Raw genomic sequence first — 144,179 nt, 5'->3', positions numbered from 1 at the left:
TACATCTCAGCTACCCAGCTTCCCTTTGCACCCAGTGCAGACACAAGTATTGCCGTAGAACATTTTTTATTAACTTTTCTGTACGTGTAAGGTAGACTGTAAGGTAATAAGACTGATGGACTAAATCTTTGAACCTACATAAAAAACAATAAACTAAGCGGTAAACACACTGTGTTTTTTTCTGAAGTAGACTGCAGCTACACAGCTTCCCTTTGTGCCTATTGCGGACAATTATTTGACGTCAATATGTTTTTAATTAATTTTTCTGTTAGGTGATGGGGTAGGGTGTCCGACACCAATTTTGCACTTTCTTTGAAAAAAATAAACTAAGCCGAAGAACACCCTATGTTTATTCTCAAGTAAACCACAGTTACCCGACCTTCCTTTGCACCTAGTGCGGACAAAAGTATTGCCGTACAATATTTCTTATTAACTTTTCTGTAAGGTAGCGGGGTTGGGTGTCTGTTCCTAAATTTGAACCTACGTTCCAAAAAAACTGTGCTGAAGAACACCTTGGCTTTCTTCTCCGGTATACCTCAGCTACCCAGCTTCCCTTTGCACCTAGTGCAGACACAAGTATTGCCGTAGAACATTTTTTATTAACTTTTCTGTGAGAGTAAGGAAGACTGTAAGGTAATAAGACTGACAGACTAAATCTTTGAACCTACTTAAAAAACAATAAACTAAGCCGTAGAACACACTGTATTTTTTCTGAAGTAGACCACAGCTACACAGCTTCCCTTTGTGCCTATTGCAGACAATTATTTGACGTCAATATTTTTTTTAATTAATTTTTCTGTTAGGTGATGGGGTAGGGTGTCCGACACCAATTTTGCACTTTCTTTCAAAAAAATAACTAAGCCGAAGAATACCCTCTGTTTATTCTCAAGTAAACCACAGTTACCCGACCTTTCTTTGCACCTAGTGCGGACAAAAGTATTGCCGTACAATATTTTTATTAACTTTTCTGTAAGGTAGCGGGGTTGGGTGTCTATTCCTAAATTTGGACCTACGTTCCAAAAAAAACTGTGCCGAAGAACACCTTGGGTTTCTTCTCCAGTACACCTCAGCTATCAAGCTTCCCTTTGCACCTAGTGCAGACACAAGTATTGCCGTAGAACATTTTTTATTAACTTTTCTGTAAGTGTAAGGTAGACTGTAAGGTAATAAGACTGACGGACTAAATATTTGAACCTACATAAAAAACAATAAACTAAGCCGTAAAACACACTGTGTTTTTTCTGAAGTAGACCACAGCTACACCGCTTCCCTTTGTTCCTATTGCGGACAATTATTTGACGTCAATATTTTTTTATTAATTTTTCTGTTAGGTGAGGGGTAAGGGTGTCGGGCGCCAACTTTGCAATTTCTTTTCAAAAGAATAAACTAAGCCGAAGAACACCCTGTGTTTTTTCTCAAGTAAACCACAGCTACCCGACCTACCCTTGCACCTAGTGCGGACAAAAGTATTGCCGTACAATATTTTTTATTAACTTTTCTGTAAGGTAGCGGGGTTGGGTGTCTGTTCCTAAATTTGGACCTACGTTCCAAAAAAACTGTGCGGAAGAACACCTTGGGTTTCTTCTCCAGTATACCTCAGCTACCTAGCTTCCCTTTGCACCTAGTGCAGACACAAGTATTACCGTAGAACATTTTTTATTAACTGTTCTGTAAGTGTAAGGTAGACTGTAAGGTAATAAGACTGACGGACTAAATCTTTGAACCTACTTAAAAAACAATAAACTAAGCCGTAGAAAACACTGTATTTTTTTCTGAAGTAGACCAACGCTACACAGCTTCCCTTTGTGCCTATTGCGGATAATTATTTGACGTCATTATTTTTTTAAATAATTTTTCTGTAAGGTAATGGGGTAGGGTGTCCGACACCAATTTTGCACTTTCTTTCAAAAAAAAAACTTAGCCGAAGAACACCCTGTGTTTTTTCTCAAGTAAACCACAGCTACCCAACCTTCCTTTGCACCTAGTGCGGACAAAAGTATTGCCGTAAAATCTTTTTTATTAACTTTTCTGTAAGGTAGCGGGGTTGGGTGTCTGTTCCTAAATTTGGACCTACGTTCCAAAAAAAATGTGCGGAAGAACACCTTGGGTTTCTTCTCCAGTACACATCAACTACCCAGCTTCCCTTTGCACCTAGTGCAGACACAAGTATTGCCGTAGAATATTTTTTATTAACTTTTCTGTAAGTGTAAGGTAGACTATAAGGTAATAAGACTGTCCGACTTAATCTTTCAACCTACATAAATAACAATAAACTAAGCCGTAGAACACACTGTGTTTTTTTTTAAGTAGACCACATCTACACAGCTTCCCTTTGTGCTTATTGCAGACAATTATCTGACGTCAATATTTTTTTTATTAATTTTTCTGTTAGGTGATGGGGTAGGGTGTCCGACATCAATTTTGCACTTTCTTTCAAGAAAATAAACTAAGCCGAAGAACACCCTGTGTTTTTTCTCAAGTAAACCACAGCTACCCGACCTTCCTTTGCACCTAGTGCGGACAAAAGTATTGCCGTACAATATTTTTTATTAACTTTTCTGTAAGGTAGCGGGGTTGGGTGTCTGTTCCTAAATTTGGAACTACGTTCCAAAAAAACTGTGCGGAAGAACACCTTGGGTTTTTTCTCCAGTATACCTCAGCTACCCAGCTTCCCTTTGCACCTAGTGCAGACACAAGTATTGCCGTAGAACATTTTTATATTAACTTTTCTGTAAGTGTAAGGTAGACTGTAAGGTAATAAGTCTGACGGACTAAATCTTTGAACCTACTTAAAAGCCATAAAATAAGCCGAAGAACACCCTGTGTTTATTCGCAAGTAACCCATAGTTAACCGACCTTCCTTTGCACCTAGTGCGGACAAAAGTATTGCCGTACAATATTTTTATAAACTTTTCTGTAAGGAAGCGGGGTTGGGTGTCTGTTCCTAAATTTGGGCCTACGTTCTAAAAAAAAACTGGTCCGAAGAACACCTTGGGTTTCTTCTCCAATACACCTCAGCTACCCAGCTTCCCTTGGCAACTAGTGCAGACACAAGTATTGCCGTAGAACATTTTTATTAACTTTTCTGTAAGTTTAAGGTAGACTGTAAGGTAATAAGACTGACGGACTAGATCTTTGAACCTACATAAAAAACAATAAACTAAGCCGTAAAACACACTGTGTTTTTTCTGAAGTAGACCACAGCTACACAGCTTCCCTTTGTGCCTATTGCGGACAATTATTTGACGTCAATATTTTTTTTATTAATTTTTCTGTTAGGTGATGGGGTAGGGTATCCAACAACAATTTTGCACTTTCTTTCAAGAAAATAAACTAAGCCGAAGAACACCCTGTGTTTTTTCTCAAGTAAACCACAGCTACCCGACCTTCCTTTGCACCTAGTGCGGACAAAAGTATTGCCGTACAATATTTTTTATTAACTTTTCTGTAAGGTAGCGGGATTGGGTGTCTGTTCCTAAATTTGGACCTACTTCCAAAAAAAAACTGTGCGGAAGAACACCTTGGTTTCTTCTCCAGTATACCTCAGCTACCCAGCTTCCCTTTGCACATAGTGCAGACACAAGTATTGCCGTAGAATATTTTTTATTAACTTTTCTGTAAGTGTAAGGTAGACTGTAAGGTAATAAGACTGACGGACTAGATCTTTGAACCTACATAAAAAACAATAAACTAAGCCGTAAAACACACTGTGTTTTTTCTGAAGTAGACCACAGCTACACAGCTTCCCTTTGTGCCTATTGCGGACAATTATTTGACGTCAATATTTTTTTTATTAATTTTTCTGTTAGGTGATGGAGTAGGGTGTCCGACATCAATTTTGCACTTTCTTTCAAAAAAATAAACTAAGCCGAAGAACACCCTGTGTTTTTTCTCAAGTAAAACAGCCACCCGACCTTCCTTTGCACCTAGTGCGGACAAAAGTATTGCCGTACAATATTTTTTATTAACTTTTCTGTAAGGTAGCAGGATTGGGTGTCTGTTCCTAAATTTGGACCTACTTCCAAAAAAAAACTGTGCGGAAGAACACCTTGGTTTCTTCTCCAGTATACCTCAGCTACCCAGCTTCCCTTTGCACATAGTGCAGACACAAGTATTGCCGTAGAATATTTTTTATTAACTTTTCTGTAAGTGTAAGGTAGACTGTAAGGTAATAAGACTGACGGACTAGATCTTTGAACCTACATAAAAAACAATAAACTAAGCCGTAAAACACACTGTGTTTTTTCTGAAGTAGACCACAGCTACACAGCTTCCCTTTGTGCCTATTGCGGACAATTATTTGACGTCAATATTTTTTTTATTAATTTTTCTGTTAGGTGATGGAGTAGGGTGTCCGACATCAATTTTGCACTTTCTTTCAAAAAAATAAACTAAGCCGAAGAACACCCTGTGTTTTTTCTCAAGTAAAACAGCCACCCGACCTTCCTTTGCACCTAGTGCGGACAAAAGTATTGCCGTACAATATTTTTTATTAACTTTTCTGTAAGGTAGCAGGATTGGGTGTCTGTTCCTAAATTTGGACCTACTTCCAAAAAAAAAACTGTGCGGAAGAACACCTTGGTTTCTTCTCCAGTATACCTCAGCTACCCAGCTTCCCTTTGCACATAGTGCAGACACAAGTATTGCCGTAGAATATTTTTTATTAACTTTTCTGTAAGTGTAAGGTAGACTGTAAGGTAATAAGACTGACGGACTAGATCTTTGAACCTACATAAAAAACAATAAACTAAGCCGTAAAACACACTGTGTTTTTTCTGAAGTAGACCACAGCTACACAGCTTCCCTTTGTGCCTATTGCGGACAATTATTTGACGTCAATATTTTTTTTATTAATTTTTCTGTTAGGTGATGGAGTAGGGTGTCCGACATCAATTTTGCACTTTCTTTCAAAAAAATAAACTAAGCCGAAGAACACCCTGTGTTTTTTCTCAAGTAAAACAGCCACCCGACCTTCCTTTGCACCTAGTGCGGACAAAAGTATTGCCGTACAATATTTTTTATTATGTTTTCTGTAAGGTGGTCCGAGTACACAGTTATTTCGTAGTGCATTTCTTTTAGACAATAAATGTAAATAAAAAAAATCTCACCTGCGCTTTCTCAGTGCAGACAGAAGTATTGCCGTACAATATTTTTTATATTAACTTTTCTGTAAGGTAGCGGGGTTGGGTGTCTGACCCTAAATTTGGACCTACTTTAAAAAAAAACTGTGCCGAAGAACACTTTGGGTTTCTTCTCCAGTACACCTCAGCTACCCAGCTTCCCTTTGCACCTAGTGCAGACACAAGTTTTGCCGTAGAACATTTTTTATTAACTTTTCTGTAAGTGTAAGGTAGACTGTAAGGTAATAAGACTGTCCGACTTAATCTTTGAACCTACTTAAAAAACAATAAACTAAGCCGTAAAACACACTGTGTTTTTTTCTGAAGTAGACCACAGCTACACTGCTTCCCTTTGTGCCTATTGCAGACAATGAATTGACGTCAATATGTTTTTTATTAATTTTTCTGTAAGGTGATGGGGTAGGGTGTCGGACACCAATTTTGCACTTTCTTTCAAAAAAATAAAGAATAACTAAGCCGAAGAACACCCTGTGCATTTTCTCAAGTAAACCACAGCTACCCGACCTTCCTTTGCACCTAGTGCAGACAAAAGTATTGCCGTACAATATTTTTTATTATGTTTTCTGTAAGGTGGTCCGAGTACACAGTTATTTCGTAGTGCATTTCTTTTAGACAATAAATGTAAATAAAAAAAATCTCACCTGCGCTTTCTCAATAACATTTTTACAGTGTGTTGTACTACTTTTGGGACAAATTATATCAAAATTATAGAAAACTTCATCAGCTCTAACTCAAAATATGGACAATTTTGTGTTAAGGGGGTCTTGAAATCTTTTGACAGCTTCCGAAGTGCTAATTTTTGACCTTTTTCAGCTGGACCTAATCACTACTTTACCTAAATATTTATGACCCAAATTTTTTTACAGTGTCATTTCACCCCCCAACTTGCTATATGAGGCATAAAACATGGAGAATTAAATTTGGAAGGGGTATAACATAAATTGGCAAGTAACACACTGTCCACATTAAGGACTATATTTGTGGACAACGAAAATCAAAGGACGATAACTGTGTACTCGGACCAGGTAGCAGGCAGCGGGGTTAGGTGTCTGTTCTTAAATTTGGACATACGTTCCAAAAACACTGTGCGGAAGAACACCGTGGGTTTCTTCTCCAGTATACCCCAGCTAACCAGCTTCCCTTTTTGCCGTAAATTTTAAACACAGACCACTTTGAAAACAATTTATACATGGATATACAGTGCGTGTAACGTAAAAGTTAACAATACGAACGATACCCGAACCATGTACGGACGATGCCCGAACGATGAACGTACGCTTCCCGAACGGTGTACGAATGCAAACGAAACGCTGACCGAACGTTGTACGGACGCTGAACGAATGATGTACGAACGAAACCATGTACCATAAACCATACCATAAACGATAACATAAGCGCCCTTTTATCGTATATCGTATGGTTTTGCGTAAATCGTTTCATTTAGCGTATACCGTATCGTTTAGCGTACATCGTTTCGTTTAGCGTATATCGTATCGTTTAGCTTTCATCGTTTCTTGGCGTGCAAAGTTTCGTTTAGCGTATATGTTATAACAGATATAAAACATGAATTACGTTCTGTTAAATCTTTTATATAGGTGATAATATGCGTAAAATTTGGATCAATCAACATTTTTTTTCCAAATGAACAATTCAAGTTATTTTAGATGGAATTAACATGATTAATATAATGTTCTTACAAAAATATATTCGGGGTCTTAAGGTCGACTTTTTGTTCAAAAAGATTGTTAAATATTTTTTTATGTATTCTCTTTTATAGCATGTATTTTAAAATCGACTGAATAGCAGTTTTATCTATATGTCGTAATTAAACCATTTTTTTTATATATAGATTTTTTTATTCATTTTAAAATCAGACGGAAAAAAAACAAATATTCGAGAAATTTCAAATAAAAAGAATTACTCATTACATTTTGTATGTGACTCATTATATTTTACATAAAAATGCACTTGACTTTTAACAATCATCAACAATTGTCCGGCAAAAAACTAGACCATTTCCCTCTATTCTTGAATTTTCTTATATACCATTTTTCTCTGTTCTTTATTTTGCCCGTTATACTCTTTTCTAATTTTGTATTTTTTCCCTGTATTTTCCTGTATTTATACCTCCTTAATTCGGAGCAACCCACCCTAAATATACATATGATACACACGGTATATAGGTCATCGCTTGTGCCGAAATACGCATGTTTGCATAACACAGGATGTCCTTGTTCATAATGCTTCTTTTTTAACTTCATTGGGGTGTACAAGCGTTGACCGAAGTACATTTTGTAAGAAGCGCATGTGCTTCATTCTTAAAACGTGCTCACGGTCAACGCTTTTACAACCCTATGAAGTTACAAAAAGAAGCATTCAATACTTATAAATACATTGTTTAGCTAGGACTATGAAAACACGATTTTTATCAAGTTTTTATTTAATTTACCTGTGCACTCTATTGTGGGACCTCGTGTCATCATGAATAATACATTTTATTGTGTAATGAAATTGATTAAGGAACAACGCAAGATTGCAGTGTAGCCAATCAGAATGACGTATTATAATGAAACATACATCTAATGTTATTATAACATTGTAAATGTCCTCCTAATGATACATCTAATAGTTGCCACTGGACATTAAACAGCTAGCTAACTATAAATTCATCCGTCATATTCTTAGTTTTGTTATAATGGGAAATTCAAACAATTTGATGATACAATAACTATTGCAGATTTTCACTAGGGAAATAATGGGAAATAATTTTAAACAAAACCACTCAATCACATCCCTACGGCACAAATTAAAGTCTATGACAAGCACGAAAAATGGCGAAAATGAACTTCCAACAGCGGACATTGATTTATAATTATACAATATTCTTTCAATGAATGTTTTAAATGCAATGTAAAACTTATCAATTAAGACATTTCTTATCCCTTTTAAAATATGAAGTCACATGCACGAAGAAGTTTGTCTGACGTATGAAAATTGAAAAAAGGCATGACAGGAGTTAAGAGAAAAAAGACAGTATGGCCATCTTGCCAAAAAGAAAAGTCATGATGACTTTATGAAAAATAAGTCAGGATGCATTAATAACTGAAAGAAAGGCTGGACAGAATAGAGTGTAAAATAAAAAAAAGCAGGACTACATTTTCATTGAGATTACATTGAAAGATAAATGCAGGACAACATTTTTAATCCTAGCCACAACTCCCCCACCACTACCCTGTGAAAATTAATGGTATCTCCCTAGTGTTGATTTCGACAACGAGCTTTAATTGTAACCGCATAGAAATAGTCAAAAGTCGGTGTGACTCTATTCACCACCAACACATAACCACAAGCTGAGCTTTCCTGCTATAAGACGTCTAGAACTATTTTCGACCTTGTCGTCTTGTTTTTTTTAAATTACGTCATTGATGATCTGATCACTACAACTTTTTAACAAAATATTCGTTCCCGTGAAAACTAAGATTTGTTTAACTTTCAAATTTCATCGTGGTCTCTTCTCAGGATATAGCGGTTATCTGTATGTTGGCTTTACAGCTAATTTCCTAATGCATGTAAAGCGAGACTTTGGTTAGCTTGCTTGCTTAGTTTGTATATTTTACAATTGTAATTGGGATAATTTCCAATCAAATTTAAAAATAATATATACAGATTAAAATATGCCTCTATATTGTTTGAAGATGTCAATGTTATTTACAAAGCTTGAATTCATGTTTATACAAACAGAGCAAGCAAGCCTATCAAAGTTTTACTCTACAAGCATAGGAAAATTAGCTGTAAAGTCGACAAGATAACAGGTTAATGTATTCAATTGAATTCAAGATTTGTTGCAATTCTAAAGTACAATGGTTAAATCAATCTTATCTTTTATGTGCCACATGGGCATCCCTATAAAATAAGACAGTCCATGCGTGACCCATGGCATTAGATATTATGCATGTCAGTGGATATTTACTTTGTGAAGCTAGCACTAATAACCTATATTATTTACGTGTCTGAAATATTTTGAAAAGTGAATTTAAACTCTTGAACAGATCATTAATGAACGTCGTTTGTGTGAATTCGGGATTTACACGTATTAAAAAATCTTTACTTTTCGGGATTCGAGGAAAAAAATATTTAGCAAACACTGCTGAGGAACACAAATAAAAAAATAATTCCGTATCATAAATTTATTTTGTCACGTAATATTTGCAACTCTTAAAACCAGCTGATATTTTTTTATTTCTTCATGTTGAATGACCTCAGTCATACTGTCCTAACAAATGGAGATACATGTATACACGACTTCCCAAATGTAATCTAAAATTTAACTACGTTACCCAACACTTTTAATATTGAAACAATACAAGATATAATTTTTTATTTTTTTTTATCAAGTTCGAATACTGGGCGCTATCTGAAGTCTGTTCATATGATATCAGTTCTATAGGCGTGGCAATTCATCACTTTTATCCAATCAACTGTAAAGATTGACGTGCAATTGTGTCTATGTCAAGTTAGATAAATATATTCATATTTCTGGACGTACATATGTCAGGGTTAAGCCTCTTTCATTCGATAGTAGTAGATGAAAAAAAAAGGATTTTCTGATATTCTATCTATAACTGAAAAAATTGGCATGAAATCGTAGAGGCAGTCCCACTTTATGTGAAGAATATAACATATTGAGCTTTTTTGGATTTTCTTCTGTCCACTAGCAAATGTCTGCCTGTACCACTGAAAATATATAACCTCCGGACTAGCAAACACAGGCAACCCAGTTACTAATCTTCCTGCGTCCAACTAAACGACATGTTCCAGATTGTTGGAATCTCGTTGAGTACAGTCATCCCATAACTCACGTGCATATTACACAATTGGTCTTATAAGTGTTAAGTTTATGCGAATAAGATGATTCCTAGTCAATACATATTTCATTTTTTTTTAGAAATTTAATCTTGTGCTTTGAAACGTTTTCTATATTGTATAGAGTTTACCATTGGAATCAAAAGTAATACAAATGTTTATGACAGGAGACAATTCTACTACTTGATTTTGAAGTTCTATTTTAATATCATCTGGAGAAGAATTACAGGAGAATAGCATAGTAATTGTCTTGTTCCGATTGAAATCAATAACCCAATCATTAGACCATGCTAACATTTGTTCTAAATCGCTATTTAAGACATTCGCTATTGTGTTAGGACTAGTACTTGAATAAGAAATGGATGTTTCATCAGCACACAATTGAGTTCAGTGGACTTATCAAATTACCAGCTATGTCATATACATGAATAAGGAATAGTAGGGAACCTAAAACAGAGCCTTGTGGAACTCCTGCATTAGTATTCTCAGAAGGCAAATTTGAACTTGAAACAGAAACGCATTTTGTATATTTGAAATATAACTAATTAAGTGAGTAAATGCATTTTTAAATACAAGTATTTTTCAAATACTTTGCCCACTGCTGATAATAATAAGATTGGTCTAAAATTGGAAATCAGTGATTTGTACCCGGTTTTGAAAATAAATATATGCTCAAAGTCAACTCATTTTAAAGAAGTTTTGAAAATAAAATGGTTAAATGCATTTTTTTTTTTACATAAAGCGCAAATAAATTTACATCATGAGATCAAAATATCTTAAATATTCCAGTCCAGAGATACCGTGTATATTCGACTGAATATACCATATCGAGAATTTTACATTCATACTTGTTACGTCACAAGATATGTGCCCAGGTAAAAAGATCCAGCAGGTGGTGTATATTCTAAAGTGTTTATCGCCTTCCATTATACATGCTAACGATGACATTTAGCTCAAGGGCCATTTTGTTTTCGCAAAGAAAAACAAAATTAAACAATTTTATATATATAATATTCTGTTGAAAAATCATTTTTAAAATTAAAGGTAAACAGATAAGTATAACGTCTTCGCAATTTCTTGTTCAGATCCATGGACACAGATGTCAGAATGAATAAGAAAACACTAAATTCTTAAACAATATATATAATCTTTACTTTGACTTAAATCTATATATAATCAGAGATCGATTTATAAACTTTATGCTTAAAATAATTAACCCACACAGAGCGATAGCACAGACAGAAAAATGATCCGGAAAAAGGACTGTTTGCAAATCATTTTGAAAGAAAAACTAAATTATTTTGATTTTTGATATCCTAATGATAATGTTTCTTTTTGACATCCACTATATTTATTGATTATTCAATATATGTATATGGTATATGGCATTTATATACATGTAAATGCATAATAATAATCCCTTAGATATATGTTAGTTGATTGATTGTCAGTTGTTTAATGTCCAGTGTAAACTATTTCAAACATTTTTATGAAGAAAAGAGTTTCTGATTCCTAAGAAGATTTTATGATATATTTTGCACAATGTATTTTAAAGTATTATTTCCTTGTTTCAAATGAAAAAAATATATATATTTTTTTTTTTTCATATTTAAAAAAAACATGGATTTGTTTTGTGCTCAATAGAATTTACTACGACCAATTAAATTGTATTTACAATGAGGTTTATATTTAGGTGTGTGCCAAATAGGGAAACAATATACTAGTAAGTTGGTGACCATTTATATTTCGTTTAAATAACACACGTCTTCAAAATTAATAGTTTAAAATAACATTTTGGGGAGTTAAAAATTGAAAAGTGAAACGATAAATGTATATACAAACCTATTCTATCACTTTCCTCTGAGCAAAGTCTTAAGGGAAATATATATTGAAACTGTAGGAGATCATAGTGGGTTTAACGACAACAAGACAGCAATCAAACAACAAAAACACATAAGGACAGCTAGTGGGCAACATTTATAGTGTTCATCAATTATTATAGATAGGTGTATACACAACATGCCCATTTCTAAATCATCCCTTATTTCTTCATCATTGTGAATAATTTATCCTGGAAAATATAATACATGTACTACATGTCTTTGATTTAACAGAACAAATGATAAAAGATCTGACATAAAAACGTGATTCTCAATATAATTTAAAAATTGAGGAGAAAGCATGAATAAGAAAGTTATACAATTTAAAGAATACCAATCTTAAAGTTTTACTACTAAGAGGCATATTGTCCCCCTTCTTTTAACCTACAAGAAAACTTCCTGAGAGCCGATGATTAAATATCCACCTTATTTTTCTTATATAATATTAATATGGCGTCAAGTGTTTAAAAAGTTATCAAATCGGTATGCACGTTAAATAAATATTAAAAATGTCATATAAATAAATAAATGCTTAAAAAAAAATGCAATTATGTTATCAATCTAAAAATATTAATCATGAAAAAATAAACATATATTTATATATTAAATGACTGAAGCAATTAAAATTCTTAAGGATATTGTTTCAATATTGCCGAACACTGAGACTACTATAACAGTTACGTATACTGTTATACATGTAGTAGTCTCAGCCGAAAACAATACGTAATATTGATAATATAAGCAAGTGAGACAAACCAATCAAAAATTTATTGGTTGGGATTATTCATGGTTGACTAGTTCTATATTAACCAATGACACGTGTTCTAATTTTTAGCGAATAGGGACAGAAAAAGTATTAAACAAAAATAACTGATTTTTAAAAACTATATTTTCAAAATGCATTGCATAATTTAAACAGCTTTAAAGTGTTTCATTTTATTTTATGTTTGTGCGTATACGAAAAATTAATAGAAAGTAAACCTTCAATGTTCATGACTTACGAGCATTATATTTCTTGTGAAATTGATAAATGAGCAGTTTTTTACAAATACCGAACAAAAGAATATAGCGTAAACGTCAAGTAATGGACAAGCAACCCAACGAGAAAAATAAAATTTAAGAAACATCTATATGTACATGTATAACTAGTTTTGAGATAGAGAAATCATTCAATGCCATATGATTCTATTCAGATTTGTGCGTTTTTCGATTTACGAATAAGTCAGCAATATGATAAAAAAAGTAATTGAAGCCAAACAAAAACAAAAGATACATGAAATAACGTAATAACATAAGTTTACAAATACATACCTAGGTGCATTTTATAAAACAACATTTGAACTTATTATTACCATTTTTTTTCAATTGTGATTTTATGTTTATGTATATTTAATGTTACCCGATATGGAGTTCTTCTAAAAATAAAAATCACTTGAATGGGTTTACTGGTGTATATCACACGTGCTATCTGCATGTACAATTTACGGAAATGACACGGCTGGGTATTGTAAAGGGCTTATTCTCATTTCGCCTTAGCTGTCTAAATTTATATATAAAATTAATCCCAGTTTGCCTTAGTACAAATTTTCAGGTACACAAGAATTAACTAAGGCGAAATGGGAGCTTCTGTAAACAATAGAATTAAGTTATGTTTTGTTTGTATTGCAATTAGTTGATATTTGATATTTTGATGTCAAATTCTACCATGAAATACTTTTTAAAGGAATGATATTTTTTTTGTCATTTTTGGTGTCCCATTTTTTAAAGTTGCTCTTTTTTCCCCTGAAAGTGTTTTTTTTTTTTACTAATGTGTTATATTTTGTAAATAAAGTCTTATTAGAGATGACAAATTGGATATGAACATTTTAATATTTTAATCAATAAACAAAGACAAATATCATACAAGTACAAGAAACTGATATAGATATTTGAATGTTCAAGTTAATTTAGTTTCCAAGTTTGAGGATGTAAGATACTGCATCACCATACTGAATATAGTCAGTTGTACCATTGTGTAGGGTTTCCTTTAAAGTGGTGAATCTTTCTTCTATTTATCTATACTTCTTTGCGTTTCCTCTCATCTTGCCACCTGCTGCACACTGTCATGACTTTCTTTGCCTCGTAAGCTGCTAACTCTTCATGTTCTTGAACACATTGATAATTTAAAATATATTTGGACGTGTTGTTTTGGCTGTCTTTTTTATCTTGTCATGCCAGCCATCCAAATGCTTATTTGACCTGGGTCCTTCTGTGTGGTGGTGATTCCAGGTTGGTTGTAGGTTTCTGCCCTCTCTTCATATCAAAATTATACGTTGCATGGTGCGGGTATTAATTTAGTCTGTGGTGCGTTTTCCAAGGTGTGTATTCTTGGTTAAGTATTTTAGTAAACGTGATTGCAGTTTTGTCTGGTAGAGTGCTGATCTCCTGCTTTCGAATGAAGGCAGTTTTTGTGCAGTCTCATTGGTCTGTGCATCTCATGATAAACTAATCATTGGTAATTTGTTCAAATCTTCAAGTCATTGAATGCCATGGATTTTGCTTTATATATATAATTAGCACAGTTTTGGAGATTTTTTAATATTTTTTTTATCAAAGTTTCTGTTATGTAATTAAACAAGTCTGTAGGAAAATATGTTTTTTTTTCTTTCTATTAAACTTTTTGTGTTGCATAATGTAAAGGATAATTAAATTATTTTGATTTTTCTAACTGCATGAATTAAAAAAAAAATGCAACTTTTATTAAAACAAACAATATTTCAAGAGAAGCAACTTTCCAACTACATTTATTTTATTGTAGATTTTTCCTGATTTTACAACTTTTGAAATCATAAAAATGGTCACTTTTATTTAAAAAAAATAATTAAAGAGAAACAAATCCCTAATTACATGTTGTCCAAATTGCTATAAAAACACAAAGGTTTAATTTGTTTATTTAATATTTTTATCTAAATTCACATTTCGCCTTAGTATATTTTATACCTTTTTTACCTGGAATTCACAGCTAAGGCGAAATGGGAACACACCTTGTAAAGTTACTGAAGGAATATTAATGTCAGGCGTATATCCCCGGGCGAAGAATTTACTGGTTTGTCAAAACGGTTAGGTGTAATTTGTCATATTGTAAAGGTTTGAATCACGCTCATCTCATCTTTTTTTTTTATAATATGAATTGCGCCAATAAATGGAACTTGACACATTCCCCATTTCCATTCTCGATTTTATTAATTGTGTCATACTTACCTCGAAACGATTAGCCTATTTACACGTACATGTAACATTAGAATACTGACTGCAACTGTTAAATAACTTTATAATTATTAAAATTTATAAAATTTGAAATTATGTACTTTAAGAAAGTCTCCTTCCGTATGCCATGTTTTTAGTGTCAATTATATCATTCCTTCAGGTCCTAAGTTCACTATTTTGTTCTAAGTGCACTAAGGAGGCCCTTTGCGGTATTTCTACTTGTACCTGTAATACCGGAAAGGACCTTCTCGGTGCACTAAGAACAAACATTTGAAAACAAGTCTATAATATTTGCGCAATTAAATGATTGTTTTATTGGCGCAAATGAATGCTGCAGTTTTTACAATAAAGTGATGCAAAAAAAGAATTGGCGTAAATAAGTTGTGGCGCAAATTAATTATTTTTTTAGCGAAACTGGATATCGGCCATCAAAACATTGTGTGTACACAAATCAAACAGTATTCATCTTTTACGCAGTCTAGCCGGAGAATAAAAGTTTTTGCAATTTGTGTAGGATTTTAATTTTAGAATGTAACGAACAAGTAAGAAGATCGTTAGCAACCTTGAGTGAATCGGAAAATGAGCAACGATGAAAGGGAAAAGTTTGGTGCGTCGATAAAAAATTTCATAGATGCATGTGATAATTGTAAAGTCAAGTAATTTCAAGTCTTAAATAACATCCATTTGTAGAACTGAATATTTCGATCCTTCAAATATGTGTAAGATAATAAAAAAAAATAATATTATTTAGTCTCTTTCATATAAATACTATAGATTTGTATTTGATCATCGATTGCAAACATAACGTCCAGTGACAAATATTTCATGTATTCGTACAAAGAACAAATCAACTTCTTTTAGAATACAATTGATTGGTTATTTAAGGTAAATGATTTGCGACAGAATAAGTGAAACTTGGCCAGAAGCTTACCTCTAAAATAAAGAAATATAAAAAAAGGTAGAGTTATTTTTTAAATTTGTATTTTACTCATACATGGACTTAAACACTTTTTACAGTAAAAGAAAAACAGTTTTAACACCGACACCAGGAATCACAAGCGACGCTGGTTCCATAGATATCTTCAACGAATTTGTATATATCCCTGTCAGTTTTCGGTTTATATCAGACTCTGACATTGAGGAGAACAAATACCATGGATGTGTTGTCTTTTTTTTTTAAATACATTTAGATATAAAACGTGTACTACATATAAAGCCTCGTTTATAGAACATTATATATAATTTATTGTGTCAAGGAAATATTTGGATCAGAGAAATATTTGGCGGAGGAGAGAGAGAGACACAGAGAGACTTATATCGCGGTATTTGATCTAATGTTATTAATGTCAAAATGTGATGGGAGGAAACGTTTCCCCCTCGTTTTATATATATTTCATAATGATATTAGTTAGAGATTTAATCCAATTCAAACTAATAATTGTTGTTTTTTATCCCGCTTCTTTTTATATTAAATCATTTTAACTCAAAACTATAATAATTGAAATAACTTTCTGAAATAAAACCCTAACATACGTGTATATAAGACACTTAACAAAACGACATACCATACGATTGATGAAACGCTAAACGATATAACATATCATACGATTAACAAAACGCTAAACGCTAAACCATACCATAAACCATACGACAAATGAAACGATTAACGATACCATGAACCATACGTTATACAAAACCCTCAATGGTGACATTTATCATACGATGAACGAACGATGAACGAACGCTGACCGAACGTTGTACGGACGCTATACGAATGATGTACGAACGATGACCGAACTCTATACGAACGATTACCGAACGCTGTACGTACGATTCCCGAACGAAAAAAGTGTTAACTTTTACGTTACAGGGACTGTAATATGTTGCTTGATTTAAACAGAATAACAATAGTCAGTATGTTAAAACTAAAATCACAAAAATACCGAACTTCGAGAAACATTCAAATCAAAAAGCCCTTATCAAATGACAAAATCAAAAGCGCAAACACATCAATCGAATGAATAACAACTGTCATAATAAGGACTTAGTACTTGTCTTTTCACACGTAGAAAAATGGGGGATTAAACGTTTACATAACTGATGATGCATTTAAAGAAAGAGATATAGAATGACAGAAACAAAACGTATTTGCGAAGTAATATCTGTGACACAGGTAAATCAGGTTTTACCAAAATTAAAAATAGATTTTCGGATAGATTCAATATTTTGTTATACTGGATACTAACAATAGCGATATGGTAAGTCTTTTTTATCATCAATATAAACATTTAGTTTATCTGGCAAACATTTGATCATTTACAATCTAGAATTTCTTTGATAATCACTTTGACACAGTTGAATTAATTTTGTTAGTTTATCGTTTTGTATTTCAATGAATGGTGTTTGCTCATGTATTATTGTTGTATTTGGCGTCCGTCGTCTGTCGTCGTCTCGTCTGTTGTCGTCCGTCGTTTGTCGTCGTCTGTCGTCGTAAATTATTTAAAAAATCTTCTCCTCTGAAACTACTCCGCCAAATACATTCAACCTATAACCTTTTATCCTTAGGGTATCTAGTTTTTAAATTGTAACCGAAGTTGTGATCAATTGACAAACATGAACGCCATGAATAAACATAGAACATAGGAGTCAAATGCAGTTTTGGGCTTATATCTCAGAAACAAAAGCATTTATAGCAAATCTAACATGGGGTAAACATGTTCACAATATATTAGTCATGAAATTTTCAGACAGACCGAAAAACCCCATTGTTATGTTGTTGCCACTAATTTGGTTATTCTTATGACATTGTACAGTTTTTGGATATTACCTTTAATATTATTGAAGAAATAGATACACTGTAAACAGCATATGTGTTCAGCAAAGTAAGATCTGCAATAAAGTTTTATGACGTAAAGTGTCATTTGAGCCCTTAAGGAGTTATTGCCCTTTTAAACAAGTTTTTTTTTATGATTTTATACTTTAAAAATCTTCTCAAATAAATATAGTATAAATACTTGTAAAAAACTAAGGGGTGACATTTAAAATAGTATCTAAATCCATGAAGGTGTAATACAAAAAAGTTGTTTGTTGTTATAACTGTGTGTATTGTTTCTGTAAAATAACCACGAACATATGATCTGATCTGAATAATATTCAAAGTAGAAGGGAATGCAATCGTATATCTGACATCAGCACGTAGATAAATTAGTGACATAGATAGTGTCTGTTTATGTAGGGAAACATTTTTATTATTGATGTCTTGGGAAAGGAAACAGACCGTATACCTATTACATATTAACTGTGAAATCGTGTTAAAATAAAAACGTCCATTGAAGAATATCACCAATTTTTCGTAGACTTTTATTTATAGTATCGATCAGTCAAAAATACTGTATAGATTCTGAATTAGATTTTGTAGCTATAAACCCTAACTTATATTTAATCTGTTCTATCTAATGTAGACTTACTGGTGTTGTCTGATTTTAAGAAAAAAAAATTAAAAACGGGGTCATATTTAGATTACGTCTGTAAATATAAACAATGTAATTTTCCCATAGGAACTCAGTTTACTGATAAAACTGCCACTTTTACTATGAAGTTTTTTCAATAAAAGCGTTTCTGACGCAATAAATAGTTGACACTTTTATTACAAAATTCTATCCTAAACATAGCGTAAGTGTTTTCTATAATTTCTTTTGCAGGTAGACAGTGGTATTTGACACCATATTTGTTTATTTATAAATTAGTGATTAAAGAAAACCGTGATGCACATTAGTCCTTCAATCATTTAATGAATAGATCAAATATTGAATTAAGTCCTTTTGGTCAGTTTGCAGATTGAAACTAGACTGTTTAAGTATATTCCTTGTATTCTGTTGAATGTGTTATTTTGTGATCTTTGTGGAATTGAGATATAAAAGAAGAAAACAACTGAAAATCCCAATATATCTGTAAAAAGTGTCATTTCTACAAGCGTTTGTGATAATAAAATAAAATGATTAACAGTAAAAGATTTAGACAAAAATCATTACTAAAATTGGAAAGTCAATTTACTTGCTTATTTTTCGAGTAAACTCAACCAAAAACTAAAAACATTGACACATTCCCCATTTCAATTCTCAAATTTAGTTAAATTAATTCGTATGGAGACATATCTGTGTATACTATAAGAAAAATAATAATTATATACAGAATACGAAGTATTTAGGAAAATTATTTGACATCTAATTTCAAATAAAAATCCTAATATGTGCCTGTAAAAATCTTGTCTATTGTTATTATCAATTTAACTGTTAACATATTACCTAGTTTTGTTTTAAATACTGTAGATTCAATTTCCTATTTAAGAAGCGTGTTCTATTAGATGTGAACTAGTAAATAAATATCATATTAAATTTTAAGGTAAATAGCAACTTTTTAATTGATCAAATTTGTTTAAAATAGAGATGTTTGTATCAATAAACATCATTCATGTTTTTTTCATGTGCTAAAGAATTTTTATGAATAGGTTTATAATCAGTGGGCTAATACAATGCGGTACATAATAACTTCAAAACATAATAATAATAAAGAAAACACCATGTTAATAGGTAACACCCTATCACGAGGAGTACTGTACCAAAAATTGCATCCATGCTTGAATTCATATCCTTGAAAATCTATTACTTATATTTTCTCTTATTTTTTTCCCAATATTTAGAACAATTTGACATAAGGTCATGCTTACTATTAATTTTTGAGAAACATTGATGAATTTAACCTATTTAATGTGCTCATTTTTAAAAGATGAACATTTGTGGACGTCGCATGGATACGTTCGGTATGTTTTTTTCCAGTGATTACAGCTGATATTTGTGTATCAGGTGCAATTTGGGTACTATAACGTTACATACTAGCGAATGATATATATGATAGCATTGTTTGAACACGCTTTATTTCATTTTGTATTCAGCATCCCTATTCAGGAAATTGATACGAAAATTACGTATTTGCGCTATTTAGTAAAAAAATAAATCTCAGTTTTGTGTAATAAAAACTCCATTTCGTATAAAAATCGAAGTTATCAATTTAACAATATGAATAAAGATCTTGAATCAGTTAATGAAGAACTCGTACAAATGATTCAATTTTTTGATTCGTTAAAATTAGCAGTTTTATCTAATTTAGATCATAATACATAAAAATCATGGTCAAACAGTCGGCTTTGTTACCATGGTTTGTTTCAATAGTTTAGTATCGACTAATATTCTTAATGATTCAAAAGATATGTCAGTTCAAACTTGTAGTCAAGTATACATGTATATTAAGACTGATCCTCAAATTCAATAAACCTAAATCAAGTCATCTTCACTCTGAAAGAACTTTCTAGCGATTATTTTACAGTTTAAGGTATTCAGAATAGTCGTATGGACTGTTATTTCCAATTCCCGATTATTGATTGATTGATTAATTATTTGTGTGTTATTGGTAGTTAAAAATTATCTTCAGAAGTGTTATAAAAAGTCATTTACAAACCTTTTATGAAAATAATCAGAGTGCAGATAAGTGATTATGTTGTTTTTATAGATGATGGTATGATTTTTAAAACTTGTTATAACAAAGTCTAAAGTCTAATGTGTTTTTACGCGTCCTTCATACCTCGTACCTATTATGTAGCGCTAGCGTTTTTTGGAGGAAGCTTGAGTGCCCAAAACTACCACCGTCCTTTTGGTAAATTTTGAACTAAACATCGTCTAATGTATATTAAATAAAATAGAAACAAAAATGTAACTCGTTTTTTATTTTACAATTTATAATGAACATATAAAAAAGAAGATATTGATTATGATTGCCAATGAGACAACACACGGTTTTTGTAACCTTAATAATAAAAAAAAAACATTTTGGAGATACCACCGTCGTCAACTATATTTTAACCGCTAATTCTTCGAGCCTAAAATCTAATTTTTTTAATTATAAATTGCATAAAAATACATTTTGAACTGATCGACCTCAAATCACTATTACTGATATCAATGTTATTTTTGATAGCAATGTCTATATTAGACTTTGTTATAACAAGTTTTAAAAATCATACCATCATTTATAAAAACAAAACAATCACTTTTCTGCACTCTGATTATTTTCATAAAAGGTTTGTAAATGACTTTTTATAACACTTTTGAAGATAATTTATAACTACCAATAACACACAAATAATGATAGGATTATCATGTCCAAAGGTGAACTATCATTTAACAAATCATATAAAGTGTCCGCAACTTGTTATTTAAGATATTTCTACAGTACAATTGCGTTCCGTAACATTTTTATCACTTGAAAAGGATTCCCGCCTTCGTGATCTAATAGCCAAATTCGTCAAGGTGATAAATGTACCAAATAACTTTAAATAAATGTTTGTATCTGACTTTACCGGGATGAAAGGGTTGTTTTCGAGTCAAATACACAGTAGTAAAACCAATTTGAACTATTATTCCATTGAACACAAAACGTTTTTCCATCTTAAATTTCCACTTAATTACCAGATAGTAATTTGAAAGAAAAGATATTTTATGTTTAGCCACTATTATTGATAGGTCTTGTTGCTATGCACAATTACGTATAACTAACATATTATAATTCGGAGTTTAGTATGACGTCCATTATCACTGAAATAGTATAGATATTTGTTTAGGGGCAAGTTGAAAGTCGCCTCTGGGTGCGGGAGTTTCTCGAAGCATTGAAGACCTGTTGGTGACCTTCTGCTGTTGTCTGTTCTATGATCGGGTTGTTGTCTCTTTGACACATTCCCTATTCTCAATTTTATTCCGATCTGAGTTTTTATTCCTTCTTAGCCTGGTGCCAAAAAGTTTTCTTTTTTTGTTTCTTGAGAAGTATATCTTTTACCTGTTTATTCACTATAAAGTGTTACAATTCATATTTGAATGCAACACAATTAAAAGTGACCAAAAAGGTACTACAATCGCATGCGAGAAGCTAGAAAAAATGAAATGTACACGTGTTCGACATATAACTTGGACCATCATATACAATTCTTATAAGGAGATGTGGTTGTATTGTCAACGTACATGTATAGACAGATAATCTTAAAAAAAAAAGAACAAATAAGCAAACAGATAAGAATGTATACCAACTCCGAAAGAATTTAACTAGACAGAAATATCTTTTTGTCATATGAATTCTGTATACGAATGTGTGACTTTTGTAATTAATTTGTTATCAAAGTCAAAGACGGAGTGAGATCGCAATCCTTCCCGTTATCTCTAGCCTATGTATAATAAAGAAACACATATCAATACGCACAGTGTATGGGTTTTAACCCTCAACCACAGGATTGCTAACCACTCAGATACACTCAGGAACGAAACGTCCATCAGTAACGACATCGATCCAGTGGATAAAAACAGACCACAATGATAGCAAACTTACAATTTGGTACATAACACCGAAATTAAAGAATTATATTTTAAAAGAAGATGTATAGTACGTTTTTACTATGTGTGTTAAGTTGATTTTTAGGCTAACGCCGACAAATTAAATATCTATTGAATATCTTTTAAATATATATATTTAGTATATGTTATAAGTAGTGTAAAACAATATCCACCATATGTTTATAGGTTTATATAAATGTCCCAGACCATATGACTATTTGGACCGTACGCGTACGTTCCTGATCGTATGCGTACGTTCCTGATCGTATGCGTACGTTCCTGATCGTATGCATATAAACGTGCATTCTATGACGAACTTGAACCATTTATGTATTTGGACCGTATGGGTAAATTCTAGACAAACATTTCTTGGAATTTACAAATTAATATTATTACAATTAGATAAATGAAGAGAAATATATCATCAGCCCTACACAATAATCTGGAAATATCATATCAACAACTGGTATTATAAGGGTAACAAAGCATTTTTATTCAATCTTTGCATTAGCTTTCGACACGTTTTTATTATATTTTCTCATTGTATTTTCGACGGTTTTTAAAAAAAAACTTATTGTTTAGATTATTTGACGGTACATAGTGTGGTAGTGACCTAATACGATATATATAGGGTCGGTAAATTACATAGGGGGGGGGGGGGTAAGCGAAGCTCTAATCCCAATATGGAATTTACTGACCCCATATATATCGTATTAGGTCACTAGCACACTATGTAACGAATTTATCTTACCGACTATCTTAATATGTGATATTTAGATTAGTGTTCTATAAAAGTGATCAAGTCTTCAATACTGTTAGTATTATGAACCAATTTTCATAGGTCTATTCAAAAACAAATGCCAACAATAACATCTTGTTAGCTTTTAATGTGTTGTATGGAATAAATTCCAATCGTTCATTATCGATTTAACCGTCTATTGAAACCTTAAAGATTTTTTTCTCACCGCCGTTTTGTTTGTATAAAGGGACAGAAGCGTAACATATCAAATTTACGTGACTTTTTTAAACATTTAAAATATTAAGTTTTTATTTCATTTACAATTAAAATTAGTTAGACCTTAGTTAGACCTTATGCGTACAGTCCGACCGTATACATATTTTGAAAAAAAGTACGCATACATTTGTAGGTCCAAATACTCATATGGTCTGGAACATAAATTCTATTAAAATATCTTTATACGTACTATTTTGACCCGTCAGTGGCATTTTTTAATTTGTGTACTTTCTGGGATTGTAGTGTTGATGGTTTACTTTTATCTTTCTATAATTCCATTTGCAACTCAGAAATTGAATGAAGATTATGGGCCGTTTTGTTTCCTAATCATAATTAATATAATTGCATTTTGTGTTAAGTGTATATATGCTACAGTTCCTAGCTATTTACTAAGTAAACGATTTAAAGTAACTTCTGTTTTGCTTAGTAAGTTCTTACAAACATTTGCATACAGCCAATAATGAATATATATATTTTGTAAATTTGCCAATCAATCGTCATGGTTGCCACAAAGACAGCACGAACCTTGTAGATGTCTGAAATTTCATCTGATTGTATAATTTTAACATCTGTTACATTCAATAGAAAAAAATATTTCCCAACTGTCAAGGAAAAAACATTTCTCTGATTGAAATCAATCTCTCGCAAGAGAGACACCATTAAAATGGGAATTAAAACAGAGATTTAAATCTATTAATATTTTCATGCATGTTTAATGCAATTATTACCTTGGGTCTTATGTTTCGTTGAGACCAGATACCAGAGATGAGATTGTTCAATTCATTCACACACATGGATCATGCATATGACGAATAAACCACTCAAGTGTTTTGACAACTAAGATCGATTACTTTAAAATTGAAATTTTTACCACAATTGTTAATGTTAAATTACAGATTTAATCTCTTCTACGTCAAATAAATTAACTATCAATTCAAATTCTTAAATCGGCAGTCCAACCCATATTAATTCTTATTAATTTCATGTTCCTGCATTAATATACAAAATATGATGTAATTTGCGTAATTTTGTTGTATGATGTTCTGGTCACTTAAAGGAAAATAAGGTTTCAACTCAGAAGTCCAGAAAAGCGCTTCCGACGCATGACATTACTACATGTAACGTGCTTTTTATTTATAAAAAAAACTCCTCAAAATTGAAAAACAGTATGACTATTCTATTTGATATTTTTAAACACTAAAGTATGTTTAAATAACAGTAGAGTAAGAGTCTTTTTAGGGGTCCTTTTTTTGACATGCTTCAATGATAGTCCTAGAACTTCGATAGCATTTCAACCCAATGTTAGTCAATTTAGGACCAGTACCCCACATGCAACGACACTTATTAAATAGATTTTTCGTGAGATAAAGGATTTATGTAAGTACGATAGGTAAAATTATAGTACCACCAGGTAGAAGGAGATAACAAAATATTCTAAATATATGGCATGGTAGTCAGAAGAAAAAATACCCTAAAAACTAAAATAAAGTACTCCTACACCCCCCCCCCCCCCCCCCCGACATTTCAAAAAAATCAAAATGTTGAATTGTTTAACATAAGAAAATACCAAAGCGAAAAAATACTGATGCTCGTTTATTAACTTGTGAATCATCGCCTTTTCCTAGGTAATATTCTTTATCACCTTGTGATGTGTCCATACACCGGAGTTAGGCTCACAAGGGAACGGTTATTTTAGCGTATAATTGCGTTTTGGCCCTAAACATTTCTGAAGTATTAGCCAGTGGGTGTTGAGTGACCAATATGGGTGTATCTTTCAAGCCTGTTTACTGTTTAATGGTCATGATTATATCTGCAATATATTGGATGCAAAACTGCAGATTAATTTTCTTGATATATGTTAATTTAATAAAATGTGTATGTACATGAACTACACGATCTACTTGTATATAATTAGCTGATCTAAAGAGCAGATTAAGGAGTGTGGCGCACTAGAGTACCTCTACCCAACAGACACGTTCCTGGCCTCCAACTCTAGATCTTAGCCTTAATCTAGTATATACAATTAATCAGATAAGGAGAGAGAGACCATTTAATTTCCCCAAAAAAAAGTTTTTCGTTTTTGCTTTCAGTGAACAAATATTCTGATTCCCAATTTGACAAAAAAGTATTGGGGTCAAGCAGATTAATGCTGTTTTACCGGATCAATCAACGACTCTTTATTGTTATTGTGTAAATGTAATCCGTGCTTCTTTTACGGTCGTTCATACCTTTTGGCAAAATGTAAAAAAGCTCTATGAAAAGAGTATATTGATATTTGATCTCAAGATTGAATGAAATTGAGTGTTTAGTTCAAAAATACAGTGATGTATTTCGATTTTGTGTTTATTGCAAAAAAATACGTTTATAAGATTAACACAAATGATAAAAATCCAACAGGCGGTTACTTACTAACTACATGGCTCCAGTTAACTGTATCCCTGTCAATCGTGTATTGTCGGGACAGATAAACATTTAAAACCTTTAAAATAGTGGGTTCGCATATACACAATATCATAATAAAGGAACGAAAGATACCAGAGGGATATAATTTACCATTTAGAATTCAGTATAATTTCAAAAATAGACGATGAAATATTATCAAATAATTGTACAAAATTTAATGTTGACATTTAAGATTTGTGGCTGTTTCTTCTCCCTACATTTATCAAAATGTGTAACTCTTTTCCTCTCAAATTAATGACGTTTTTCCCTTGAGCTTTTTTCCGTGGACCTATTTCAACTAGACAAGGTATGTCATAACTGTGAAATAGTTTCGATATTTGAACGAAAGAAATTTTGTCAAAGTGTATTATAGAAAAGAGAAATACATTATCTTGTTCTTTAACTTACGTTTTTAATGAACTCGAGCTTTTTCTAACCAAATATAAATACAATCATTATATATATATATATATATATATATATATATATATATATATATATATATATATAAAAGTCTATAAAAACGACCAACCAGCAAATTTACTATGTACCGGATCGTCTAGAATAGGCTGATATATATATATATATATATATATATAAGTACGTCTGAGTCAGTGACAACCCTACATGGGTTCGAATCCCGGCGAGGGAAGAACCAAAAATTTGCGAAAGCAAATTTACAGATCTAACATTGTTGGGTTGCTGTTTAGACGAGTTGTATATACATTATGTACACAGCCATGTATCACCATCATTGATGGCGATCTGATGGATACATCTGTTGTAGGGTTGTCACTGACTCAGACGTACTTATGAATATAATTATTTTCTGTGACTGTATCTTACATTAATTTGTAGGATCCTTTACTATAGATAATTTAGCTGATCTGTAACAATAACATCTTCATGCCTTATATATCATGTACTGTAGTACGCCGCTAGATTAAAACTGACGTGGAAAGGTAACATATGGCCACCGAAAGCTCTTTTTATGAGAGCCCAGGTGGTCGTGTGGTCTAGCGGGACGGCTGCAGTGCAGGCGATTTGGTGTCACGATATCACAGTAGCATGGGTTCGAATCCCGGCGAGGGAAGAACCAAAAATTTGCGAAAGCAAATTTACAGATCTAACATTGTTGGGTTGATGTTTAGACGAGTTGTATATATATATATATATATATATATAATCTGTTGTATTATATAATTATTCTTTCACATTTTGAACGTATGCTGTATTTGCATAGTACTGAGTACATACGAATACGCAATATAACACGATTAAATATTTACAACTTTACTTTTGTCAAAAAATAACCTGGGCTATATATATATAGTGTCTAAAAATAGCAACAATCGACATTCAATCTATCTAGGTGTGGATCAGTTTGTAAATAAACTGATGCAGTTACTAATTTAAATCAAATTTCTGTGTCTTGCCTTGATGTTTTTCCATAATTCTTTTTCAAATTATATATATATAAATGTATATAATTTTGAAAGAATGTTTTATAGAAAAACATCAAGGCAAGACACAGGATAACGCGGATTATAGCATTTGGCCTGCATTGCATCAGTTGCACACTGTATTCCGTGCTTCTGATTCTAACTACAACCCTTCTTTCCGTTTTACCTCTGTTAAACACATGCTTTTGAAGGGTTGATTAGTCCAATGAAACATCTTGTCGGAAAGCTGTTTGATTGTGAAAAACATTTACTATACATATTTTATATTCATTTATCTATTTTCTAACCCCTTTACCAATGTCCTGCTGTGAAGTCGAAAACAATTTTCCCGTTATTTTGATTTTGATGCTGGTCGTCAAATTTTTCTTATATTTTGTTTTTTAAAATGCTTTCTATTTAACGTAACACTGGTCTGACAAAACAATAATTTTATTCCTGATACATGTACCCGAAGATTTAGTTTGAGTCATATTGATTGATTTAATTGTCAATGAAAATTATTCTTTCACATTTTAAACGTATGCTGTATTTGCATAGTACTGAGTACATACGAATACGCAATATAACACGATTAAATATTTACAATTTTACTTTCTGTCAAAAAATAACCTGGGCTATTGAACATATGACTTTTTTTGTTTATCAGTTCGTTTTGATCTATTATATTACTTGCCGCGATATAGCCTTTTTGTGCTAATGCGGCGCAAAGCAACCAACAGTCAATCAATCTATTATATTACTTTAATGATTGGGTGAATGACTTCTGCTTAACGTACAGAAGTAATAATATATGCATATTCATGATGAGAACATGTAAATGAATGATGAATAAAATCTTCTATGTGGTAGTCCGACATGTTGGGCCGGATACCAATTCCAAAGTCTTTTGTTTGATCTGGCAAAGGTTAGAACCCACGACCGTTCGCACTAGAGACAAGAACGCTAACTACGAGACTATCTTATTATATTCTCCCCTGAACAAATTATTATTATAAATATTTTTCTGAATCCTTGTTATTATAGAGCTACTATTCCATGTCAATATTTCAATAATAAGACAAAACAAAGTTCCATTTGTCGTTGCGTTTTTATTGATACGCACTACATATACTAAATGATAACAAACACCTGACAGAGACTATCAATAACAAAAATAGTGAAATCATTTATTATGGTTATCTAAAGCCATATAATTCGCAAAGTTTCTAGTTTTATAATCTGACAAGTGAACAACCTTTGTATTTCTTATCTTAATCTTGATCTTTTAATTTATAACTGAAGTCGGTCGTAGCTGAACTTTAGCTCTTGCATATACAGATTTTTATATTTTGTAACAGATAATAATTGATAATAAATAGTTAACATATTTTTTGTTAATGTTTTACACCAATTACAATTCGTTTTCTCAGGGTAAGTAGGTACTACTGTACTCATTAGCCAGTCAACATTGAGGTTGTGAGTTCGAACCCCGCTCCTGTGGGTGTACTCGACTCCAATCTTGATTGACTAGGATTGTGAGTTTTCCTATCTCAGGTCAGTGATTTTCTCCAGACACTCCGCCTTCCTCCACCCATGAAAAACTGACCGCCACGAAAAAGCCTAAATGAGGTGCTTAAAAGTCGCGCTAAAAAACCAAATAACAAAAACCAAACCGTTTTGTTCTACTTTACGTTTTAATACTACAGTTAATCATAATGTGTGTGTATTGGAGGTACGCCCGGGAATTTTTTCCATGTTGATTAGCATACAGTAAAACATTCGAATGCAACTTTCATTTTTCACATCACGTATGTTGAATTTTGACTTGTATGTATTATTTGTAAAGTATACACATTCCGTAAAAAATGGACGTATTATGATATTTAAACGTATGTCCGTCTGTTGTAAATATCAGATGCATGCACAGTTAAAATACGGGTATATTTATATTTTATTGTGATTCTAATTTGTTTTTCAAACGGAACTCATCAGTTTTATCCGTTACCTTTTCCGTGTTATTCGTTACTCGTCTGTTGGTTGTCCTTTCGTAAATTCAGTCAACTAATATCAACGGACATGTAACAGAGGAGGAACGGACGAGTACCATACAAAATAGAAATCTACTAGACAGTCAATTGACAATATATTTGTTAAACGAACGTTCACAGTTTTGAACATGCACAAAATTCTAAACCTGGCGTTAAAGTGATTCGTACACCGGAAAAGGAACGGAGTCTAACGGATATGTACGGACACATACACACACTGTAAATTTCAGCTCTGGTCATACCTTAATGGATAGCACGAACGGACATCAAGCGGATAACCCTTTTTTAGCTCACCTGGCCCACAGGGTCAAGTGAGCTTTTCCCATCACTTTGCGTCCGTCGTCCGTTGTCCGTCGTCGTCCACCGTCTGTCGTCTCGTCGTCCGTCGTCCGTCGTCGTTAACTTTTACAAAAATCTTCTCCTCTGAAACTACAGACCCAACTTAAACCAAACTTAGCCACAATCATCATTGTGGTATTTAGTTTAAAAAATGTGTCCGGCGACCCGTCCAACCAACCAAGATGGCTGCCATGGATAAAAATAGAACATAGGGGTAAAATGCAGTTTTTGTCTTATAACTCAAAAACCAAAGCATTTAGAGCTAATTTGACATGGGGGTAAAATTGTTCATCAGATGAAGATCTATCTGCCTTAAAATTTTCAGATGAATCGGACAACCCGTTGTTGGGTTGCTGCCCCTGAATTGGTAATTTTAAGGAAATTCTGCTGTTTTTTGGTTATTATCTTGAATATTATTATAGATAGAGATAAACTGTAAACAGCAATAATGTTCAGCAAAGTAAGATTTACAAATAAGTTAACATGACCGAAATGGTCAGTTGATCCCTTTAGGAGTTATTGTCCTTTATAGTCAATTTTGAACCATTTTTCGTAAATCTTGGTTATCTTTTACAAAAATCTTCTCTCCTGAAACTACTGGGCTAAATTAATCCAAACTTGGCCACAATCAGATTTTGAGTATCTTGTTTGAGACAATTGTCCGGTGACCTGGCCATCCAACCAAGATGGACGCCATGGCTAAAAATAGAACATAGGGGTAAAATTTCGTTTTTTGCTCATTACTTAAAAACCAAAGCATTAAGAACAAATCTGGTTTAGGTAGAATTGTTTATCAGATCAAGATCTATTTGCCCTGAAATTTTCAAATGAATCAGACAACCTGTTGTTGGGTTGCTGCACCTGAATTGGTAATTTAAGAAAATTGAGCTGTTTTTGGTTATTATCTTGAATATTATTATAGATAGAGATAAACTGTAAACAGCAATAATGTTCAGCAAAGTAAGATTTACAAATAGGTCCTCCGTAAACCCTCTTATGAGCATTGCGAATCAGGACATAGCTATAGTTTCACAGTCAATTTTTTTATATTTATTTCACTATTCACCGCTTCAATTTGAATAATGAAACATAAACTATTTCATTATTTATTATTCATTTTTTAATATTGAATAGTGAATAGTGAACTATTTCATTATTCATTATTGAATAATGAATAATGAACTATGAATAATGGACGTACTTCAGCGCGGTTATTTGAAAAGCAAATGCATATGAATAAAAAAATCTGACAAATTTGGAATGTTAGTAAATACCGTGTTTAACATAGAACACAGGTCCGAGACCACAATTGTTGTCCCTTGATTTTCGTTGTTCACGAATATAGTCCCTAGTGTTGACAGTGGGTTACTTGCCATTAATTTTTATACCCCTTCCGAATTGATTTACTTATGTTTAATGCCTCAAATTGCAAGTAGGGCGGTGAAATTACACTGTGAACAAATTTGGGTCCAGAATTTTGAAGTAAAGTAGTGATTAGGTCCAGCTGAAAAAGGTTCAAAATTAGCACTTCGGAAGCTGTCAAAAGATTTCAAGACGCCCTAAACATGAAATTGTCTATATTTTGAGTTAGAGCCGATGAAGTTTTCTATAATTTTGATATAATTTGTCCCAAAAGTAGTACAACACTCTGTTAACATTTTTATGATAAAGCTTAGGTGGGATCTTTTTTATTTTCATTTATGTTCTATAAGAAATGCACTACGAAATAATTGTGGTCTCGGACGTAAGAGGTGAAATCTGTAAATATAGAATCTGTACATTGGCAACTTCCCTAAATGATTTGATGGTGCCAATTTGTCAAATAGCATGAAACTAAAGGATTTAAACTTTTATTTTATAGAATTTCTGCAAAAATGACCAATTTTGGCATTTTATGGTCAAAATAGGCATTTTATAGATTTTTCAATATTGATGCATAAATGGCATCCCGATTTTCAATCTGACAGGTTTTCATGTGTCAATATTTGTGTTTCTATGCTTTTATCTAGTTCTTTTACTTATTTATGCACTCTGAATCTACAGAAAAGAAGATTATCTCAGACAATATGTGCTAAATGTGTTGTATAAATGACCCTTGTCTAACGCCCTGTTTGGATGAAGTCAAAAGTGTGGAGCTTGGTACATAAAATTTGAAGTCCATAATAAAGACCTCACTAAATTTGTATCAAAAGCACTTTACAATGTCTATTGTACCTGTTCCATTTCACATAATATCTTTCTGTTCTTCTGTAGGATAGCAAGTGGTTTAAATATAAGCCTGTTGAGAATGAATTGCATGCAAGTTTTCCCCTAAACAGGCAAAAATCTTTGTATCAGATCATACTGTCTGTAAGAAAAGTTAGTTGCAAGAGTCTTTTTGTGCTCAGATTTGTTGTATCATGTCACATGAGTATAGAAATGATAAAAAAGACACACATTTGTATTTCTTATAGCCCTCAATATGCATTTTTTAATGTAAATAAGTGGCACGACCTAAATAGACCCTACATTATTTCCAGTCTTACTTGGCCTAAGACCCTTTGAAGTTAATATGATATGTTATTTGTAACTTTTCTTTCCATTTAAAGTACATTTAATACATATGTAAGGATTATTTATAACCAAAAAGCTTCACAAATTTAAAATTGCTGGAAAATGTCACATCTTCATGTAAGACCCCCTTCATTGAAAAATATCAATTTTTAGGCTCATATAAATTTTACTTTTGAATAATTACACTAAGTCTGATAAATCAAATGAGTACTCTATTGCTGTTAGTACATGATAATTGATATTAAGGCATTTAAAAAGTTTTGTTTTCAATATTTTAATTTTTAAAGCCCAAAATGTTGATAGTTGAAATTTTTCAATTTTAACGTCAAAATTTAACATGCAAAGATGAGTATAGAATTTAACATACTGTCTATAATATATATCCTATTGTTATGAAGCTTTGTAAGCAGTGTTATAATTTATTAAACTTTGGTCATACCAAGTTTTATTAAGATTATTCCACTCTTTCTATCCTATTAGGTCCGAGACCACAATTGTCGTCCCATGATTTTTGTTGTTCACGAATATAGTCCCTAGTGTTGACAGTGGGTTACTTGCCATTAATTTGTATACCCCTTCCAAATTGATTTCTTTCTGTGTAATGCCTCAAATTGCAAGTAGGGGGTTAAATTACACTGTAAAAAAAATTGGGTCCAGAATTTTAAAGGAAAGTAGTGATTAAGTCCAGCTGAAAAAGGTTCAAAATTAGCACTTCGGAAGCTGTCAAAAGATTTCAAGACGTCCTAAACATAAAATTGTCCATATTTTTAGTTAGAGTCTATGAAGTTTTCTATAATTGTGATATAATTTGTCCTAAAAGTAGTACATCACACTGTAAACATTTCTTTGAGAAATCGCAGGTGGGATTTTTATTATTTTCATTTATGTTCTAAAAGAAATGCACTACGAAATAATTGTGGTCTCGGACCAGAGTCAAAGAGATTTTGCGGAAAATAATGAAAAAATCGCTCCTCAATTATGAATATGGGAATTAAGTACTTAAATATCTGCAAAGGAACTAACAAAGTTTAGCAGACAAAGTTTAAAGTTTAAACTTTTAAGATCTTTTTTTTGAATTTTCGGATGAAAAAATGATTTTATTTCGCGTATTTGTCTTAGTTATTTGTTATTTAAATATCAGACCAATTAGACACTTGATTACCTTGGTACAGTATAACCAATTTCATTATGTATGGAAACATTTTTAACTTGTATTGTTTCTATTGTTGACTAGTATGTTTTTATAAACATCATACGTTATGTATACTATGTGTCGGTATCGCGGACGTTCGGATGGTAGTTATCGTGTATATGTATTTGTATTTATACTAATTTTAATACATTATAAAGATATTTTGATACAACTTCAGAGCCTCTTGTTATTGTATAGTCTTGTTAGTGTACCACTGGTAGAGCTTTATTTGACAGTTTGTGTCTATTTACGTCTGTTATCTCACCCTCAAAATGTTTAAATAATTTCTGTATTTTGAACACGTCTGGCAGAAAATGTATCTGTCTCTCCTTTTTTATGTTTTTAAATTGCACTCCTTGAAATAATGTTAATCGATAAAATTAAAAGTTTAAATACAATGTTATATGAGAACCCGTGCATAATAATTTTTATTTAATGATTTTAACTTGATAATAACAAGCAAAACTATATTAAATGGATATTTTTCAGGTATATTTTTCTTCTTCAAACTTCCTTTAAATTCAGTGTACGTATTTGAAAGGAAGTTCATTTACATAATCTGCAGTATACATTTTTGGTTATATAAACTACCTTCAGATGATAATGAGTTGATGAATGTGTCGCTTAATTATCATACTGTTTAAAAAAAGAAATGTCTAAAGTCAAGTTCAAAGATTTCACTCAAATTCTCATATTTAATTCATGATATTCTAATACATATTTCTTAATAACAAAAGTATAAGAAAATATGTTTAAATAATTGATATACCGGTTTTATAATTTGGTACACTAAACCCGGGGTGTGTCCTCATAAGACTCATCAGTGACACTCAAAGCAAACAAGATTAGAAGTTAATTCCAAACAAAGACCACTTTGACAAACAATTTATGCATGGATATAATATGTTTCTTGATTTAAACAGAACAACAATAGTCAGTATGTTAAAACTAAAATCACAAAAATACCGAACTTCGAGAAAAATTCAAGTCAAAAAGCCCTTATCAAATTACAAAATCAAAAGCGCAAACACATCAATCGAATGAATAACAACTGTCATAATAAGGACTTAGTACTTGTCTTTTCTCACGTAGAAAAATGGGGGATTAAACGTTTATATAACTGATGATGCATTTAAAGAAAGAGATATAGAATGACAGAAACAAAACGTATTTGCGAAGTAATATCTGTGACACTGGTAAATCAGGTTTTACCAAAATTAAAAATACATTTTCGGATAAATTCAATATTTTGTTATACTGGATACAAACATTAGCGATAAGGTAAGTCTTTTTTATCATCAATATAAACATTTAGTTTATCTGGCAAACATTTGATCATTTACAATCTAGAATTTCTTTGATAATCACTTCGACACAGTTGAATTATTTTTGTTAGTTTATCGTTTTGTATTTCAATGAATGTTGTTTGCTCATGTATTATTGTTGTATTTGGCGTCCATCGTCTGTCGTCGTCCGTCGTCTGTCGTCGTCCGTCGTTTGTCGTCGTCTGTCGTCGTAAACTATTTAAAAAATCTTCTCCTCTGAAACTACTCCGCCAAATACATTCAACCTTAAACTACATGTTCCTTAGGGTATCTAGTTTTTAAATTGTAACCGAAGTTGTGATCAATTGACAAATATGAACTCCATGAATAAACATAGAAAATAGGAGTCAAATGCAGTTTTGGGCTTATATCTCAGAAACAAAAACATTTAGAGCAAATCTAACATGGGGTAAACATGTTCACAATCTATTAGTCATGAAATTTTCAGACAGACCGAAAAACCCATTGTTATGTTGTTTCCACTAATTTGGTTATTCTTATGACATTGTACAGTTTTTGGATATTACCTTTAATATTATTGAAGAAATAGATACACTGTAAACATCATATGTGTTCAGCAAAGTAAGATCTGCAATAAAGTTTCATGACGTAAAGTGTCATTTGAGCCCTTAAGGAGTTATTGCCCTTTTAAACAAGTTTTTTTATGATTTTAAACTTTAAAAATCTTCTCAAATAAATATAGTATAAATACTTGTAAAAAACTAAGGGGGGAACATTTAAAATAGTATCTAAATCCATGAAGGTGTAATACTAAAAAGCGGTTTGTTGTTATAACTGTGTGTATTGTTTCTGTAAAATAACCACGAACATATGATCTGATCTGAATAATATTCAAAGTAGAAGGAAATGCAATCGTATATCTGACATTAGCACGTAAATAAATTAGTGACATAGATAGTGTCTGTTTATGTAGGGAAACATTTTTATTGTTGATGTCTTGGGAAAGGAAACAAACCGTATACCTATTAAATATTAACTGTGAATTCGTGTTAAAATAAAAACGTCCATTGAAGAATATCACCAATTTTTCGTAGACTTTTATTTATAGTATCGATCAGTCAAAAATACTGTATAGGTTCTGAATCAGATTTCGTAGCTATCAACCCTAACTTATATGTAATCTGTTCTATCTAATGTAGACTTACTGGTGTTGTCTGATTTTAAGAAAAATAATTAAAAACGGGGTCATATTCAGATTACGTCTGTAAATATAAACAATGTAATTTTCCCATAGGAACTCAGTTTATTGATGAAACTGCCACTTTTACTATGAAGTTTTTTCAATAAAAGCGTTACTGACGCAACAAATAGTTGAGACTTTTATTACAAAATTCTATCCTTAACATAGTGTAAGTGTTTTCTGTAATTTCTTTTGCAGGTAGACAGTGATATTTGACACCATATTTGTTTATTTATAAATTAGTGATTAAAGAAAACCGTGATGCACATTAGTCCTTCAATCATTTAATGAATAGATCAAATGTTGAATTAAGTCCTTTTGGTCAGTTTGCAGATTGAAACTAGACTGTTTAAGTATATTCTTTGTATTCTGCGGAATGTGTTATTTTGTGATCTTGGTGGAATTGAGATATAAAAGAAGAAAACAACTGAAAATCACAAGATATCTGTAAAAAGTGTCATTTCTACAAGCGTTTGTGATAATAAAATAAAATGATTAACAGTAAAAGATTTAGACAAAAATCATTACTAAAATTGGAAAGTCAATTTACTTGCTTATTTTTCGAGTAAACTCAACCAAAAACTAAAAACATTGACACATTCCCCATTTCAATTCTCAAATTTAGTTAAATTAATTCGTATGGAGACATATCTGTGTATACTATAAGAAAAATAGTAATTATATACAGAATACGAAGTATTTAGGAAAATTATTTGACATCTAATTTCAAATAAAAATCCTAATATGTGCCTGTAAAAATTTTGTCTATTGTTATTATCAATTTAACTGTTAACATATTACCTAGTTTTGTTTTAAATACTGTAGATTTAATTTCCTATTTTAGAAGCGTGTTCTATTAGATGTGAACTAGTAAATAAATATCATATTAAATTTTAAGGTAAATAGCAACTTTTTAATTGATCAAATTTGTTTAAAATAGAGATGTTTGTATCAATAAACATCATTCATGTTTTTTTCATGTGCTAAAGAATTTTTATGAATAGGTTTATAATCAGTGGGTTAATACAATGCGGTACATAATAACTTCAAAACATAATAATAATAAAAAAAAACACCATGTTAATAGGTAACACCCTATCACGAGGAGTACTGTACCAAAAATTGCATCCATGCTTGAATTCATATCCTTGAAAATCGATTACTTATATTTTCTCTTATTTTTTTTCCAATATTTAGAACAATTTGACATAAGATCATGCTTACTATTAATTTTTGAGAAACATTGATGAATGTAACCTATTTAATGTGCTCATTTTTAAAAGATGAACATTTGTGGACGTCGCATGGATACGTTCGGTATGTTTTTTTTCAGTGATTACAGCTGATATTTGTGTATCAGGTGCAATTTGGGTACTATAACGTTACATACTAGCGAGTGATATATATGATAGCATTGTTTGAACACGCTTTATTTCATTTTGTATTCAGCATCCCTATTCAGGAAATTGATACCAAAATTACGTATTTGCGCTATTTAGTAAAAAAATAAATCTCAGTTTTGTGTAATAAAAACTCCATTTCGTATAAAAATCGAAGTTATCAATTTAACAATATGAATAAAGATCTCGAATCAGTTAATGAAGAACTCGTACAAATGATTCAATTTTTTGATTCGTTAAAATTAGCAGTTTTATCTAATTTAGATCATAATACATAAAAATCATGGTCAAACAGTCGGCTTTGTTACCATGGTTTGTTTCAATAGTTTAGTATTGACTAATATTCTTAATGATTCAAAAGATATGTCAGTTCAAACTTGTAGTCAAGTATACATGTATATTAGGACTGATCCTCAAATTCAATCAACCTAAATGAAGTCATCTTCACTCTGAAAGAACTTTCTAGCGATTATTTTACAGTTTAAGGTATTCAGAATAGTCGTATGGACTGTTATTTCCAATTCCCGATTATTGATTGATTGATTAATTATTTGTGTGTTATTGGTAGTTAAAAATTATCTTCAGAAGCGTTATAAAAAGTCATTTACAAACCTTTTATGAAAATAATCAGAGTGCAGATAAGTGATTATGTTGTTTTTATAGATGATGGTATGATTTTTAAAACTTGTTATAACAAAGTTTAAAGTCTAATGTGTTTTTATGCGTCCTTCATACCTCGTACCTATTATGTAGCGCTAGCGTTTTTTTGAGGAAGCTTGAGTGCCCAAAACTACCACCGTCCTTTGGTAAATTTTGAACTAAACATCGTCTAATGTGTATTATATAAAATAGAAACAAAAATGTAACTCGTTTTTTAATTTACAATTTATAATGAACATATAAAAAAGAAGATATTAATTATGATTGCCAATGAGACAACACACGGTTTTTGTAACCTTAATAATAGAAAAAAACATTTTGGAGATACCACCGTTGTCAACTATATTTTAACCGCTAATTCTTCGAGCCTAAAATCTAATTTTTTAAATTATAAATTGCATAAAAATACATTTTGAACTGATCGACTTCAAATCACTTTTACTGATATCAATGTTATTTTTGATAGCAATGTCTATATTAGACTTTGTTATAACAAGTTTTAAAAATCATACCATCATTTATAAAAACAACACAATCACTTTTCTGCACTCTGATTATTTTCATAAAAGGTTTGTAAATGACTTTTTATAACACTTTTGAAGATAATTTATAACTACCAATAACACACAAATAATGATAGGATTATCATGTCCAAAGGTGAACTATTATTTAACAAATCATATAAAGTGTCCGCAACTTGTTATTTAAGATATTTCTACAGTACAATTGCGTTCCGTAACATTTTTATCACTTGAAAAGGATTCCCGCCTTCGTGATCTAATAGCCAAATTCGTCAAGGTGATAAATGTACCAAATAACTTTAAATAAATGTTTGTATCTGACTTTACCGGGATGAAAGGGTTGTTTTCGAGTCAAATACACAGTAGTAAAAACCAATTTGAACTATTATTCTATTGAACACAAAACGTTTTTCCATCTTAAATTTCCACTTAATTACCAGATAGTAATTTGAAAGAAAAGATATTTTATTTTTAGCCACTATTATTGATAGGTCTTGTTGCTATGCACAATTACGTATAACTAACATATTATAATTCGGAGTTTAGTATGACGTCCATTGTCACTGAAATAGTATAGATATTTGTTTAGGGGCAAGTTGAAAGTCGCCTCTTGGTGCGGGAGTTTCTCGAAGCATTGAAGACCTGTTGGTGACCTTCTGCTGATGTCTGTTCTATGATCGGGTTGTTGTCTCTTTGACACATTCCCCATTCTCAATTTTATTCCGATCTGAGTTTTTATTCCTTCTTAGCCTGGTGCCAAGAAGTTTTCTTTTTTTGTTTCTTGAGAAGTATATCTTTTACCTGTTTATTCACTATAAAGTGTTACAATTCATATTTGAATGCAACACAATTAAAAGTGACCAAAAAGGTACTACAATCGCATGCGAGAAGCTAGAAAAAATGAAATGTACACGTGTTCGACATATAACTTGGACCATCATATACAATTCTTATAAGGAGATGTGGTTTTATTGTCAAGGTACATGTATAGACAGATAATCTTAGAAAAAAAAGAACAAATAAGCAAACAGATAAGAATGTATACCAACTCCGAAAGAATTTAACTAGACAGAAATATCTTTTTGTCATATGAATTCTGTATACGAATGTGTGACTTTTGTAATTAATTTGTTATCAAAGTCACAGACGGAGTGAGATCGCAATCCTTCCCGTTATCTCTAGCCTATGTATAATAAAGAAACACATATCAATACGCACAGTGTATGGGTTTTAAACCTAAACCACAGGATTGCCAACCACTCAGATACACTCAGGAACGAAACGTCCATCAGTAACGACATCGATCCAGTGGTTAAAAACAGACCACAATGATAGCAAACTTACAATTTGGTACATAACACCGAAATTAAAGAATTATATTTTAAAAGAAGATGTATAGTACGTTTTTACTATGTGTGTTAAGTTGATTTTTAGGCTAACGCCGACAAATTAAATATCTATTGAATATCTTTTAAATATATATATTTAGTATATGTTATAAGTAGTGTAAAACAATATCCACCATATGTTTATAGGTTTATATAAATGTCCCAGACCATATGACTATTTGGACCGTACGCGTACGTTCCTGGTCGTATGCGTACGTTCCTGATCGTATGCGTACGTTCCTGATCGTATGCGTACGTTCCTGATCGTATGCATATACACGTGCATTCTATGACGAACTTAAACCATATATGTATTTGGACCGTATGGGTAAATTCTAGACAAACATTTCTTGGAATTTACAAATTAATATTATTACAATTAGATAAATGAAGAGAAATATATCATCAGCCCTACACAATAATCTGGAAATATCATATCAACAACTGGTATTATAAGGGTAACAAAGCTGTTTTATTCAATCTTTGCATTAGCTTTCGACACGTTTTTATTATATTTTCTCATTGTATTTTCGACGGTTTTTAAAAAAAAACTTATTGTTTAGATTATTTGACGGTACATAGTGTGGTAGTGACCTAATACGATATATATATAGGGTCAGTAAATTACAAAGGGGGGGGGGGGTTAAGCGAAGCTCTAATCCCAATATGGAATTTACTGACTCCATACATATCGTATTAGGTCACTAGCACACTATGTAACGAATTTATCTTACCGACTATCTTAATATGTGATATTTAGATTAGTGTTCTATAAAAGTGATCAAGTCTTCAATACTGTTAGTATTCTGAACCAATTTCCATAGGTCTATTCAAAAACAAATGCCAACAATAACATCTTGTTAGCTTTTAATGTGTTGTATGGAATAAATTCCAATCGTTCATTATCGATTTAACCGTCTATTGAAACCTTAAAGATTTTTTTCTCACCGCCTTTTTGTTTGTATAAAGGGACAGAAGCGTAACATATCAAATTTACGTGACTTTTTTAAACATTTAAAATATTAAGTTTTTATTTCATTTACAATTAAAATTAGTTAGACCTTAGTTAGACCTTATGCGTACAGTCCGACCGTATACATATTTTGAAAAAAGTACGCATAGGTCCAAATACTCATATGGTCTGGAACATAAATTCTATTAAAATATCTTTATACGTACTATTTTGACCCGTCAGTGGCATTTTTTAATTTGTGTACTTTCTGGGATTGTAGTGTTGATGGTTTACTTTTATCTTTCTATAATTCCATTTGCAACTCAGAAATTGAATGAAGATTATGGGCCGTTTTGTTTCCTAATCATAATTAATATAATTGCATTTTGTTTTAAGTGTATATATGCTACAGTTCCTAGCTATTTACTAAGTACACGATTTAAAGTAACTTCTGTTTTGCTTAGTAAGTTCTTACAAACATTTGCATACAGCCAGTAATGAGTATATATATTTTGTAAATTTGCCAATCAATTGTCATGGTTGCCACAAAGACAGCACGAATCTTGTAGATGTTTGAAATTTCATCTGATTGTATAATTTTAACATCTGTTACATTCAATAGAAAAAAATATTTCCCAACTGTCAAGGAAAACACATTTCTCTGATTGAAATCAATCTCTCGCAAGAGAGACACCATTAAAATTGGAATTAAAACAGATTTAAATCTATTAATATTTTAATGCATGTTTAATGCAATTATTACCTTGGGTCTTATGTTTCGTTGAGACCAGATACCAGGGATCAGATTGCTCAATTCATTCACACACATGGATCATGCATATGACGAATAAACCACTCAAGTGTTTTGACAACTAAGATCGATTACTTTAAAATTGAAATTTTTACCACAATTGTTAATGTTAAATTACAGGTTTAATCTCTTCTACGTCAAATAAATTAACCATCAATTCAAATTCTTAAATCGGCAGTCCAACCCATATTAATTCTTATTAATTTCATGTTCCTGCATTAATATACAAAATATGATGTAATTTGCGTAATTTTGTTGTATGATGTTCTGGTCACTTAAAGGAAAATAAGGTTTCAACTCGGAAGTCCAGAAAAGCGCTTCCGACGCATGACATTAATACATGTAACGTGCTTTTTATTTATAAAAAACTCCTTAAAATTGAAAAACAGTATGACTATTCTATTTGATATTTTTAAACACTAAAGTATGTTTAAATGACAGTAGAGTAAGAGTCGTTTTAGGGGTCCTTTTTTGACATGCTTCAATGATAGTCCTAGAACTTCGATAGCATTTCAACCCAATGTTAGCCAATTTAGGACCAGTACCCCACATGCAACGACACTTATTAAATAGATTTTTCGTGAGATAAAGGATTTCTGTAAGTACGATAGGTAAAATTATAGTACCACCAGGTGGAAGGAGATAACAAAATATTCTAAATATATGGCATGGTAGTCAGAAGAAAAAATACCCTAAAAACTAAAATAAGGTACTCCTACACCCTCCCCCACCCCTCCGACATTTAAAAAAAATCAAAATGTTGAATTGTTTAACATAAGAAAATACCAAAGCGACAAAATACTGGTGCTCGTTTATTAACTTGTGAATCATCGCCTTTTCCTAGGTAATAGTCTTTATCACCTTGTGATGTGTCCATACACCGGAGTTAGGCTCACAATGGAACGGTTATTTTAGCGTATAATTGCGTTTTGGCCCTAAACATTTCTGAAGTATTAGCCAGTGGGTGTTGAGTGACCAATATTGGTGTATCTTTCAAGCCTGTTTACTGTTAAATGGTCATGATTATATCTGCAATATATTGGATGCAAAACTGCAGATTTATTTTCTTGATATATGTTAATTTAATAAAATGTGTATGTACATGAACTACACGATCTACTTGTATATAATTAGCTGATCTAAAGAGCAGATTAAGGAGTGTGGCGCACTAGAGTACCTCTACCCAACAGACACGTTCCTGGCCTCCAATTCTAGATCTTAGCCTTAATCTAGTATATACAATTAATCAGATAGAGAGAGAGAGACCATTTAATTTCCCCCAAAAAAAGTTTTTCGTTTTTGCTTTCAGTGAACAAATATTCTGATTCCCAATTTGACAAAACAGTATTGGGGTCAAGCAGATTAATGCTGTTTTACCGGATCAATCAACGACTCTTTATTGTTATTGTGTAAATGTAATCCGTGCTTCCTTTACGGTCGTTCATACCTTTTGGCAAAATGTAAAAAAGCTCTATGAAAAGAGTATATTGATATTTGATCTCAAGATTGAATGAAATTGAGTGTTTAGTTCTAAAATACAGGGATGTATTTCGATTTTGTGTTGATTGCAAAAAAATACGTTTATAAGATTAACACAAATGATAACAATCCAATAGGCGGGTACTTACTAACTACATGGCTCCAGTTAACTGTATCCCTGTCAATCGTGTATTGTCGGGACAGATAAACATTTAAAACCTTTAAAATAGTGGGTTCGCATATACACAATATCATAAAAGAGGAACGAAAGATACCAGAGGGATATAATTTACCATTTAGAATTCAGTATAATTTCAAAAATGGACGATGAAATATTATCAAATAATTGTACAGATTTAATGTTGACATTTAAGATTTGTGGCTGTTTCTTCTCCCTACATTTATCAAAATGTGTTACTCTTTTCCTCTCAAATTAATGACGTTTTTCCCTTGAGCTTTTTTCCGTGGACCTATTTCAACTAGACAAGGTATGTCATAACTGTGAAATAGTTTCGATATTTGAACGAACGAAATTTTGTTAAAGTGTATTATAGAAAAGAGAAATACATAATCTTGTTCTTTAACTTACGTTTTTAATGAACTCGAGCTTTTTCTAACCAAATATAAATACAATCATTATACAATCTGTTGTATTATATAATTATTCTTTCGCATTTTGAACGTATGCTGTATTTGCATAGTACTGAGTACATACGAATACGCAATATAACACGATTAAATATTTAGAACTTTACTTTTGTCAAAAAATAGCCTGGGCTATATATATATATATATAGTGTCTAAAAATAGCAACAATCGACATTCAATCTATCTAGGTGTGGATCAGTTTGTAAATAAACTGATGCAGTTACTGATTTAAATCAAATTTCTGTGTCTTGCCTTGATGTTTTTCCATAATTCTTTTTCAAATTATATCTATATAAATGTATATAATTTTGAAAGAATGTTTTATAGAAAAACATCAAGGCAAGACACAGGATAACGCGGATTATAGCATTTGGCCTGCATTGCATCAGTTGCACACTGTATTCCGTACTATACATATTTTATATTCATTTATTTATTTTCTAACCCCTTTACAAATGTCCTGCTGTGAAGTCGAAAACAATTTTCCCGTTATTTTGATTTTGATGCTGGTCGTCAAAATTTTCTTATATTTTGTTTTTTAAAATGCTTTCTATTTAACGTAACACTGGTCTGACAAAACAATAATTTTATTCCTGATACATGTACCCGAAGATCTAGATTGAGTCATATTGATTGATTTAATTGTCAATGAAAATTATTCTTTCACATTTTGAACGTATGCTGTATTTGCATAGTACTGAGTACATACGAATACGCAATATAACACGATAAAATATTTACAACTTTACTTTCTGTCAAAAAATAACCTGGGCTATTGAACATATGACTTTTTTTGTTTATCAGTTCGTTTTGATCTATTATATTACTTGCCGCGATATAGCCTTTTTGTGCTAATGCGGCGCAAAGCAACCAACAGTCAATCAATCTATTATATTACTTTAATGATTGGGTGAATGACTTCTGCTTAACGTACAGAAGTAATAATATATGCATATTCATGATGAGAACAAGTTTCTAGTTCTATAATCATGATAATCTGACAAGTGAACAACCTGTGTATTTCTTATCTTGATCTTGATCTTTTAATTTATAACTGAAGTCGGTCGTAGCTGAACTTTAGCTCTTGCATATACAGATTTTTATATTTTGTAACAGATAATAATTGATAATAAATAGTTAACATATTTTTTGTTAATGTTTTACACCAATTCCAATTCGTTCTCTCAGGGTAAGTAGGTACTACTGTAATCATTAGCCAGTCAACATTGAGGTTGTGAGTTCGAACCCCGCTCGTGGGGGTGTACTCGACTCCAATCTTGATTGACTAGGATTGTGAGTTTTCCTATCTCAGGTCAGTGATTTTCTCCAGACACTCCGGCTTCCTCCACTATGAAAAACTGACGGCCACGAAAAAGCCTAAATGAGGTGCTTAAAAGTCGCGCTAAAAAACCAAATAACAAAAACCAAACCATTTTTTTCTACTTTACGTTTTAATACTACAGTTAATCATAATGTGTGTGTATTGGAGGTACGCCCGGGAATTTTTTCCATGTTGATTAGCATACAGTAAAACATTCGAATGCAACTTTCATTTTTCACATCACGTATCTTGAATTTTGACTTGTATGTATTATTTGTAAAGTATACACATTCCGTAAAAAATGGACGTATTATGATATTTAAACGTATGTCCGTCTGTTGTAAATATAAGATGCATGCACAGTTAAAATACGGGTATATTTATATTTTATTGTGATTCTAATTTGTTTTTCAAACGGTACTCATCAGTTTTATCCGTTACCTTTTCCGTGTTATTCGTTACTCGTCTGTTGGTTGTCCTTTCGTAAATTCAGTCAACTAATATCAACGGACATGTAACAGAGGAGGAACGGACGAGTACCATACAAAATAGAAATCTACTAGACAGTCAATTGACAATATATTTGTTAAACGAACGTTCACAGTTTTGAACATGCACAAAATTCTAAACCTGGCGTTAAAGTGATTCGTACACCGGAAAAAGAACGGAGTCTAACGGATATGTACGGACACACACACACTGTAAATTTCAGCTCTGGTCATACCTTAATGGATAGGACGAACGGACATCAAGCGGATAACCCTTTTTTAGCTCACCTGGCCCACAGGGTCTAGTGAGCTTTTCCAATCACTTTTGCGTCCGTCGTCCGTTGTCCGTCGTCGTCCATCGTCTGTCGTCTCGTCGTCCGTCGTCCGTCGTCGTTAACTTTTACAAAAATCTTCTCCTCTGAAACTACAGACCCAAATTAAACCAAACTTAGCCACAATCATCATTGGGGTATTTAGTTTAAAAAATGTGTCCAGCGACCCGTCCAACCAACCAAGATGGCTGCCATGGATAAAAATAGAACATAGAGGTAAAATGCAGTTTTTGTCTTATAACTCAAAAACCAAAGCATTTAGAGCAAATTTGACATGGGGGTAAAAATTGTTCATCAGGTGAAGATCTATCTGCCTTAAAATTTTCAGATGAATCGGACAACCCGTTGTTGGGTTGCTGCCCCTGAATTGGTAATTTTAAGGAAATTCTGCTGTTTTTGGTTATTATCTTGAATATTATTATAGATAGAGATAAACTGTAAAAAGCAATAATGTTCAGCAAAGTAAGATTTACAAATAAGTCAATTGACCGAAATGGTCAATTGACCCCCTAAGGAGTTATTGTCCTTTATAGTCAATTTTTAACAATTTTCATACAATTTGTTAATTTTTACTAACATTTTCCACTAAAACTACTGGGTCAAGTTCATTATAAATAGAGATAATTGTAAGCAGAAAGAGTGTTCAGTAAAGAAAGATGTACAAACACATCACCATCACCAAAACATAATTTTGTCATGAACCCATCTGCTTCCTTTGTTTAATATTCACATAGACCAAGGTGAGCGACACAGGCTCTTAAGAGCCTCTAGTTTATCATTCCGTTCATGTTCGTTAGAAGCCCGTCCATATCCGTTAGACGTACGTCCATATCCGTTTTGCTTCCGTTTTATCTGTCGATGTCCGTTCTGTCCGTTGTATAATTTTTAGCATGTTCAAACTTTCAACGGACGTCCAACATGAGTGTTTGTTTAACCTCAGTAATCGTCCGTTTTTAACGGTACTCGTCTGTTTCGTTTCCGTTACTGGTCCGTTATACATCTGTTGGAGGTCCGGTAGACCAATTCACCAACGGACTTCTACCGGACGTATGACAAAAGAATTACGGATAAAACGGATGTGAAACGGATATGAACGGAAGGATAACGAATAAAACGGATACGCACCGAATGTAAAACGAACAAATGCAAATTGAAATGTCGCATTAAAATGCCAAGCATTGGTATGCCTTATTTCTTGAATGTCATGAATAAGAGCACGTCTTTATTGTCAGGCAGCTATCATTAAAGCCAGACTGAACTTAAGGTGGTACCCAACACTTTCACTAAAACTAATTTGGCTCGTTTAATTTTCATAAAATTTTGTCAAAGTATTTACTTTGAGACTTATAAAAAAATATACCAACCGTTTTGTCAGAAAAATTACACTGGTTATATAGCAATTTGACAAACATCAGTTTTGAATATTGAGAAACTTAATATTCCTTTTACAACATAAGGTAATTAAAACTTTTAACTGACTTTACAGAGTTATCTCCCTGGGGCCAATTGTTCAACTTGTCGTTAGCACTAACGCTCCATTAAATTTTGCTAACGTATCGTTAAAATTTAACGTCTCGTTAATCCTGTTGTTCATCTCATAGTTAGTTTTAACGCTCCGTTATAATGTTCTTAACTTGGGTGAAATTTAACGATGGTAGTAGCAGCGTTAAACCATTTAACCATGGTATAATCAGAAAATGGCTGCTTTGTTAATGCCACCACTGAGACCCAGAAAGGACAGAGTTTTTAGAGGAACTATTTCACATTTAACAAATTTAAATGATGATGAACTTAGAAGGAGGTATAGATTTGGCAAGGACTCAATTGCTTACCTTTGTAATCTTCTACAAGACAGACTCAAAAGGCCAACTAATAAAGCAACAGCACTGACCGTTGAACAGCAAGTATGTATTGCACTGCGTCTCTATGCATCCGGCTCATTCTTGCAAGTTATCGGAGATACATTGGGGTATGACAAAGGAACAGTTTCTCGTGTTGTAAATGATGTGACAGATGCCTTGATTGACATTAAGGACGATTTTGTGAGTTGGCCTACAGATGTGGATTCTATCAACAAGATCAAATGTGGGTTTTACAGGCAAAGCAACTTTCCGAATGTTTTGGGGTGCATTGACTGCACACATGTGAGAATACAGGCACCATCAGATGATGAACCATCCTTTGTAAACAGAAAGGGGTACCACAGCATAAATGTGCAAGCTGTCTGTGATTTTGAAGGTATTTTAATCTGTATTTTGCCATTCCCGATTTCGTCGTTGTTGATTTTTGAAAATTGTTCTCTCCCTTTAAAAATACCTTGACACTATCAATAGAGACAACTGGGTCCTTCTATTTCGACCCAAATTTCAGAGGCTCGATTACATTAGGTCTGGTCTTTATAACACTTAAACAAGATTTAAGGTATCAATTTTATTCATCTTGTCAACACAGAAAGATAAAACATGAACTACTCTTCAATTTGTGGGACCTTTTAGCTGTGCAACATTGTATTTTTTATTTACAGTATATGACAAAGAACTTCAAATCACGGTACAAAGCGGCATAACTCTAGTTAAATTAATATGACTTGTCTATGATACCGTGTGATTTGCACTGATTTCTTTTACTCTTTGTGATTTCAAATTCTCTTTTTTTAATCATATAGTAATAGCTTTATGTTTGTTTATATCCGAATTTTCCTGTTTTAAAAAAATGTCAGTAATGAAGTTTGTTGAGGAATAACTGTGGTACTTTGTGTGACTTCTTTTTTAGCAGGTGCGTTATTAGGGACTTAATTATCATTATTTACCTGGGAGGGGGCTGGTAATTTTGAATTTGAACATAAAATTTTCATGATCCCCCCATAATATTTCACTATTTTTGTTTGACCCCCCCCCCGAAAAAAAACATTTAAAAAAATGTGACCCCCCCCCCCCTTCTATTAAACATGTCAAAATATTAACATGCCAAATATTTGTTTTTTTAGACTAAAAAATACAGATTTTGAGGGAATGAGAGTTATAAATTAGCTGAAAGGGATCTTAAAATAAATAAAACCGGTTTCATGATAAATGATGTTCAAACTACTTATTTCTTTGTGCAAAACATATTGGGGACTTATCATTATTTACCTCTCTTTGAATTTACAATAAAATTTGAAACCCCCTATTCCACATATAGGAGAAAAATTACCCCCCCCCTGTATTTTGACAAGCCCCCTCTCAGATAAATAATGATAAGTTCCTAATGGACTTGCATAATTACACAATCTGCTATATTTTTTAAATTGTCTTTTTTCCTTTTTTTAAACACTGAATTTACAGGCAGGTTTACCAATATATTTGCAAACTGGCCAGGCTCCACTCACGACTCCCACATATTCAACACATCAACTTTGTCTAATCACCTCCAGACAAATCACAGGGGACTGATAGATGGTGTTATTCTTGGGTACAGTGGATATGCTTGTCGCCCTTACCTGCTTACTCCATATGCCAATCCAACAGAGAGACACCAGCAAAGGTTCAACGGATGCCATGCCAGTACTAGATCCGTTATAGAGAGGACTTTTGGTATTTTGAAAAGACGGTTTCATGTCCTTCATTCTGAGGTATATTTATATTAAATACAGATTTGACATTGTAATTCATACATAAATAAAGAACAAAATCCATGAAATGGTTACACAAAAATGGCTGAGAGATGTTTGTTAAACGTCCGTGAGACAGCAACCCGAATATATAAATTTGGAAAAAAGGCCCGCCTTGATCAACAAAAGGCTGTCCTTAAGGATCTTTGTCGAGTGTTGTAAATTTGTCTTCAATTTAGAATTTTGAACATGCATTTGGTATCACCGCCATCAACTTTCTAGAACAGTTATCTAAGTGCAAAGAATGAACTATAATGTCAAAACATTGAATAAAGGTATTTTAAATGACTTTTGCATATTATCTATATGTCAAGACATATAAAAAAGGATAAATATTTCTGCATGCATGACACCTTTTCATTTACTACTAGTTGCTCTAATAACTTGAAACTGAAATGAGCATATACTTTTTCATATTTAAGGTCCGAATGAAACCAGAAAAAAGTATGCAGAATTTTTGGTGCATGTGCAGTGTTGCATAACATCGCCTTGTCCAGAAATGAACCGTTGGTGAATGACGACGGTGCTGGTGTTCGACTTGATCAGCCCGTGCAAGTTCCAGCCTTTCTAGGAGTGCAAGATGGAAGAAACACAAGAGAACACGTTGCCAGATCATGTTTTAACCACTGAAATACGTATTATTAACCCTTTAATATGCTTTCTTACTTTTTCATAGACAAATGATCCTAACTTATTGAAGACCAGTTTTATTACACTATGGTCTTAATATAATGGAAACAATGTTTTATTTTGATGATGTTCGAAATAAAGAGACATGGGGTGCCTGCCAGTGAAACAACTATTCACCAAAGTGCAAAATAGTTTGATTTAAGCAACTTCTTGTTACCATATATATGACCATCAACAACGACGGTTTATTATCTCAATGATTCGATATTAAATCATTTAATAACATTGAAACTTTATTCGATAAGTGTTTAAGTTTTAAAGTAAAAGATTCAATTATTGCTCATGAAGTCAAACTCTTAACAAAATTGACACAGGCAGACTTTAGATGCTTTTCATGTCTCAGATCAATTACAGTTTCTATTTTTTTGTCAGAACTATTTGGTTCCCATTTTACACATCACTTCATTTACAAACGTATTCGATATCAACATGGTGGACATTGACACAATCCACATCCACAACCATTACAAATTCAAGAAAAGAAATTGGCGACCGTTTTCCCTACAAGATATAAAAATAGGTGCTTGATTCTGTTCTGTGTTGTTCAATAATTTCGGGAAGTTTTATTGATAACTGGTACATGTAGATCGTTGAGGTTAATAGTTAAGACCTCCTTTATATAAAAAAGAAGATGTGGTATGATTGCCAATGAAACAACTATCCGCATAAGACCAAAATGACACAAATATTAACAACTATAGGTCACCGTACGGCCTTCAACAATGAGCAAAGCCAATACCGCATAGTCAGCTATAAAAGGCCACGATAAAACAATGTAAAACACTTCAAAAGAGAAAACTAACGGCCTCATTTATGTAAAAAATGAACGAAAAACAAATATGTAACACATAAACAAATGACAACCACTGAATTACAGGCTGCTGACTTGGGACAGGCACATACATAAATAATATGGCGGGGTTAAACATGCTAGCGGGATTTTAATTCATTCAAATATATAATAATGGGAAATATATAATCATTTTTTTTTCTTTTGAAAATGACATTTAATCAATATAACATGAGAAGATAACAAATAATATTAGTTGGTAGAAACAAGAGCCTCAAGTCACTGTGACCATGACATTGGCTGGTACTCCTTTGCCTTGATTCTTTCCAGCAGTTCTATCTGCAAGTTCAGCTTTTTCATCTCCTTCTTCTGCTTTACAATTTCACCCCTAAAATACACAACCTGTTGAACAAAACAGAAATGTTAAAGATATGAATCAATCAACAATCGTACATGACTAATTTGTAAAAAGATTACAAGCTACTGTACAGCTGAATGAATACAATGCATTCCAAGAAAACAGATCAGCATAGAAAAATGATATAAATAGATGTGGGATATAGTAACCCAATGACAAAAAATTTCTAAACTTTATGAAGAGGAAAGGGCCAAATACTTCAAAAATATGTAAAGAAAGTTTGTATTTTGCATTAAAGGTAACCATTGGTAATCTACTTTTGAATGTTTGCTTGGACGCCATTTAAGAGAACATTACTTTGTCTGTGTAAGTTAAAAATAGTTACTTAAAAGGATACTCAGCATTCATGTGTCAGCATCCAGCAACATCTGACTAATATGAAAGTGCTCACATGTCATAACTCATCAGCTGACCAAATCAGAATTTGTTCAGTTTATTGGGAGGAGCGGACAAACAGGGTGAATGTAAGTCTTCGATCCCAGTGTGACACTCTGTGGGAGTGCATTGAAATTGTATATGTGTAGACAGTATATAAATTGGAAAATTGTCCTGAATATGCATGAAACATTTGTCCCTTGATGCTAAGGAAAGTATAATTTAACAATCAATTTTTAATATTACTACCAGTACATATATATTAAAAAAAACCTATACATGTATTGCCAACAAAGTATGGGGGACAAATTATACTACCGGACATAGTTAATTGTTATATATGCACCTGAAGCTCATAAACATCTTTGGCTTTTCTCTTCTTTGTGGCTGTAGCAGCTGTAGGGACGGCATGGGATTCATTGTTCTTAGCCTGTCTAGTTGGGTTTACCACAATTGGTACTGCCCGGTTACCAATAAACCCTGAAAGGACTGATGGTGACTGAGGTGAAGGAGGTGTTGAAGGTTGTAGTGAGGACTCAGATTGACATTCCATAGCTGACTGAAATAAATCCTGGGACCCAGTACATGCCATTCTAGAATCATCTTCAGACAATCTAGCCTCAGCTGCACCAGCTAAAACAAAGACAAAATAGCTCTTAAATTTAATGTTGTAAGCCAATTAATACGCAAAAGTTTTAGTTTAAAAAATTCGATAGGGGTATAAACATTTTAAAAATTAGATAGTAGATAATCATATACGTTATTGAGTAGACCCCCCCTTTTTTTTATTTGTGTCGCAAATGTTCTTACATATTTTCATTTTTTTAAACTACTTTTTCTATTTATCATATAAATTTGATGTTTGAACAATAGTTATATGAGGGAACAACACATATGGAGTGGAATGTAGTTCAGATATTGTCACGCCATGTCACAGGGCGACAGGTTGTATATTAGTACTTTTTTGTAAACCCTCATAATACATAGAGGTAAACATTCAGGTTGATTCCCTTTAAAACTTCTTGTAAGAAAGTGTTAATTAGGACAAAGTTTGTATTGTAGTTGGTTTTTTTAAAGTTGTAAAATTCTAGTAAAGACATGATATATTGACGAACATTTCTATGGTACGATATTCATTCGGGCCGAGATTACATATTTTAATTGAGCGCCATTAACAAATTCAGGAGAGCACCTGTTCAGAATTCTCGCATATCAGCATGGGACAGTGATGTAGATTCACAAGAAATGATAGGGTTAAAACCTTTTCTTTATTCGCATATTGACCGGGAAAACCCAAATAAGATTGAATAACATTTCAAGAAGGTATAATTATATTTCCTAACATGAGGAATTTGTAATGTTTACATTGTCACTGATTGTGAGGGCAAGGTCATTATTTAGTACATTTAAGTGCATAAACATGCAGACGATTTGATCATTTAAGAAATAAATATTGGTTAAATACCTTTCAAAAATATGAATAACTATGAAAATATCCTTGTATAGAAAGTATTTGGGTGACAATTTAGCACATGAACAAGGAAAAACTTTATTTCAACAGTTTTCAACGATAATTTGGGTCCATAGTGATATCGGCGGACATCAATTTCTGCCTCTACATCGATGTTATTCCTTCAACTAGGGCATATTAAAAGCACAACTGTTTAGAAATTTCCAGAGAAAGATCTATAGAAACTTTAAATTGATAAGACAAAATATTACATACCAATGATGCAGCTTTCTACACCTCCTATGCCCTTGAAGGAAGCAGAGTCCTTGCACAGATCTATTGTTCTGTTCACTGCCACACTCACTGGCTTAGCCTGTGGTCCAACACCTGTTTTCCCCTGGTCTCTCTTTTTGACAGAAAAGATCTTCTTTGCCTCTTTCTTGGTGTTGCCCCATTTATCTTTACAATCCTTGGCTGACCTATGGGCAACACCAAGAGAAGACACCATCATTGAAATTCTTCCACAGACTGCTGTTTTTCTTTTATTTGTCAAAGCACTTCCAAATTTGTCATTAATGACTGCATAATTCTTTTCTACTTCATCTTGGAGAAGATTAATTTCTGCTTCCGAAAAATTCGGCTTTCTTTCCCTTGTTTTCTTAACATTAGACTGATTACATGCACTAGCAGAAGGCAAGTCGGCCATATTTGTTTATGGGGGAAGTTCAGAAAATCTGAATTATGGGTAACTAAAATAGCCTCTAAACCATAGTTAAAATTTAACGACAGGTTAAGATTTGCTAACGGTCACGTTAGCTAACGCTACCGTTAAATCAACTTGAACAACAGCTTTTTAACCTTCCGTTAAGTAACGCCACATTAAACTTTTTAACGACACGTTAAGGCTAACGCTACCGTTAAGTTAACGACAAGTTGAACAACCGGCCCCTGTAGTGTTAGGTACCACCTTAAATAATGCAAATATAAACCTTTTAGACTATAAACTAAAACCAGTTACATGGAAACTTTATAATTTTTTATAAGGTCACGTTTATGTGATTTCAATGCATTAATACTGTAGTCTTTAATTTTCCGCTTATCTTGTTCAGGTAACACTCCACAGTTAAAAAACACCATTTCAATTGAACCAGAAACTGATGTATCATCCTCTATATTCCTGGCTTTCTAATACATTAACCCGACAGTTTGTGCTATACATGTGCAAAAGTATGTAAACAGTATATTCCATAGATTTTAAAAGTTAACATGATGAAATATAATTTTTGTTTTTGTTTATTCATGGCAACAATCTGCATTTAGTCACCTTCAAATATTGCAAAAAGGGGAATAAACATGTCACATATTCCCCCAAAAGTTGGTTCAAACAAGAATGTCAATGCCTTTGAGTGATACCTTTTCAGTAACTGTTGTAGTTTACCAAATGATCATTTGAAAAATGGTGTCTTTCGCTTAATTTTTTTCGTAAAATTAAATCGCAAAGTTCTTGCGAAAAAAAGTTGGAAAAAAGCATAATTGCCGGACCAATATTTGGTATGGATATGAAAATACGGACGGTCATACAGAAAACAGTCCATATTACATGCACTACATACTCTTGATGTTTCTAAAAACCCTCTATGAAGGCTATTTTAATCTTCAGCTATCAAAAAATGAACTTTATTCTACACTAGCTATCCTATTTGAAAAATCCACACGGGCTAAAATGCGAAACGGCACATCTAACTATAGAGTGCTACCTCATCCGTTTTATCCGGTACGCTTCCGTTCGGTGTCTGTTATGTGAGTGTTCAAATATTCCATTTTCTTAAGATAGTGTGTTGTATCTTGAATATAGGATGGTAAATTCTCTACATGTGGTCTCAGATAAAAGTCAATACGTTCTAATATTGTCTCTATATGGTGGTCATTTGCGGTAACAATTGGTTTACCTGGACTATTGACTTTGTGTATTTTGCTAAAAGATAGAAACGCCACGGCTTTGATTTTTGAGGTTTAAAATATTACAATGTGTCTTCATCAATATGTTCACACATGATTTTCAGGTTTGTGGTGATCTGTTTGTTGAATTGAGGCCTGGGGTCAGAGTTTAATTTCTTTTAAAATTTCTCATAAGTGAGTGGATATTCTGCCTCTTGAATGTAATCACATTTGTCCATGACGACTATAGCGTTACCTTTATCAGCTAGTTGTATTATAATGTCGTCTCTGCTTTAAGTAATCACACAGCTTCGTTTTCTAAAGCCTCGGTTACACCTTACCGGAAAAGACGAACGGACGACTAACGAATGCAAATACAAGTTGTGTGTTGACAAAATTGTTATCCATTGGGAGTCCGTTGATGTACTGACCAAATAAAACGAACGCTTAACGAATGCATAACGGACATTCAACGGATATGTAACGTACAAGAAACGGAAACGTACCGGACAGTACGGATGTCGAACGTCGAATGATTGTGAATGATTTGTTTTGTGTGACAACACTTCACCAGTGACCTGAGTGTAAGGTTGACAAGGACAGATCCAAAACTTTTGATTAGAGGTTTGGGGGCGGGGGGTATGTGTTTACTCCTGTCATGCTTCAGGGATTCCCTATGTAATCAACAAAATGTTTCACACAAAGGGGGGGGGGGGGGGTAGTCGTGAAGCTGTTCTCGATGTTCTAGAGCCTTACCATAACTGCGTGCTCTTGACTGTTAAAAAATTACAAAGCTGGACTGCCGAGAGCTATTTGCATTACATAACAAATTATCAAAAAGAAAATATTATTTTTAACTGATCTTGGACCTTTTTTAAAACGTTTTCCACGTTACGGCTGGAAGACAGTAACAATCAAAACCTAGGAATAAACGAAGACTCATAAAACCAAAAGACGTTTACATCAACAGTTACAACTAATAATTAAGAAAAAACACTAAAAATGATGGAAGGTTATTATGAATGAGGAAGAATATCAGATATGATTTCTGACACACTTTTGTCATCTTTTGGAAATTATTAAAATATGGTAAATTTGTATATCCGTGTTAGGCAACAATGACAAACTCTTACTTTACAAAGTCAAATGCTCCAAGCAGGCAGCTTGTGTGAATGTAAGTGATGAAGACAAAGTAAATGAATGAAATATTTATTACCTCAGTAATAAATTAACAAAATAGCAATTCAATACAATCAAATATATGCATAGTTTTGGTAGTCATTTCTTTCGTCATAAATAACGGCAATTGAATGGTTAAACAATTTAAGTGAAAAAGCATATTAGCATCAATGAAAGACAGGAATACAAAAATAATAATAAAACAACAATACAATGGCGGGATTAATAAGTACACAGCTACGTCACATGGATACCACCAAAAGAACAGACTTGATAGTTAAAGTTATATTCATAAAGACAAATAAAAGAATTCTATAACAAGTTATTAAGATGATAAACAACGTCAGTACCCAAATTATATACTCCAAGGCTATTGTGTATTAATTGTGAAGTTGATACGGAATGTTTATCAACAAGGCATTGATATGTTCCGATGAACTTTTTTGAGAAAAAAGGACGTGACGTTCTTTAACATACTCCTAGTTCATCAACTTTCTACACTGGTGGCGTTTTACAAAGTCTGAGTAGTTGCTGCATGCTCTGGAATATCAAGTATGTGTTATCTATTTATACTTAATACCAACGCACTTGCTTATGACATCACAATTATTAATTACGACAATCCATCTTATATTCAGCAGCAAAATAAACACAATGTCTAACGTTAAAAGATGTGTTTGTGACTCAGTGAAAATATAGTGAAAGCAATACATATATCATTTTCATAACAAGAAACAATTAATACAGAATAATTCTTATATAATTTGCATATTAGGGAATACGTTGATATGATTGGTCGAAAGGACTTCCGGCAGTTGATCTTGACGTTGATTATTTTTCGATAGACGACGTTGACCGAACTTCTTATCGTAACCAATTTAATCAAGATGGCGGCAATAATAACAACGACGTAAACAACATTTATTTTCACTGCACGTTAATCGGGTAATCGAATAATAAACACAAACACATTCGTTTGAATGATAATAAGAGTTTTTGCAGTCTATTTTTGATCAGATAGCAAAATTCATATTTTTAGGTAATCAAACAAATATCTCCATGCGCCAGGTCTATTCAATGATAGATATATAGAATTAACGTGTGATAGAGGTAACGAGTGTGGACAAATATATTCCCTTTTTCCAATTTAAAGGATTTATAAGGATTAAACGCCTTTTTAAAGGAATTTATTGGTGAATAAACTGGACCAAGTCACTCACAAACATATCATCAATGTTCTTTGGACTTTTATTTGTTTGTGAGTGAATTGGTCGAGTTTATACACCAATAAATTTATTAATAAAGGCGTTTAATCCTATGTAACAATACCACATTGGAATATCAATTATACATGCAAATTGGATAATTTAATAAAATAAAATATTACAAACCGGTTAGTAACTCCATTTGTAGTTGTATTACTATTATTCTTGTCCAGAACGAAACTTATTTCCACGAAAGTACAGTCGGTATTTGTAAATCCGTTACATTTGATCCTACAAGAAAGAACTGGTCGTCGCTGATAGGATTTAATTTATGGTCAAAATATATAAAACAATACATTATTATTAAAGTCAACTTCTTTTTTTTTAGAAGAGCTACTACTTCAAATAAAAGAAATATCGCACACCTTATTTTCTCATTTACTGGTAACTCAACACTCCCGTCAGTACTATATATTATATAAAAAAATGTTTCAAACAAACGTATTGTCTTTTTCAATGTGCACGCACTTTTATGATAGGGACAGTGATGTTGATGAATCTGTTTCAATATATCACATTTACCTGACATTAAATGAGAGGATGTGAATCATTATAGGATTATTGTAGAGTGGTTGTATCGGACACACATTAAGGCTTAGTAATAAGAACGTCTGCTTGCAATGATACTTGTATTGAAACTCTGAATAGCTATCGTCACAACAAGGGTAACGTCGTGTACACGGAGCGCGGTAGCGGGAACAGCTTAAGTGCAATTCTTAACAAGGATATACAAAGTACACTAACATTTCCATTCTCTTACATATTGACTGAGCGAAGGACAATGTGATGTTATTTTGGTTTAATGCTTGTCTTTATTTGTTATATTGATGACGATAGAAGAGACACCATGTGCCGAGTCGAATAGTTTTCTGTGTAAATATTTTAAATTTTTTTGCTGAAAATAAGAGTTTATTGACAGAACATATGAATGCTGTTTCATTTTAAGATTTTAATATTGTTTTTTTTAACTCAATCATAACAAAAAACGTAAAAAAGTTAACCTGAAAAGACGTATTTAAAGATAGTATTTATAATACAGAAAGAAAACGATATGGTAAATAATCCGTGTGATGTTAGTTTGTTAATATCGAGTTTTGTTTAAATGTTGAGACATCTGCAAATCAATGTATAAAGGTTTTGTATAATATTTTAAACGATAATTTTAAATTTCTATAGGAAAGGATATTATCAATCTTGATAATAATATTTGGTGAATACGTGCACGATATCTAGCACAAAAAACCTGCCAGTACTATAACATATGATCATTCATAACCTTCCGTTTAGGAAATAAAGATTGCATATTATCTTGACGAAAATAAATTCACAAATAGTTATCAGATATTCAAATTGCAATTTATACTTTTGTTGTTGGGGACCCAAGGTCTTTTCGAGATTGAATCATTGCTGTCAAAATTATTTGTACTCTCAATCACTTGAACCTAAAGTACATTTTATTTGTGGTATATTTATATTAACGTTTGGCTATTCGCATTAAAAATAACGATAGTTGTTCAGAAAAGTAATGTTTCATTTAGAGTGAAAAACAAAATATAGGGATGAATTCATATGTAATCTGTAAAGATAACACGTCATATCTTTTCATGGAATATAGCATTTGTTTAAAAAAATTCCTGCACCAGTAAAAAATAATCATATTCCGACCATACCATTCAAACGATTCATGTACATTGACTTAACAGCAATCATCTATACAGTTTTTGAAGCTGAATTATGTGTGTACCTCTAGCTTGGTTAAACAAGTGTTAAGGTGCTGGAATTCAATGTACCCTATCAAAATGGAAGGTGACAATAAAAAAAGGACATTGATCAAGGATCGAATATTGAAAATGCATCTGTCTTTTAATGAAAATCGTAATGTATGCTCTTTTCAGTTACACGTTATCATATTGTTAGATCTCCGAGAATTGTTATTTGTATTTAAAGTATTTACATACAAGGAACAAGATGCACTAGCTAGAGGGTCCGGTTAACCTACCATATATATGTATTTTAAGATACCTTAGGGAAAGACACATATACTCTCTTGTTGCATGTACAGCAAAGTGTTTATTTCAAAAGTTCTTACCATAAAATTATATTTCAATTTATTTCGAACGTTAAGTTTTGTTGGATAAAACATGAACATGAGAGCAATACATCGTTACTGATGGTCACAAACCTGACATGTACAGCAAGATAACTTGATAACCAGTCACTTTGATTGCAACACGTTTTATGACTGTTCCTACCATCATATCGGTCCTAGTAAAACATCAAGTTAATTTTGAAAGCATCATTAGCCTTACTGCGTTTAAATTAACTTTGGGAGGGACAGCTACATAATTAAATTTACAATCATTCATGCACGATGATAACTTTGACCTCGAAAATTCCGATTAAACCTAACCGAATAAAAAGATAACTTTTAGAAGGTCTAAGTACCACTACTGTATTTTAATGTGTTACCCATTATTAATTGTAAAATATAAATGACAGCAATTATGATACAGAGTGACTTCTAAATTGTCTCCCCCTCAATTGAGAGTGCCAGCATTTCCTCTTTTAGTTCCAATTACTTAGCCGTCACTAAAACCAGTAGTTTTTATATCTCAGGATTGTTTGTAAAACAAAAATGTTTGACTACAACTTCAAACACACCATATATGTTATATTATAGCAGCGATAAGATCAGTAAATCTATTACCATGAGTACTCAAAATGGGCTGTGTGATAGAAATAACAGAAACATTGGTACACAATGACTACACATATTTGTCTGCATTAGCAAACAGTGCCAACTAGTCCTCCTTTTGATAAAAAACAATCACAAACCAGTAATTTCATATCTCAGAATGGTTTGTCGAACAATACTTTTTGGCTGCAACATCAAAAACTGACAAAGAGTAGTGTTTACTGTAAAACTAAAATGGCGGTATACATTAACTCAATTTATATTGTTACTCATGAAGCAATGAACAGTACAAATGGCAGTAATTATTGAAACACAAATACAATCAATCAAGTGTGCACACAATTCCACTTGCTTTTTAGGATATGTTGTAAAATACGAGCGACAGTAATATTAGTACATAATGACTTCACAAATTTCTATAAAATAAAATGTATGACGAGGATGTTTCTGCAGTAAGCGTCTGAGGTGGTTCTCAATAAATGTTAATAAAAAGAAGGTTGACATTCGGAACTCATAACACAATTTCTTTATTATACCACTATAAAATTACTTATCCCGTGCAAAAGTACACTATAGTTTGAATAACATTAACAAACGAGCCCTTACGGGTATTTAAATATCGTTTTACGTTATTTGCCAACTGAAATTGATATCAGTATTCATGATCGTCCTCTGACGAAGATAAATTTGACATTGACACAATGATAACAGGTTTAAAAACACGAATTTAAATTTGTCATTTAGAAATGGTTTGAACACAGTTTCTTGCAAAACTGTTGATACTATGTGATTCAAAACTATCTTAATACATGTATGCATTTAACGATTTGAGCGTAAGAGAATAAAATATTCTTTAGTTTCTTTTTTAGCAAAAAAATAAAATCGCACTTTTTATTAATTTTTTGTTAAACTGAAATAATGTCTTTTCTATTGAAAAACTCGCTTTTATTTAAATCCTGAAAAAAAATCACTTCAAATAACTTATTAGAGGCCAGTTACTAGTAAATAGTTTGAAAGGTCTTCTGCCACATTTATATACCAATTATTAAAACATTAATGTGTTTGATATACAGAGTAATAGTGTTAGTGTGTAGTATTTACATTACGACATAAAAAGTAATACTATTACTTGGGTTTCGTGCAAACACCGAATTCTTGTCTTACATTTTGTTGAATATCCTACTACTAATTTCACTCTTCAGCTCTTCGAGGATATAATATTAGCATCCTATTTACCGGAGTTAGATGATGCAAAATAATTAACTCCCTTCCAAGAGGTCAAATTCATGACTGATGACGTACATGCATGCTCATATTCATACGGCATAGCTGCCTGTGAAGCATATATTTATTTTCCAAGCGGCGAGGTGTATATGCTTTCAAATTTCATGAAGTGCCTATACCCAGGTCATATTTGATTAGCTTGGGTGACAATGACATAGATTATGATCAAATCTGCAATTATAATTTTAATAAATTTGATATATATTATTATCAACATACTACATTTAGTACTATAGAGCTTTGTCATTGTAAATTCTTTTTGGATAGTGCTAAGCAGGGGTTGAGAATCCAATGACTTATATAATTGCCCGATAATTACGAAAAAACAACAGACGTTGTCTTGTTTAACGTAGAGCCATTCCCTTGTTCTCGAAAATGAATTTGAGTTTCTTGTATGGAGCGGGAATTGCCAAGCAACAGGGTTTAATGGGGTCCGTGTTGATCAAGTATCGTTGGGTTTATATGTTACACTGTCATTGCTATATTTTATTTTGTTGTGAACGGGTCAGAAATAGTTCCGCTGTTCCTTTTTTCCTTGACAAATGTTTCCCGGTTTTAAAAACTTTTAATTTTTTTTCGTACTAATGATTCTTTTTAAATTTCTTCTATGGCCATGCATAAGGGAGTTTTGTTTTATCTAATTAGATAAGTAAAACCCCGTCGCATGTTTTGTGCGCCTGAACCAAGTCCTGAATGTTAATACTATGGACGGTCTTCACACGGTGGAAATTATCCTTTGCCTTCATATTTGATTCCTCTTTCGTAACTTTTCTGTAAGATAGCGGGGTAAGGTGTCTGACCCTAAATTTGGACCTACGTTAATAACAAACTGTGCCGAAGAACACCTTGGGTTTCTTCTCCAGTACACCTCAGTTACCCAGCTTCCCTTTGCACCTAGTGGAGACACAAGTTTTGCCGTAGAACATTTTTTATTAACTTTTCTGTAAGGTAGACTGTAAGGTAATAAGACTGTCCGACTCAATCTTTGAACCTACTTAAAAAACAATAAACTAAGCCGTAGAACACACTGTGTGTTTTCTCAAGTAGACCACAGCTACACAGCTTCCCTTTCTGCCTGTTGCAGAGAGATTCACATTACGTGTATATCGATTTTTTTTTTCATTTCATATGTACCGGAATAGACATTGATACAAAATTCGACTGACAAATTTGATATTTAAGGATGCCTAGTGTATGGAAAGTATGTATGTAACTTTTGGTCGTACATTGCAAATTTTTTATTCAGTTTTTGGAAATATGACACGATTCCACACATCTTACTTAAACCAATATTATCAAGAATGGTAGTTTATTACTACATGTAAATTGTTTGTTTAGCTCACAATCATTAGGAATCAAAAAACAAGAAAAAGAATAGAAAAAAACAATTTTAAAATGTACCATGTTTTAATCAACAAAGAGTGTACTCAAAAAATTAAGTGGTTGCTAGCATCATTCGTATATAAAACGACTTTTGAGGATCACGACAAGCCGTAAAAATGTCGAATTCTGCTGTCAAAGGACGTGCTATACATGTATATTAAAAAAAGATTTTGAGATTTTTGGAACATTTGAGTTTGATATATTTGTATTGATATTTTTGTTGGCATATCATCAAAATTGCCTGCTAGAAAAAAAGTGGCTGCTTACTTGATTGGCTGCTAAAAGAGGCTGCCAGCTTAAGTCCAGTTAAGGAATCTATCATTATGTTTTTACGACATATCGTTATTCTCGTAATATACATGTAAACTCAATAAAACATTACAACTTAAATACGTCCGTTGTTAGTTATGGCTTTATCTTTGTTTGTTTTTTATCATTACGTCCTTAGGACTCCAACATTTAAATTAAACGAAAACAATCAATATGTCACGTTGAAAGGACCCGCAGTCTAGCTATCGTTCATTAGAATTACTTAAATAGGAACGTATAACGTCAACAATTTGAAATGTTTACACTGGTTTGAAATCCAAGTGAAGTGATGGATGAGAAAACTAAATGATATTCGAGTTTCATTTAAATTTTCAATCGTTTAAGTCATGCTTACTTTGAAGCAAGATCTTACATAATGCAATGCAAACAAATCATATGACCTTCAGTTTAATTTCAAAATTGTAACGAAATTTCCGTGATCCAATACCACCCAATAATATGTGTCTAGCAATTATATGGTGTTGAAATACACGTATATATAACATCTCATTATTTGATTTGTTAAAAAGAAAGTGCACTTTTGCACATTACAGACAATAGTTAGCTTGGCCCTCGTTTGCTTTTAACATTTATAATTAACAGTGTCATATAACCCATTAAAACGGTAGATGATGTTTTTCTGAACCTGAACAAATAATGAAAGCATGAGGTAAGCAACAGTTAAAATGCTAGAAATAATGCATACAAACTAGTTATCATAACTTTGAATATATGGTTTTAAAATCTGCCACATACACTGTAAAAACAGTGTTTGGATTCTAAACACTTATCTAAACACTTTTTTTCTGTGTACGATTTGAAACGCGTTTAGCATCTAAACATGTTTAGATTGTAACAAGTGTTTAGATTTCAACAAGTGTTTATATGTTATATGTTTAGAAATATATGGTGTGTAGACGTTCCAACGGTAAGCCTACTAGTACTATAATTTCACAGGAACTACTTGTGGTACAGCACTACAGGTTGAATAGTCCACAATGTATTGTAGAATATACAATAAATGTGTACATTTCTGCTTTAATGTTCTTGCAATGATTTTTACCATAATAAAATTATTGGACTTGTCTATATATATTAAAGCTGGAAAACTTCGGTAATGATAATAATATTATTATCACTAACATTTTGTTCTTCATGGAGACCAAAGAAAAGTTTGTAAACAATACGACCAAATTACCGTCAGAAAGATCTGTAAACAATAAGACCAAGGTTTGAAAAGACTGTAAACAATTAGACAAAGTTTAACCCTACATTATTTTGAAAGGAAAAGCCTGTACCAAGTCAGGAATATGACTTTTTTTATTCCTTTCGATGGACCTTCCATCTTTTTATAAAACTTGGAGTCTGGTTCTTTTGTTTTTCTTTTTTCTGATCTAGTCTTAAACATAACATACAATCTATTCAAATTATTTCAATAATTTATTTTTAAGTCTCACTAAATGCAAACAAAAAATACAATTATAAAATCTGATGATTTTTATCCTCAACAAAACAGAAATTGTCAGTTCATCTCCTATCATACATGAATTTTTCATCAAAACAATCTTCTTTTGAATGATAAAATCTCTTGATGTGCAGTTCCTTTTGGTTTTAAGGTGAACTTTTCTATCCTGAAATGAAAAATGAAACATTCATGTACATTTGTATGCAACAGTCACTTATTCTTATATCATGTTTATTAAAATACATTAAACAAGCTTCTTGAAAAAGATTCTTACAAAAGAAAAATACAATTTGTACTTAAAAAGACAATACTTTATACCTTGTACAAATCAGGGTTTGAAATTAGCAGGGGCCCACTCGCTAATGGCCCCTAAAATTTGGTATGTGCTACTCAAATTTCAGCTTTTCTTGTACTGGACTATATATGTGGGCTACAAAACTTAAGCTGTGGGCTACAATTATCAAAATCTTAAGTTCAATCCCTGCTTGAAATGTACTCATCAAAAGACAAACAAATCAAAGGGAACACTTACATGTATATAGAGCAAACAAGCATGCAAGTTTTTATTTATATTATAAAACACAATCCTTGATTTCTGAGACCTACAGCCTGTTTTTCCTATTTTATCCTAATATTATGAATATATTTTTTTAAATTGCCCATTTTTTACCTATTCAACAGAATAAATATTAGAGAATGATTTAACCTCCATTTTTCAATCATATTATAGTTCTATTGGCAACTTAATAATATACTTATATATTTTTACTTACATCTGCTCTTGAAATCAAGTCATCCTTTTCTTTCTTCGTTGCTTTGTTTCTGACCTGTTCTTCACTTTGATCTATGATATGGATTTATTCTTGGTCTTTTCATTCCAACGATAGTGTCACAGTCCTATAAATGCATACATACAAATAATTAATAAAAAAAAAAAAACTTCACATTTTATTTTAGACATTGGAGTTAGAATGTCAGTTTATTTTCAACTTGTTAGCCATGGCGTGGTCAGTTATTTCAACTTTTTAGCCATGACGTGGTCAGTTTATTTTCAAGTAATGTGTTTGAATGTCCTTTTGGTATTCTTTGTTTCTCTTTGACAAATGAAGTGAAACTATAATTTCAGTGTTTGTGTAAAGGATCTTGCACTATGGGCCATTGGGATCTTATTCCTTGCAAAGTTAAAATACTTGAAACTATGATTTGATGACATTATGTACAGTGACAGTTTAGACTTTTAAATCTCATTTTAAATTTCCGAACTAGCTCATTCTTATGTTATGATTGGTCCCTCCGACTGATTATGTATGTATATTATATGATTCGTACCACAATAGTGAACTTGAAATATCACAGGTTAACAGGTTAACGCACATATTCCTTTAATTAGACTATTAGTGTTAAATTATGGTTTCTGCCTCTCCCCCTTTTTACGAAATCTGGATCTGCTTACCTTCCGCTGCTGTAATAACTGTTAAGATGGCTTTTGATTCCGTCAATATTCTAATATGAAGTTCTGTATCTGTTGCATCGTCAATAGATATATATGCTTGATAGATGGTTAAAATGTTGTTTGTCTTTGGCGGGTCCGAAGGCGTCCGTATCAAATTACCACGATAGATAACTCTGTTCGTTAATTAATATAAGATCATATTCGGACAACGACTCCGGAAATTAGAGACTGAAATATTCACTCACATCTTCCTTATAAATACTATAAAAGAGTATTTCATATGTCCCTGGTATAAACAATTAATTGCTAAACTTATAAACAAAATAATTGAACGTAATTGTATAATCTTACAACACAAAAAAGGGAAACTCAGTTGGGTAAGGTCGGGGAAGATGCTATGATTTGTAAAGAAGTAAAGAAGCTTCGCATACTTGGCACTGAAGTTTGAAAATAATTTTAATTGCAAGACCACCAAGATATCATAGTTTCACAGAATATGTTGTTATATGTAGGAACATCGGATAAAAAGGTAAAACCAGTACTGAAATATTATAAAATAATTCTTATATGATTTGCATATATATATAAATACTTGAATTGGATTGGTCAATTAGAAATTTTCTCTAAGTTTACACTTCGATAAACCATGTTTCCGAAACTACTTTTGTAATCTATTCATGCGCGATACACAAGCTTGCAGTGATCCCGGGATTTTCAGCAAATTGAGATTAAAAAACAATTGCATAACAGTTGTGACTATTCTAGTGCATTTATAACAAAACAAGAAATAAATTTATTGCACTAAAGCTTCGAAAATGTACAAAAATTAAATTTAATAAAATTCCGCGAAATTTCATGAAGGATTTGGCGAATTTACGTCATGGCAAAACATGACGTCATACGAATGGGAATTTTCAAGGGAAAGATTATTTCGTTACGTGTACGCTTCAAATTCGGATAAAATCTAATTAAATTGAGGTAGGTGCTATTTCATTTAAGATTCCGTTGTATTTATCGGACATTTATGGTTTTTAGAAAGTCAAGATGGCGGCGTACTCCTTAGTTACGACTTGCCATTGTGTTTTTGATGGTAAATATATATAGTAGCCATCAACAAAAAAAATGTTTGGATGAAGAATTATAAGGATTAAACACATTTTTTCTAGAGGTTATTGATGTGTAAACCGGGGCTCTTATTCAGTTTGGGAGTTAATCGCCCCGGTTTACACATTAATAACCTCTAGAAAAAATATGTTTTATCCTATAGTGTTTAGGTGTTTAGGTGTTTAGATGCAATTTAATGTTTAGCTTAATGATAACATGCACTGATAATAACCCTGCAACACGTTTAAATTCTAAACATGTTTAGGTTTTTATGTGTTTAGATAAATATCCGTTTAGATCCTAAACGCTTTCCTAAACACGTTTAGATCTAAACATGTTGTAGATCCGTTTCAAATCTAAACGCTGTTTTTACAGTGTAGCGAATATTTTTTTTCGAATTTAAAGTTTTTCCTTGTGGACTCCTTTTAATATTTATTTCGGACCAGGAAATCAAACAGCGTGTATATTATGATGCCTCCCGCAATTTATACTTTACCAATATCTTCCGATTTTTTAGGTTAACTGAACTGCCATTAATGAAACACGAACTTCCGTATGCAATTTTACAGAGCATCTCTAGTCGTTGTCTGATATTATTTAGTTACATAGTGTGGTAGTGACCTAATACGATATATATGGAGTCAGTAAATTTCATATGGGGTGAAAACGAAGCTCGGTAAATTGCATATTGGGTGACTGTGAAGCTCGAATCCCTATTTGGAATTTACTGAACCCATATATATTAGGTCAATAGAACACTCTGTAACGAATCGATCTTACCGACTATCTTAACATGTGATATTAAGACAAGTGGCCCATCAAACTGATCAAGTCTTCAATACCGTTAGTAATAAGAACATACTTCCAATGGTCTATACAACCACAAATGCAAACAATAACAACTTGATAGTTTTGAATGATTTTTGTGAATTTACTTCAATCGTTCATCATCAAGATGTAACGGTCATAGAACAACATCATCCATACTTTGTGAAGACGCGTCGCCAATGTTTTTGTTTCGAAAATAAATTTCCTTTATAAAGTATTTAGATATATGCATGCAGATGGTTGTATTGACTTTTAAATGGTTTATGCTATTTACATTGTTTGTCATGTTTTTATGTATTATACACTTGGAATATGCATTATATATATACTTCCGCAAATTTACAGACCCAACATTGTTGGGCTGTTGTTTAGACGAATTATATAATACACATAATCTATTTTCAGCCTTGCAACAAAATCACTGCTGGTGATCCGATGGAAAACAAAATTGTTGTCGAGTCGTCATTGGTTCAGACGCACTTATAATATAATTATTTCTGTGACTGCATCTTACATTAATTTGTAGGATCCTTTACAAAAGATAATTCAGCTGATCTGTAACAATTCTATCTTCATGCCTAATACATCATGTACTGTGTTACGACGCTAGATAAAAGCTGTCAAGGAAAGGTAACACACGGCCACCGAAAACTTTATAGAGCCTAGGTGATTGAGCGGTCTAGCGCGTCGGGCATAGTGCAAGGCGATTTGGTGCCACGATATCTCAATAGCATGAGTTTGAATCCCGGGCATAGTGCAAGGCTTCCGCAAATTTACAGATCTAACATTGTTGGGCTGTTGTTTAGACGAATTATATAATATATATCATATATAAATGTGCTTTATTTAAATAAAAAAAATATGGATCTTTAATATCTTGCTTAAACATGTTAAATGCTTAAAACAAACTGGAAAAAAAAGAATTGAATACCCAAAATGGGAGATTAGAATTTGTCATCGTTAAAACAAAAGATTAGTTTGAAGTATAAAAGAAATTTGTCAGATAATGTATAATAAAAAAAAAAAACAAGAAGATTGTTAATTGCTTATTATTATTTGTTGTTGACTGTCGTGACACGTATATCACGCGGTCCTATGATTTTGCGCCAATTGGCATTTCATTTGCGCCAGAAACTATATTTCGTTTGCGCCAAAATAAAACATTTCATTTTCCCCAAACATGCTATAATACAGGTAAATATAGTTTTTGATTATATAATAAAACGCATTCCTCCGATATCAGTCATCGTAACAACAATACAATCACTATGCATTTATACGGTTTTAATAAGAGACTGTATATGTATACTAATGTTAGAACACAGTTCTGCTACACATTAACGCGATCATTAAACATAACAGACAGCACTTTACACTGGGGTTAAACTAAAATTTTGTTCTGACACAAGACTTGAAAGCAGTGGCTCAAATGTACTCCTATATATTGGATAACCGACATGTGTGGTCATAAAACAAATATTTTCTCTATATAAAATACGGAGATATGGTTTGATTGCCAAAGAGACAACTTTCCACCAACGTTCAAATGCAGTAAATTGAAGCAGTTATAGGCAACCGTACGGCCTTCAAAAGTGAAAAAAAAAAACATACCGTATTGTCGGCTAGAAACAGTCCCGATATATATGGCTTCATCGTAAATCAGTAATATAATATTATTCCTATGTCAGGACGGATTGTATAATAAAGATGACAGCAATATAGAGTGCCATCATTTCCTCTCTGTATCCAAAATAATGAACAGTCACTAAAGTCAGTAATTGGGGATGGTTTGTATTCTTCTTCTTCTTTATTATTTCATCTACTATCTGGAGTACCACTACTTTTGTAATATAGCACGGATAAACAACTTTTACTATCAGCAACTGTTTGCATGTGCAGGAATAAATTACAGTGAATATAGTCGACGCACAAACCAGTATAATTACGCCTATAAATCAATTTTTCAAGATACTAATATAAAGGATATTATCACTGCCTGCCGTACCCACCACCAGTTTAAAACAAAGCTCTTTAATGACATCACCAAACACTGGTATGACTGATTCATGTATTTTATTATGAAAAGTCGAGTGAAAAGAAAGAGAAGTTCTCTTCTTGGATTAGTGTACTGTAAATATATTATGTCTGTTGACTGATTTTGTTTGTAGTGTAACGTCTAGGGGCACATGTTTCATTCATGTTCAGAACGAGTATATTTTCGGACGTCCCAGTTATCATTTATTATCGTTATGGATAGGTGTGCTTACATTGACGAGATGGTACACATGTACATACTTGTACAACACCTTAATAATATCCCTATACACACACTGTACAATTTTCGTTTGAACATTTTTCAAAACAGAATCTTAAATCATGTAAATCAAAGGCAAACAAAGTAAATGACAATTACAATCCTTGCATTGAATGTACAGAGTTTTATTTAGGAAGAGATTGCTAAAAATGGGAAAAGAAGCAACGTAAACCATGATGTTTATATCCCATCATATAAAAATAGTTCTCCGATGTGTTGGATAACCTGTCTATCCGCCTCGATATTTGTACAAAAAAAAAAGAAAATATAGAAAATCTGCTATTCAGTAAAGTTATTCATGTTATTGCGACTGATTTTTTGTAATTAATAAAAGTAAATATTTCGAATTAAAAGTGTTTTTGAATTGTTCTGGTTTGAAACACATATACGTATAATATTAAGATAAAAGTCGTTTTAACAAAATAAAATGTACAAATGAACACAAAGTTTATTTCTTAATGTACACAATCAGTTAACGCGAAAAGTAAACATGTAAACGCGCGTTTACTATCAAGTGCATGAATACATACACTTGTGAAATCTGTAGTTAACGCCCCTTTACTTTTAAGTGCACGTAAATATAAAATTGTGAAATCTGAAGTAAACGCCCGTTTACTACTAACTAAACGGACACAGAGTAAACGCGCATTTACTCGGGTAGACATTAGAAATTTCCCTTTTGACCGTGTTAACGTAATTGAAGAAGGTTATATAGGTATTAACTTTGTTTAAGTGTATCATATAACAGAGAAAGTCGTTAACTCGTTTTTAAATTTACGTTGTTAATGAAAACGAGCTTTTTCTAACCAGAAATACACAAAAATCACTACATATATCCCATTGACTTACCAATACAACAATTCTACATTATTGAAAACCTTCGAATAATTCAAAGTACATTTCTTTAGGAGACATTACAGTTGCCAACATTATAATACATATCAACCATATGAGCCTTTTATTTTCTTTTTTCAGATTGGCCTAAATATACAATTTAAACATGTTAAACTAATCCACATCGCCTCACCTATTATTGATATCAATGTTGGTTTTGATACCAATGTCCATTTAAGATTTCGTTATTTATACAAGTTTGTAAAATTAATACCATAATTTATCAAAGGTGTTCACACAAAAAAAGACTGATTTTGGAAGTGGGATTCATCTGTATAAATTTGACATTTAGTGATCTTTTGCACGGTGATATATTTTATAAAGCTAACAGGAATGATAATTGTGTTCATTCATTTTGTTTGACTTAATAGACGTACTAATAAAGATACTATTTATTTTGAAGCGAAATGTAAATAACTTGGTATTACACTTCTAAAGAATAATGATAAGATTAACCTGTCGAAAAAAGAACTAGCATTTAACAACTCATTTACCATGTCCGCAACTTGTAATTTAAGATATCTCTACAGTACATTTACACCCTTTGTATCAATCGAAATGGATACCTGCCTTCGTGATCTAACAGCCTGATTCGCCAAGGTGATAAATGTACTAAACAACTTTAATTAAATGTTTGCATCTCACTTGTACCGGGTTGAAAGGATTATTTTCGAGACTATTACACAGTTGTTAGACTTATTTGAACTATCATTCTTTTGAGCATAACATATATTTTCTTTCTTTTATTTCCACATAAAGTTTAGCCACATTGTCGTCAACATAAGATAATAATTTGAAATTGAAATATGTTATTGGTAGTCAAATATGTCAAATAGCGAGAGATTCGTATGAAAGCTAAAACGAACTCACTTCATGTAATGTCGTACTAAACAGGTAAACATAAACTAAACCCCAGCAGGATTACTTTTATAATATATTGAACTAATAATAAATATCTATACATTTTTTGGACTAACTAATTCGTCTTCTTCGATCTATGGATTATTAAATGGAGGAAAATTTATATCAACTTCGAAAAATTAAACTATTCTGAAATATCTATTTGCCATATGAAATCCCCCGTGGAAAACAAATAGGAAAGGATGTCATAAATTTATGTTGCTTGGTCTGAAGTTTATTTTCGACTCATGAGTTTGAATGTCCCTTTGGTATCGTTTGCCTCTTTTATACGATATAAAGGTGATACCTATGTAAAAAGGGCAATTCTTTGACGGCTTCGTATTCAGTTGTTCGTCATATACTTGTTACCAGTTTGCAACAATTTGACAGTTGTTTTTCATTCGTTTGATGAATTTGAGCTTCTGATTTAACCATTTGGTAAAAGACTTTCGTTTTGAACTTTCCTTGGAGTGCAGTATTTTTGCTTCTTTACTTTATGCAAACATATGTATGACGTTTTTTGTTAAATGAAGAATTTTAGAGAAAAAGTAAACAGAGCAAGGTCATTGAACAGAGAATAACAAATATAATATAACACTGACATTTTAAGAATGAAATTAGCAATTCATTTTGTATTCAAGGCCGTGCGATCAATAGAAAGTAAATACTCATGCCTCTTCCACATTTCAACTTAAGGCCTAATCTGAATATGTAAAAGTCCATGCAATATATTGCTTATCTAACAAAGGACCTATCAAATTTTATTTCACTTTGGCTGTTTTACAACTCGTATTTTCGCGTTTTTATCTGGTTCTCTGACTTTTAATCAAGAACTAGATTTGTATTTTGGTAAAACAGGTTTACCGTTCGTTACCTTGATGATAGTTTTTTTTTAGATAGCCAAGATTTTTTTTTTTATTTTCTACTGATATTTACACAAGATATATTCTTCGATGCTTGTTACTACCCAACATCAAATTGGCAGTATTTGGCCACAATATATAGATATAGGAAGATGTGGTGTGAGTGCCAATGAGACAACTCTCCATCCATTTTTTATTAACTTTTCGGTAAGTATGCGGTAGGGTTTCCGACCCCAACTTTGAACCTATTGTAAATAAAACTAAGCCGAACAACACCCTGAAATTTTGATCAAGTAAACCTCAGCTACCCAGCTTTTATTTGCTCCTAGTGCGGACAAAATCATTGCTGTCGAACATTTTTATTAACTTTTCGGTTAGTGTGCGGTAGGGTTTCCGAACCCAACTTTTGACCTACTTTAAAAGAAAACACCAAGCGGAACAACACCCTAGATTTTTTGCTCATGAAGACCTCAGCTACCCAGCTCCATTGGCACGTAGTGTGGACAAAAATATTGCCGACGAACATTTTTTTATTATCTTTTCTGAAAAGGTGGGGTAGGGTGTCCGACCTGAACTTTGGATATACTTTAAAAAAAAACTAAGCCAAACAAAACCCTGGATTTTTTCTCAAGTAGACTTCAGCTACCCAGCTCCAAGTACGGCAAAAGCATTACGGTAAAACATTTTTTATTAACTTTTCTGTAAGGGTGGGGTAGGGTGTCCGACCCCAACTTTTGACCTATAAAAAAGTAAACCGAAAAACACCATGGATTTATTCTCAAGTAGACCTCATCTACACAGCTTCCCGTTGCACCTAGTGCAGACAAAAGTTTTGCCGTAGAACATTTTTTAGTAAGTTTTCTGTATGGTTGGAGTCAGGTTTCCGACCCCAACTGTGGACATACTTAGAAACAAAAGTAATTTAAGTTGAAATTCACCATGGTTTTTTTCTCAAGTAGACTTCAGCTAACCAGCTTCCATTTTTCCTAGTGCGGACAACAGTATTGTCGTAGAACATTTTTTATTAATTTTTCTATAAGGGTGGAATTAGGTGTCCGACTCCAACTTTGAACCTACTTTGAAGAAAACTAAGCCGAACAACACAATGGATTTTTTTATCAAGTAGACCTCAGCTACCAAGCTTTTCTTTGCACCTAGTGCGGACAAAAGTATTGCCGTAGAACATTTGTTATTAACTGTTCACTAAGGTTGGGTAGGATGTCCGACCCCAACTTTGGACCTACTTTAAAAAAACAAAGCCGAAGAACACCCTGGATTTATTCTCAAGTAGACCTCAGCTACCCATCTTCCCTTTGCACCTAGTGCGGACGAAAGTATTGTTGTACAACATTTTTTATTAACTTTTCTGTAAGGGTGGTAAAAGGGTGTCCGACCCCAAGTTTGGACCTACTTTAAAAAAAAGAAATAAGCCGAACAACACCCTGGATATTTTCTCAAGTAGGCCTCAGCTACCCAGCTTCCCTTTGCACCTAGTGCGGACATAAGTATTCCGGTAGAACATTTTTTATTAACTTCTCTGTAAGTCTGCGGTAGGGTTTCCGACCCCAACTTCGGACCTACTATAAAAGAAAAAAAAACTAAATAAAAAACCCTGGATTTTTTCTCAAGTAGACCTCAGCTACCCAGCTTCCCTTTTTAACCTAGTGCAGACAAAAGTATTGCAGTATAACATTTTTTATTAACTTTTCTGTAAGGGCGGGGTAAGGTGTCCGACCCCAACTTTGGACCTACTTTAAAAGAAAAAAACTAAGCCGAACATCACCCTAGATTGTTTCTCATGTTGACCTCAGCTATCCAGCTGCATTTCCATCTAGTGCGGACAAAAGTTTTGCCGTACACCATATTTTTATTTACTTTTCTTAAAGGGTGGGATAGGGTGTCCGACTGCAACTTTGGACCCACTTTAAAAAAAATTAAGCCGACAAACACTGGTTTTTTTTCTCATGTAGACCTCAGCTACCCAGCTTCTTTTTGCATCTAGTGCAGACAAATGTATTGCCGTAGAAAATTTTGTGTTATTAACTTTTCTGTAAGGTTGGGGTGGGGTGTCCGACCGCAACTGTGGACCTACTTAAAAACAAAACTAAGCCGAAAAAAAACCTGGAATTTTTATCAAGTAGACCTCAGCTACTTCCCTTTGCATCTAGTGCAGACAAAAGTTTTTCCGTACACTTTATTAATAAACTGTTTAGTAAGGGATGGGTAAGGTGTCCAATCCCAACTTTGGATCTAGTTAAAAAAAACAAAATTAAGCAGAACAACACCCTGGATTTTTTATCAAGTAGACATCAGCAACTCAGCTTCCCTTTGTACCTAGTGCGGACAAAAGTATTGCTGTAGAACATTTTTTTATTAACTTTTCTGTAAGGTTGAGGTGGGGTGTCAGACCCCAACTGTGGACCTACTTAAAAACAAAACTAAGCCGAAAAACGCCCTGGATTTTTTATCAAGTAGACCTCAGCTACCCATCTTTCCTTTGCACCTAAAGCAGACACAAGTTTTTTCCGTACAACATTATTAATAAACTTTTCAGTAAGGGTTGGACAGGGTGAGCGCCCCAAACTATGAACCTAGTTAAAAAAAAAAATAAGCCGAACAACACCATGGATTTTTTCTCAAGGAGACATCAGCTACTAAGCTTCCTTTTGCATCTAATGCGGACAAATGTATTGCTGTAGAACATCTTTTAATTATCTTTTCTGTAAGGGTGGGGTAGGGTGTCCGACCACGACTTTGGACCTACTTTGAATAAAACAACACCATGTATTTTTTATCAAGTAGACATCAGCTACCAAGCTTCCCTTTGCACCTAGTGCAGACAAAAGTATTGCGGTATAACATCTTTATTAACTTTTCTGTAAGGGTTAGATTTTTTCTCATGTTGACCTCAGCTAGCCAGGTGCATTTCCACCTAGGGGGGAAAAAAGTTTTGCCGCAAAACATATTTTTATTAATTTTTCTTAAAGGGTGGGGTAAGGTGTACGACCCCAACTTTGGACCTAGTTTAAATAAAAAACTAAACCGAAAAATACCCTGGATTTTTTCTCATGTAGACATCAGCTACCCAGCTTCCCTTTGCACCTAGTGCGGACAAAAGTATTGCGGTATAACATCTTTATTAACTTTTCTGTAAGGGCTAGGATTTTTCTCATGTTGACCTCAGCTAGCCAGTTGCATTTCCACCTAGGGGGGGACAGAAGTTTTGCCGTACAACATATTTTTATTATTTTTTCTTAAAGGGTGGGGTAAGGTGTCCGACCCCAACTTTGGACCTAGTTTAAATAAAAAACTAAGCCGAAAAATACCCTGGATTTTTTCTCATGTAGATCTCAGCTACCCAGCTTCCCTTTGCACCTAGTGCAGACAAATGTATCGACGTAGAACATTTTGTTTTATTAGCTTTTCTGTAAGGTTGGGGTTGTGTGTCCGACCGCGACTTTGAACCTACTTAAAAAACTAAGCCGAAAAATACCCGGAATTTTTGTATCAAGGAGACCTCAGCTACCCAGCTTCCGTTTGCATCTATTGCAGACTCAAGTTTTTCCGTACAACATTATAAATCAACTTTTTAGTAGGGTTGGGTAGGGTGTCCGACCCCAACTTTGGATCTAGTTAAAAAATAAAATTAAGCAGAACAACACCCGGGATTTTTTATCAAGTAGCCATCAGTTACTAAGCTTCCCTTTGCATCTAATGCAGACAAAAATATTGCTGTTGACCATTTTTTATTATCTTTTCTGTAAGGGTCGGGTAGGGTATCTAACCCCAACTGTGGACCTACTTAAAAACAAAACTAAGCCGAACAACACCCTGGATTTTTTCTCAAGTAGGCCTCAGTTACCCGGCTTTCATTTGCACGTAGTGCGGATAAAAGGATTGCCGTAGAACATTTTGTTTTTAACTTTTCTGTAAGCATGGAAAAGGTGGAGTAGAGTGTCCGACCCAAATTTGGACCTACTTTAAAAAAAAAATAAGCTGATGAACACACTGGATTTTTTTCTGATATAGACCTTAGCTACCCAGCTTCCCTTTGCACCTAGTGCAGACACAAGTTTAGCCGCAGAACATTTTTCATTAACTTTTCTGAAAGGGTGGGGTAGGGTGTCCGACCCCAACTTTGGACCTACTATGAATAAAACTAAGCCAAACAACACCCTGGATTTTTTATGAAGTAGACCTCAGCTACCCAGCTTCCCTTTGGACCTAGAGCGGACAACCGTATTGCCGTAGAAATATTTTTATTAACTGTTCACTAAGGGTGGGGTAGGATGTCCGACCCCAACTTTGGACCTACTGTATAAGAAAACTAAGTTGAAAAAACACCCTGGATTTTTTCTCAAGTAGACATAAGCTACCCATCTTCCCTTTGCAACTAGTGTGTACAAAGGTATTGCCGTAACACATTTTTGTATTGACTTTTCTGTAAGGTTGGTAAAAGGTTGTCCGACCCCAACTTTGGACCTATCTGAAAAAAAATTAAGCCGAACAACACCCTGGATTTTTTATCAAGTAGACACCAGCAACCCAGCTTCCCTTCACACCTAGTACGGACAAAAGAACACTTTGTTTTTAATTTTTCTGTAAGGGAGGGATAGGATGTCCGACCCTTACTTTGGACCTAGTTAAAAAACAAAATTAAGCCGAACAACACCCTGGATTTTTTATCAGGTAGATATCAGCTACCCAGCTTCCCTTTGCACCTAGTGCGGACAAAAGTTTTGCCGTAGTACATTATCAATAAACCTTTTAGTAATGGTTGGGTAGGGTGTCCGACCCCAACTTTGGCTCTAGTTAAATAACAAAATTAAGCCGAACAACACCCTGGATTTTTTATCAGGTAGACATCAGCTACTCAGCTTCCCTTTGCACCTTGTGCGGATAAAAGTATTGCAGTATAACATTTTTTATTAACTTTTCTGTAAGGGTGGGATAAGGTGTCCGACACCAACTGTGGACATACTTAAAAGCAAAACCAAGCCGAAAAACACCCTGGATTTTTTATGAAGTAGACCTCAGCTACCCAGCTTCCCTTTGCACCTAGTGCGGACAACCGTATTGCAGTAGAAATAATTTTATTAACTATTCACTAAGGGTTGGGTAGGATGTCAGACCCCAACTTTGGACCTTCTTTATAAAAAATCTGAGTCGAAAAACACCCTCGATTTTTTCTCAAGTAGACACAAGCTACCCATCTTCCCTTTGCAACTAGCGCGGACAAAGGTATTGCCGTAGAACATTTTGTATTGACTTTTCTGTAAGGGTGGTAAAAGGGTGTCCGACCCCAAATTTGGACCTAGTTAAAAAAAGAATAAAGTTAAACAACACCCTGGATTTTTTATCAAGTAGACATCAGCAACCCAGCTTCCCTTTGAACCTAATGCAGACAAAAGCATTGCCGGAGAACATTTTTTTTAAAGTTTTCTGTAAGAGTGGGATAGGATGTCCGACCCTTACTTTGGACCTAGTTAAAAAAACAAAATTAAGCCGAACAACACCCTGGATTTTTTATCAAGTAGACATCAGCTACCAAGATTCCATTTGCACCTAGTGCGGAAAAAACTTTTGCCGTAGAACATTATTAATTAACTTTTTAGTAATGGTTGGATAGGGTGTCCGACCCAAACTTTGGACCTAGTTAAAAAACAAAATTAAACCGAAAAACACCCTGCATTTTTATCAAGTAGACCTCAGCTACCCAGCTTCCCTTTGCACCTATTGCGGACAAAGGTATTGCCGTTCAACATGTTTTATTAACTTTTCTGTAAGGGTGGGATAAGGTGTCCGACCCCAACTGTGGACCTACTTAAAAACAAAACCAAGCCGAAAAACACTCTTGATTTTTATCAAGTAGACCTAAGCTACCCAGCTTCCCTTTGTACCTAGTGCAGACAAAGTTTTGCAGTTCAACTTTATAAATAAACTTTTTAGTAAGGTTTGGGTAGGGTGTCCGACCCCAACTTTGGACCTAGTTTAAAAAACAAAATTAAGCCGAACAACACCCTGGATTTTTTACCTCAGCTAACCAGCTCCATTTCCACCTAGTGCGGACAAAAGTATTGCCGTACAACATATTTTTATTAACTTTTCTTAAAGGTTGGGTTGGGGTGTCCGACCCCAACTGTGGACCTACTTAAAAACAGAACTAAGCCGAAAACACCCTTGATTTTTTATCAAGTAGACCTCAGCTACCCAGCTTCCCTTTGCACCTAGTGCAGACACAATTTTTGCCGTACAACATTATAAATAAACTTTTTATTGAGGGTTGGGTTGGGTGTCCGACCCAAACTTTAGACCAAGTTAAAAAAAAATTAAGCCGAACAACACCCTGGATTTATTTAGCAAGTACACATCAGCAACCCATCTTCCCTTTGAACCTAGTGCAGACAAAAGTCTTGCCGTAGAACATTTTTTTTATTAACTTTTCTATAAGGGTGGAATAGGATGTCCGACCTCAACTTTGGACCTACATAAAAAAAAATAAACCCAACAACACCCTGTATTTGTTCTCAAGTAAAATTCAGCTACCCAGCTTCCCTTTGCACCAAGTGCAGACACAAGTTTTGCCGTAGAACATTTTTAATAAACTTTTCAGCAAAGATTTGGTAGGGTGTGCGACCCCAACTTTGGGCTTAGTTAAAAAAAAAAAAATGCCGAACCACACCCTCGATTTTTTGTCAAGTAGACATCAGCTACTAAGCTTCCCGTTTCACCTAATTCGGACGAAAGGATTGCCGTAGAACATTTGTAATTAACTTTTCTGTAGGGGTGGGGTAGTCTGTCCGACCTTAACTGTGGACCTACTTTAAAACAAAACTAAGCCAAAAAACACCCTGGATTTTTTATCAAGTAGACATCAGCAACCCAGCTTCCCTTTGCACCTAGTGCGGACAAAAGTATTGACTTAGAACAACTTTTATTAACTTGTCTGTAATGGTGGGTAGGGTGTCCGACCCGAACTTTGGACCTACTGTAAAAGAAAAAAAACTAAGCCGAACAACACCCTAGATTTTATATCATGTTGACCTCAGCTACCCAGCTCCATTTTCACCTAGTGCGGACAAAAGTTTTGCCGTAGAACATTTTTTTTTATTAACTCTTCTTAAAGGGTGGGGTATGGTGTCCGACCCAAGCTGTGGACCTACTTAAAAACAAAGCTCAGCCGAAAAACACCCTTGATTTTTTCTCAAGCAGACCCCAGCTATCCAGCTTCCCTTTGCACATAGTGCAGACACAAGTTTTGCCGTACAACATTATTAATAAACTAACTTTTTAGTGAGGGTTGGGTAGGGTGTCCGACCCCAATTTTGGACCTACATCAACAATATTAAGCCGAACAACACCCTGGATTTTTTATCAAGTAGACATCAGCAACCTAGCGTCCCTTTGCGCCTAGTGCGGACAAAAGTAATGCCGTAGAACATTTTTTATTAACTTTTCTGTAAGGGTGGGATAGGATGTCTGACCACAAATTTGGACCTACTTAAAAAATAAACTTAGCCGAACAAAACTGGATTTTTAATCAGATAGACATCAGCTACCCAGCTTCCCTTTGCACATATTGCAGACAAAAGTTTTGCCGTAGAACATTTTTTTTATTAACTTTTCTGTAAGGGTGGGATAGGATGTCCGACCCCAACTGTGGACCTACTCAAGAAAAAAACTAAGCCGAAGAACACATTAGGTTTTTTCTCATGTTGACTTCAGCTTCGCAGCTCCATTTTCACCTAGTGCGGACAAAAGTTTGGCCGTACAACATATTTTTATTAACTTTTCTTAAAGGGTGGGGTAGGGTGTCTGACCTCAACTTTGGAACTACATAAAAAAAACTAACCCGAAGAACACTCTGGATTTGTTCTCGAATAGGCCTCAGCTACCCAGCTTCCCTTTGCACCAATTGCAGACACAAGTTTTGCCGTAGAACATCTTTAATAAACTTTTCAGTAAAGGTTTGGTAGGGTGTCCGACCCCAACTTTGGGCTTAGTTAAAAAAAAATGAAGCCGAACAACACCCTAGATTTTTTATCAAGTAGACATCAGTTACTAAGCTTCCCTTTTCACCTAATGAGGACGAAAGGATTGCCGTAGAACATTTTTTATTAACTTTTATGTAGGGGTGGGATAGTCTGTCCGACCTCAACTGTGGACCGACTTAAAAACAAAACTAAGCCGAAAAACACCCTGGATTTTTTATCAAGTAGACATCAACAACCCAGCTTCCCTTGCACCTAGTGCGGACAAAAGTATTGACTTATAACATTCTTTTATTAACCTGTCTGTAAGGGTGGGTAGGGTGTCCGACCCGAACTTTGGACCTACTGTAAAAGAAAAAAACTAAGCCGAACAACACCCCAGATTTTTTATCATGTTCACTGCAGCTACCCAGCTCCATTTCCACCTAGTGCGGACAAAAGTTTTGCCATAGAACATTTTTTTTATTAACTTTTCGTAAAGGGTGGGGTATGGTGTCCGACTCAAGCTGTGGGCCTACTTAAATACAAAGCTAAGCCGAAAAACACCCTTGATTTTTTCTCAAGCAGACCCCAGCTACACAGCTTCCTTTTGCACCTAGTGCAGACACAAGGTTGCCGTACAACATTATTAATAAACTAACTTTTTAGTGAGGGTTGGGTAGAGTGTCCGATCCCAACTTTGGAACTACATCAACAAAATTAAGCCGAACAACACCCTGGATTTTTGTTATCAAGTAGACATCAGCAACCTAGCGTCCCTTTGCACCTAGTGCGGACAAAAGTAAAGCCGTAAAACATTTTTTTATTAATTTTTCTGTAAGGGTGGGATAGGATGTCCGACCTCAACTTTGGACCTACATAAACAAAACTAACCCGAACAACACCCTGGATTTGTCCTCAAGTAGACCTCAGCTAACCAGCTTCCCTTTGCGCCTAGTGCAGACAAAAGTATTGGCTTGAACATTTTTTTATTAACCTATCTGTAAGGATGTGATAGGATGTCTGACCACAAATTTGGACCTACTTAAAAAATAAACTAAGCCGAACAAAACTGGATTTTTTTATCAGATAGACATCAGCTACCCAGCTTCCCTTTGCACATATTGCAGACAAAAGTTTTGCCGTACAACATTATTAATATACTAACTGTTTAGTGAGGGTTGGGTAGGGTGTCCGACCCCAACTTTGGACCTACATCAACAAAATTAAGCCGAACAACACCCTGGATTTTTTTATCAAGTAGACATCAGCAACCTAGCGTCCCTTTGCGCCTAGTGCGGACAAAAGTAAAGCCGTAGAACATTTTTGTATTAACTTTTCTGTAAGGTTGGGATAGGATGTCCGACCTCAACTTTGGACCTACATAAACAAAACTAACCCGAACAACACCCTGGATTTGTCCTCAAGTAGACCTCAGCTACCCAGCTTCCCTTTGCGTCTAGTGCAGACAAAAGTATTGGGTAGAACATTTTTTTATTAACCTATCTGTAAGGGTGTGATATGATGTCTGACCACAAATTTGGACCTACTTAAAAAATAAACTAAGCCGAACAAAACTGGATTTTTTATCAGATAGACATCAGCTACCCAGCTTCCCTTTGCACATATTGCAGACAAAAGTTTTGCCGTAGAACATTTTTTTTATTAACTTTTCTGTAAGGGTGGGATAGGATGTCCGACCCCAACTGTGGACCTACTAAAGAATAAAACTAAGCCGAAGAACACATTAGGTTTTTTCTCATGTTGACTTCAGCCACGCAGCTCCATTTCCACCTAGTGCGGACAAAAGTTTTGCCGTAGAACATATTTTTATTAACTTTTCTTAAAGTGTGGGGTAGGGTGTCCGACCCAAGCTGTGGGCCTACTTAAATACAAAGCTAAGCCGAAAAACACCCTTAATTTTTTCTCAAGCAGACCCCAGCTACCCAGCTTCCCTTTGCACCTAGTGCAGACACTAGTTTTGCCGTACAACCATATTAATAAACTAACTTTTTAGTGAGGGTTGGGTAGGGTGTCCGATCCCAACTTTGGACCTACATCAACAAAATTAAGCCGAACACCCTGGATTTTTTTATCAGGTAGACATCAGCAACCTAGCGTCCCTTTGCGCCTAGTGCGGAAAAAAGTAAAGCCGTAGAACATTTTTTTATTAACTTTTCTGTAAGGGTGGGATAGGATGTCCGACCTCAACTTTGGACCTACATAAACAAAACTAACCCGAACAACACCCTGGATTTGTCCTCAAGTAGACCTCAGCAACCCAGCTTCCCTTTGCGCCTTGTGCAGACAAAAGTATTGGGTAGAACATTTTTTTATTATTTTATTAACCTATCTGTAAGGGTGTGATAGGATGTCTGACCACAAATTTGGACCTACTTAAGAAATAAACTAAGCCGAACAAAACTGGATTTTTTATCAGATAGACATCAGCTACCCAGCTTCCCTTTGCACATATTGCAGACAAAAGTTTTGCCGTAGAACATTTTTGTTATTAACTTTTCTGTAAGGGTGGGATAGGATGTCCGACCCCAACTGTGGACCTACTCAAGAAAAACACTAAGCCGAAGAACACATTAGGTTTTTTTCTCATGTTGACTTCAGCTACGCAGCTCCATTTCCACCTAGTGCGGCCAAAAGTTTTGCCGTACAACATATTTTTATTAACTTTTCTTAAAGGGTGGGGTATAGTGTTAAACCTCAACTTTGGAACTACATAAAAAAAAAACTAACCCGAAGAACACTCTGGATTTGTTCTCAAATAGGCCTCTGTTACCCAGCTTCCCTTTGCACCAATTGCACACACAAGTTTTGCCGTAGAACATCTTTAATAAACTTTTCATTAAAGTTTTGGGAGGGTGTCCGACCCCAACTGTGGGCCTAGTTAAAAAAAATGAAGCCGAACAACACCCTAGATTTTTTATCAAGTAGACATCTGCTACTAAGCTTCCCTTTTCACCAGATGCGGACGAAAGTATTGCCGTAGAACATTTTTTATTAACTTTTCTGTAAGGGTGGGGTAGGGTGTCCGACCCCAACTTGTGGACCTACTTAAAAACAAAACTAAGCCGACAAACACCCTTGATGTTTTATCAAGTAGACATCAGCTACTAAGCTTCCCTTTGCACCTAGTGCAGACACAAGTTTTGCGGTACAACATTAAAAATAGTTTTTAGTAAGGGGTGGGTAGGGTGTCCGACCCCAACTTTGGATCTAGTTTAAAAAAAAATTAAGCCGAACAACACCCTGTATTTCTTATCAAGTAAACATCAGCAACCCAGCTTCCCGTTGCACCTATTGTGGACAAAAGTATTGACGTAGAACATTTTTTATTAACTTTTCTGTAAGGGTGGGTATGGTGTCCGACCCGAACTTTGGACCTACTTTAAATGAAAAAACTAAGCCTAACAACACCCTAGATTTTTTATCAAGTAGACATCAGCTACCCAGCTTCCCTCTGCACCTAGTCCAGACAAAAGTATTAGGGAGAACATTTTTTTATTAACCTATCTGTAACGGTGGGATAGGATGTCCGACCCCAATTTTGGACCTACTTAAAAAATAAACTAAGCCGAAGAACACCCTAGATTTTTTGTCATGTTGACTTCAGCTACGCAGCTCCATTTCCAGTTAGTGCGGACAAAGGTTTTGCCGTACAACATATTTTTATTAACTTTTCTCTAAGGGTGGGTTTGTGCAGACTAAAGTATTGCCGTAGAACATTTCTTTTTATTAACTTTTGTGTAAGGTTGGGGTAGGGTGTCAGACCCCAAATGTGGACATACTTAAAAACAAAACATAGCCGAAAAATAGCCTGGATTTTTCTATCAAGTAGACATCAGCTACCCAGCTTTCCTTTGCACCTAGATCAGACAAAAGTATTGCCGTAGAACAATGTGTATTAACTGTTCTGTAAGGGTGGGATAAGGTGTCCGACCCCAACTTGGGACCTAGTTAATAAAAAAAAAAAACTAAGCCGAACAAAACCCTGGATCGACATGTCGTAACACATAAATTTTAGTCGAAAGGAAACGTAGACATTTGTTGCGAGTTTTCCCCCTTTTTGTATCTTATATCATACGTATGGTAATATAACTCATTAACAATATAAAGTAGAGGACTAGAGTCTTTTGATTTGAGGTTCTTGGTTGATGACCTTGAAATTGAGCTCAAGGTCATATGCTAATTAAACATTCTAGATTTTGACCTTTGCTTTTACCTCATATGTACACATGATAAAGCCATGGGACTTTTTGCATTTAGTTTTTAGCAATGTGACCTTAAAAAACACAACCGGAAGTAACCTTTTGTGAACCGGAAGTAGCTATTTGTTGTACTAAATCAATGTAAAAGTATATAAAACCATACATTTTTGAAATCAGTGTCAAGTAAACTATCAAACAATACCGAAAGTAAACTTTTTAAACCGGAAGTAAAAGATTATCTTCCTTTTCTATATATTTTTTTTAAAGAAACCATATATTTTTGGAATAAGCGTTCAATAAGCTTTCATTTGACTCTAAAATTGACATTTTAAACCAAATTTTAATATTTTCAAATAAAAAAAGGTCTTAGCTGGTGGAAAGACCATCAATGGTTCTCTGAACAATTGGTTTTTAATTATTATTATTATTTTTTTTTTTTCCGCCAAAATTTTTTCATTCGCTGTTTTTTTGTTTCGCAAGATGTTGCTTAGATAAATGTAATATGATATCGAACAGATTATGCGCTTTTGAAACTGACACCGCGAAACCGAATACTTTCCCATATAAGAGTTATCTCCCCGAACACTTGTTATAGCTTAATTTTCACAACCGTATAAGAAACCGACGAATTTATTTTTCCAAATTGTTCCTTGTAGCCTCAGGATGTGCTGTTTTATTTAGACCGAAGCCGTATAGAGATTCCATATGATAGTTATTTCCCCTTTTGTATTTGAAATTTTGAAATGTATTTTAAACTGGAAAACAATAAGTGATAGAGACCTAGGGTCTTTTGATTTGAGATCCTTGGTCCAAAAAAATGAAAATAAGGTCAAGGTCAAAGGTCAAGGTCGTATTTTAGATTTTTTTATTTGTCTTTGATTTCCCTATAACTTTGGAATGGTTATGCATACAGAAAATTTAAGTAGTGAAAAATGCTTGGTACTTCAAGGGGCAACATTTTTATGTTATATGTATTGGTTTTACCATTATGTAAGGGACATAACCCCCATTCATAGTTTATAAAAAGCCATTATTAGGCAAAACTCTTAAACAAAAGGTCCGTGACCCATAGGGTCTTTTGGAATGACATTGTGGAGCAATGATCTTGACGAATGTCGAAATGTGAAAGGTCAAGGTCATGTACTAAGAGTCAAATTATGTGATTTTGGCATTATTTAAAAAGTTTTATGTGTGTTTGAATGCCAATCAACCAACCAACCAACCAATCAATCAATCAATCAATCAATCAATAAAACCAATCAATCAATCAATCAATCAGTGCATGTATGTTTCCGTCTCAAGTGTTTAATATGGGGTCCAAAATCTCATTTATTTCTTTTCCGCTTTTAAAGACGTGTTTAACCAACCAACGTGTTTAATCAACCAATCAACGTGTTTATCCAACCAACTAATCAATCATTCAACCAATCAATCAATCAGTGCATGTTTCCGTCTCATGTGTTTAATATGGAGTCCAAGATCTCATTCATTTCTTTTCCACTTGTTTCAAGAAACCTATCCAACGTGGTTAGCGAACCAACATGTTCAATCAACCAATCAACGTGTTTAACCAACCAATCAATCAATCAGTGCATGTTTCCGTCTCATGTGTTTAATATGGGGTCCAATATATCATTTGTTTCTTTTTCGCTTGTCTTAAGAAACCCTATCCAACGTGTTTAACCAACCAACCAACGTGTTAAATCAAACAATCAACATGTTTAACCAACTAACCAACCAACCAACGAATCATACATGTGTTTAATATGGAGTCCAAAATCTCATTTGTTTCTTTCTCGCTTGTTTCAAGATACCTATCCAACGTGTTTAACCAATCAACCAACGTGTTTGATCAAACAATCAACGTGTTTAACCAACCAATAAATCAATCAATCAATCAATCAGTGCATGTTTGCGTCTCATGTGTTTAATATTGATGTTTTGGTCACAAGACCCTTATATTTAATTTAGTAACCTCTGATCAACTTGCAAGGATATTGACTATGTGTACCTCTGGTCAACTTACAACGATGCTCTGGTCACGTTACACAATAAATCAATTTGGCAACCTCTGGTATCCTTACCCATGTAGTGACATTGGATACCTCTTGTCATCTTACACAGATAATTACTTTGGTTACCTCTTGTCATGTGGTTAATAGGAACCAATTCCCTCTCCTATCACTATGATGATCTTCTGATCATGAAACTTCTATGTTTTGATCAAGCAATAAGTTGCTGTCAAAGTGTTCAGACCAGAGAGATTCAGAATAAATGACATAACATTAAAATAACTAATGATTATCAAATGCAATGCTTAAACTATGCTTACATGCATATTTTACACATGCATTATATATACATGTATAATATTGTTAACAAATATCATGATGAAATGTAATGTGTAATTTAATTAATTACTTTAGTAAAGTAATTGTAATTTAATTAATTACATTTCCAAAACTGTGTAATGTCTAATTAGTGTAATGGATCATTTTTGCAATGTAATGTGTAATTTAATTAATTACATTCCAATGTAATTGACCCCAAGTCTGTAATAAACCATCATCATTACATATACCCCATTGACTTGCAACTACTGAAAAACGAAATATTACATCACTTTCGAATGATACAAGCATTTTTTTTGGAGATACCACCGTTGTCAACTATAAAATCCATTTATTTTAAAATTGCATAAAAATACATTTTAAACTGATCGACCTCTAATCACTATTACTGATATCAATGTTAATTTTGATAGCAATGTCTATGTAAGACTTTGTTATAACAAGTTTGTAAAATTCATACCATCATTTATAAAAACAACAAATCACTTTTCTGCACTCTAATCATTTTTATAAAAGGTTTATAAATGACTTTTTATGATACTTCTGAAGATAATTTAGAACTACAAATAACACACAAATAATGATAGGAATATCCTTTTCAAAGGTGAACTATCATTTAAAAAATCATATAAAGTGTCCACAACTTAATTTAATAAATTTCTACAGTACATTTGCGTTCCGTTACATTTTTAATCAATGGAAAAGGATTCCCGCCTTCGTGATATAATAGCCTGATTCGCAAAGGTGATAAATGTACCAAATAACTTTGAATAAATGTTTACATCTGAATTTTACCGTGGTGAAAGGGTTGTTTTCGAGACAATTACACAGTAGTTAAACTGATTTGAACTATGATTCCATTGAACACAAAACGTATTTCCGTCTTTAATTTCCACTTAATTACCAGATAGTAATTTGAAATAAACGATATTTTATTTTTAGCCACAAATATCCATTAGCGAGAGAGTCGTCATGAAGCTCAATCGAAATCACTTCATGTAACGTATTAAACAAATTAACATATCTATCGGTGATTTGTGCATTTGCCTTTGATGTGTACTCTCTGATAATGTCAATAGCAGTGGACTGGTCGTAATATAAAAATTATTTGGTCAGTTCGCAATTGACATGAACATTTGCACGGATCTACATAACTTTGATATACAAAATTGCTTTGGATATTTTTCGCACGTTTTTTGTTGGTGAATGAAACACTTTTACTTGTTTGGACGTGAAGAAAAAGCCTTTTTGACCGATTGGTGTGAATGTAAAAATTGAACAAAAAATGTTTGAAAACCCGGATAAACTTATAAAAAGTTTAGGTTATCTGCACAATTATTGATAGGTATCGTTGCTATGCACAATTACGTATAACCAACATATTGTCCATGCTATGCTATGATTCGGAGTTTAGTATGGCGTCCATTATCACTAAACTAGTATAGATATTTGTTTAGGGGCCAGCTGAAGGACGCCTCCGGGTGCGGGAGTTTTTCGCTGCATTGCAGACCTATTGGTGACTTTCTGCTTTTGTCTGTTCTATTGTCGGGTTGTTGTCACTTTGACACATTCCCCATTCTCAATTTTATTTTGATCTGAGATTTAATTCCTTCACAGACTGGTGCCAATAAGTTTTTTTGTTTCTTGAGAAGTATACCTTTTACCTGTTTAGTAAATATAAAGTGTTACGATTCATATGTATATGCAACACAATGAAAAGAGACCAAAAAGGTACCACAATCGCATGCGATAATCTAGAAAAAAATGAAATGTACACGTTTTCGACATATTACTTGGACCATCATATACAATTCTTATCAGAAGATGTGGTTTCATTGTCAACATACATGAGTAGACAGATATTCGTAGAACAAAGAACACATAAGTAACCAGATTAGAATATTTACTAACTCCGAAAGAATTAAACACTTAAATAACTTTTTGCCACATGAATTCTGGATCCGAATATGTGACTATTGTAATTAATTTGTTCTCAAAGTCACAGACGGAGTGAGATCTCAATCGTTCCCGTTGCCTCTAGCCTATGTGGAATAAAGAAACACACGTCAATACGCACAGTGTATGGGTTTGAACTCTCAACCACAGGATTGCCAACCACTCAGATACACTCAGGAACGAAACGTCCATCAGTAACGACTTCGCACCAGTGGATGAAAACAAACCACAATGATACCAAACTTACAATTTGGTAGATAACAGTGAAATTAAAGAATTATATTTTAAAAACAGTTGTATAGTACGTTTTCCCTATGTGTGTTAAGTTATTTTTAGGCTGACGCCGACAAATTAAATATCTATTGGATATCTTTTAAAAATATATATTTAGTACATGTTATAGGTTGCACTTTGTAAATACAGCTGTTTCTCAAAACACGCCTCTGTGTGGGAGATCTTGAATATTCATAGAAAATTAATTTTGTTTACATTCTGGTTCCCAGTTATGCTCCCTGTGTTCCATCTCACAGAGACATAACTTGGGAATGTAACCTGTAAATAAACATGTGCATATTGTTTACATTGAAATCTGTGGTAACCTTTCATTCGAGGTAGGGGTAGTTAAGAAAATTAGTGTTAGTTTAAACTCTGAGAAGTTCAGGGCATATAAACGTTGAAAATATGCCGCACAGCTCTATATTTTGACCTTTGAAAAAAATTGTGATGCATATGTACTTTCAATTCTAGGACAAGAGTTTTTTCAAAACTTCATAGTAAAAGTGGTACAGTTTAAGACGTAAAAGGAGTTCCTAAGGGAAATTGCATTGTCAATATATACAGAAATGCAACCTATAAGTAGTGTATAACAATGTCCACCATATGTTTATAGGTTTATATAAATGTCCCAGACCATATGACGATTTGGACCGTACGCAGAATGAAAACAGACCACAATGATACGTTCCTGGTCGTATGCGTATTAACGTGCATTATAGGACGAACTGGAACCATATATGTATTTGGACCGTATGGGTAAATTTTAGACAAACATTTATTGGAATTTACAAATTTATATTATTACAATTAGTTAAATGAAGTGAAATATATCATCAGCCCTACATAATAATCTGGAAATATTATATCAACAACTGGTATTATAAGGGTAACAAAGCTACTTTATTCATACTTTTCGACACGTTTTTATTATATTTTCTCATTGTATTTTCGACGGATTGAAAAAAAAATATTGTTTAGATTCTTTTACGGTTTTTGTAGTAAACTTCCTCAATATTGTACAATCTTTTCTTTCCAATTATGTTTACTTCTTATAACTTCAATATTCAAAGTAAAACTGTACCAAAAGGTTTAAACATCAAAATGAGTCGCCAGGCACCGGGACATAAATCCAAAAGATTCATGAGCCGTTGGAATGAAATTCAGTTTAACTGTTCAATCCAGCTTCTTCAACTGTTGCTTTCCTTTACAACCACAAATTACAAACAAATTTTAAATGAAATATCAGATATCTGATACTCTTCAACTTCGTACTTTATTTGGATTTTTAAAACTTATTTTGGATTTGAGCGTCACTGATGAGTCTTTTGTAGACGAAACGCGCGTCTGGCGTATAAATAAAATTTAGTCCTGATAACAATGATGAGTTTATATCATCAACAATAGTAACATTTCTCGTGACGATTTAGCAATAATTAAACGTCGACTTGCAGATATTGAACAAATTGAACTATCGAAACATAAAGAAAAACAAAGGAATACATTTCAAAGAGATAAAATTCACACTGTCAATTTAAATCAGCATATGAATGATATTAATACAACAGACCATAAGATCCCTAGAAAAAGAAAATTTAAAAGACGGAAACAAAAAACAGAAAGCATTGTTGTGAATTTGTCATCTAAAGAACTTACACGTGCTGCGGAATCTCTTTTAAGTAAAGGTTTAAACTTCTGTCCTATCCCATCAACTGTAAACAACTTTTTAGCTAGACGGAGACCTAGACCAATTCGCTAGACGTTTACGCTTGAAAGATTTTTTCTACAATAGGGGAAAGAAAAACCTTGAAGAAGCCGGGTTAACAGATTCAGATACTGACACCAATGAAGAAGTCACGCCCATCCCAAAATTTAGGACAACAAGTTCATGAAAACCACCAAAGAGTAAAAATGATAACTTGGAGTCATTCATTAACTACGTGAGGTCTGATATAAAGTCCTGTATAACAAATACAAGAACTTATAATTTATCCAAGTCAGAAAGTATAGCTTTGAAAGCGTTAAAAGATCAAGAGGATATTGTAATAAAACCTGCCGACAAAGGGGGCGCTGTGGTTATCATGAATAAAACAGATTATAAAGCAGAGGGGAATCGCCAACTTTCTAACTCCATTTTTATAAACAATTAACCACAGATCCAACGCTTAATACTATTCGAAGGATCAACACCGTCCTTCAAGAGATGTTCGACAATAAGCATATAGACAATGACAGCTTTGATTATCTCCGACCTCTTGAGAACGAAGCAAAGGCCGGACGAATCTATATGTTGCCTAAAATACATAAAACGGGCAATCGAGGTCGACCAATTGTGTCAGCGAATAGTCATCCAACTGAAAAGATATCAGAATTTGTAGACCATCATCTAAGACCTCACGTGAAAGAACTACCCTCATTCATTCAAGATACAACTGATTATCTCAAGAAAATGGAAAACCTCAATCCTTTACCAAGCAATACTATACTTGCATCCATAGACGTGTCTTCTTTATATACCAACATTCCACAAGACGAAGGAATAGCAGCGTGTGAAGATGCATGGACCACTCGTAGTGAAAAAAAGCCTCCTACTGAGTGCCTTGTTACACTTCTGAAACTAGTACTGGAGAATAACAACTTCCCTTTCAATGAAAAACACTATCTCAAGATAGACGGTACTAGTATGGGTACAAAAATTGCCCCGTCATATGCCAACATATTTATGGGCCAACTTGAAAAACGCCTCTTGGCTAGTGCTCCATATCAGCCTTTATCATGGTTCCGATTCATGGACGATATTGATTTCAATTGGATAGATTCACAGCAACATCTCAATGAATTTCTAGAACAATGTAACTCTTTCCACCATTCAATAAAATTTACATATGAATCATCTATGGAGAAAATTAACTTCCTCGATACTACGAGTTACATCAAGAACGAAACCATTATAACGGACCTTCATAACAAACGAACGGACAAACATCAATTCCTTTCTCCTAAAAGTTGCCACCCTAAACACTGCTCTCGTGGTATCCCATTGATCCAGGCATTGCGAATCAAGAGAATATGCTCTACTGAAAATACGAAAAATTCTAGACTTGGACAACTTCGTAAACATCTAGTTGTTCGAGGATACAATAACAACATCATTGATAGCGCTTTCGAAAGAGCAAACAGAACTAGTCGCCAAGAACTTTTTGAGTACAAAGATAAGAATAAAGCAGCTAACAGAACACCCCTTGTACTCACTTACCATCCTGATTTTAAAAATGTGTCATCCATTGTTCAGAAGCATTGGGAAATTATAGAAAATAAATTTAAATCTAAAAAAGTTTTTCATCACCACCAGTCATGGCCTTCAGAAGACCTAAAAACATCAGTGACAAATTAGTGACATCTGTATTAGCAAAGCAGCCTAATCATAATCCATCGCCCGGTTGCTACAAACAATGTGGTCGAAAAATTGTTTGTGTTGTAAATCTGCCAATACAAGCAGTTCTTTCATCAGCTCCGTTACTAAACAAAATTATACCATCTACTCTTATTCCAACTGTAAAACGGAAAACTCAATTTATATATTAACATGTGACACTTGTGGCATTCAGTATGTGGGAGAAACAATTGACAAATTTAATATTCGGCTCAATAACCATCGTTCATCGTACAAAACCAACAAAAACTGTCCTCTCACAAGACATCTTTGTTCAACGAAACATCCTTTTGCTAATGTTTCTTTCCAAATTATAGAAATCAACACCGCGGAACACCACGGCGAGGAGAAGATAACTCTTTTGGATCCACCAACTCCACACTTTAGAACATAATGATCTTTACGAAAAAGACAAAAAAAGATACAGGAAAGATACAGAATAATTTAATACAAAGCATCGTCCTTTTTATCCTGTAATATTGGGCAATTATATATATATAATTGCCTAAAAATGTAATGTTAACACACTATTTAGTATGTAAATATATGAATGTTTAAAATATTTACAAAATGATGAAAATAAACGCAATATTTCGCTAGACCAACTAGCTTTATCAAGCCAGCATCTATCCAGGTGAAATCGGATGTAGATGATAAGAAACTTTTGCAGCTCAATGTATGTGTTGCACTTAACTGCCTTGAAAATAAGAAAATATATATTAGGTTCGGTAAATTACATATCGGGTGAAAGCGAAGCTCGAATCCGAATATGGAATTTACTGACTCCATTTATATCGTATTAGTTCACTAGCACAGTATGTGACGAATGTATCTTACCGACTATCTTAACATGTGATATTAAGACTTGTGGTCTATAAAAGTTATCAAGTCTTCAATACTGTTAGTATTATGAACCAACTGCTATAGGTCTATTTAAAAACAAGCGCCAACAATAAAAACTTGTTAGCTTTAAATGTGTTGTATGGGATTAGTTCCAATCGTTCATTATCGATTTAAGATTTTTTTCTCACCGCCGTGTTGTTTGTATAAAGGGACACAACTCCATTACTAACATGATATGGATTATACACTGTCTCCACGTGGTTGCTCTTAACCAATCCTATTCTTAGAAATGTATAGGAGGTAAGATAAAATTAAATCTCATGTATTACTGACATGCTGGATACACAATCGTAACATATCAAATTTACGTGACCTTTTTAAACAGTTAAAATATTAGGTTTTATTTCATTTACATTTAAAATCAGGTAGACCCTATGCGTACAGTCTGACCGTATACGCATTTTGAAAAAAGTACGCATAGATCCAAACAAATACTCATATGGTCTGGAACATAAATACTATTAAAATATCTTAATACATACTGTTATGACCCGTCAGTGGCATTATTTAATTTGTGTACTTTCTGGGATTGTAGTGTTGATGGTTTACTTTTATCTTTTTTTAATTCCATTTTGCAACTCGGAAATTGAATGAAGATTATCGGCCGTTGTGTTTCCTAATCATAATTAATATAATTGTATTTTGTTTTAAGTGTATATATACGACAGTTCCTTGTTATTTACTAAGTTAACGATTTAAAGTAGCTTCTGTTTTGCTTAGTAAATTCTTACATACGTTTGCATACAGCCAGTAATGAGTATATATATATTTTGTAAATTTGCCAATCAATTTTCATGGTTGCCACAAAGAAACCATGAACCTTGTAGATGTCTGTAACATCATAGGATTGTATAATTTTAACATCTGTAAAATTCAATACAAAAGAATTTTTTCTCAACTGTCAAGGAGAACACATTTCTCTAATTGAAATCAATTTCTCTCAAGAGAGACATCATTAAAATGAGAATTAAAACAGAGATTTAAATCTATTAATATTTTAATGCCTTTGTAATGCAATTATTACCTTAAGTCTTATGTTTTGTTGAGACCAGATACCAGAGATTAGATTGTTCAATTCATTCACACACATGGAACATGCATATGATGAATAAACCACTCAAGTGTTTTGACAACTATGATCGATTGCTTTAAAATTGAAATGCTTACCGTAATTCTTATTGTTAAATTATAGATTTAATCTCTTCTACGTCAAATAAATAAACCATCAATTCAAATTCTTAAATCGGCAATCCAACCCATATTTTTCTTATTATTCTGCATTAATGTGGTACCCAACACTTTCATTGAAAATTTATTTGGCTCGTTTAATTTTCATAAAATTTTGTCAAAGTATTTACTTTGACCCTTTAACGAAAATGTAAAAATTTCAAAAATTTTGAACCAACCGTTTTGTCAGAAAAATTACACTGGTTATATAGCAGTTTGACAAACACAAATTTTGATCATTGAGAAGCTTAATATTCCTTTTACAACACAACGTAATTAAAACGTTTAGCTGACTTTACAGAGTTATCTCCCTGTAGTGTTAGGTACCACCTTAATATACAAAAGTATGATGTAATTTGCGTAATTTTGTTGTATGATGATCTGGTCACCTTAGGCCATAATGACAAATAAGGTTTCAAATCAGAAGTCCGTAAAAGCGCTTCCGACGCATGCCATTAATAAACGTATAATAAAACCTTCAAATTGAAAAACAGTTTGTCTGATCTATTTTTCATTTTTGGACACTAAAGTATGTTTAAATAACAGTAGTGTAAAAGTCGATTTAGGGATCCTTTATTTTGACATGTTTCCATTATAGTCCGATAACTTCGATAGCATTTCAACTCTATGTGAGCCTATTTAGGACTAGTTCCCTACATGCAACGACACTTATTAAATTAGATTTTTCATGAGATATAGGATGTCGGGACGTACGATAGGTAAAATTATAGTACCACCAGGTGGAAGGAGATAACTCTGCAAAATATTCTAAATATATGGCATGGTAGTCAGAAGAAAAAATACCCCTAAATTTTGTTAAAGTACTCCTACACCCCGCCCCCACCGGTACACTTTTAAAATTACAATGTTGAATTAATTAACATAAGAAAATACCAAAGCAAATAAATGCTGATGCTCGTTATTAACTTGTGAATCATCGCCTTTTCCTATGTAATATTCATTATCAACTTGTGATGTGCCCATACACCGGAGTTAGGCTCATAATTGAACGGTTATTTTAGCGCATATTTGCGTTTTGACCCTGGGTATCGAGTGACCAATATGGGTCTATCTTTCAAGTTTGTTTACTGTTTAATGGTCATCATTATTTCTACAATATATTGGATGCAAAACTGCAGATTTATTTTCTTGATATATATTAATGTGATAAAATGTGTATATAGATGAACTAACCGATCTACTTGTATATATTTAGTTGATTTTAAGAGCAGATTATGGAGTGTGGCGTACAAGAGTACCTCTACCTAACAGACACGTTCATAGCCTCCAATTCTAGATCTTAGCCTTAATCTAGTATACACAATTAATCAGATAGAGAGAGAGAGGCCGTTTAATTTCCCACAAAAAGTTTTTCATTTTTGCTATCAGTGTAAAAGCACGAGCATTTAACTTCAGGGGTTATAACTTTTCCTAAACAAATATTCTGATTTCCAATTTGACAAAAAAGTATTTTGGTCTAGCAGATTAATGCTGTTTTACCGGATCAACCAAAGACTCTTTATTGTTATTGTTTAAATGTAATGCGTGCTTCCTTTACGTTCGTTCGTACCTTTTGGCAAAATGTAAAAAAGCTCTATGAAAAGAGTATATTGATATTTGGTCTCAAAATTGAATTGCATTGAGTGTTTAATTCTAAAATACCGGGATGTTTCGATTTTGTGTTTATTGCAATTAATACGTTTATAAGATTAAAACAAATGATTACAATCCAACAGGCGGTTACTTACTAACTACATGGCTCCAGATAACTGTTTCCCTGTCAATTGTGTAATATCTGGACAGATACAAAATTGAAACCTTAAATATAGTGGTTTCTCATATACACAATATCATAAAAGAGGGACGAAAGATACCAGAGGGACATAAGTTGCCATTTAAATTTCAGTATAATTTCAAAAATGGACGATGAAATATCAAATAATTGTACAAAATTTAATGTTGACATTTTAGATTTGTGGCTTTTTTTCCCTACATTTATCAAAATGTGTGACTCTTTACCTTCCAAAATTAATGACGTCTTTCCCTTGACTCTTTTTCCGTGAACCTATTTCAACTAGATAAGGTATGCCATAACTGTGAAATAGTTTCGATATTTGAACGAACGAAACATCGTTTAAGGTAGATTGATGGTATACCGCCATCTTGGATTGTACAATCACAGTACAAAATCGGTCTAGTTATTTACCCCAATCAGCAAATTTGGAAACAGATTTGCAATTTAATGGTTAGAATGCTTATTGAAATTAAGAAAACTTGCTAATTTATTGAATACTCAAAATATTTTAACAAATATCAACCTTTTTGGTTTTAAAAATCCTTTTTTTCAAATGTGCCATTTAAGGGGAGATAACTCTTTTAGCACAAAATGTATACTGGGCTAATAGGGAATTTTTTTCTTTTTACTTGTGGTAAGAAAACAAGTTCGGTGACACCATGTTTTCTATTTATTTTCTTAAAACATATTATAAAACCTAGCTTCTCACAATTTATTTCACAATTCTATCTCATAGAATTTTTTTTATGCACTGTTATGTGTTTTTTCATGAACAAACTAACCAAATTTAGGCAATTTTCAACGAATCATAGCTCGAAAAATAGCACGGTGACCCATACTTTTTTATTATATTTTTGAAAAAAGCATAGGAAAATCTTCATTTTGTCAAATTGAAAATTCTGTCTCAAAAAACATTTACTTATGATCTACCTTAAGTGCATCATAGAAAAGAGAAATACATTATATTGTTCTTTAATTTACGTTTTTAATGAACACAAGCTTTTTCTAACCAAATATAACTAAAATCATTTTATATATTCCATCAATACAGCAGTTCTAGATATTAGACCACCTTCGATTAATGCAAAAGACATTTCGTTTTCAGATATTACAGACGTCAACATTATTTTAACTATCAACCCAAATACATTTCATTCTTTTATTTTCTATATTTTAGTATAGCCTACATATTGAATTTAAACTGATACATTTCGTCTCACTTTTATTGATATCAATGTTGATTTTCATTATACCAATGTCCATTCATGACTTTGTTATTACAAGTTTAGAAATTTTATACCATAATTTATATAAGATTTTATACAAAAAGAGACAGATGTTCGAAGAGGGATTAATCTGTATAAATTTGACAGTTTGTGATCGGTGATAACATTTATAAAGCTAACGTGAATGATAATTTTGCTTTAATCATTATGTTTGGCTTACTTAACGTTTAAGTAAAGAAAATCTTTATTGTGTAGCGAAATTTAAATTACCTTTCTTTACACTTTTGACGATAATTTGTAGTTAACGAATAATGGTAAGTTTGTTTCATTTATTCTGTTTGACTAAATAGACGTTCTAATAAAGAAAATCTTTAATTTGTAAATTTTCTTCTTACACACCTGAAGATAATTCATAGTTTACGATAATAATAGTAATCTGTCGAAAAGTCAACTATCATTTAACAAATAATACAGATGTCCGCAACTAGTAATTTAAGACATTTCTAAAGTACATTTGCGTTCCGTTACACTCTTTTTATTAATCAAAATGGACACATGCCTTCGTGAGCTTATAGCATGACTAGCATAACTCGCCAAGACGATCAATTTTCCAAACAATTTTGATTAAATGTTTTCATTTCACTTGCAATGGGGTGAAAGGGTTGTTTTCGAGACATTTTCACAGTTGTTTGACTTATTTGAAATATTATTCATTTGAACCTGAACTATATAATTTCTGTCTTTTATTTCCAATTAAAGTTCAGCCATATTGTCGTCAACATTGAAGATAGTAATTTGAAATATTTTGTTTTAAGTCGAATATGTCAAATAGCGAGAGTCTCGTAACAAAGCAAAATCGTACTCACTTCATGTAATTTCGTACTAAACAAGTAAACCTACATGGCGTTGTCAGTTTATTTTCGACTTATGAGTTTGAATGTCCCTAGGGTATCATTTGCTTCCTTTTCACGACGTAAAGGTGATTCTTTGACATCTTCATAGTTTGTTGCTTATCATATACTAGTTACCAATTTGCAGCAATTTGCATTATGACTTTTTGATTTTACCATTTGGTGAAGGACTGTCGTTTTTGATTTTTTATTGGAGTGCAGTATTTTTAAAATAATAACGTGTTATAGTGTTCTTTCGTTTGTCTTTTTTAATATAACTTTTACTGTAAGGTCTGTTATTCATTTGACGTGACTCTGTACTATTGCATCCAATCATACATTGCACGAAACAATTATGTTATTTGTACATGTGTGACGTTGTTGTTATTGCTTTTGGTTGGCGGCTTACTTATGTAGTAATTGCGTCTTAAATTCATACAGCATAAATATTATGTATATATATATTTAGTCCTTAATTTATTTTATGTATTACATTTTGGCGGCGATTAATTAGATGAATATGTGACGAACATGGTTGACTTTGTTACCATAGAGTGTTTATCTATGGAGGAAAAAAACACATAACAGGAGAAACATATAATAGGAAAATGAAAAAAAGCAAATGATAGTTACTAATGAAATGTAAATTATGAACTGATAGGTATTATATAATTGTTTAGAAATTTTATCTGTTTGCTCACCTTTTTGTCGTCTGTGATATACTTATCAAAGTATATTTAGAAACATAGAACAAGACATATGCTATATTGAAAAATGCTACCAATGTAAGCATGTCAAACAATTTTCGTTGATGAAGGGTCTAAATACAGCACAAACAACATTTTCCAAAAGACCAAAAAAGTGAAAAAGTATCTTCTAACAAAACGCATTTGACTATATATACAAAAATCTGTGTGTGTTTATGTAACTGACATCCTCTAGTACGAATTAAGATTTTATCATTCTATTCTCATATAAAGGATTTAGCACTTCTATTCCCAAAAAAATATATGAGCGTATTGATTGTGTTTGTTGGTTTTTCTTATTTTCTAATAATATGATTATAATTGTCAGTTTGGGATGATCTGAAAAGACATATATTGCATTTTTCTTTGTTCTCACTTTTTCTTTAGCTTTTAACATATAACGTTAAATAAGCAAGACAAATGTTAGTCGCACTTGTCATGAAAAACGGCTGTAGCAAATGTTTCTATTGTTACGTATACAAACAAAGCGTGTTGTGTTGTGTTGTTTTTATTTTTTAATTTCTAAAAAAATTGACGGTAATTATCCATTGTAGAAAATATTAAAGTGATGTTGTATGTTACCCTTATTATATACTGTTAAATTATATAGTGTTCTAATCTTCAATAGATCACAGTGTTCAAATTGAATGTTGATACTTGTTAAAATTAAATGCGTGCATTTCATGGTCAATTAGTACTCGTGTTTGAAAGGTGATTGATTTACTGATGTATAACAGTGGTAGAAAAGGTCTATTTTATTTCGCTGAATGGACTGACACAAAGGTGAAGTGTGCATTGCACTTCTGACTTGCTTATTATTATTCTATGTGTATTAAAAAAGGAAATTATTTCAGATTTGGGTGAGTTTGTATTTTTCTTTAAAATTGTTTATTGTATAACTTGATAAAATAGTTTAACTTGAGGGACCATCTGAGATTTACTTCATATACACTGGTTCAAAATACATTATTGTTTATTTTATAATATCTAAACTAAGACTAAATGAAACTAATATTGGAGAGTTTTCCTTATTTTCTTATAAGTATATTAGTGTCCCGTAGGTGACTAAAAGTGTGTGTGTATCCGGATAGAAGGTGTTTCAATGAGAGATCTATTATGTCATTATTTTTAAGCGTATCAAACATCTATTTTCGATGCGCATCATATTTCGAGCAGATTAATAGAAAGTGTACAACACCGTTTGTGATTTTGCAGTTTGCATGCAGCTCCTGGGGTTAAAACGTGCATTCGTCATTCAGTAGGTCAGTGAGCGGAGAATTGTCTATTATTATTAGCTCGTGTATTTCCTCTATAGGCCCGGAATATATAATCCAGCTGTCATCCCTATATCTGCAAGTGATTATCATAGGGTATCTGCGTTGAAAGCGTTGTAAAAAATTTTGAAGAATCACATACATTGTAGGGTCCGCCCAAGGTTTCACGGTAATGGTTATTGTTAAATATAAATTCATTTTCATTTTTTTCTCTAAAATAAGCCTTAATAGGCGTTGTATACTGTCCTTTGTTGGCACTCTGATTTCATTCTTGCTTGGATCAATATTGGTCAGTTCCCCGTTTGTGGCTTCCAGTATGTCATTAAATGTAACACAATGTACATATAATTGGCATCGAATGCTACTTATAGGTAACAGTCACGTTTGGGTTTTATATTTTCAATCGAATTAATAAAACTTGACTTATCTTTTATATATATGAATATTATTTTAAGTTCAGCGACGTCCGAAGGGCACCGTGTGAGCTTTGACTAATACTTGGCGTCCGTCGTCGTCCGTCGTCTGCCGCCGCCAGTTTTGGCTATATCTCAGAAACTAAAGCAAATCTGACAAAGGGTAAACTGGTTTAAAAGGTCTAAATGTATCAGCCCTGAAATTTTCAGATAAACCGAAGAACCCAGTGTTGGGTTGTTGCTACTTAATTGGTTTTAAGGAAAATGTTCAGTTTTTTTTTGTATTATCTTGAATATTATTGAAGATTAAGATAAATTGTAAACAGCAAAAAATTTCAACAAAGTAAGGTCAAGGTTTTATGTTACCAAAATTTTCAATTGACCCGTTATGGATGTATTTGCTCTTTAAGGACAATTTTACACATGTTGTCTATGTTTTTGAACAAATCTTCGCAAATGAATCTAGGATAAATTTTGTATTGTATTTACTTGTTGTAAGTCTAAAAACAGAGACAGTATGGCCGAAATGCCTTTATTTGCTTTTGAAGAAAATATGACTGATACTATGCACATTTGAATTGCATTTTAAAGCCACATATTAAAATACATTAAAAAGCAAAAATGATCATTGATGAAAGATTTCAGTAAAACAATAACAGGTGAGCGATTTAGACTCTTGAGAGCCTCTTGTTTAACAAACGGAACAGGAAAATAATCGATATAGTGTCCACTATTGTGTAGAGGTGTTTTACACAAGGATACAATTGGTCTGCTCGGAATTAAATTTTCTCGTCTAGCTGTTTCATTTCTCTCCATTTCTGTTGGTATATTTTCAGATAGTTTATGTATTTTAGGCAACAGATAGAATTTTCCTACTTTAGTTGTATTTATGTTTTCTTTCAAATATCTGAATGTTATATTGTCAAATATGATTAATAATATGTAGGTTTTTGTAATACTGAAGCTACCTCCTTTACTTTGTATTCAGCAATTTCTTCGTAATAAATATTATGGTTTTTTTTCACAACAAATACATTCCTTATTCATGTTATTCTAAAGATAGTTTGTTACAATTATTTTTACTGTCCAAGCGCCAGTGGAGTATTCCTGTGAAAAAAAACTGTGAGTTGCCAGGAACATACTCACAATATAATCAACAATATTACATAAACTATTATATTATATGCAAATTATTCTATTAAATCAATTTCTTCAAATTTATGAAATATACACTTCGAGAAATTATTTTGCTTTCATTCATAACCCTTCTTAATTTCTTTATAAACAATTCATACACATCTTAATTCCGCTGCAAATGTTTGCACCTGTCCTAAGTCAGGAATCTGATGTACAGTAGTTGTCGTTTGTTTATGTAATATATACGTGTTTCTCGTTTCTCGTTTTGTTTATATAGATTAGACCGTTGGTTTTCCCGTTTGAATGGTTTTATACTAGTAATTTTGGGGCCCTTTATAGCTTGTTGTTCGGTGTGAGCCAAGGCTCCGTGTTGAAGGCCGTACTTTAACCTATAATGGTTTACTTTTTTAAATTGTTATTTGGATGGAGAGTTGTCTCATTGGCACTGACACCACATCTGCCTTTATCTACATCTATATATTTAAATTTCTGCTCTGAAACATAGTATAATTTGAAAATGCAAAAATCTAAAACTGTCACAAAATAGTTAAAACCATAAGAACCCTTATCCAAATACTATATGTTTAACTGATATTTTATTTTAAAAATTTATTTGTGCAAGATGTTCTACTTTATCCTTAAAGTCTTTTAAAAAATAACACGTTATAAAGAAATAAAAGTAATCTTCCTCTTTTGTTTAACAAAAAAATACATTCATTTTTATCAGAAATTTTCCATTTAAATAGTAATTACTTTGTTGGAATACTATAATGTAGTAGTTTCCATCTAAACATTTTCAACTTATTCTCTCTTAAAGATTTAGATATAAAATCGTTTACGAATGAAATTTAGCTTGCTATCTAACTATAAATTGCTTGTCCAAATATTTATACCAATTGCCTGTGAATATTTTTGATCTACTAGACTATTATATAACATTTTATTATAGATATATTTTGATTGTATTTGTTTATTTCCACATATAACATTGTCCTTATTGATACTGATTTTACTCTTTAGAGAGTTTCCTTCAATTCCGTTGGGATGGAAGATTTTACGAATGTAAACTTTACAATCCAATTAGACTGATTGTTTAATTTTTCTAAAATAAAAAAACAAAAACATTTGATCACTTTCCCGCAAGATCAAGTAAGTCGTGGATATAAATCAATCCACTCGCTATCCAGTTTTGAAAGAACATTTGTTGCAATGTTTAACGTATCGGTTTCCAAAAATAATCTGTTTTCTAATATTTGAATTTTGTAAAACTTTCTCCTGTTTTTACCCAGTTTGGAATTACTTGTAAATAAAAGTCTAGAATATTTTCAAATTCTGTTAGTGATTTAACTCGGCCATTAATTCTAATATCAATGCGATACTAATAAGAAGTTGATATAAATAGTACACTTCTTCGGAGTTTTGCAGGTTAACGTTTTCGCAGGGAGGTTAAGGGCTTTACAAGAAAATTCCCATCTTCATACACAACAAAGGTGGTGGTGGTGATGATGATGATGATGATGATGATGATGATGATGATGATGATGATGATGATGATGATGATGATGATGATGATGATGATGATGATGATGATGATGAGGAGGAGGATGAGGAGGAGGAGGAGGAGGAGGAGGAGGAGGAGGAGGAGGAGGAGGAGGAGGAGGAGGAGGAGGAGGAGGAGGAGGAGGAGGAGGAGGAAGAAGAGGAGGAGGATAAAAATGATAATGAGGATGAGGAGGAGGAGCAGGAGGACAACATCTTGCAAAGCATAACATCTGCATAATCAAATTCAGCCATTGTTAAAAAACATAATGTGAATAAATGTTAAGAGTACACACGCCATTTAGGTAAAAAGAAATACTTTTAAATATCTACCTGTTCAACAAACAGGAGTAACAGAATAAAGTAGCAAATGTGCCGTCCAGCACAGGGAATAACTTAAATGAATTAGCTTGTCATACATTGTAGACAAAAAAAAGTTTAATGCATTTCCAGCAACACTTGTCAAACATCGTAGACAAGACATCTTTTTTTCTTATTAACATTAGCACTTGTCTTGCATCAAAGACAAGATAATTATATTTTAAGTATTTTTCAAACTTCCTAAATTTAAATAAACAATACAATAACTAAAAAGAATTTAAGGTATTCGGCCCATAATTAGCCAATATACAACAAGCAAAATAATTTACATTTATATCAAGGATTGTAAGTAGGGGGGTCTAAGAGTTCTTACTATGAAATAAAAATCCGCAAAATATTTGAGGTTAACAGCAGAGCTGGGTAAAAGTGCCCCCCTTTTTTGTCCTCAAATGCCAAATAAGGGGTTTTAATAGGATGTAATTTTAAGAAATCTATATAGTAAAATTTACTAATCTATCTTTTAAAAGGAACCTTACATGTAACCTTGTAAAATTAAACATAAAAAATATATTGTTTTTTGCTATTCTATTTTTAGAACTGTGTTATTGTTTCTAATAATAGAAAAAGGAGAAAAGTCTCAAATTTGTCAATTTTATATCTTCACTAGTTCAAAAGTGAATATTTTAGCAGAGCATTAAAAAATTACATTTAAATTAACTTTACATTTTGTTCCATCCTAAAAAAAATTTTTAGAAACTTTTACCGTACCAACATGAAATTTTGATTTAGAATGTCAAGGTCACAGTTCGTAAATGGAGACTTGGTATCCCTGTTCTGATGTTTTTTGGTATAATTTATGTAAATCTTTAGCAAAACTAACCATACTTGATATAATCTTATAATAAGAATAAACTATGATATTTATGACATGTAAAGTTCAAAAGGTTGAGGTCAAGGTCATTTTTGGAGCTAAAATCAACAAAAATCTCCTTTTTTGCTAAATTTTCAAAAGTGTATCTACCTATTGGTCCCATAATCTTCACAACCTTTGTAAATACAGACCATTTGATGAAATTCAAAAAATCTTGGTTTGGTTTCAACCTTTAGGGGTCAACAGGTCAAAAGGTCAAATAATTTTAGGAGCTAAATTATACAATGACCTCCTTTTTTGCTCAATTTTCTATAGTAAACTTACCTTTATGTACTATAATCTTTCATTACATTTTGTTAATTATGATAACTTTATGATATGCATTATATATAGGATTAGCGTCAACCTTAAGGTCAAAAGGTCAAAGGTCAAGGTAATTTTAGGACCTGAAATATGAAAATTCTCTCCTTTTTGCTCATATTTCAAAAGTATATAATAAAAAGAAGATGTTGTATGATTGCCAATGAGAAAACTTTCTACAAGAGACCAAAATGACACAGAAATTAAGTTATAGGTAACTACGGCTTTCAACAATGAGCAAAGCCTATACCGCATAGTCAGCTTTAAAAGGTCCAAAATGGCAATGTAAAACAATTCAAACGAGAAAACACACGGCCTTATTTAAAAAAAAATGATCCAAAAACAAAACATTTTACACACAAACAAACCACAACCACTGAATAACAGGCTCCTGACTTGGGACAACACATACATAGATAATGTGGTGGGGTTAAACATGTTGGACAATATTTATGGTTTTGCTACATGTTTTCGATTTTGTCCAATGTGCAACACCAGACATCACATGAAAGCATTAGGGCTCAGACTGAGGATTCTTTTTTTTTATATTTCACACCAGCATTAACTAGAGCTCATAAAAAAATACCCCATCATTCCTGTTCAACATTTAACTCAGTTAGGTTAATTATTTCCCATGAAATATTTCAGAAAGTGTTTATTCTACTTCATGCACATAATAAATAATAGAAATAATCTCTATCGATGATATTAATAAACTCTATCACATTTCAATATTTATTTGTACATTATCATGAAAATATAACATGGTCATGATGGTTCAAAGGATACAAATAAATATTATCATATCTATATATACAATGTACAATCTATATTAAATCTTTTGAATATTAACATTGATCAAAAAAGCATGACAATGAGATCAGGGTCAATCATACAGTATACCAAATTAAGCAGACCTATTGCTTTTTGAATCTGATACATGGACTTGACCATGGGTACATAACTTTTTTCACCGATCCATGAAATGTGGTCAATGTCAAGGGAAAACAGTTTTACAGACATGAGGAACTTTCAATTCATGCTGATTGCAAGTATAAATATCATATTATTCATAAGAGAGAGAATTAACATTAAATACATTAATAAAAATTGCTGAGTTCAAAATATCTGTAATGCAGCAACAACTTTTCTCTTTAGTCTAAGGTTGGTCAAATCCCACACAATTCCTGTTATGTCTTCAGCCCCTGATGGTATTGGAGCTTTTAGTACCACATTATATCAATACTGGCTGCCAGTTTCATATTCCATCTTTTTGATATGAGAGATAACATCTTGCCTAACTGGAAATAAAAAAGAAAATTCATCACAAATTAATTAAAACTTTTAAATTTAGCATTCTGAAGAAGAAAACTATCACTATAGTATATGGTTGAAAGCAATCTGACTACCAAATGTGTTTATGTTTTGCAACACTAAGGGATGTTCCAGAAATAAATGTAGGGGAATCAGGGGTCAGAAAACACTTTTTATTTCACCCCCACCATGCATAATATTTCATTTGTCATTTCAGTGCCTTTTATAGCTGAATATGCGGTATGGGCTTTGCTCATTGTTGAAGGCCTTACAATGACCTGTAGCTGTTAATTTCTGTGTCACTTGGTTTCGTGTGGAGAGTTGTATCTTTGGCAATCATATGACATCTTCTTTTGTATATAAATAGGGGCATTAAAAAAAAGATGTAAAGTTCTAGATTTCTTTTTTCTTTTTTTTAATAGAAGTCATTGACTTTCAAATTAACACTACATCTCAGGTGGATTGTGCGTTGCCGTCCAAAGTGGGAGTGGGCATACAATTTTTTTTTGTTTAATCAAAGGACTTGCAAGCACAATCAATTGGAAAAAAGCAGATAAGCATTAGATATCAATATTTTAACAAAAAAGAGATTAAAGTTGGAGTGGGCCGGTGGAAAAAGCAAAATCCACCCAGGCTGTTGTGTAGCACTGTTCAAACATAATTGATTAAATGTTAGCTAACATACTCAATCAGTTGTTTCAAAGTCTGAAGAAGGATGTAGATGTATTCATAGGTCTCTCAACATTTGAAAATGTCTGCTTTGGTGTGGCATTTGGTATCTGGTGGATATATCTGCATCTTGATCTCACAGGCTTATTTCTACATGAAGCAAATTATAGTCTAACAAATATGTAAACAGCAGAGTAATCTGAGTTCACTTAGTAATAGGCATTTTTAGTTTGATAATGGGTATTTTTTTAATAAAGTTTAATCTAGTTTATCCCTGCCACATTCTGTATGTGCCTGTCCCAAGTCAGGAACCAGTAATTCAGTAGTTGTATTTTAATGCTGTATAACCAATAATTCAGTAGTTGTATTTAGTCTTCTCCTTTGAATTGTTTAAATTTATAGCTGATTATGTAGTATGGGTTTGTCTTATTGTGTAAGGTTGTATGGTGACTTAAAGTGGTTCCTTTATATGTCATGTGAAGTACATGTATCGGGGAGAGTTTTCATATTGGCAGTCATATCACATCTTCTTATTTTCAAAATGGCTTTGTACCAATGCAAGAATTATGAATATTTTATCCAACTTTATAGATTTAATTTTCAAACTCTCCATTATAAGATAAATCATGGACAAATAGAGAAACAAATAGACTAAAATTGTGATAGTACTAAGTAGTTATCAGCTTTTAAACAGGTTAGATAACTCTCTAATACATGTAAACATGGAACATGTACATGTGTGTTCATGTTTCATATCTATATTTTTTAAAGACAAGGCATAATATACATGATATAACAATAAACATGAACATGTATCTTAGAAAACTGCTCTATTTATTACCTACATGTATGTCCATCTGTGTTTGTCTGTGTATTAGGTAAATGTAGCATAAGTTCTCCACAGTCATCTCTGAAATTTAAATAAAAAGTTCCTTGTCATCATTGATACATTGATCATGTACATGTACATATAGATATACAAATGTAAATAAAAATTGGTTATAGTACAATGTAAATTGTATCTTTATATAAGTTAAGTTCAGACATGTTTCAAATAATTTTAGGTACAACCATTTATTTCATTCATTAATTAATGACACTACAACAATTGACAACAAAATTGCTATCAATCTGAACACAAAAAAAACCCTGTGTATTATTTAATGAAAATACACACCATTAGTCATGGGAAGTACACGTACATTGTTTTGTACATAAAAAGTACATAAAAAGTATCAACTTCTTCTTACATTCATAGAAATTAAACAGAAAAAACTCCCAGATATATATACATGTATGAACGGTCAATTGTTTGTTTGCTCTTTATTTATGTTTCTTTGTATCCTACATCATGTACATGAGCATTTGACTTTTTCATCAAATACTGATTAAATTATCAGATGATTTTTAGATGGATATTATCAAATATATATTACTATATATAGTCATGCTAGTATATACATGTATCAATTAATTAGTGTTGTGGCAGTGTCTGTGTCAGTGTGACAAGTTTAACAGCCATTGATGGTTCATGCTACATGATGATCATACATGTACATTGTATGTGTACCATGGCAATTCAACTTTTGAACATGTTGAAGGGTAGCCTTGGCTTGAATCCCTCAATTGTCTGATAGCATGCATGTTTTCCTATTTAGTTCTACTGCACTTTTGTTTAATGCTTTCTTGCAATTGTTATCAATATATTTGTATTTGTTTTTTTGCCTTGACTTGGGTGTTTGTTCCTAAATTATTACAAACATATACACTGACAGACCTGGATTATTTTTTAAATAATCATTTTTTTACATACATGTATATAGTTTAAATTACTATGACATCTAACGGCTGTTTTGCCAGACAAGCTGGTGTAGTAGGGCATAATTAACATGACAATGTTGTCCAACTCAAGTTTTAAAATGTTTGGATTTGTAAATGCAAATTACCTGGCACCTGCTCAAAGTTTTACACTGAAGCTTGGCATCAGCTTGGCCTTTGGTTTACTAGGTGTTCTATGTAATAGGAACCATAAGGAAGTCGGTTCAATTCCATCTAGATATACACTTAACATACGAATACAGAACTTTAAAACATAAAAATGAACGATCCATTCAAATCGTCTCCCAGAGCAGATCGCCAGATGAAAAGGACAAGTTCGTGATGTGTTTACATTCCTTCTATCAACTAATCTTCCTATGCCGGTACAACATATTTGACAACCAGTTGCATCCAAACTGCACACATTATTTCTGCATCACGATAAGACGAAGAGACTTAAATCGGCGTGCTTTTTTTGGTAAAACGCCTTCGTCTGTCTTGGCCGCCGACCGAGTCGTCCATATTTGTTTACCATAACTTCTGTTTCCGGATTGTCAAAATTGGACAATTTTTCGAAAAAATGAGCGTTTACTCTATAGTTCATGAAAATATACTTCAATTAAGACTTTCTGATATTTTAGTCATCATTTTAAAAATAATAACTATACTTTTGTTACTAGGCGGAAAATACCGAGGTGTTGAAAAAATTGACACCTCGGTAAACTCCTTAAAATTTTCCGTAAATCTTAATTATGGGTCGGATACCTTACGTAAAGTGTTGTGTTCACTGTTTAGAACAAGTGCGTATATACTAGGGTCAAGGTCACCGACCATCTCTGGTCTGGTGGTTTTGGTTTGTTTGTTTATTTAAGGATGTATTCTTCTGACTCTTCAGTCTCGTTCAGTCTCGTTGAAATTTCGTTCTTGAATAATTTCTAAAATATGTGATACAAATGTAAAATATCAATGAATTTTAAAAAGATTATAATTAAACATAACGCTGTCAAAAAAATGTAGATTTACAATGAATGGTTTTTGAGTAATCCAGTTTTCAAACTTTACGACAAATCAAGTCTGTATATTTACAAATGTTTTAGCCAATATTTTGAGAAAATGGGTGAGGGATACAAAAAATGATTTTACAAGAATCATGTTCATCCTATGTCATTTTGGTCTGTTCAAATTTCTTAGATACGTATTTTTTTCAATCATTTATAACAAAAAAGTTGATATAACATGCTTTTTGTTCATAAAACTAAGAAAATAACAAAAATGTAAAATTGACCATGGTACACCTACCTATAGTTTTATTAAGTACAATTTAGTAAGATTGGTCCACTAAATATAGCCCAAAAATAGGTAATAATCGATGAAAAATGGGAAAATCATCACAACTGGGCATTTTCAAAGGGCTGTAGCAGAAAAAGAAGTGCACAACGATATGATTTTTTCTTCACCAATGATTTTATCACAGTCTTATAAACTCAAAAAGCAGGTTTAGAAAAAAATGTTTAATTCCGGAAATTGTTGGCTCCTCAGAGGTGTACATCCTTAAACATAGATATTACATAACGCCTAATAGAGAAGTTAATCTAATTCATTTCTTGAGACCTAAAGGCGAAATATGAATAAGAATCAACGGTACATATATTCTACGTAATATAACGGCACTATAGCATGTGCTTTACTTTAGCTTAAAAAAAAATACTTAAAAAGTAGGCACGTAAAATAATCTTATCGTATAGCAAATGCTAACAAAATGACTTTTTTCTTTTGCAAGGAGAGTCTTTAATAAGTCGAAACTAGTAATAAGGTTTGCCAAACACTAGATAAGGAATTCTATAAAAAGATGATTTCAATGAACATAACAATTATGATTTGATTTTTCATACAAGAAGTCGTAAACGCATTCGAACACATATATCTGCATTCGAGGTTGCTGACTATTTTTGTAAACAAATCTAGATGAACTTTAACAAATTTGATATTTCAATTGTTAATTACTAACTTACTTCATTAATATTCAATATTGACTCTTTTTATTATTAGATTCAGGAGAATTTTCAAACTTGTGGAATAATCTCACAACATCAGAAGCAAAACTTTTGGCGAGTTTTTAAACAGGTATATTCGAATGACTGTCAGAAAAAGCAAAACATCGAAATCAAGATAATCAATTGTAGATTTATTCTTCCTAACATAACGGCACGATTGAATGTCGTCTACTTTTGCTGAAAAATAAGGCTCGTAAAACAGTCTTATCCAAAAGCAAGTGCTGATAAAGTTATGTTTTGTTTTCCTTTTCAAGGAGAGCTTAAACAGTCGAAACTAGTAACAAGGTATACACCGAAATAAATAAGCACGTTTATAAAACAAAAGATGCTTTCAATAAACATAACAATGGAAACTTCATATTTCAAACAATTGGTCGTAAACGCCTGCGAACGTGTATATCTGCATTCGAGGTTACTGATTATTTTTTTTGTAAAAATGAACTTAAACAAAGTTAGTGTACATTATTTTCCATTGTATAATGATTACTATCTGCATTGATATTCAATTATTGCCTTGTTTTTCTATTATTGATTTCAGTAAAATTTCCAAACTTATGGAATACCCAAATACATAAGAATCAAAACTTTTTGCGACTTTTATTGTTTCTTTTATTGTTTGTTTTATAAAGATTAACATAATAACACAATGTTGACTGCTGTGCCTCTATTTTTTTACATTTTTACTTATTATGTCTGTTTGTTTTGTTAAGATTTTTATACGACAATCATACAAGTGAGAGGTTTAACTAGCTTTAAAACCAGGTTTATTCCAAAAGTTTTTATAAAAGAAAATGCATGTACTAAGTCATGATTATGACAGTTGATGTTTATTGGTTTGATATGGTCACTATGTTCTATTGTACTTTGATTACTATCTTCATTAATATGCAATCATTGACTATTTCCTATTATTAATTTCAGGAGCATTTCCAAACTTATGAAATGATCTAACAACATCACGGTAAAAACATTTGGCGACTTTTACAAACAGGTTTGATGGAATGACTGTTATAATAAACTATACATCACTATCAAGATATTCAACTGTACATTCATTCTACCTTATATAACGGCACTATTGAATTTAGTTTGCTATTGCTAAAAAAAATATAACAAAAGTAAGCACGTAAAACAGTCTTTCCCATAAACAATTGTAAATAAAATGACGTTTTCTTTTGCAAGGATAGTCTTTAAAAAGTTGAAACTAGAGGAAAACAATGCACAAAAAAAAGATAAGCACGGTTATAACAAGATTATTTCAATGATCATGATGAACATAACAATGGTAGGCTCATTTTTCAGACGATTAGTCTTAAATGCATTCGAACACATATATGTCTATATAACTTTTTGTCTATATGCAGTTTTGTGTTTATTTCTTACATATGACGTGGCTTTGTACTTAAACATCCCATCATTGTATTATTGTGCCATGGTTAATGTTTATTAATATATTAGTTTGTTATATAGGGATTAAGATAATAACGCCTCTATTTTTGACATGTTTACCTGTTATGTCTGTTTGTTTTGTTCACAAATCGTTGTCAATATAATGAATTTTAATACCACAGTCAAACAAGGTAGAGGTTAACTAGCTTGAAAACCAATTTAATCCACCATTTTTTTGATAAAAAGAAAATGCCTGTACCAAGTCAGGAATATGAGAGTTGGTGTTCATTGGTTTGGTATGGTCACTATTTTCTATTGTACATAAATTACTAATTAAATTGAACTTCATTAATGTTCAATTATTGACTCTTTCTATTAATTTTTGGAGAATTTCCAAACTTGTGAAATAATCTCACAACATCAGAAGAAAAATTTTGGCGATAAACAGGTAAATTCGATGGACTGTTAGAAAAAAAGCAATATATCAAGATCAAGATTATCAACTGCACATGCAATCTGTCTAATATAACGGCTCTATTAAATGTGGTTTTATTTTGCTGATAAACAAATAAAAAAGGTATGCACGTAAAACGGTCTTATCCAAAAGCAATTACAAATAAAATGATGTTTTTTTTCTATTGCATGGAGAGTCTTTAAAAATTCGAAACAAGTGACAAAGTATAATACAAAAGAATAAGTAAACACTTTTATCAAACGACGCTTTCAACACACATAAAATGGTAAGTTCATAGTTCAGACAATTAGTCTTAAATGCATTCAAACACATATATGTATATAACTTTTTGTCTATATGCCTTGTTGTGTTTATTTCTTACATATGACTTGGCTTTGTACTTATACATCCCATCATTGTATTATTGTGCCATGGTTAATGTTTTTTAATATATTTGTTTGTTTTATAGGGATTAAGATAATAAAACAATATTGACTTCTGTGCCTCTATTTTTGACATTTTTACCTGTTATGTCTGTTTGTTTTGTTCACAAATCTTTGTCAATATAATGAATTTTAATACGACAGTCAAACAAGGCAGAGGTTTAGCTAGCTTTAAAACCAATTTAATCCACCATTTTTTTGATAAAAATAAAATGCCTGTACCAAGTCAGGAATATGACAGTTGGTGTTCATTGGTTTGGTATGGTCACTATTTTCTATTGTACATAAATTACTAATTAAATTAAACTTCATTAATGTTCAATTATTGACTATTTCTATTATTAATTTCAGGAGAATTTCCCAACTTGTGAAATAGTCTCACAACATCAGAAGAAAAAGTTTGGCGACTTTTATAAACAGGTAAATTCGATGGACTGTTAGAAAAAAAGCACCTGGCCTAATCACTCTTTCCATATAAACATCAGTTAAAATGAAAAATTGAAAAGTTTATTTAAGCTCACTTCTATTATTTCCACCCCAGAAAAACTAAGAAATCTATGAGGAAGGGAAAGAAAAAAAACCACTATTATTAAATGGAACTATATTCGTAGACAACGAAATGGGGATCATTAATTGTGGTTTTGGGCCAATAAGATATATGAGTTTTAATGTGCATGATTTCGTGTCTATGTATATTCTACATTGTTTAGAGGTATTAGATGGTTTAACAATGCATATTCATGTCCAAGTCAGGAGCCTCCGTCTTTTGTTAGTCTTGTTTATTTTTTGTCAATTTAATTACTTGTTTTCTTATAAATTGGACTTGTGTGTAACTTCTATTTTACTGCATACGCACAGATGTTAAGGGGCCAGCTGCATGAAGCCCACATTCAGGCGCTGGAATTTCACCCTGTGTTGAAGACAAATTGGTAATCTTGAGCTCTTGTTTGCCCTTTGATCGGGTTGTTGCCTTTGTTACACGTTCCACATTTCCATTCTCAATGTTATCATAAACATTTAAGGATATTTGTCATGTTCCATGCACGTGTAGGTATTCAGTCGTGTGTTCTGCGGGTAAACTAATTAATAAAAATTCACATCTTTTTTGGTCATTATTGTACATTTTAGTATATTTCTCATGTTCAAAATTAGGTGATACACACATAGTGCACACGTATACATAATTAACAAGTTCTTCAAGATGTTTTGCTTAAAAACGAGGAAAAAACAAAAAAGACACCGTGAATAATTTTAAAATAGTGTCAACAACTTGAATATTTAAAACAAATTTCATTTCATTCTAGATCTACTCATTAAAAATTAAAAAAAAATGATGCAGTTTTGATCATCTTTTCAAATTTTTATATTGCGAAGTAATTTCAATTCAAAATGAAAAATGCATTTTTCATTTTTCAACATTTAGAGTCAAATTGAAAAATGCTTAATGTCATCAATTTCAATTTTTCGTATAAAATGAACTTATATTATTTTTCTTTCTAAAACAAGCATCTGCAAATTATTTGATATATTCAAACTGTTGAATTATTATCTTTTTTTAATATTCTTGTGAAATCAAAAATTAAAATTCCAAATTTCAAATAACATTAAGAAAATGATTTTTTTTCAGTTAAAAATGCCATTTGTTTAGCGTGAATATACACGGTCTTCTACTGTACATTGATTACATAATACTACATTTATTTAGTATTCAATTATAGACTATTTTTTATTATTAATTTCAGGAGAATTTCTCAACTTTCGGCGACTTTTACAAGGTTTGGACCCTACCTAAAAAAAACTTCAAGCAGAACAACACCCTGTTTCTTTTTCTCAAGTAGATCTCAGCTACCAAGCTTCCCTTTTCATCTAGTACGGACAAAAATCTTGTCGTAGAACTTTTTTTATTAACTTTTCTGTAAGGTGGGGTAGGGTGTTCGACCCCAACTGTGGATCTAGTTTAACAATAAAAAAAAAATAAATATCGAACAATACCCGGATTTGTTTTCTCAAGTAGACCTCTGCTACCCTGCTTCCCTTTTGTCCATCGTGCGGAAAGATGCATTGCCAAAGAACATTTGTTGATCAACTTTTCTGTAAGGGTTGTAGAGGGTGTCAGAGTAAGGGTTGTAGAGGGTGTCAGACCCCCACGTTAGACATACTTAGAAAAAAACTAAGCCGAAGAACATCCGGATTTTTTTCTCAGACAGACCTTAGCAACATAGCTTCTCTCTGCAAATAGTGAGACAAAAGAGTTGCCGTAGAACATTTTTTTTGTAACATGTGAGAACGATATCCGGTCCCGACTTTAGACAAAATAAGCCATTAAACACCCTTGATTTTATTCAAGTAGACTTTAGCTACCTTGATTTATTTTCAACCTAGTAAGGACAAAAAAATTGCCATAGAATATTTTTTAGTAACTTTTCTGTAAGAGTTGGGAGCGATGTCCTGTCCCAACTTTGGACCTACTTTACAAAAAAAAAATAAACCGTAAAACACCCTTGCATTTTTCAAGTATACCTCAGTTACCCAGCTTCCCTTTACGCCTGTTATGGACAAAAGTATTGCCGAAGAATATTTATTTATTAACTTTTCTGTAATTTGCACCTTGTGCTGTGAAAAGTATGGCAGTTTAACATTTTGGTTTAACACTTTTCTGTAAGAATTGGAAATGTTGACCAACCCCAACTTTGGACCTACTTAAAAAAAATCAACAGAACAACACCCCCGATTTTTATTTTCAGGTAGACCACAGCTACCCAGCCTCTCTTCGCATTTAATCGGACAAAATGATTGCCGTAGAACAATTTTTTATTAATTTTTCTGTAAAAGATGTCCGACCCCAACTTTGGACCTACTTAAAAAAAAAGCCGAAAACCACCCTGGATGTTTTCCATTTAGACCTCAGTTACCCTGTTTCCCTTTACACATAGTGCAGGCATTGCAGAAGAACATTCTTTTATTAACTGTTGTGTAAAGGTGGAGTAGGGTGTCCAACCCCAACTTCGGACTTCTTACCAAAAAACTTAGCCGAACAACACCCTAGAATTTTTTTTCAAGTACATCTCATCTACTCAGCTTCCCTTTGGGTCTCATGCAGAAAATAGTATTGCCAAAGAACAATTTTTTTTTTCTATAACAGTTGGGAACGATGTGCGATCCCAACTTTGGACTACTTAAAACAAAAGTAAGCCGAAAAACACCCTGCATTTGTTTTCTCAAGTAGACCTCAGTTACCCAGCTTCCCTTTACTACTAGTGCGGACAAAAGTATTGCCGAAGAACGTTTTTCTATTAACTTTTCTGTAAGGGTGGGGTAGAGTGTCTGCCCCCAACTTTAGACTACTTAAAAAAAAACGATAAGACGAACACACCATGGATTTTAACTCAAGTTGACCTCAGTTACCCAGCTTCCCTTTACACCTATTGCAAAAGTTTTGCCGTATAACATTTTATATTTACTTTTCTGTGAGAGTTTGGTAGGGGTCCGAACCCAACGTTGGACTTACTTAAAAAAACAAGAAAATTTGTTCTCCAGTAAACTACAGCTACCGAGCGTCCCTTTGCACTTAATGTAGACAAACGTATTGCCGTAGATCATTTTTTATTAACTTTTTTGTAAGGGTGGGGCAGGGTGTCCCACCCAAACTTTGGACCTACTTAAAAACAAAAACAAATGAGCCCAAAAACACCCTGTTTTTTTTTTTTGAAGTAATCATAAGCTACACAACTTCCCTTTGCACCTACTGCTGACAAAAGTTTTGCCATAGAACAATTGTAATTAACTTTTTCTTTGAAAAATAAAAAAAAATAAACTTAGACGAAGAACACGCTGTGTTTTTGTTTCCAGTTGACCACAGCTTCCAAGCTTCTCTTTTCCCCTAGTGCGGACAACAGTATTACCGTAACACATTTTCTAATTACTTTTATATAAGGTAAAAGGGTAGGGTGTCCAACCATAACTTTTGACCTATTCAAAGAATAATAAAAAACTAACTGGATTTTAACTCAAGAAGACCACAGCTACCCAGCTTCCCGTTGCGCCTATTGCAGTCAAAAATATTGACGTAGAACAGTTTTGATTAACTTGTCTGTAAGGTAGTAAAGTAAATTAGACTGTCCGAGTCAATCGTTGGACCTACTTTAAAAAAATTAAACTAAGCCAAAAAACCCACTATGTTCTTTCTCAAGTACACTACAGCTACCTAGCTTTCCTTTGCGCCTAGTGCGGACAAAAGTATTGACGTATAACATGCTTTATTAACTTTTCTGTAAGGTAGTGAAGTAGACTGTCTGAGTCAATCTTTTGACCTACTTTCAAAATGTGAACTAAGCCGAAGAACACCCTGTGTGCTTTCTCTAGTAAACCAAAGTTACCTAGGTTCCCTTTGTGCCTAGTGCGGACAAAAGTATTGCCGTAGTTTTTTTTATTAACTTGTCTGTAAGGTACTGGGGTTGGGTGTCCGACTCAATCTTTGGACCTATTTAAAAAAAAAATAACAAGCCGAAGAACACCTTGTGTTTTTTCTCAAGTAGACCTCAGCTACCCAGCGTCCCCTTGCGCCTAGTGCTGACAAAGGTTTGATGTAGAACATTTTTTATTAAATTTTCTGTAAGGTAGTGAAGTAGACTGGCCGACTCAATCTTTGGACCTAATTTAAAAGAAAATAAACTAAGTCGCAGAGCAGCCTGTGTTCTTTCTCAAGTGGACCACAGTTACCCAGCTACCTTTTGCGCCTTGTGCGGACAAAAGGTATTGACGTAGAACATGTTTTATTAACTTTTCTGTAAGGTAGTGAAGTAGACTGTCCGACTCAATCTTTGGACCTATTAAAAAAAGAAAAAAAACAAAGCCGAAGAACACCCTGTGTTTTTTTTTCAAGTAGACCACAGCAAACAAGCTTCCCTTTGGGCCTTGTGCGGACAAAAGTATTGACGTAGAATATTCTTTGTAAATTCTTCTGTAAGGTTGTAAGGTAGGGTGTTTGATCCGAACTGTGGGACCTACTTTAAAAAAAACGAAGCTGAAGAACACCCTGTGTTTTTTCCATGTAGACAACAGTTATCTAGCTTCCCTTTGCGCCTAGTGCGGACAGAATTATTGACATAGAACATGTTTTATTAAATTTTCTGTAATATAGTAAAGTAGACTGTCCGAGTCAGTCTTTGTACCTACTTTCAAAAAAAATAAACTAAGCCGAAAAACACCCTGTGTTTTTTCTTAAGTAGACCAGAGTTAACAAGCTTCCCTGTGCGCCTAGTGCGGACAAAAGTATTGACGTAGAACATTAAAAAAAGAAGATGTGGTATGATTGCCAATGAGACAACTATCCACAAAAGACCAAAATGACACAGACATTAACAACTATAGGTCACCGTACGGCCTTCAACATTGAACAAAGCCCATACCACATAGATAGCTGTAATAGGCCCCGATAAGACAATGTAAAACAATTCAAACGAGAAAACTAACGACCTTATTTATGTAAAAAACATCTCTATTACTTTTTCTGTAACGGGATGGGGTAAGGTGTCCGACCCCAACTTCGGACCTACTGAAGGAAAATAAAATGCCGAAGAACACCCTGTGATTTTTCTCAAGTACACCGCAGCTGACTAGCTTCCCTTTGCGCCTAGTGCGGACAGAATTATTGACATAGAACATGTTTTATTAAATTTTCTGTAAGATAGTGAAGTAGACTGTCCGAGTCAGTCATAGGACCTACTTAAAAAAAAAATAAACTAAGCCGAAACACACACTACGTTTTTTCTCAAGTAGACCACAGCTACCAAGCTATCCTTTGCGCCTAGTGCGGACAAATGCATTGACGTAGAACATTAAAAAAAGAATATGTGGTATGATTGCCAATGAGACAACTATCCACAAAAGACCAAAATGACACTAACATTAACAAATATAGGTCACCGTAAGGCCTTCGACATTGAGCAAATCCCATATCACATAGACAGCTATAATAGGCCCCGATAAGACAATGTAAAACAATTCAAACGAGAAAACTAACGGCCTTATTTATGTAAAAAACATCTCTATTACTTTTTCAAGCTACCTAGCTTTCCTTTGCTACAGCTACACAGCGTCCGTTTGCACCTAGTGCTGACAACGGTATTGACGTAGAATATGTTTTATTAACTTTTTTGTAAGGTAGTGAAGTAGACTGTCCGATTCAATCTTTGGACATACTTTCAAAAAAATAAACTAAGCCGAAGGACACCCTGTGTTTTTTTCTCAAGTACACCACATCTATTCACCTATCCTTTACGCCTAGTGCGGACAAAAATATTCACGTAGAACATGTTTTATTTACTTTTCTGTAAGGTAGTGAATTAGACTCTCCGACTCAATCTTTTGACCAATTTAAACAAAAACAAAAAACAAAGCCGAAGAACACCCTGTGTTTTTCTTAAGTAGACCACAGCTACCATACTTCCCTTTGCGCCTAGTGCGGAAACAAGTATTAACGTAGACCATTCTCTATTCACTTTTCTGGAAGGAAATGGGGTAGGGTGTCCGACCCCAACTTCAGACCTACTGAAAGAAAATAAAAAGCCGAAGAACACGCTGTGTTTCTTGTCAAGTAGACCACGGCATCCCAGCTTCCCTTTGCACCTATTGCGGACAAAAGTATTGACGTAGAACATGTTTTATTAACTTTTCTGTAAGGTAGTGAAGTAGACTGTCCATTTCAATCTTTGGACCTATTTAAAAATAATAAACTAAGCCGAAGAACACTCTGTGCTCTTTCTCAAGTACACCACTGCTACCTAGCTGTCCTTTGCGCCTAGTGTGGACACAAGTATTGACGTAGAACATGTTTTATAAACTTTTTTGTAAGGTTGTGAAGTACTCTGTCCGATTCAATCTTTGGACCTACTTTCAAAAAAATAAACTAAGCCGAAGAACACCCTGTGTTTTTTTTTCTCAAGTAGACCACAGCTATTCAGCTATCCTTTACGCCTAGTGCCGACAAAAATATTCACGTAGAACATGTTTTATTTACTTTTCTGTAAGGTAGTGGAGTAGACTGTCAGACTCAATCTTTTGACCAATTTAAACAATCACAAAAAACAAAGCCGAAGAACACCCTGTGTTTTTCTTAAGTAGACCACAGCTACCATACTTCCCTTTGCGCCTAGTGCGGAAACAAGCATTGACGTAGAACATTCTCTATTAACTTTTCTGGAAGGAAATGAGGTAGGGTGTCCGACCCCAACTGCAGACCTACTGAAAGAAAAGAAAAAGCCGAAGAACACCCTGTGTTTCTTCTCATGTAGACCACGGCAACCCAGCTTCCCTTTGCGCCTATTGCGGACAAAAGTTTTTTTTTATTATTTTTTTTAATATTAAACATATTTTATTAACAATCACCTGTTACATCAACCATCAGTTGCCCAGGGGAGCAACTAAGGGGGCCCCAATTGTTACAGTCTCATTTGTAGGGAAAAAAGCAAATGAGAAATAAAAATCCCACTATGAATTATTAACATCACCTTTATAAATCTTATCTATCCTTGTACAAATGTACATGTACCTGCAATCATTATCGATCTATATATATCTTTACCAAATCTCACCAAATATAATTTTTTGAATAAAGTATGTTTTTATCTTTATTTATTTCTCACAAAGGCTACCTGTATTTATTAGGCAGTTTCAATTTTATCGTACACATCAAGTCTTTTGTTATGTTAATTTAAATTACATTTAATTTCTGGTCGAGTGATCATTTACCACGTGCGATTTGTTAAAGGGATGTGTAGTTCATTCATAAAACAAATGGATTAATGATTTTGATTTTCAAAAAGGATTTATTTCAAAGGTATGGTGAGTAAATATTTGTTTTTAAATGAACCTGTTGATCCAACATGACGTGTTACAATTAGATGATATACATGAATTACATACACAATAAAAAATACATGCACGGGAGTTGAGAGCAGTGTACATATTATTATTCAATCGGTAGTAAAGAGGTCACTGCACTGACCTGACCACGCAAAATATATATTTATATACAAAAAATGTCACACATAGTAGAAAAGGCTTCGTTTTTCGTATTTGGTTTAAGACATTTGAGCAAAAATTGCATTTCATGTTTTATCATATTTAAAATCACCGATTTACTTATCCCTTTCTTTTGATATTTTGCGATATTTCTAGTTTTCCAGATAACCCATTTCGTGATTAGAAGCACCGTGTCTAAAATTTGGGTATAAGATGCATCTGCATTAATGATCCCAAAAATTATACTTGTTTCCAATTTTTGTAATTTTTCGATACTAAATTTGGAACAAAATTTCCTTGCTTTCTCAAACATTTCCCGCCAAACGTCTTCCACCAATAAATAAAAAGATGAAAAAGTGATTCTTTTTCATTGCAAAAGTGACACTTCCCGTTTGAGCGATTCATTTTTTGCAATTTTTCTTCACTGTAAATTATATTATGTAGTAATTTCCATTGAAGTTGTTTAGTTTTTCTGTTAGCTAAATTCTTATTTAAAGTTTCCTAAATGTATTCCCATGGTAGTTCATTCTCAAAATGTAAATTCCACTTAAGCTGGCTATTTTATTCCATAAAAGTATCTAATATCTTTAAGGCATAATTTTTTGGCATCAACGACAACTCCATTTTTTATAAATTGACAAGAATTTGTTATTTTAATAGGTCTATCAGAATGACTTTGTATGATAGAGTCTGTTTTTAAAACGTCAATTTGTTGAGGTGTTAACGAAGATTTAATGCGGCTATATTGTGCAATCCAATTTCTTTTATCTTTAACACTGTTAAAAATATCAAAAGATGTTTTAAAGGATTTATTGTTTAAGTCCCATATATCTTTTATTTTTTTTATTCCACTAGAGGCAAAATTTGCATAATATAATGCATGTAACTTGAACTTAAATTTACAATTGCCGAATATATTTTCCTCTAAAAGGTCTTCTTTCTTCTCTGTAAGTCAGTCCAGGAAATTAAAAGTTCTTTATAATATTTGGACATTTGTATTTGCCTAAAACATGTAATGTCCGAACAAGAACATATAAAAAAATCTGTATCATATTTTTCGTCAAGTGACGTTAACCAGTATTTTCCTATTGCATTCCATTTTTGTGTTTTTGAGTTGACAATACTGTACATACTTTTCACCTGTTTTGATTTAATAAAGTCCCTTAAGTTTATCATTCCTATCCCCCCTTTTTCTTTCGGTAAACAGCACACTGTTCTAGCGATTTGGTTTGTTTTCCCATCCCATATAAAGGACCATATAATATTATTTAATTGTTTTTCGTATATATCCGGGATACCTCTCATTTCAATTTCGTATCTAATGACAGACAGTACAAAAGATTTAATAATTAAAACTTTTCCCGTAAATGTGAGATCTCTGGATTTCCAAACGTCCATACAGTTCTTTATCTTATTCATTTTTTCTAACAAAATTTGATCCAAGTCCACCCCATATCCATGTTGTACCCCTAATGCTTTCACAGGACGCTTAGAACCATTTAATTTTGTTAAATTTTGGTTTTTTTATTTCGTCACTTGCTTAAATACATGCCAACAGTCTTATCCATATTCATTTTAGCCCCCGAAGCGTTTTCGTACAGTTTTAAAGTTTTAAATGTATTGACGTAGAACATATTTTATGAACTTTTCTGTAAGGTAGTGAAGTAGACTGTCCGAGTCAATCTTTGGACCTCCTTTCAAAAAATAAACTAAGCCGAAGAAAACCCTGTGTTTTATCTCTAGTAGACCACATCTATTCAGCTATTCTTTACGCCTAGTGCGGACAAAAGTATTGACGTATAACTTGTTTTATTAACTTTTCTTTAAGGTAGTGAAGTAGACTGTCCGACTCAATCGTTTGACCTATTAGAAAAAAAACTAAGCCGAAGAACACCCTGTGTGTTTTCTCAAGTAGACCACAGCTACACAGCTTTTCTGTGTGCCTAGTGCGGACAGAAGTATTGACGTAGAACATGTTTGATTAACTTTTCTGTAAGCTGGTGAAGTAGACTATCCGACTCAATCTGTTGACCTACTTTAAATAAAATAAACTAAGCCGAAGAACACCGTGTGTTTTTTGTCAAGTAGACCATATCTATTCAGCTATCCTTTGCGGCTAGTGGGGACAAAATTATTGACGTATAACATGTTTGATTAACTTTTCTGTAAGGTGGTGAAGTAGACTGTCCGACTCAATCTGTGGACCTACTTTAAATAAAATAAACTAAGTCGAAAAACACCCTATGTTTTTTCTCAAGTAGTACGCACAGTAAAACTCAATTTAATAGACGTCCTTTTTTGTCAGAATAGGAAACACAATCATATAAGCAAAATGACAATAAAACATAAATAACAACAAACTACTATAGCAGTTACATGTATATTCCCGAAATCAAATTGCACATATATATGATTTATGATATTTTGGAATGAATTTTTACCGATTTCGAGATTGAAAAGGACAACCCCAAGTCCGCTGTATTTGCACTCTTATTTTTTTTCTATTGATTGCGATTCTACCGGCATCACATGTCTTAAAGCAAGTCCCTAAAAAGCAGTCAGACGTCAAAGCAATCTCTGACTAGCATTATTTATGCTGTTTGTTGTTATACCACTTGATAAAATATGTGTATTTGTTTTCATCCAGTTGAAACCCGTGGTTGAAATAGGCAGGTGGGTGTGCATGTTTGATTGAAGAAACCGGATAAGGACCAATATAGTGCCTGTAATCGCTTTCATTCTAAATATTATATGACGTCATTTAGGAAACAGGGGATACCAGTATGGCAATATATTTTGACAGGTGAAAATGAACTTGTAGGCAAACTGTTTGAGTTTGTGATTTGTAGGTTGCTTGCTGTGATTTGTCTCTAAATAAATTACACATAAGCGTATGTTTTCTTTGCTCAATATGTACTACCTTCTATAACTTCGTCTTCGTGCATTTGATCTAAATGTTCATCTCGTTCTCTATCAACGTGGTCATGTTTTTGGCGTCCAAGTCGGACAATCAAAATATTGGCTGCCATTTTTTATTGCTAATGAACACTTAATGGTGCCCCCTATGCATCATTAAATAATCTTTGATTTTTAATGACACTTAAATGAACTTTTACTTCATTAAACTATTTGTACAACAGACTTATTGACACATTAGTTAATGACTCGCTAATGACACTTTAATGAACCTTTAAATGTAATGAAACGTTCGTACAACCGGCTGCAGGACACGTCCGCTCTTTTAAGTGGATATTAAACAAATGAGACAGAATCACATGCACTTCCGCCTAAGTAAATTGACCAATGAGGTTACGTACCTGACTGAATAACTTCTACATATTTTAAATTTTAACTGTTAAAATAAAATTATGTTTTAACTGACAAGACAACAGCCACAACAAAATAAAGATATATATATATATATATAAACAGATGTTTACAACCTTACATGATTCTCAGATCTATCAAATGGAGAAAGTTAAATATAATTATCTTATACTTGACTAGTTATGAGTAAACAATAGCCATCACAAACACTGAAATTGTTTAAAATTGTGTTAAATACAGAGAAACATCTATATCTATATATAAGTGCCTATAAATAGCAGCACATGCCATACACATCTGTATGGGAGTGTGGATTAATCAGTACATAGATGAATTCAATTACACAAATAAAATTATAGATTGCCCAATGTTATTTTAACACACTAGTTAGTATTTAAATATAAGAATGTTTAAAATATTTACATAATGATGAAAATAAACGCAATATTTTGCAAGACCAACTAGCTTCATCAAGCGTGCATCTATCCAGGTGAAATCGGATGTAAATGATAAGAAACGTTTGCAGCTCAATATATATGTTGCACTCGTCTTTTTTGTTAAGACCATCAGGTTCTACAGTTTTCTCTTCTTTTCGCCGCGGCGTCCCACTCGGTGTTGACTTCTATGATTTGGAAAGTAACATTTTCAAAAGGATGTTTCGTTGACGGAAGATGTCTTGTGAGAGGACAGTTGTTGTTGGTTTTGTACCATAAACGATGGTTATGGAGCCGAATAGTGAATTTGTCCATTGTTTCTCCCACATAATGATTGCCACAAGTGTCACATGTTAAAATATAAATTGAGTTCTCAGTTTTACAGTTGGAATTTGAGCAGATGGCATAATTTTGTTTAGTAACAGAGCTGATGAAAGAACTGCTTGTATTATCAGTTTTACAACAAAAACAATTCCTTCGACCACATTGTCTGTAGCCACCGGGAGATGGAGTAGGCTGCTTTGTTTTATATTTTAACATGTGACACTTGTGGCATTCAGTTTGCGGGAGAAACAATGGACAAATTCAATATATATATATATATATATCCAACGCAACCATAGGTTTGAACGCAGTTTTCAATTAAGACTTGTATATATTTAAACCCTTCTACAACGATTTTTTTTACATGCACACGTAAAAAAGTTGCAGTTTTTATCAACCGAAATCATAGGTTTGAACGTAGTTTTCAATATTTGTTCGTTTGGTCTTGTATCATATTTTTTATACTATCCGTTCATCCTATTTTGACACTTGATTCTATTCTTAATTGAAGTATTTTTTTGTGATTTCACTTTTTTGTATGGCCTTCCAAATACTGTTTCGATCCCTAACATCACTAAAAAGACATTTATTGTCGAAATCCGGATCTGGTGTACATAAACATTTTGACACCTCATGTTTGCGGTATAACATCTTTGCCGCAAGTTTATTGTTTTCTGTCTACTTTTAAAATCATAGTAAGATCCATTTACATCTTGTGATCAATTTATTTGGCAATCGCCAATGACAGTCAGCAGGGTTTAAGAACCTCAGTTGTCCGACCTGTTAGTCAAATGCGTTTTGTTAAAAACTACTTTTTTTGGTCTTTTGAAAATGTTGTTTTTGCTGTATGTAGACCCTTCTACAATGAAATTTGTTTTACATGCACACGTATAAAAATTTGCGGTTTTTATCCAACGCAATCATAGTTTGAACGTAGTTTTCAATTTCGACTTGTTTATATAGGTGGTCGTATGGTCTAGCGGGACGGATACAGTGCAGGCGATTTGGTGTCACGATATATCACACTAGAAGCCCGATTTCAGTCTGAAACGGCCATTTTGGTCTGATCACATCTTGATTGACTGGATTTACCGCTAGAGAAATTCGTCCAGATATTTCAGATCGTTTAGTCGCCGTTCAGATCGATAGCCTCATCAGGTAAATCAGTTCGTTAAGGCGTATCAAGACGGAAAAGACTGAATCATCTAGCGGGTTGTTTAGACCCGTTAAGACCGTGTCAGACCAAAACAGACCATGGATACAAAGTTACGTCAAGATGTTGTCAGACCGTGTCCAGTCGTGTTCAGATTTTAATCATTTGGACACAAAAACGAGTGAAACTTTCCCATTGTTTATCAGGGGTTGCTCCCCTTTTAAAAATAAAATAAAAGTTAGAAAGAAGACGGTTTATGTTAACTGAAAGTCTACCACGTCCCTTTAATCATGTTAATTAAATAAAAAAAATATTCAATTTGAATTCTTACTACATCCTATTTAACATGTTTTGTATATATTTTAAAAAATAGCTCAAAGTCATACTGCTGAACAAACCGCCGCGAAATGACTAAAAAAAAAACAACAGATTGCCGAAATAACATTTATTTATTGAATGTAAGCACCTGAACCTTTATATTAAAGGTTTACAAGTGATTACAATACATGTTTTTGCAATTACAGACTGTCGTGGGTGGTGAAAAATTTGTCATGTTGACGCAATAGATCATTTTTACACCCGTATTAAATAATTACGGATGTCGGCCGTGAACACACAGGCACTTGTCTCAGAAAATAAATTTCCTATATACCTTATTATAATAAGGTATATAGGAATTTTTTTTTTCTGGGACAAGTGCCAAAAAATTTCCTATATACCTTATTATAATAAGGTATATAGGAATTTTTTTTTCTGAGACAAGTGCCTGTGCGTGAACACTTGAAAACGCGTGATCTTAATAATTATGTTTAATTAAATTTAAGATGTAACATTTTTTAATATTGTAAATGAATGCATTCATTTAACTTTTAATGTTGGCTATATAAATTGCATTTGAGTGAGGCAGGGAAAAATATATATATATAACTAGAATCTATGTCTTTTCTCGTTTTCCGTTTACTGTCATGTCATTGTCCATTCATTTTTGCCAGACTCATGCGTTTGACTTTCCATCTTTATTTTTCACTTAGTCTATAATTCGAGAGCCTTTTATAAAAAAAATATTACACACCAGAAGACTTTGTTAAAAGATAAAGTTTGAATATTATAGCAGAAAAAGGCCAGTGTACCTGAAGTACATTTGAAGACCAGGTTATATATATTACATGAATACAGCATAATAAAGCTGGTTTAATTTGAATTACTATCCATTAGGGAAATTTTCTGACGATAATTAATCAAATCTGACAAGTTTGATTAAAAACGGAAAATAAGCCCGTAAACGATTTAACGTTACCGTACCCTCTTTACTTGTCGCATGTCGGCATCTTCAAATGGCAAATTTATTTTACACAAATTCGTTGACATGCCATGATGGTAGATGGACACTACAGCACAATATAAGCTGAGCTGGAAATTACAATTGGTGAGTAGAAATGAATAATATTTTAAAACATGCCTATCAGACATGAGAATAATCATTGATCCGGCCAATAGTTTGAAGGAAAGATGTTTACATTTGTTACATTTGTGCATACAGGTATGAATTGACTTTCTAATACACCACATTCTTGTACAGTTACTTGTTCAAAGGCAAAGTAAGAATTTGGGCTTGTAAAAAAAAATATTCCTGTGATTGGACCCCCCCCCCCCCTTTTTGGAAGATCAATGCATAATTTGAAAAAGGTACATATAAACTATGGTTTAAATCCTCCCTTTTAAAAAGGGCTGGATACACACCTGTTTATTGCCTAAACCATTGTGTGTATTCACAATGGTTTGGTGGGGGGGGGGGGGGGGTAGGGGGCCTATTACCAGACCTAACCCCCTGATGGAGTAACCCTAGTCCAAATAATTATGACGTCTGGCAAGGCTATTTTATTTTTTTTCTGAGACGCCTTCCTAGGACGTTGTAGGAAGGCGTCCCAGAAATTTTTTTAAATAGCCTTGCCAAACGTCATAATTATTTGGACTAGAGTAACCCTACATATTCATATTTATTGTATGTTTAATAATGTATTGATAACTGTCACGTCCTAAAATTTGCATGAAATATCTGTCACTGGATTTTTTATAACTCATAACCAACCAATCTTCACATGTATGTTACAATGATGATGCACCTATTTATATAGCCACTGGTGGGTGATGTACAATAATTATAATTTATCACATATTTGTTATGAATACCTTCAAGGCTTGGGTTTGCATATGCAATAACCTCTAAATTGCCGGGGGCAAAAAAAAGAGTATATTGATATTCCAAATGATGTGACAGCATTGCGTCCTTAACGACAATTTTTTACACTTTTGTGATAAGAAATTTAAGATAATTTTCCAGGCATGTTTCATTAAATTGCAGGCGCGGATCCAGAGGGGGGTTCCAGGGGTTGGAACCCTTTCTCTTTTTGAGGATCAATGCATTTGAATTGGGACATGTAATTGGAACCCCCCTTTGTCCTGGTTTTTAAAATGGCTGGACTCTCCCCTGAATTGTTATCAATGATTTGTTTTGCTCTAAATTTTGTAGAACTTAAATATAACATGTTATAATCTATGCATACCATTGCTTTGTCATGTATGTAGTAATATTCTACAAATTCTATTTTGAAATAAAAAAGTATTATTAAAAGAATTTGTTGAATTATTATTATTACTACAAATATCACAAATCAAATACATGTAGTTACTGTAAATTCAGAAATTATTGCTTGCAAATTATTGCGAATTTTTCATTTTAGACTTAAATGCCATTTTAATTTTTACGATTTTGTGAAAAATCCTGTTTAATTCATATAAAATAACACAAAATGTGCGTTTAAGTAATTGCGTTTACAACTCAGTCGCATTTTTCGCAATAATAAAAACCTCACATTAATTTCTGAATTGACAGTAGTATATAAAATAGTATTAATGCTATTGACTTATTTAATTTTATACATGTTATAGAAGTCGCATGTAATACAAGTTATAAATACTTAATTCTTAATGTAAATTTTTTTTGTAGATAAGATATCACATTGGTTTGAGCATGATTCCCAGCAAGATTATGAAGGGGCATATATATCATATATACATAGGAAATATATAGTGTCACTAAATTACTCTCATACGGTACCTCACCTCTGTAGCTGTAAATTGCGAAACGGTGCATTCATTCATAATTTTGAGTTACTTATTGCAATTGGAAATAATGTTGATAAAGCTAACAGCATTATGCCATGACGTTGATGGGATGTTCTGATGGACAAAAAGGAAATTGTGAATTGAACAAATAGCAAACTTGAAATTCATAGGAAAAAAAGTAGGAAATTGGAATAATGAAAATTCATAGTTTCAGTGATTATCTTACAATCATCATGATCATTGTCAATACTACAAGTGCATCATCATGATCATATATATCTGAATTCACCTTGGATAATTATACATTTAAAATAAGAATTTGGATATAATAAGAATTTCTGTGCTGGCATTGCTACTGTTGGCTTCATGTACCACCAGCTGGGAGTGTTAAACCTTTTTGACCTTTCGTGAGGGTCTGTCACGGTCCGTCACAATTGGTTAGTGTCATATATGCATGATTATGGAAGTTTCACCAACCTAGACAAGCTTTACAGCCCTGGCACGGTTGTTGGTTGCACTTAGAGTCAAATGACAGCTTGCTGTATACATTTGTAGTTCAAATAGTCTGAATGAATCTACATGTATGGTGACAATCTTCTAAATTACTGTTCATTCTGAAACTGGCATTTTATACTAGTACATGTAGTAGTCGAACATGTTAAACAATACATGTACTTCAAAGTATCAATTTATTTTGTCTCGCCTTACATGAAAGTCATGAAAGTTGGTTGTATATATGCAAGAAATATGTATTACAGTCTTGGGGTGATGATGTAAGCTATTTTTAATAGAGCTTTACATTTATAAAAGCTAAAAGAGCTGGTTCAGGGAATGAGTGTAAAATATACTGTTACATTTTATTACATGTAATTGGATACATTTTATTGTATATGAGTACCTTGCAAGGTCTACTTGTCTATCAGGTTAGGTTGACCTGACCTTAATTTTATTTCATGGATAATCTAAGTGATTTAGGTTATTTCAGTTTAATACAATGTTAACATGGTTAGGTTTGTTTCTCAGATACTTCGTAATGAAATTAGAGACTGGAAATGGGGAATGTGCCAATAAGACAACAACCTGACTACAGAGCAGACAACAGCAGAAGGTCATCAATGTTTGAATTGTTTCTCAGAAGCTGTAAGCTACATTGAACATGTTGGAAACAAACATAATTTTTGTTTTGCCTAAGGAGATATGGTATCAGGGGTGAATCCAGCCATTTAAAAAAGGGGGGGTTCCCAACCCAAGACAAAAGGGGGGGGGGGGGTTCCAACTATATGTCCCCATTCCATGATCGTCCAAAAAAGGGGGGTTCCAACCCCCTGAACCCTCCCCCTGGATCCACCACTGGGTATGAATTTTGATGAGACGACTTGCATTACTTAAACTATAAACCATGTAGATCAAGTGATTTTCTTTTTAGTCACTGCACACCCTTCAGCAAAGACCAAAAACTTAAACTTCATGATGAGCACCCTATAAATGGCTCTGCTTGGAAAGAGCTAGGCTTCTAACAGAGTTAATGTAAAAAATTCAGACGTTAACCCAACAGTGATGACAACTTGATTTATACTAGTATACATGAGCTACAAACAAACAAATATGTGATAAACAGCAATCAACAAAAACACTACAGACAAAAAATTAAGGGGAGACTATTTAAATATAAAAAAGAAGATGTGGTATGATTGCCAATGAGACAACTCTCCACAAAAGACCAAAATGACACAAACATTAACAATTATAGGTCACCGTACAGCTTTCAACATTAAGCAAAGCCCATACCGCCTAGTCAGCTATAAAAGGCCCCGATAAGAAAAAGTAAAACGATTCAAACGAGAAAACTGACGGCCTTATTTATGAAAATAAATGAACAAAAACAAATATGTAACCAAGGATTTGTATAGTGTCTCACTATACAAATCCTTGATGTAACACAAAAACAAACGACAACCACTTAATAACAGGCTCCTGACTTGGGTTTATTTACTTTAATGTAAAGTAAATAAAATTAACTAATGTCTTGTACAAGTATTACCCTGACGTTCCGTGAAAATTGTTTTCAAAAATCTAATTTGTCCATAATTCTTTTATGTAATAAACTTATTTAAATAAATTCAGACCTTCACCTGTCTGATCACCAGCATGGCTAAAGGTATTACTCCCAGATGTATTGGCAGGTGACACCTCCAGGTATTCAAGCGATTTCCTGTCGGACTTGCAAGTTCATGCATCATTTCACTTCTGTCAGTGTACACGACCGAAAACTTGAATCTTTCCATTTTAAACTTTCAGGTGCATAGGTAATCATTTGATAATATACATCTCTGTCCTGCGTGTCCGATAGTGATACACTAGTCATTACTGTTTATAAATAACATTTCTGGTGTAAAGAATATTATTCATAAAAATTTAAATAATTCCAAAAAAGAGATTTGATAAAATAAAAATTTGCTTACACATTTTTTCCATTGGTAAATTTGGGGAAATGTAAGTACTCGTTGTCAAAAGTAAAGGCCAGTTTGAAACATACAAGAAAAATTGATTTAACAAAAATATATATATACGCACTTAACGACCATTCTTTTATACGCCTTGATAGAAAGTTACGGAACTATAGATAGTTGCAATTTAAAATTATATACATTTTTACATTGAACATAAGAAAGAAATAAAATTGAGAATGGAAATGGGGAATGTATCGAAGAGGAAGCGGAAGGTCACCAACAGGTCTTCAATGCAATGTAACGAGAAATTCCCGCTCCTGGAGGTGTCCTTTAGCTGGCCCCTAAACAAATATATACAAGTTCAGTGATAATGAACACCATACTAATTTCCAAATTGTACACAAGAAACTACAATTTAATAATACAAGACTAACAAAGACCAGAGGCTTCTGACTTGGGACAGGCGCAAAAAATGCGGCGGGGTTAAACATGTTTATGAGATCTCAACCCTCCCCCTATACCTCTAGCCAATGTAGTAAAGTAAACGCATAACAATACGTATATTTAAAATTCATTCAATTCAAGAAAAGTCCGAGTCTGATGTCAGAAGATGTAACCAAAGAAAATAAGCAAAATGACAATTAAACATAAATAAACATGCAATTTGCCCCCTCCCTTTTTGGGAAAAAAAAAATGATTGCTTATATAGGGAATCACTGAACCGTGACTGGAGCGGTCCCTCTCTTAGGTCAGTCAGTGGGCCATCACTTACGAAAATTCCTGGATCCGCCACTGAGCATGTTATCATTGGATGTCGATGGACTATTGTATACCAAAAGAAGAAGAAGAGAACCAATTTGAATTAAAAACAGGTCGATATTTAACCTGCTCTGGTTCGTCGAAGTAATGGACACAGATTTCTATTTAAATAAAATTGTTCTCGAACAAAGGAAGGAATTCGTCACCACAATTGTTGGGTATAATGTATCATAATGTGAACATCGTTCTGAAGTACTGTATGCCAAATTTTCTGTTCCAACATGCACGTTATATATATGCTACTGGACGTCCCAAGAGAATTTTCTGTTCCGACATGCATGTTACCAAGAGATGTGAATATTTTCTTGGAAAAGTATTCAGTAACAAAGTTTCAAATTAATATCGGGATTTATTTTCTTTCTTGATATATTCAGTAACAGCAACAAGAATAACTTGACTGCTTGTCCGCTAAATTGGGCTGTTCTTGCCAGATAAAAGACTTATAGTTATATAACTCGAAAAACTTTTAATTTGTATTTTTTTTTATTATTTATTTTCATCACTAGATAGCTGAAATTTATTGGGAAACTTGCATTTCGGGCATATTCTTTGATTCTTAGCTCGAATTAAAGAGTGTTATAAACTTTTTCAAATGTTGAATACGCAACCAACAAATGGAAGTTTTTAACGACCTTGACTGGCTATACAGCCCTTGCACGGTCGGCCCTGGCTTGCGCCTTTTTGGGCATTAAATAATTTAATATGTTTACCATGTGGTAATTTAAATAATTTAGAATGATAAGAAAGTTTAATAAAAACAAAAATTTAAAAAGCAAAAATTTGGATAAATAAATGAATAAAAAAAGTAAAAAATTTAAGATTAAGTAAATAATAAAATAATAAAAGAATATAATACGCAACCAAATCTCCAAGTATTATTTATGTTTCTGGTAAAGGCGTTTGATTGGGTATTAGTTTGAGGTAGGCGTGTTTTCGGAAACATTCCTCCAATCAGACCTATTTGACATACATGTGTGCGCTGATGCGTGTACACTGGCTATTGTAACGGCACGTGTGACTGTCTCATATCGAAATCTGTCGAGCGTGACCAATGTTTATTGTAGAATTTTTTGTCATGTGGTCAAATTATTTGACATACAAGTTTTAAATTTCCATTTCGAAAGATTATTTTCGGAAGTTGTCCCGTATATACTATTCTAAAGTGTTAGAGAAAAAAAAACCAAGACTTTAAAGGAAAGATACATATCAACGGAGAATATAACCTGAGAAAACTATACTAGTCTTCTAGCATAATAGTCAAAGATATAAAACATGTATTATATGGCTCTGATATTAAATTTAACGTGTTCTGGAAAATTTTGACAAAATATAATTGCACGAATTTTTAATCGATCGCTGACCTTTAATTCTAGAAGTGACTTGTGACTGTTATAAACATGCAGAGACAATTCTATGCATTATGGTTTAAGTTTACAATGAACACACTATAGTTATACATTTTCCTTTTAAATATCAAATAGACAATCACCTTTCGGATAGACTTGCTTTTTCTTTCTTTTCGTAAAAATTATCATTCGTCCATTTAGAGACATAAATTACAAGTTATATATGTCTCTGGTTTATTATATTTGATTACTTCAAAAATGCTTCAAAATACTATGAGCCTGTATTGGGGTCCCAACCGATCACACAAAAAAAAGGGGCGAGTTCCAACTATATGTCCCCGTTCAAATGCATTGATCGTCTTATAAGTTTATGACTCAACGGTTTCCTCCAACAATATGGTTTGATAAATTTCTTTCGAAGTTCATTACTTTTCACATACTAAAATAAAATGATATTCATCTTCAATTACTTGTTTATCACACATAATACAAAATCTCGGATATGTCTCAATATTATAAAATCGACAAGTTTCTATATTCAAACAGTGAGCAGATATATGCGGTATTTACAAATGAATGGTTTTATAAATATAATTTACAGCATGATCTTAATAAAATTGTTGGGGTCAAATACATCTATGCAACATACATTTAGGCGAGTCTTCAAAAAATAGTACATTTCACTATTAAAGCTACCGTTTAATCTATCTTTGAATTCAAATTAAAACAAATTCGCTTTTTTTACACCCTGATGTAACCGTATTTTTAAAGTGTTGTCATCCGTATCAATAAATTGTTTAATAAAATTGAAGTGCATGAGTATTATTAACGTCTAGGATAAGTGTGAGATTTCTCTGTTGATGGGAATAAACAAAATTTAGCTGAATTTGTATTATTTAAATTAATGAAAAGGCAAGCTAGTGTGTGTTTGAAATGATATTGTTGAAATGGATTTATAGCATGAAAAATGTGTGTAACTGATTTTACGTTGACTTGGACTGCGAATTTGAAAATAATATATTTGTGAAATCACATTCTACAAGATGACATATTTTGTAAGTACGTTTAATATACTCTATAACCTTTCATTCTAATTATAGTATCTTTGAAATGCATTTTATAGCGGACTATGCGGTATGGGCTTTGCTCATTGTTGACGGCCGTACGGTGACATATAGTTGTTAATGTCTGTGTAATTTTGGTTTCTTTTGGACAGTTGTCTCATTCGCAATCATACCACATCTTCTCTTTTATATTTATATAGCTATTACTTGCAACTGCCACATGTACATGTTCTAGACTCGTGTCGCTGAAAGAGGTCTCCTTTCAAGTTTGAAAATAGGTGGAAAAAAAGCCACACCCACTTATAAGATATATACATGCTCTCAGTCTGACTGTTGCATTTTGAACAAACGAGTGAAAGTCCAGCGCCATGTAGAACAAAATAGTTTCAACATTCATTTATCATTATCATGATCTTGACCTGCATGGATATATGCATTTAACTTGCAACTGTAGGGTTAAACAAACCGGTTATTGATGGCTGCACAAAAATCTTTAACCTCAGACAAAACATGAAATTAACTGTTCAGGAAAAACGAAGTCCATCTAGTAGTAAAATACGGAAAAATGAAAATAAATATATGCAAAATTTTCCCCTGGATACTGTGTTTTGGACATAAAGAAGCCAATGTCCCAATTTCCCGAAATTCCATTATATTTGACAACGATTTTGATGTAAAACAAAACTTTAACCACAGACTGAACCTAAATGCTGAATTAGTCGGCGTGAATGCTGATTATTTTTTACCAATTAATTAAATGAAATTGCGCCATATTTACCTGTAAATATTTGTTTACCTATAGCAAAAGAAAAGCAAATGGTATGTTGTCAGAGCTACCTCAAAAAAATAATAAATCCAGAGCTCTTCAAAATTGAAGAAGAAAGCTAAGAAAAGAAAGATTTAAAATATGTGCGTCAGTAAATGTATATATAGAGAGAAGAAAACTTCACCGGCTCAACTTAAATTCCAGCCGAATTTCACTGAATAGTGGATGCTATTGGTGTTGTTACAAACAAAGACTTTGTATTGTGTAACGATCCAGAAAGCGGGATCATTTTATTAGGATGCAAAGCTAATTTAAAATTTAAAATTTCTGTGTACAATTTCAGAGGAAGTTTTTGCTGGTATAAAATTTGTCCAAAATATTTCAAACAACTTTATACTATACATGCATGGCTTCAAGATAGGACATTATATATGTGTCTATTCTCAACTACAAATACCAGCCTTTAGTTCAATGATGTACAGAGACATTTTAAGGTGTAACTGTGTATATTTATACAAGTGAACGTTTTAATTCAGCATACTTTTTGTTATTAAAATGACTTTAACTCCGCCAGTCGGTAAACTGCCGATCCCGAGCCCGGATAAAGAAGGAGGGAAGTCAATCATTTAGTTATTTTATATAAATAAAAAAAAAATGGCGCAATTAGATGATTATTTTATTGGCGCAAATGATACCTATAGTTTTGAAAATTAAGTGGCGCCAAAGAAGTATTGGCGCAATTAAGTTGTGGCGCAAATGAGTTACTTTTTGGCACAAATAGATATCGCCCGAAATAATAGCTTAAACCCTTTCAAACGGCTTATTCTCATTTCGCCTTAGCTGTCAAAATGTATATATAAAATTAATCCCAGTTTGCCTTAGTACAAATTTTCAGATACACAAGAATTAAGTAAGGCGAAATGGGAGCTTCTGTAAACGGGCGTATTGCATTTCCGCTAATTTTTCAAAGTCCCAATACTACGTTTCCGCAAATTAAAAATATACGTTTCCGCAATTTGTATTTATTACTTTTCCGCAAATTTACCTGGTAAATTATAAAGATTTGAATTTATTTTTTCTTTTTAACAAAGAAAATGTTCTGATCTCAGTATTGCTACAATTTACTAGATATAACTACCGACTCGGGTAAGGATAAGTTAAACTTCATTGAGAAATCTTTGGTTCGGCTTACTTGCCAACTGACATGATTGAAGAATGCTTTGTTGAATGAATTGCCGATGCTCCATCTGACGATAAATGCATGAGGTCTGCCAATTATATATTGGAATTTTATATAGATGGCAATTGCGATTTCCACCAACCATTTGGGCATCATTCCTGACCCCGAGGAAAAGAGAACAAAGAATGGTATCGAGTCTTTTCGTGACTACCTGAACGAGCAGTTTCACGCTAGCCATCCTACCATATTTGTCTTTGTCGATGTGTTATTGAAACTGAAGACAACATCTTACATAAAGATGAGAACTTTAACTGTAGAAAAGGAGAAGATGGTCTTCCTTCCTGAACAAAATACAAAATTTGTAAACGGTGAATGTGCTACTATGGACATTGTACGATGTGTTGGCTTCAAATATTCTGCCAGAACTGACTTATGAACTCATATCAAGATATTTTTGAACATATTACGTTTTCATACATTTTAATGGTGTATTTCACTTACATGTTAGGATGACCTTTAACTTAATACATATTTATTTTTTAGTATAGCTTTGCTGTCGATCAATAGGTATTCCTTAATTATTTGCGGAATAGTTACTTTTTTTCCGGAAAAGTAAGATATTTATTTGCGGAAACGTAAACTTTTTTTTCCGGAAACGTCATATTTTTTTCGCGGAAAAGTAATGCCAATTTGCGGAAACGTAAAACGCCGCTGTAAACAATAAAATTAAGTTTTGTTTTGTTTGTATTGCAATTAGTTGATATTTGTTATTTAGATGTCAAATTTTACCATTAAATACTTTTTAAAGGAATGATATATTTTTTCATTTTTGGTGTCCGACTTTTTATAGTTGCTCTTTTTTTTTCCTGAAAGTGTTTTTTTTTTTTTTTACTAATGTGTTATATTTTGTAAATAAAGTCTTATTAGAGATGACAAATTGGATATGAACATTTCATATTTTAATGAATAAATAAAGACAAATATCATACAAGTACAAGGCACTGATATAAATATTTGAAAATTATCGCAAACTCAAAAGAAAATTTAAGAACATTAGTTCTGAAGAAAATCGTCAAATTATGAAATCTTTGGAGAAACAATACAAAAAAACTTTTGATTAAGCAATTAATTTATTGTTCATATCAGAGACATATATACACATGTGTATATATGTCTCTGTTCATATAGAAAGAAAATGGCAAAAATAATAAACACATTGAGATCCGATAACTCAAAAGAGTATTGGAAATTTCTTAACAGTAGAAAAAAGAGAGACCAACCTGACATCCCTATCAACAAATTATTGATTTTTTCAAAAATGTGAAGGCCGCACCAGAAATTGAAGAAAATACAACTATTCCAATTCTAAACCGTGATGTCGATAGGCTTAATGAAGATCTAAACAGAAGAATTTCTAAAGACGAAATTCTAAAGAGCATCAAAACCTGAAAAATGATAAAGCATTTGGGGATGATCGTATAATAGATGAATATATCAAGTCTACAGCTAGTTTATTCATTTAATTTTACGAAAAATTATTTAACGTTATATTTCGCACTGGTATTATACCTGACAGTTGGTTACATTAAGCCTGTCTATAAAAATAAAGGTAGCAAGTTGGACCCCAAAATTTTTTAGACCAATTACCATTTTGAGTTGTATGGGGAAACTTTTTACTGCAATTTTATGCGAGAGACTACATCTTTTCTCTACAGAATTCATGATTTTAAACGAAAACCAATGTGGTTTTAGAAAGGGTTATTCAACAACAGATAATTTATTTGTGATATATAATTTTAATAGCACAGTTTTGGAGATTTTTTAATTATTTTTTTTTATTAAAGTTTCTGTTATGTAATTAAACTAGTCTTTGTTTTCCTTTCTATTAAACTTTTTGTGTTGCATAATGTAAAGGATAATTAAATTATTTTGATTTTTTTAACTGCAACAATTTAAAAAAATTGCAACTTTTATGAAATATCAACAAACAATATTTCAATAGAAGCAACTTTCCAACTACATTTATTTTATTGTAGATTTTTCCTGATTTCACAGCTTTTGAAATCACTTAATTTATTAAAAAAAATAATTAAACAGAAACAAATCCCTTATTACATGTTGTTCAAATTGCTATAAAAACACAAAGGTTTAATTTGTTTATTTAATATTTTTTATCAAAATTCACATTTCGCCTTACTTCAATTCCCATCTGGCCTTAGTATATTTTATACCTTTTTTACCTGGAATTCACAGCTAAGGCGAAATGGGAACACACCTTTCAAACTATTCTATTAATCTCTCCATGCCATATGGCATAGGTTATGATTAGCCCTCGGGGAAAAACAGTCAAATGAATGGATAATTATTACAAGTACGTGTATTCCCGACAAACAATGACAATTACCAAATTCGTTCATTACGTGTAAATGAATGCATTTTGTAAAAACATTAAATCTGTATTTATATAACTGTACAAATCACCCATGCAGAAACATATATTCACATGGAAAAAAGTATTGCAACACCTTAATTTTTTAAAATATGAAAAATTAGTCTCTTATTTTGGATAGAATATGATAAAATATTTGTAAAATAATATTGAAACGTAGTTAATGATAACATTGGCTTTAAATCGAACAAAAAATGTATGAAAAAAAAGTTTTTTTCGAACTTAAATTTTTATAACAAAATGAAGTGTTTTTTGTACAAAAAAATGCATTTTACAAGTTTAACTGTAGACGAACTTTACAATGTCAGACATTTCAAAATTAATCTTTAGAAGATTGTTCACATCATGGTTGGTCGTTATACACCAAAGAATTAGTACTTTGAGCGCAGCTTCCATTCAATACGACGAAAGCAAGCGATCCATGGTAAAAAAAGACATTTAAAGGGCACATATTTATCTTTCGTCTGACAGCACGTATACACGTATATACACGTATATAAAAATGTCTGATATCGTGAATTATATAAACATATAAAAAAAAAAATTAACATTATTTTTTTAAGACAAAACAGAGAAAAGAACTTATAAGTGCGTGTATTCCATGCGCCTTGCCTCCGTTATGTTTCGATATTTTAGAAATTAATTATTCTTTTATCTATTATAACACGTGAAAACTACACCGGTGAGTTCCATATATGTCTTCAACTTACAGCTGGTCCTGAAAATGCATGAAATATTTGCCACTGGACTTTTAACAACCAACAATCAATCACACTACAACTTAGAGTATATATAGTAGTGAAATACAAAATGAATATTATAATGATACAATTAGCAAAATAAATAGAATACAAATACACACTACTTTATTTAACTGACATAATTTAAAGGAATACTCTGTAAACTATATAAGTAGAGAAGCGAAAAGTTTCTTTTGAATACTTAACAAACTTCCGAACAGTTCATGTTTTTTTGCTCAATTTAAAATCTTGAAAACATGAGCATGTATAAAAAATATTCTAACTGTGTAATAACATTTTTATGTAACACATTATCCAAACTAATGTAGATTTATACACTAGTTTGGATAATGTGTTACATAAAAATGTTATTACACAGTTAGAATATTTTTTATTTGAAAACTATAAGATAAATTGGCATATTAGAATATTGTCTCAAAATGCTGGAAAAAAATTACGTACTTATAAATTATTTAAAGATATTTTTGGAACAGAGATGTATTTGAAGGAAAACATTTCAATACGATATAGAAGTGCATTTGCTAAATTTAGGTGTGGCGTTGCCCCCTTGCGAATAGAAACAGGTCGTTATGAAAACAAAACTGTAAATGAAAGAGTTTGCTTTGTGTGCAATGATAAAGTTGAAGATGAGAAACATGTTATTTTAGATTGTCCTTTATATGCAGATTTACGAGAAAGTTTATTTTATGAAGTTAAAAGAAGTAATGGTGATTTTAATATTTTATCTAATGATGAGAAGTTTATATACCTTTTTAAAAGTTCTGATTGTTTTGATATGGTTGCCAAGACCTGCTTTAATATTTTAAGTAGAAGAAATAGTTTTTTATATGCTTAATTGATAACTATGTTTTTACAGACCTGAAATATTTTATAGACATGATAAATGTTGTTTCATAGTTTTACATAATGAAAATGTTTTATAGACATGATAAATATATAGTTAATTATTTATATTGATTTCTATAGTCTCTCATAATTCTTTATAGAATGGCACTTGTATTTTAATTTATAAAATTACTGTTTTATTCAATGTATATATTATGATGATTGTATTATATGTATTGCAAGTGGTGAGACTCTAATAAAATATTGAATCTGAATCTGTATATTAAAAACTGACGATCAGACATCACTAATACGTGTATACACAAATTCATTAATTCTTTATTAACGTTTAGCCCTACGGCACCTTTCTATTAAGAATGATGATGAGAGTAATTGTAATATATAATAGGCATGTACTTTCTTACGTTACGGATCATTGATTTTGTTACCTGTTGACCCGGTTGATTACTAGCACGTGCCATCGAACTCAACCATTTTAACTAAAATAGATTTTGTTTAAGTTAACGCCATATGTTTACTAAGTACAGTATACCTATCATATGGATTAGAAAATGCATATTATACGGTGATACTCTAACACTGTCCCGACAGAGACTGAATGAATGCAGTATGATGATCAGGTTTCGGGATCCGAGAAGTCTTTTTTCGAATTTCCGGATGTCGGGAATATTTTTTTCCAACTTAAATAGAGTAAATCTCACTAAATTAATACACATGCAAACAAAAAGCAACAGCTTCAACGGTTAACTAGGACATATATCAACAGAAAACGAATTAAAGCAAATGTCATACATAAAACCAAAATATGCATGTGTTAATTTGCCTCCGGTGCATTTCTGTGGATCCTTAACTTTTTTAGGTTACGTTTAGGATTTTCCGTTACTAATCTTCAAATACGAAAAACATTTTCACCGGTGTTCACAACATTTTAAGGTTTATGGCATACATTCTGGTGTGTATACAATTAACATACGTCCTTGCATTTAATTACCAATATACATTTATATAAACTAACATTTATTAAAAAATAAACAACATATATAGACGAATAATTTATTAGTTCCTCGACAAAACAAGAAAAGAAATAAAGAATCAACAGAAGATTTAATTTTTCTTTGTAATTAATCAAAATAATACTTCAAACAAATCCTAATATAAAAAAAAACTTATATACAAATTAATCTAAAATGCATTATCGAGTAGAAGGGGCGCAACTCGTGTTATCAAACCGGTATACTAAACGGATCTAAACAGGGTCTGAACATGTTGAACGTAATTTTGTATCAATGGTCTGTTTTGGTCTGACACGGTCTTAACGGGTCTAAACAACCCGCTAGACGATTCAGTCTTTTCCGTCTTGATACGCCTTAACGAACTGATTTACCTGATGAGGCTATCGATCTGAACGGCGACTAAACGATCTGAAATATCTGGACGAATTTCTCTAGCGGTAAATCCAGTCAATCAAGATGTGATCAGACCAAAATGGCCGTTTCAGACTGAAATCGGGCTTCTAGTGTCAGTAGCATGGGTTAGAATCCCGACGAGGGAAGAACCAAACATTTGCAAAAGCAAATTTACAAATCTAACATTGTTGAGTTGATTTTTAGACGAGTTGTTTATACATTATGTACACAGCCATGTATCACCATCATTGATGGCGATCCGATGGATACATCTGTTGTAGAGTTGTCACT

At 32.9% G+C, this 144,179-nt stretch overlaps 2 protein-coding genes and 4 long non-coding RNA genes across 7 annotated transcripts; 4 read left to right on the top strand and 2 right to left on the bottom strand.

Moving 5' to 3' along the window:
• Nucleotides 1-47,621: 47,621 nt before the first annotated feature.
• LOC134699999 (putative nuclease HARBI1) lies at nt 47,622-49,745 on the top strand. The gene is made up of 2 exons (XM_063561400.1): nt 47,622-48,358; nt 49,444-49,745. Exons 1-2 carry the CDS (start codon nt 47,818-47,820, stop codon nt 49,743-49,745), a joined length of 843 nt encoding a protein of 280 aa, XP_063417470.1. The 5' UTR covers nt 47,622-47,817.
• Nucleotides 49,746-56,710: 6,965 nt separating this feature from the next.
• On the bottom strand, nt 56,711-91,901 carry LOC134700046 (uncharacterized). Of its 2 annotated transcripts, none has more exons than XR_010103751.1 (3): nt 91,796-91,901; nt 58,001-58,105; nt 56,711-57,149 (listed from the first exon to the last, which is right to left on the bottom strand). It is a non-coding gene; the product is annotated as an uncharacterized LOC134700046 (long non-coding RNA). The 2 variants fall into 2 exon arrangements; XR_010103750.1 differs by lacking the exon at nt 91,796-91,901 and adding an exon at nt 63,504-63,621.
• A 441-nt stretch (nt 91,902-92,342) lies between these two features.
• Nucleotides 92,343-93,533, top strand: LOC134700002 (uncharacterized). Its single transcript, XM_063561402.1, has one exon. The coding sequence runs from the start codon at nt 92,343-92,345 to the stop codon at nt 93,531-93,533; it is 1,191 nt and encodes a 396-aa protein (XP_063417472.1).
• A 13,442-nt stretch (nt 93,534-106,975) lies between these two features.
• On the bottom strand, nt 106,976-109,165 carry LOC134700036 (uncharacterized). Its single transcript, XR_010103743.1, has 3 exons — nt 109,103-109,165; nt 108,274-108,407; nt 106,976-107,575 (listed from the first exon to the last, which is right to left on the bottom strand). It is a non-coding gene; the product is annotated as an uncharacterized LOC134700036 (long non-coding RNA).
• A 2,955-nt stretch (nt 109,166-112,120) lies between these two features.
• Nucleotides 112,121-114,852, top strand: LOC134700059 (uncharacterized). Its single transcript, XR_010103761.1, has 3 exons — nt 112,121-112,199; nt 113,051-113,120; nt 114,767-114,852. It is a non-coding gene; the product is annotated as an uncharacterized LOC134700059 (long non-coding RNA).
• A 13,260-nt stretch (nt 114,853-128,112) lies between these two features.
• LOC134700049 (uncharacterized) lies at nt 128,113-130,845 on the top strand. The gene is made up of 3 exons (XR_010103753.1): nt 128,113-128,341; nt 128,409-129,101; nt 130,683-130,845. It is a non-coding gene; the product is annotated as an uncharacterized LOC134700049 (long non-coding RNA).
• Nucleotides 130,846-144,179: the final 13,334 nt, after the last annotated feature.

Source organism: Mytilus trossulus, unplaced genomic scaffold, assembly GCF_036588685.1.
Source record: "Mytilus trossulus isolate FHL-02 unplaced genomic scaffold, PNRI_Mtr1.1.1.hap1 h1tg000110l__unscaffolded, whole genome shotgun sequence".
Classification (NCBI taxonomy): domain Eukaryota; kingdom Metazoa; phylum Mollusca; class Bivalvia; order Mytilida; family Mytilidae; genus Mytilus; species Mytilus trossulus.
This window is presented reverse-complemented; position numbering and strand designations above follow the sequence as displayed.

What these genes read in the sequence shown, in the direction of transcription:
- LOC134699999 (XM_063561400.1), top strand. Translation starts at nt 47,818, where the DNA reads ATGGCTGCTTTGTTAATGCCACCACTGAGACCCAGAAAGGACAGAGTT. An exon ending in AGCTGTCTGTGATTTTGAAG is followed by an intron (nt 48,359 to 49,443) that starts GTATTTTAATCT and finishes CTGAATTTACAG; the next exon opens with GCAGGTTTACCAATATATTT.
- LOC134700002 (XM_063561402.1), top strand. Translation starts at nt 92,343, where the DNA reads ATGTTCGACAATAAGCATATAGACAATGACAGCTTTGATTATCTCCGA.